Source organism: Engystomops pustulosus, chromosome 3 (genome assembly GCF_040894005.1).
Source record: "Engystomops pustulosus chromosome 3, aEngPut4.maternal, whole genome shotgun sequence".
Classification (NCBI taxonomy): Eukaryota; Metazoa; Chordata; class Amphibia; order Anura; family Leptodactylidae; genus Engystomops; species Engystomops pustulosus.
This window is the reverse complement of record NC_092413.1, coordinates 52,590,881-52,735,059: the sequence shown is the minus strand read 5'-3', so window position 1 is coordinate 52,735,059 and position 144,179 is coordinate 52,590,881. Positions and strand designations below refer to the sequence as shown.

At 41.4% G+C, this 144,179-nt stretch overlaps 4 protein-coding genes across 13 annotated transcripts in view; 3 read left to right on the top strand and 1 right to left on the bottom strand.

The window, feature by feature from the left end:
* GEMIN6 (gem nuclear organelle associated protein 6) overlaps positions 1-1,636 on the top strand; it is a 6,874-nt gene extending 5,238 nt beyond the window's left edge. For all 4 annotated transcript variants that reach the window (XM_072140797.1, XM_072140799.1, XM_072140798.1 and 1 more), the window contains exon 4: positions 1,185-1,636. In XM_072140797.1, coding sequence (XP_071996898.1) covers positions 1,185-1,563 — 379 coding nt within the window. In that variant the 3' untranslated portion in view covers positions 1,564-1,636. The remainder of the gene's footprint in view (positions 1-1,184) is intronic.
* Positions 1,637-1,963: 327 nt separating this feature from the next.
* DHX57 (DExH-box helicase 57) lies at positions 1,964-32,008 on the bottom strand. 3 transcript variants are annotated; one of them, XM_072140792.1, is made up of 24 exons: positions 31,990-32,008; positions 28,931-29,163; positions 27,236-27,391; positions 26,906-27,118; positions 24,754-25,562; positions 22,634-22,842; positions 21,743-21,864; positions 19,766-19,961; positions 19,442-19,566; positions 19,218-19,351; positions 18,544-18,598; positions 17,783-18,000; positions 16,974-17,090; positions 16,519-16,615; positions 16,241-16,414; positions 15,204-15,404; positions 13,610-13,886; positions 12,141-12,236; positions 11,516-11,599; positions 9,822-9,959; positions 9,228-9,302; positions 6,178-6,312; positions 5,631-5,831; positions 1,964-3,901 (listed from the first exon to the last, which is right to left on the bottom strand). In XM_072140792.1, the coding sequence occupies exons 2-24, from the start codon at positions 29,161-29,163 to the stop codon at positions 3,758-3,760; spliced, it is 4,209 nt and encodes a 1,402-aa protein (XP_071996893.1). In that variant the 5' UTR covers positions 31,990-32,008; the 3' UTR covers positions 1,964-3,757. The 3 variants fall into 3 exon arrangements, with proteins under 3 accessions (XP_071996893.1, XP_071996894.1, XP_071996895.1); XM_072140793.1 differs by lacking the exon at positions 31,990-32,008 and adding an exon at positions 31,176-31,323; XM_072140794.1 differs by lacking the exon at positions 31,990-32,008 and adding an exon at positions 30,779-31,042.
* MORN2 (MORN repeat containing 2) lies at positions 31,206-45,628 on the top strand. Its single transcript, XM_072140800.1, has 5 exons — positions 31,206-31,390; positions 33,229-33,282; positions 40,177-40,283; positions 40,422-40,558; positions 45,406-45,628. Exons 1-5 carry the CDS (start codon positions 31,372-31,374, stop codon positions 45,506-45,508), a joined length of 420 nt encoding a protein of 139 aa, XP_071996901.1. The 5' UTR covers positions 31,206-31,371; the 3' UTR covers positions 45,509-45,628.
* Positions 45,629-65,785: 20,157 nt separating this feature from the next.
* On the top strand, positions 65,786-143,973 carry ARHGEF33 (Rho guanine nucleotide exchange factor 33). 5 transcript variants are annotated; one of them, XM_072140789.1, is made up of 17 exons: positions 65,830-65,980; positions 95,885-96,039; positions 102,417-102,466; positions 103,513-103,677; positions 105,231-105,352; positions 108,129-108,262; positions 109,357-109,416; positions 112,623-112,844; positions 116,442-116,571; positions 123,156-123,288; positions 127,699-127,782; positions 129,286-129,369; positions 130,412-130,560; positions 133,349-133,513; positions 134,595-135,348; positions 136,547-136,680; positions 137,028-143,973. In XM_072140789.1, the coding sequence occupies exons 2-17, from the start codon at positions 95,982-95,984 to the stop codon at positions 137,155-137,157; spliced, it is 2,574 nt and encodes an 857-aa protein (XP_071996890.1). In that variant the 5' UTR covers positions 65,830-65,980; positions 95,885-95,981; the 3' UTR covers positions 137,158-143,973. The 5 variants fall into 5 exon arrangements, with proteins under 5 accessions (XP_071996889.1, XP_071996891.1, XP_071996885.1 ...); XM_072140788.1 differs by lacking the exon at positions 95,885-96,039 and having other exon boundaries at positions 65,786-65,980; positions 108,132-108,262; XM_072140790.1 differs by lacking the exon at positions 95,885-96,039 and having other exon boundaries at positions 65,786-65,980; positions 123,168-123,288.
* Positions 143,974-144,179: the final 206 nt, after the last annotated feature.

Genomic DNA, 144,179 nt, shown 5'->3' with positions numbered 1-144,179 from the left:
GGGGCTTATTCTAGTGTACTCTCTAGACTTTTCACTTGACACCTGTGGTGCGATGCCGATCAAGTTTAGTTGTGTAAATTTCCTGTTCTATTGTATAGGAAGGACACATTACCATGTCTGCTGAGACTGCAACAACACAAGCAAGTCACAGCCTCTTCTACGCCCGGTTTTACATTCACATGTAAATAAATATATTTATAGGACATATTGTTTAGTGAAAGAAGATAATTAAGGGGGAAAACTGTCTCTTGAAGGTCTTTCAAAGGTGTCTATATAGGAGACTATAGCTCTGTAAAAATGATAAAAACTATGGAAATATGTCACAGTTAATTTTATTCTACCAAGAACAATTGATGAGTGTCTGAACCCCACATTTCTGAGAATAAGGAAGTTAAACACAGAGTTGTAGCTCTGGACACTGCAGCCGCGCCCCTGCCCAATGAGTGGTGGGTGCCACAGAGAAAGATTGGAAAGGGGGTCAATTTCATTGAACAATGCTCGCCTACATTCTGTTTGCTATATAGACTTTTGTCATATATGAAGATAAGAAAATGTATTGTAAAATCTGGAAGTTCTGCATATACACTCATATATAATTGAGTTTAGATATGCACTCCAGGCTGCGGTTGAATTGCATGTTGAAATTTGAGTGAATGCGGGTGAAAGGGGCCACTGCACTGCAGTTGCTTCATTTTCATTCTGGGCTTTTCCAAAGAACAAAAGTTAGGCCCTGTCCCATTGATAGGACCTAACTTGCTGATCAATGGGGGCCTTAGTGATGAGACCCCCACAGATCACGAGAACAAGGGGTCCTGTACCCCTGGATCTGGACTGGTCCTTCTATTTTTAGATCAGATGGTACATGGCTGCACTACATGCAATACTTTTTGATGGATCAGTGCCTCTCATTTTATTGGACCATGTGACTAATCTATTAGAAAGTATCTATTATGTCCAGTATTTTTCATGACTATAGTTTTTGATGTTCTGACGCACATATTAAAGAAAATGCCCACTCATGTGTATCTAGCCTTGGACTTCATGATGGTTGTATACTGAATTGAACAGAGAACAAGAAACAAACAAAAAGAAATGATGGCAATTAATTGCAATTACATGGTTACAATGTTATCTGGGATTTTCCAGCTCTGTCTTCATGAACTGGTATTTCATAACTCTTTCAGTATTGTCCTTGTAAACTTTGAAGAGGATCAGAAGACATCAGTCTGCATAGTGATGGGGCATGCAGTGCAGAAAGTGGAAGTCCTGAAAGAATCCGATGAAGTGACCAAACAGAAACTTATAAACATCTTCAACCTTCAGGAAAACAGCAGCAGCAATTATAGTAAAGAGGATCTAGAGACCAAAAAACTCAATCTGAAAAGCTGGCTGATGCAGAACAACATTCCTGTCGCTGAACAGGGGGAGTCTGATAGGACAATATGTGTTGCTGGCGTATTAACCATCGATCCACCGTATGGCCCAGAAAACTGCAACAGCACCAATGAGATCATATTGTCTCGTGTACAAGGACTCATACAAGGTTATTTGACAAGTCAATAAGAAAGACTACCTTTGCTCTGTTGTCTGCCTCAACTGTACATTTCTAATAAATCTAATAAGTCATGTCAGCTAATTGACGAGGATATGTATAAAATGTGAGAAGGCTTAAAGAAAGGCTGTGAAGATTTTTTGGTATTATTGTAGCATGTAAAATGAAACAATTTAAAAATGAAACTTGTTTTGGAACTACAGCTCCACACAGGTCAATGTAGATGCAAAATAAGTAAACGTTTAAATATTTATCCAGATTAGTAAAAAGATAATAATAATAATTATGGGGGTGAGGCAGTGTGTTTGGCATGCATTGTAAAAGACAACAATGCTGGAAAGTTATTTCCAAATGCGGGTGGTGTCTTTATTGTATAAAGTCAACAAATGCATAGTCCGCAAACTCCTCATCAATTTATTAGGTTTCATACATTTTAAATCCAATCCAATGCATTTCCCATTCACATGAACATTTTGTGCAGGATTATTTGGGCTTGTTTATGAGACAACCTTTGTCAATGGGTAGTATTTATTATTGCTGTTCACCTACCATTAGTTTCATTAGAGCTGAGGAGCAGTAAAACACACAACATATGCAGAAGTTTGGTACACTTTTTTGCAAGGTAACCATGATTTTCTAATACTATACAACTTATTTATTCGGATCAGCTACAACTCTGTTTCTTACAGATAGGAACCAGATGTGACAAGATTTTGTATTGTGGACCCCCTTGCACTGTAGCCAGACAGTGATAATTCAAAGTCTCCCAACACTTCCATATTCAGTACATAGTATGGTTAAAAAAAAAGTGCTGTCAATACAGTATGTTGATTTTCCGTGTTTCGTTATGTAGAGAAAACCATATTAGTTCCTAAAGTTAGCAATGAAAAATCATTACTTCATTTGATAGGAAAAGTCTTTGAGGCTTGGAAAACGTCACTTTATAATCAGTTGAGGACAAATGCCAGAATATCTGATCCTGGTATTCAGGGGGCCATGAAACTGGTTAAGGCTGTGTCATTTTGAAGCATTTCTAGCAAAATATTTTTGTAAAACTCTTGGCAGATGTCACCCATTAACTTCAGTGGGAAATCACACTGTGTCCATGTTTTACCTCAAATGGTTTTTAAAAATCACAGTAAGGGAAAAAAAAAAAAAAAAAGTAGTAAGCGTTTGGGCTTTGGCCTTTTTTCACGGACACATGCAGAAAACTCCATATAAGTCAATAGATCCACAAAAAATAAAACAGACGTGTGTTATGTCATTTCTAAAATGTTGCTGGGAAGGGTAGGAAGTAGATTAGAAAACTAGTGCTTTTAGACATGTAGGTGTGAAAAATTTAAAAGGAAACATATCCAATACTGACTGCACATGGACATCACACATCTGTATTTATGGCAGATATTCAACAGTTGAGGATTCTGTACCTCTGTATTAAAACACATCAGTGGTTAAAAAAACCAAAACCCTATCCACACCATAAATGTGTTTCAAGGTGAAAAAAAATCTCCATAAATTCTGGGGGGAAATTTCAGCGCAGCAGCGCCACCTGGTGGACGGCGGAGGAACTACCATCATAAATCCCGGCCGGACCCGAATCCAGCGCAGAGAACGCGGCGCTGGATCGCGAATGGGCCAGGTAAGTAAATCTGCCCCATTGAGTTTTAAAAAGTGCAAGTGTTTGCGCAAAAAAAAAAAACTGCTGCTCACCCTTCTCCATAGGGAGAAGTGCACAACGGCCATACTTACAGCAAGCTCTCTTTTTCTTCCGACACGTTGGGCAATATCTCCATCGAAACGGATGGACATATTGCCCATTGAAATGCATTGGGCCATATGCTACCCGTACCACAAAGATATGGTACAGGTAGGATACCCATTTGCACACATTCACCCATTTGCCATTTTCAGCAAGCACTATTGTATGCCTGTGGAAACCAGAACATGCAGCACATAAAAATTATATTACAAATTAACTTTTTATTACTTGACTGAAAAGTTTTGGTTGTCAGAGTACAATATTGTGTTTGCCAAAACCAGTACAGTAAAATCATGTCCATAAGAAATAACCACATGAATGATATTTACTGCTAGAAAAAGTCGTGACATGTCATACGCATGCATTACATACATAATTCCAATTTTTTTCACATTCTCTTAGAATTAAGGAACAAAGGTTGACGCGTCTTATTCTCTGCGTCAGTGTTACTGTGTTGTCACCAGTTTTACAATCATTGCAATGATCCGGGATCCTCGGGGGCAGGTACATAGATCCATTGTAGGATTCTTGATTTTATCCTGCAGCAACTGATCGAGTTCACTGCGCAGCTCTTTCACTAGCTCTGCTACCTGCAAACACACAGGGCTGAGATTATTTATGTGCAATGCTGTTTCTGTCAATTTATAATACTACAGGACTAGTTGTATACTTTCCTTGAAAGCATCTGTCTATTATGAGGTCCTTGTTATGAAAGGAAACCTACCGTACGATTTGTACATTATAACAGCAGCGTCACTGGAAGAATCCTTTTGTACCCTGATGGATGCTGCTTTATAATGTATGAATCAGTCAGAAGATTTCCTTCAAATTCTGTCCTTTCTATCTTTATTGAGATAGGAACTGTTTTTCTGATGCCCAAATCCTCTGCATAGACATAAGTGTACATAAAAAGCTGCTGACATCCTACAGACTCCACTACAGGAAGTGTACATTGGTTTTCCCCTGTATACTCAACATTTTAGAATGGAAGCTAATGCAACACAGTTGTGTACATTTGCCATACATGTGTATTATTTCTTGTGATACATTTTTCAGAGTTTGTACCCGAGAAGTGAAAAAGGGATAAATCCTGTTGAAATCGTTCTCTCTCCAAACACAAGGTATTGAGGTCTTACTGGTTTCCCTCATAAAGATAGTCTGCCAATTTAATAAACTTCATCTATTAGTCTATACGGCCACTAACATGACCGGCAACTGCAATAAACAAATGGTGTTTCATACATGTCTGTATGTCTGACAAGGACACAGATTAGGACGACTGGATAACGGTCTCCATAGCAGTTTCCCCAGTAACCTATTTTCTAAGGCCCCTTCCACACTACCGTTTTTCACGCGCGAGTTCTGCGCGTGCTTTTGACGCGCAGAACTTGCATTGCACTCTGTTCCATTGTTTCCAATGGGTCTTTCCTCATTTGCGTTGTTTTTCACGCGCGTGCTTGCGTTTGTTTTGACGCACGTCAAAATCGCAGCATGCTCTACTTTTGCGTTTCACGCACGTTTTTCCTGCCCCATTCAAGTCTATGGAGACGCATCAAAAATGCATTGCACTCGCAAGCATTGCAAGTGCAATGCGAGTGCAATGCGTTTTAAATGGATGGGTTGCTAGGTGACATGAATAATTCCCCTGCTCGAGATCGAGCATTTAATTAAAAAAACAGTGAAGAACAGTGAATAATAGAATAAAAACAGTGAACACAGGATCATTTAAGTGAAAAACACAGTAAAGAATAGATTAGATGTTCGGCACATCTGCTTACTTGTCGGGAGATACGCGTGGAACGGTGCGAACAAAATAGTATCTCCCGACAAGTAAGCAGATGTGCCGAACATCTGTAATCTATTCTTCACTGTGTTCTTTACTGTGTTTTTCACTTAAATGATCCTGTGTTCACTGTTTTTATTCTATTATTCACTGTTCTTCACATCTGCTAACTTGTCGGGAGATAATATACGCGCGCGGAACAGTGAAGAAAAGATTGTAGATGTTTGCATACATCTGCTAACTTATCAGAAGACATTCTTTTTCAATTAAATAAAATATTATATTCCCGAACCATGGTCCCTTTGAAAAAGCCCCTTTGACTTAAAAAAACGCGCGTGGAAAACGCAAAAACGCTAATGACTCCAAGGAAAAATGGAACAAAAATGCAGCCAAAAACGTCAGTTTTTCACGCATTGCACCCTGATGTGAAATGCAACGCTAGTGTGGAAGGGGCCTAAGTGAACTGTGTTTTATTGTATATTAGCAATGGCTCCAAGTGTAGTACACACTTAGGTGGAGAAATAATTTGGATTTACCTGATGCGAGGCCGCTGCAAAACGTATCCACCCATCATCCAGCGAGATGAGAAATTCTCCTTTGCGAAGCTCCACATTGACTTGTCCACCACCAAATAAGACCAACGGGTATACTGACACCATACTGCAGTCTCGCACAAAAACCCGGCTGGTCTTAATCTTTTCATGATACACCAAGTAGGGGCTGTCAAAATGTCGTACCTAAAACACACACACATAGTCAAACCACTGTGATAAACCTGGATTTGCATAAAGCCTCATTCAAGGAACTGTTCTGTTAGGGTGAAGACACACATGGCGTTTTTAAGCCGTTTTTAGTTAGTGCGTTTTCACATCGTTAAAAAACGCATGCGTTTTTGAAAAACGCATGCGTTTTTGGAAAATGCATGCGTTTTTGACAGGTTTGACCAATTATCTTAATTCAAACTGGTCAAAAACGCATGCGTTTTCAAAAAACACGTTTTTAACGATGTGAAAACGCACTAACTAAAAACGGCCCAAAAACGGCCTAAAAACGCCATGTGTGTCTTCACCCTTAGTCTCTAACCTGGTAATTTATGGAGGAGGGATGGATGTGAACATAACCATCATTCTTGGTGACAAACTTTAGCTCCTCAGCTTTTGGTTGCATTTTTACAGCTCCTGCTCTTGTCACCTGATATTTGCCTTCTGGGGATTTCACCTGTAAAAGAAAGCATTTACAGGTGTTTAAAGATAATTTTTTCGACTTATGTCTCCTGTACAGAGAGTATAGCCATTTGCTTACACCTACATATACCACGCCACACTTAAATAGCAATCAGGTCTTTTGCCAAGCCTACATAGTGCCCTCACCACCCGCTTCCAGACAGTACCGGACTTGCTGCTCTGGTCCCATATGGTACCAGATCCTACAGACCCCCGGGACGATCCTTGCAGTTTAATCGGGACTCCCCAGACCATACCTCGCCCTCTGTTAGGCACAGCAGTGGGGAACTTGAGGCCTTTTGGGATATCTTTGAGGCTGGATCCCTGGCATAGATTTGAAGACACAGCTGCCGGTGAATGCACCTGGGTTGGGCCTACCACTCTTTTGTCCCCTAATGCAAGGGAACTATCTATTTTTGTGCGCCCAAGTGTGTCTTTTACTTTGCTGGAAGCCTCCATCAATCCTGATGCCCAATAAGTCATTATCCATGCCCTTTTTTATGGAGCCCTCCCCTTCGATATTGGCCAGTGTCTATATCCCTCCCCCTTCAGGTGCAATCTCTTCCACCCTATCCTTGACTTTATGCTATTACACACAGGAGTCCCTGTAATTTGGGTGGGGGTCTTCTACACAGTTTCGGATATGTTTGGGACTGGTGACAAGAGGTCTGCCTCATCCTTCCCAACTGCGTTCCACACCCTTGCTGAGAGCCTGGGGCTAGAGGATGTGTGTAATGCTGCGTTGGGGGGGACAGATCCTCCCCGTCCCCCCTGGAGGCTCAACCCTATCCTTCCGCTCCTGCAAACTTCTCTGAGAAGTGTTCTTCATTCTTTAAAATGCTTTTAAGACATTAAAGGGAACCTGTCACCACATTCTTATGTCACCTTTTATCTTATATTCCCTGGCATCAGAGGGGGCATGTCCTGCTAGGCCATCTCCTCCCAGAGTGACATCTCGGGTACTTTAGCCTCTTAGCAAACTGTACCCTATGTATGTATTGTTATCTGACCACATGAAGTCACAGCTGCCTCCGTGGACTTTTACTCCTCTCCATCCTCCATGGAAGCTGCTGTGATCTCATGTAACCACACACATGGTGTAGAGTTTGCTATTCTTAGAAGGCTGAAGGACCTGCGATGAGGTCACTGGTCACGTGCCATGAATGTAACGCAAGGCACTGTGTAAAACAATGACACAATATTTCCCATATGGACAGTCTCCAAGTACAAGAAAGCAGGGCAGCGATTTGAAGAGACACAGAGCTGTCAGTCAAAATAGTGGGGTGTGGTTCACTGCGAGCCTGAGAGAGGAGAAGAGTCACAAATGTATGAGAGTGCATCTGTATGAGACCCCTCAGAACAGACTCTCCAGGCATGACGAGATGCACAGTGCATCTATTCTACCATTACGATGGACAAAATTAAACGGTCACTATTGTTTTCCAAACTAATTTGAAAATGGGGACTGCTGTGGGACACTGCTTGCTTGCCTGGCTAAGGAAGATTCTGCACCTACTGTGGTTGCTGCGGTCCGTGACCCAGGTGACTCTGCTACGTGACCCTTATAGGTTTGCAGGTGCATTTGGAAACTTTTACACATTCCTGTATTCCTCTACATACGCAGTGACTGCTCGGGAGACTGCTGGCTACGTCTCTTTCCCTTCCCTCTCTTACTCCTTAGGCCAGGGTGGCACTGGCGGCCACCATGAACAAGCTGGAAGTTGCTGAGGCTAACGCTTCCTTAGCTAAAGGCAAATCTCCTGGTACCGACAGCCTACTGACTGAATTCTATAAGCAACATACTGGCATCCTGGCCCCCTAGTGTGTAAACAGCATAGATAGGCGCATGAGGCAGGTTCACTGCCAGACTCTATGAATGAAGCAAGTATTGTAGTCATCCCCCAACCCACAGAAGGATCCCACCTTTAGGCACATCTCCCTTCTTCAGGTAGATTTTAGCAAAAGCCTTGGCATGTAGAGTTAATCCTGCTATTCTGTCAATAATAGGCCCCGACCAGAACAGTTTCATTCCAGGTAAATCCACCACTCATAACCTGTGCAGACTCTTTCTGAATCTCCAGGCGTTCCATTACAGAGCTGGGTCGAGGGTCTTGGTCTCGCTGGACGCGGCCAAGGCCTTTGACTCGGAGTGGCCTTACCTTTGCCTAGTGTTGGAATGGTTTGGCTCCCTAGGGAGTCTGTGGCCTGGGTTCACCTGTTGTATCACTACCTGCACTAGCTATATCTCGCACCAGCTACTGTGCACCTAAAGAGCGAACCTAAATATGCCCAAACCGACATGTTTTCACTTTGCCGAGTTTGACTTCAACATTCAGCTCTCAGTCTGTGTGATTTTTTGCTGCTCATTTACATAGCAAAAAATAATAATTTCCATTATGTATCGCATGTTTGTTCATAAAAGGAGCATGCGCAGCCCCTACAGCTACTGGTTCAGATAAAACTAGCTAATAATCATCTATTGTCACGTGTTATCACCTCCTATGAAAAAATTGGTTCTTCAATAAAGAATTGTTACTAAGAGTTATTGAAAGCAATAGTGACGGACTTTGCTTTTCAACTATTGATGGGTAAACATGGAATATGGTGAATTTAATTCAAGCAGTCCCGGTTATGTACAGGATGGGTTATTTAGGTTTGTTCTTAACTTGAATATGTAAGTCAGAACTGTATATTTTATAATTGTAGCTCCAGACAATTTTTTTTGCCCCAGTGACATTTGGATTATCAGCTTCATTACAGACACCTTATTGATCATTGCAGCCTGGGACTAAAGTAAAGCTTCACCAGAGGTCAAATTAGGCAGAGAGGTCCGTCTATAACTTGTGTCGTTAAGTAGGGAGCCGCCTGTATACAAAAACTTTCACACAAATAAGGAAGCTAAAAACTTACTTGGACCACATTTGGATACAAAGCTGCACACAGCATTGCTGACATTAGCTTAATGTTCTCTGCATTGGTATTTGCCTGTGGGGAAATAAAAGGATGTTCATTATGAGCAAAAATATTATTTCAACCATTTTACATCTCATTTCAAAGTTGATATTCTCGATGATACCTCCAGGCTGTACCATGGAATAAACATGATCTGGTGTTTATCTGCTAGACAACATACTAGTAATAATTTATTAGAGTCAATTTCTGCTGATAGGTTCCTTTTAACCCTTACCATAGCAACATTCTTCAGTGTCTTGTTATTTCAAATCTCAACAATGCTGCAATATAGGAATGCTTTGTGCTGAAGGAGTGGAGAGCTGAAGACATATTACAGAAAACCAAGAAACTGGTGTATTTACAACCACAAGAGAGTGCCATTGAAGTGTCCCATGCTCTGAGCCTCTCAGCCTGACTCATCTCATGTCACAAACCGTTAAGGGTCAGACCTCTGACCATGGTTATAGTACGTTTGCCTTTTACCTAAAGTCATAATATATTTTACAGTGTTTTGTGTTTGTAATTTATTACGATCAAAATAAAAGCACTTACCTCTTCCCCTGTAGATTCCACTACTCCATCTCCCCTCTGAGCCCATCTCTTCTCAATATCTCTAGCCCTCAGCCCTTCTTTCACAAAGCCAATGTCTGACAGAAGTTCTGTAAATTGTCGTTTCAGGCTAGCTATTTCCTGCAATATAAAAAAGTTTAAGAATACGCTTTTTAGGATTTCAAAAGGGGGTGGCCGGCCGGGAGTGGGCCGGCATGGAGCGTTACTGTCCCCGTACCTGCGCACTCACTGCTGTTGACGACTTTTTATATGTGAAAAGTCGCCGGCTGCGCAGCCACCAGCCCTGATGCATCAAGGGGCGGAAGCAAGAGTGTATGATAAATATGCCCCATGACGTCAGCATGACCTTAGGCCCTGTTGACATCGGTATTATAAATACTCTTTTACAGAATTCAGAATTTTAAATTATGAAAGTTTTTTAACTAAATATTCACAGTGGCTTTTAATGAGCCTGTCTATTTTGTATTTCAAAATAAGGCCACATCTTTACAAGTTATTGTAGTATGCAAAGACTACAATGCTACAAGTACGAAGTCTTGTGCTTTTTGTTGTCTATGTCTGTTTTTTGCATAATTTGTTGCAAATGTTTTTGTATTTTGGGAAATAAACATGTTAATTTTTAACAGGTTTTTTTTTTACAATCTTTGGAAGTGTTGGAACCTTCTCTCTGTTTGTATATGGATCTTTGAAAATTAGTAGCTCCTGCTTTCCCAGTTCCTCATTCTCTAACTCTTTCTTGCCTGAGCCCAGGTTGATGCTCCAGGCCTTGCCTACCTGAATAGCCTTTGAGGCACCATGTTCTCTGTTGTTTCCAAACACGATTCTTGCTTTATCTTTTTAAGCACTCCTTAGTTTGTGCAGGCATTTACATTCCATTTATATCTTGTTAACATTGCATAAACAGTGTGATTATACAGCATTTATGTAAACAATATGTGCATGAAAGTGTTAACATTGTGTAAACAGAATGTAAACACAATGGGGCAGATTTACTTACCCGGTCCATTCGCGATCCAGCGGCGCGTTCTCTGCGGTGGATTCGGGTCCGGCCGGGATTCACTAAGGTAGTTCCTCCGCCGTCCACCAGATGTCGCTGCTGCGCTGAAGTCCGCTGGAATGACCTGAAATTCACCGGCCTATACTTGGTGAAGGTAAGTGCAATTTTCACTTTTTTTTTTTTTTTTAAATGCGGCGTTTTTTCCGAATCAGTCCGGTTTTCGTTCGGCCAGCCCCATCGATTTACGTCGCGTGCATCCCAGCACCGATGCGCCACAATCCGATCGCGTGCGCCAAAATCCCAGGGGAAATCGGCGCAAATCGGAAATATTCGGGTAACACGTCGGGAAACCGTGAATCGGGCCCTTAGTAAATTACCCCCAATGTGTTAACACAGCCTAAAACCCCTTTACTAAACGATCCTTAACAATGACAACAAAATCTTCCAGCCTAACCCAACTGTTTTAGCATGCAAGGGATCACGCTGGTTTTCATGAAACATCCTACTTTACATGACCATGTTGCAGAAACAAGGCATATATTGTGGTATTGTGTATTTTTGTTTTAATGTGTTGGGGTTTGTATTATTCTCCTGAAAAAAAAAGGAAAAAATAAAAACAGAAGAAAACATTCCATTAGAAAATATAAACAAATTAGAATATTCTAAATGAAATATTTACCTGGAGCACTCTAGAAGACAAAAAATTTTCCCTGCAATACTGGTATCCAGCCCGTGGGTTCTCCCTGATGATGCTACTCCATGCCTAAACAGGTAAGAAAGTTTTAATTTACAGAATACTAGTCCATAAAAAAGCCACATATTTTGTAAAAATCCATCTTTAAAATTTCATAAGAATCTGTGGAGTTAGTCGTGATAAAATGGATAGACCTTACTAAAGCAATAAATACCACAACTATATACTGAATTCAGTGCAGACACCGATAATAATGGAGAGACCCCAGAGTAGACAAAAATAATAGAGACCCTCATTGAGTAGAATATTCATAGTTTAAACCTCCGGAGCAGACAAAAAACCCCCCAAAACATGAAAACCCTCCTTTTGTTGCTCCTCTTTTAGTTGAGCCGAATTTGTGCTGCACTGGGAAGCAATGCTTGCGGAACGAGTGACAGCACCCTAAAAAAAACACATAAAATTTAAAAAAATGCAGACGGTCCTGGTCTGCTTTAGCCAATTCATCATTTCATTAGTCATCAATATTATAAACATTTGTAGAGTATGTATAATTCCTGTTGTAATATAAAGCCTTATTAATATGTCCCCTGGGAAAGAACTGCATGTCTACCTTATAAGCCTGGAGTAGAGCCAGGTGATCACTACTGGCTACAGCAAATTCTTGCTTTTTCTTGTTTGCTTCTTCCTTTTTATCCCATGGACACACCTGAAAAAAAAAAAAAAAGAAAGTAGGATGATACAAAATACAAAATTAAGCAACTGGTCGGTTCAGGATATTGGTCAAAGATGCACTTTATCGGGAAATGCATTATAATTTCAACATACCTTTAATTATTCTGTACCTTAGGAAGAAATTACTAGTTTAATCCATATGCTAATTAGGAAGTTGGTGGACTAAAGTTATCTTATAAGCACCTGGAGAGCTGCTATTCTTGCCTAAACCACTTCCCTCCTCTTCCAGTCTCGCCCCATGTTTTACACAAGACATATTTTGTACTCATCTGATAGACAGGGTAGTGGTCCAGGAAAATATAGCAGTGCCCTGGGTGCTAAGGACATGCCCAGATTGCAACAGCGACTCATTAACATATGGATTAAATAAGAATTTCCCAAAAGGGACATAATGCAGAGAAATAATAAAGGCATTTTTGATATATTATATAGAATTCAGATTTCTCTAAACAGGATGTGAACAGAACCTTGAAGTGCTTTTAAAAGATGGAGCTACAACTGCAACCTAAATAATAATTTTTTGTTTTTACCTGTTAAATAAAAAAACAAAGAAGCATAAAAACAGAATGATGTTTACTTGAGGCTGCGTTACATGTGGAGTTTACATAATCTTCACATTGTATTCACAATGTTAATAAGTACAGGCTATTACACTGAGCAAGAGCACTTTCCCCTTCACTGTGTGCTGAAACTTCCTCTGCTGCAGTGAGATTCCAGCATGTTCCAGGGGGAACATGCTGAGGAAGCAGTGGGGAAGGCAGTGGAACAGCCTGCGAGGCCAAAGCATGGAGGGGCTCTGGTAACACCCCCAAAGCCCTTCAGTTTCATTAGCATAATTTGAAAAGTTTTAGAATAAAGGAGACCATGGACAATAAATATAAGAAGATTACTACGTGTTTATCGTGATTTTGATGGTAGATTTCCTTGTATGCTATTTGAACCAAAATTATGAACAGTCTAAATGTAACTTGTTTGTATGGACCTAAAGTTGTCAGATTAATAATGTGGCCTTGTTCAATTGACTGGTAGGCCGAGCTTCAGAAAAATGTGTCCAATAGGTGGATTCTTTCAGTCTTCCCCAGCCCTTCTGCAGAAGCCCAACTGATCTCTTATTCTTCATGTTTTTCACAGTAAGCATGGCAAGTATAATTTCTCTAACACCCTATGATCTTTATGATCTTAGTGGCAAGTGCAATGATCCCAGTTGTGAATAATTATCCTATTTGGAAACAAGGAACCAGACTAGTGTATTACATAATCCACTGATAAAACTTTTTTTTTTTTTTTAATTTAGAAAATGTATATACATGCCAAGAAGAAGTTTAGATTAAACACCATAATACTCACAAAAGGAGACTTGAAGGCCAGACTTGCAGCAATAGTGAGAGCAGGGTCCAGACAGCGAAAAATGGCACCAAAGAGCATAAGTTTCCCAATCCTCACATCCACTGGCAGAGAGGCCAAATGGTACCCAAGCGGTGTCAGCTGTTCTTGCTGGGTTAGTGCACCAAGATCTTGAAGACGTAGCTTAGAGGCATGCAGGGACTCCACTCCGGGGGGTTCTATTAATCTGGACAAGACTGTTTCCAAGCGATACTTTGAAAACATCTCTAAAATTTTTATTCTGTTCAAAAAGGGATACAAATTAAGTACATCCACAATACTTTTTATAATATTTGCACATCTACAGTCAATATTGAGAATAGAACTCTACTGAGGGATTAAAACATACTGTTTATGGACAAAGACTCAAGTATAAGTCTCGAGTATATACTCGAGTATAAGCATACCCAAGCTGAGGCCACTAATTTTACCACAAATAACTGGTAAAATTAAGTCTAAGGTGGAAAATGCATTGGTCACATCCTCCTGCCCTGCAGCAGCCCCCCCCCCCCAAATAATGAAATGCCCTGCAGCAGCCCCCCCCAAATAATGAAATGCCCTGCAGCAGCCCTCCAAATAATAAAATGCCCTGCAGCAGCCCTCCAAATAATAAAATGCCCTGCAGCCGAGTGGTGTATATATAATAAAAAAACATACATACTCACCTTCTGATGCTCCCCGCGGCGCCTCTTCCTTCTCTTCCCTCGTAGCAGAGCTACGGCGGTGTCACCACTGCTGAGGTCATAGTGTACACTGGCGGGCAGAGCACATGGACGTGTCTCTGCCCGCTCTGCTACAGGGTAAGATAAGAAAGAGGAGCTGAAGGGACCATCGGAAGGTGAGTAGGTAAATTTATTTTTTATACACTCGTGTAAAAGCCGAGGTGGGGTTTCTCAGCACATTTTTTGTGCTGGATAACTCAGCTTATACACGAGTATATACGGTACTTGAGCCTCTAAACAGAAACTACACAACACCCTTTTCCTAAGGAAACCAATACGATAATACTTTAAATACAATTAGATCTGCTAGATCAGCATGTGAGCACGAGTCTGCTTAACCAATAAATCCAATAAAACTAAAATAAAATGCATCTTTGTTCAGGGCATTGCATAACAAATATGCTTAATGTTTTCAGCCAAACACTACATGATAATAAACTGCAGAGCTAAGCGAGAGAACTTGGGCTTGTGCACTTTGCCGTGGATTCAAAAGCCCTGTGCATCAGCCAACACCCGATCAGCAAAAAAAGAGAAAACTTTTTCCTGCCCAAGTTTGCATCCAGGCCAGTCTTTTTCTATTGTTATCGAAACATAAGCCGAGCTCACACACCGATGACAGTCAGACCGCAAACAACCTACCTAAGGACTGTTTCTGGCCCGATAACAGCACAAGTTCTTGTGCAGGAAGCCAAACTGTGACACTTTTATAAAGAGAATCACACACAGGTGTGAACTGTCAGTTTGTTAATAAAGAAACCTGTTGGGTTTTCTTACCGTTTCCACATTGTGAATCCTATAAGAGAAATGAATGTGGACATACTAGTCATTTGATATACCTCAAACACAGCTGTTCCAGTGGGATTCGGTGGATCTCAGGTGGCTGTTGCTCTAAAAGCTGATGTTCATAGTGATGGCTGGTGAAGAGGTGAAAGCAAACTCCAGAGGCTACACGGCCAGCTCTTCCTTTCCTTTGTATGGCATTGGCTCGAGACTCCCAAGTGTCTTCCAGACTCTCCATGCTCTTACCTGGGTCATACCTAAAAAGAAGTAGTTTTCACACAAAGTTATACTTCAAACAACAAATGTAAATATTAAATGTAAGCTACACTGCAATGCTTTTAGCAGATATCATCTAACACAGCATCGGTACATGCACACAGTTATATCATGAAAAGTCTTTGTATAGTGGCACTCTATTTTTCTAAATTTCAAATACTAAATTACATATTATAGTACCTCCAAAAGACAATTGGGGAGATTTACTTACCCAGTCCCGCGGAGTTAACAAAAGTGCATTGTCCGACAATAATGCACTCTGCCGCGATGGATTAAGATCATGCGCCTGATATCCCTTCCTCGCTCAGGTCCGACGGAGCTCACCTTCTACTTCCTGGTGCATGTAAGTGCATTATCTTGCAACACAATTTGAATCTTAAATCCTGCGCTCAGTCCGAATCAGTCGGATCGTCCGACGGCCCGCCCCCCGATTTCTGCCGTATGAAAGCCGGCGCAGCTGCGCCACAATCCGATTGCGCGTAACCCTATCCCAGCACAAACTACTGTTAAATACCTGTCAAAGCTGTGCAAATCCCAAAAACCGTGAACAGTCCGATGAAAGTGCGATCTGCGACCCTCAGTAAATAAGCCCCAATTTACTTTGCCTTTATAATCCAGCATGCATCATAACATGACATTTTTGCCAAGGACATCCTCACTGTCCACACTGTCCTGCTGCTGGAGGATCACATGACCCGATGGTCCTAACAGCTTAACTAGGATAATTACAACATGGTTGACGCCATTAGGGTACCTGAACCCCTTTTAATGTTGCATTCTCCCTCATATACAGTCTATATATTTCACTTTCAAATACCTTTTCTCCCTCATCTTGCCCGAGTCAATAACATACACAACATCATCTATAGTGATTGAAGTTTCAGCAATGTTAGTGGAGATTATTATCTTTATAACTCCTTGTGGTGGCTTTATGAAGACAGCCTGTTGTTCCTCGCTGGATAAGGATGAATGCAGGGGGTAAATGACACATCTGTAAGAAGGATCAGACAACAATTACATAACACTTGCTTATTATTACTTATTAGGTTTGGATGAAGCAAATACTGTATGGCAAACATGTTAAGCCAGGTTTACCTCTTACTACGTCTATTACTGAAAAAGGCGTTTGATTGCAGCTGCTCGTATAGCATTTTGATTTCGGCAAGTCCCGGGAGAAATACTAAAACAGCACCTAAGAAAAGATGAGAAAATGTAGGTAACCAATACAGACTGGACCCAGAACCTTCCAGCAGCTTTGGAAACGTTCAAAAATGATAAAATATGTTCTCTTGCAGGACTATGTGCTCTTATGCTGATACAATGTAAAGGGGCTGCAGTAAATAGTCATTATTTATAAAACTTTAAAGTGGTTCATAAAGCCTAATCAATATATGGTTATAAAAAGTCATCCAATACATTTGAACCATTTTAATGGCAGCCCAGAATCAATGGCGCTTTGTAATAAAGAATAATAAATCAATATAACGTTAGAGAAAAAAAAAAAAAAAAAACTATGTAGAATTCAATTTCTATTTTGCAACTTTACTAACCTGGTGGATAGGAATGGTCTCCACTGACTATCCATTCCAGCACAGCTTCTATTAAATCCAAATTTATTTTGTCCAAATCCATAGCAGACAGGGTTTTAATAACAGATTTACTAACACCTGAGATCAGAAACAGCAAGACAAAATCAGACACCTCTAGAAAGAAACAAACCTTTACATTTGCCCTGAACATAAGATAAGATAAGGTTACACTTCCGCTTTTAGGTTTTTGCATAAAGCTGTGAAAGCCAAAAACTAGAAATAAAATTGAAAAAAAAATAAAATTAGTGAAAAGTGTCTTTTATTCTAATCAAGAGAATTGAAAAGAAATTTATGCAAATGTATATTTAATACATATATAAAAGATTAGCCAATATATTTGTATGGCATCTAGGATTCATGTGGCTGCAAATTGGAAGACCCCACACGTTTCAATAGCTCAGGTAAAGGCCAAAGACATCAAGATGATGACAACCTATGAGAAAATCTCAGCTGTGTGAGATGATAAAATGTAAGTATTTACTAAAACTTGGGAGCACCGAATTAATTACATTCAAATGATAAATGTGACAGAGACTTTAGCATCTTAGGAATTAGACTACAATGATGTGGACTCCCTTTGCCGCTGTATATTGTACCTTATGAGGCCACTGGGGCATATTAATACCAAACACATACCTCTACCCTTACCCACCTTGCGTCTTTCCCTTGTACCATGTCTGTTTGGTGATTACAGTTCTCCAAGACAAGTCCCCATTTCTATCCTATACCAATTTTAATATTACTCATATTATTGTACTGAAGTGCGTTACCGCTGTATCGAACAGAGAGCTCCTTAAAACTCAGCTGCTGATCTGACATGTTGTCCTTCACTGTTCGGGTGTCTTGCATCCTCAGGCTTGAGTTAATATCTTGCTCCAGTTCTTCAAGAAGGTCTCCATAACTCTTCCCCTTTTTTCCTTTAGAAGACTCCTGTGCATAGGATTGCTTAGAAGAGCGATGGTAAAGACTTCCGTCTTCTACAACATACCTGCAAGTAGTTACCAGGTTTTACAATTTGTACGCTAAAAAGGATAGGATTATAAATTGGTGTGGAGCCTACATTTATAGTGCAGAGGCAAGCCATCCACTTACAGACCTAGGCACCGATGAGCTTGGAGGGATGTCTGTTGGACCCTCACTGATTGGATATGTGAAATGGGGAAAAAAACTATTTTCGCATTGTAAAAATAGTAATGTGGTAGGAATCCAATTCTTACAGTCTAAACGAACTAAAGGAAACAATGAATGGGTTAAAAGGATTTTAGTTAATGAGCTAAAGCCTGTTGCCCACAAGTGAGTTGGATCCGAGAAAATAGTTCCATGTGGGATCACTCAACTAAACTGGGCATGTCCGTTCTAATCAAGGAGTGAGTTTCTCTGAACAAACACACTTGTGCCAGAAGGGTCTAATATAGTATGACATGACATGTAGAAAATTAGCATGATCTGCCGAGCAGCGGTGGCACAGTTTGTGATTAATTTCTGGGGGAATGGAACTATGCTTATTAATACATCTAACTTTTGGATTCACCTTGTTTTGGCAATGGCATCTTCCAGGAAATATTGATCCACTGGGAAAGTACGACCTGGAATATAAGAGAATAATTCACATTGTATACACAATTAAAAGGATTTCATCTAGGAAAACCACAAAGTTAGTATTTCTTTTGTATAAGTGAAGTACAACCACAGTTTTTTTCTAGCTTTCCACAATCTTTTACACCAAGCTATGAAAGAAACATGATCTAGAAGCTGCTCAGCAACAGACTGGTAGTGGTTTATTAAGCCACTCTCTTATTTACAGATTCCCTTTAATTAACGGCTGTTGGCAATGATTCATTTATATAAACTGCATTTAAAACAACCAAGTTCATCCCTTCTAAAAACAGGCAACACATGGACAATTCTCACACCTTTAGACCGCACACGGGCTAAGACCGGGCGTAGCACATGTTCAGCTGGAGAGGCGGAGGGAAAAGCGCTGCTCATCCCACCCCTCTCCATGGCGAGGCATAGAGTGGTAGAGTACAGTGACACACTGTACCACAGCCAAGTGCCATAGGCTTCTATGGGGACTGGGATTTGTTCGTGTGAAAGGAGACTAAGCAATGTATGCAATAAAAGAAAAATCCATGCATTTACACAATTGTGTGGTTTAATGACTTAAATTATATAATGGTCAGACTTCTATAACCATTTTCTTACCAGGAATATGTATTACTGGACACCCACAAAAGTACTGTGAAAAAAGCTCGGCATTCACTGTGGCACTCATGAGCAAAATTTTCAGATCTGGTCTCTGAATCATGACATCTTTCAGAATTAAAAGTAGAAAGTCACTGGATAAAAAAATTAAAAGAAGAGATTATTTTCCAATAAAAAAAAGGAGTACAAGATGTTATGATTTTTTTTCTCATTTTTTATACTACCTTTCCTCTGTCCTCTCATGGACTTCATCCACAATAACATGAGTGGTACCATTCAAAGTGCTGTCCCCTTCAAGACGCCTCAGCAGGACACCTGTTGTGCAGTACAGAAGTCTGGTGGCAGAAGACTATGAACAAAGGGAAAGACACAGGTTGTAGGCTGCTACCATTTTTCACAATTTTGACTAAGTACCAACACTTTATGAGGTAACTTAAAAAATGTTAAAGGGGTTGGCCGGGTTTATAAGTTTAAGTGCCACCTAAACGGATATCAGATTACTTTGCATAACACTATTTTATTACCCACGACACATACACTCCACTGACCTTAATGCTCTCCAATCTAATCTGATAGCCCACAGAGATACCAATTCTTTCAGCTCTCTCCTGAGCCACGCGTTCAGCAACAGAAATGGCAGATATCCTCCGTGGCTGTGTACATACGATATTAGAAACAAGGTTTGCAGATCCTTGCAAGGATGCATCTAGTATAAATTGTGGAATCTGTGTAGTCTTACCACATCTAGAAAGCAAAATATCAGAATAAGCACATAGTGTAATACAAGGATGAACTGCTGGGCACCTAAAAACATGGAGGTTTCTTTGGGACCAAGTATAGAAGATAGGTTGATTGCAAAATAGAAGTAAAATTCTTCAATATTCAATATGCATTAAAATACACAAAGAATCCACATAGTAGGAATGACCTACGCGTTTTGGCAGCACGCCTTATTCATGGTCTAAGGGTACGGATCTACAGCCCCATATTTAAAAGTCCCTCCACCATGATCATGTGGTGGAGAAAATTCCTCCTTCATGATCATATGATTGGAGACATTGGAGTGAATCAAGTTACAATTCACAGTAAGGATATCTAATTACATGTAACTATTAAGAAATCACACGAGGAAGAAGTGGGAGGAAATGTTCGTTTTTTTTCCCCTTTCAATCCACCTCGGGAATCTGTAGTCATAGATGACCTGGTGTGGATTTGGAGGGGATCAGAGGTGCAATTTAGTTGGTTTAGGTCTTATTTGTCTGACAACCATATGAACCTTAGGGTCACATATGACTATGGTAATGACAGCATTTCTGCCCATGCCCATCACTTTTTCAATGGCTCAAAGGAGGCATTTTGGGTAGATTTCTAGGATAATAAAAAACCATACTGATGCAGAATAAAAAACCATACTGATGTGGTCAAACCTTTAGTCAAAGGTATCTGTTGTGTCTCTAAAAAAGGCAGCCTTGTTGAGTCTTTGTTTTAAAGTAAGGTTGTGGGGCACCCACTTGGCTTAATTATCCAGGGTGTTTTAAATGTGGCCATAAAAAATGTATTGAAATACAATATAAGATTTTACCTCAACTGCAAAACTAGCAATGCCATATATGTAGGAGAGAGTGGGATTTGCAACAAGCTGTATGTTGGTCATACTGCTTGTTCAGTAAAAAACAGAATCACAAGGAATATTTCCGATATTACTAACAAATCGATAAATGTTTTAGCAATTACACGACACTTCAGAGAGGTACACTGTAGGAACAGTAGAGGTTCTAGCGAGTCGCCAGGATCAGGGACTAAATATCAGACAAGACAGGATTTTGACCTATTGATTCAGACTTTTATATAATAATGTCATGTCTTATAGAATATGGGTTTGTACACTCGTCTTAATATATGATTTTAATATGTGCTACATACTAGTCCGGAAACTGTTGCTTTAAGCATTTAAGAGGTACCGATACAATATTTTCCACATAATTATACATAGCAGTGCTGGCTGTGTAGCTGCGTGTGTGTTCTGCAGCACTGGCTGTGTGTTTGTGATTGTATGGTACAGGGTGTGTTTGTGTGAGTAAATGTATATAGCAGACCATAGTCAGTGGAAGTAGCAGGGCTGAGTGTATGCGAATGAATGGATGTAGCAGGCCTAAGTGTATGTGTATGGATGTAGCAGAGCTGTGCTTAAGTGTGACCAACAGAATTCTTATTTGGTGTAAAATATATTTTTCCTTTTTTTGGATTACTGAATCAGGGATGTGTCTTATAGACTGGAAAATAGGGTATTCAGCTAGTGATACACTGCTCTTTTACACTCACTGTGATGGGTGATAAGTAAACGAACAGGATGTTTTAGTAAGGATGGAATAAATAAGAAGGCCTGTAATTGAAGTAACATTTGTAGTAAATGATCAATGACTGAAAACAGCCAACATTGCCCATATAGCCCTTTCACAGTGGCGCCCCCTTCAAGCTCTCTCTCATATATATACATACACACACACGAGAATGCCTTTGCTTACCCTGTCATTCCACATACAACCAGGACCTGATGCTTCGATAGAGTTTTCAGTACTGCGTCTTGTTGCTCCCATGCTGGCAGCTTCATCCTCTCTTGCAGCATAGACTGGTAACTTTTAGAAGCCTAGAAATTTTTATAATTCAGATGAGTGCTATTTCATAAAAAAGTTATCCTAGTAATTTTTTCCAGTTATAGGTTTGCAACATAATATACTGGAATTTTCTTGATTTTCCTAGCCAATGGGCGGCTAAGGGGTCACATGCTGTATACAGCCTTGCCTATTTATGGCACTTGAGCACTTTGCCTCCGATTGGTTGTAGCAGGTGCCTAACAGGGCATATGGACTGTGTGCAGTACCAGATTGCTTTCTTACCCCATTCCAAATATTCTTAGGTGTCCATTATGCAATAGCTTTTGGAATTCCTTTTTTTATTCTTATTTTGTTAATTATCGGAATAATGAAAGTTGTCATAGATGTGAATTTAGCTTTACAAATAAGTGCTATGTTTGCTCTCACCACGGTTTCAGCACCAAAAAAGAACACTATACCCTTGGCACCCATTTTAATTAGTGCACAGACCCGCTCCAATTCAAAACTGCAAACTACAGCAAGAACCTAGGACTTGGCCCTGAATTTCAGCTGCAGGTTCCATTGCACAAATGCATGATGAATTATAAATCTGCCTTTGGTTTCCATGTGCACAAATGCTAATATTCAGATAATTTTCATCATGAAAACCCAATTCTATTTGCCCTACAAGAAAAACAATCCAACCGGGGTTGTGTGCCAACCACAGCAAGACTGTGTACTACATGACACACAATTCTGCTGTAGCAGTAATTCACAGTTTTTACAGTAAATACCTGCAGGGATATGGGAAGTACCGTATACCTTTTTTGTCTTGAAGTGTTTACAGATTTTGGCATTTTCTGCAAGTAAGGTTTTGGGGTTTAAATATTTTTTGGCCTGTTTTTTCTTGAGGTTGGCATAACTTTCATTTTCTACCACCACAGTCTCTGATTCTAAATCATCCAATGCATCATCTTCTGTCTGGGTACATTTACTGATCTCTTCTCGCACAATATTCAATTCATTCTTTCCTAGAAATGAAAACATGTTATGCATATGGGTGCAAAAGTTATGATATCCCAGATAATACAACAGGACCTTTTTCAGGAATAATTAGCAAGTGGCCATGAGAAATTTGCAATCTGACTATTACACCAAATCCAGATTCATTTTTATCGGGTTTAAAAGTTTATACAAATTTATATCCATTCATTGCATAAAGAAAAGTTTTGAAGAAAATCATGACATCACAAACCAAAAGCACTTACTCATAGATCCAGGCACAGTGACTGTGTTAACATGAGATTTGTTATCCAATTTCAACTGGCGTTTCCAGAGCCCCTCAGTGATATCTTTTTACTTGTTGGTATAATGAGCAGAACATTTCTCCCCTCCCCCTATCTGTGCAATCTAGCAGCAGCAGGAAGTGCAGAGGGAGAGGAGACCGGTTCTGCTCACTGTAAAGGTGTGAAAAGACATCACTGAGGGGCTCTGGAAAGTCATTGATAACAAATATAAGAAGACTACCACAGTCACAGAGCCTGGATCTATGAATAGGTGTCCCTGGTTTATCATGTTTGATTTTGATGGTAGATTTCCTTGAAATACATGTTGTTTTGGTCCAATTTTTGACATACCTGCTTGCTGTTATGAAGAAATTATATTCACCCCCTCCCCATCCCTTACACAGTCCTACTAACCCGGCCTGGGTCCCTGTAAAAGCTGGAAGATGAAGTTCAGCCTAACACTAGAAAATGGCCCACAGCCAATCATTGGTTAACGCACCTCATTTGATGATTGGATGTTGAGCATTTCCTGCATATCAGAATGCAGCAGAAAATACAAAGCAGACCAGAATAAGCAATAGATTAGCTGTCACCTAGTGTACTGTATTGAGTTGCTCTGTATGAGGATATTGAAAAGACTCAAGGCACTCTGCACACTGTAATCCTGTGGAATGAGTCAGATGAGTGTTTGTCATCTAATCGGAGTCAGACTGCCACACCCCTTCCTCTTCTGTCCTCTTGTAAACACACCCCCTTCTCATAGCATTCACACCCCTTTCTGTGCTGTAGCTTAGCAGCAGCTGTGTGCAGGGGGGGTGTTAACTAGAGGGCAGACAAGGAAGGGGGTGCAGCAGCCTGACCTGGGACAGCTCAGGAACACAGGCTGGCTCTATTCATAGGATTACAATGTAGATTAGGAGGGGGTCATTTTATAATTCACACTGCCTACTCAATATCATCTTAAATTAAATCTACCAGTTAATTTAAAATACTTAAAGGAAACCTACCACTTGTAGTGGCAGGTTTCCGATAGAAATACCGAGCACCAGCTCAGGGTGAGCTGGTGCCGGAGCTTATTTTAGTTAGTGTTTTAAACCGCGGTATCGCGGTTTAAAACACTTTTTAAACGTTATAGCCGGCGCAGGCAGGTACGCGCTCGGCGCTTACCGTGCACGCGGCTCTCATTCACTTCCAATGTAGCCGCGCGCACGGTAAGCGCCGAGCGCGTTACCTGCCTGCGCCGGCTATAAAGTTTAAAAAGTGTTTTAAACCGCGATACCGTGGTTTAAAACACTAACTAAAATAAGCTCCGGCACCAGCTCACCCTGAGCTGGTGCCCGGTATTGCCATCGGAAACCTGCCACTACAAGTGGTAGGTTTCCTTTAATGCCTGAGTACCATTATTATATAAATTAGTGGGTTGCTTTATTCACTTCATATTAATTTCTCTGAAATGCTGTGGGGGGCTGTGGCATCACACCCATCTCCAGCACTTCTAACCTACCTGCTGCCACCTTCAGCCCTCCGCACGCCATGAGTTCAGCTGGCTCTCCAATGCACTGCTTTACAAAACTTTACTTAGCACTGGAGGTGCTTTGTAGTGGTTGAATTAAATGGTAAACAAGCGTTTGACAAGCGTTCTTAGCTTTAACATACCTTCTGGAGCACAAAATGTTTTTTCAGAGTTAATTGGTTTATTTACAATTATTGGGGGTTTCACGGTTTCTGACGTCGGACGTATGATAGGTGGTGGGACACTATATCGATGATGGGTATTGGCAAGTAACTGTATGATATCATCTTCATCCTCCAAACAGCTGACAAGGGAATAGATGGCTGGTTCACCGGTTTGAGCTATTGTCAATGCTTTTTCATATAAATATTCTGCCAAATGCAGGCGACAACCCATTGTCAGATTCTCATTGAGTGAATGAAATGCTATTAGCGGTGCTTGATAAGGGTATTTATTATCCTTTAGGAAACGAATTTCAAGTTCATAGAGGTAACTGCTGTCATTAGCACTTAGGTGAGACTCATCCTTGATATTCTGCTTTGGGGATTCATGTCTAAATCGACATTTAGACCCAAAATGGCAACTCTGTCCTTTCAAGAAAAACCTGCATATATTATTAGGTGTTGGATTCACAAAATCTTTGGCACGGTCTTTATTTCGAGGTTTCTGGAGCCTGTCTGTTAGGTAACCCAGCTCCAACCCCACAGTCCATACTCTGTTTGGGATCCTTTCAATGAACTTTTCCCCACATATCGAGCTTAGGACAAAGGCTTCTTCCTGACGTAAAGCCAAGACGTCTTCCATGCTAATGTCATCCGCAGTCCGTGGTGTTTTTGTTTGGACACCAAAAGCTTCTGAAAAACATTGCTGCAACAGATATTCAAGGGATAATCCAACATCTCCATTATGGGTCCTCAAGGCAGACATACATCTTTCTCGGTCAAAACCGTAACTGCATAACACAAAATACAAGCTATGATCATCAACCATTATTACTTCAACAAAACTTACTAAACTGTCAATTTGTCATTTGCACTGGTTTGTGTACATTTTTACGTGGAGTACACATTATTAACCACTTTAGATTTTAAAAGTGCAATTTTTTTCCCCACAAATCAAGCTCTTGGGATGTAGAACAACTTTGTCTATTATCTTGATTACCTATATCAAGCTGTTTCTTTGCTATTCTCCTCAGTTTAGTCTATTCCTTCTCTTGTTCCTTCATGTGATGAAAGCTGACAGGCTAGTTCCTATATACATCCTGTTTGTACACTATGCAGTGTTCAATGGATGTACTTCTCCATTTGGTTTTACTGCCAAATTACTAAATTAAAAAAACACAAGGAATCATAGGAACTGTGGACAGCCTATATTTCAGTGGTAGCAAACCTATGGCACGGGTGCCCATAGATAGGGCTCCGAGTGCCATCACCCGACCGCAGACTCCGCCAGACACGACTGAAGGCCTCTTGCAGTCCCAGGCAGCCCAGGACCCTAGAAGGAAGCTACAATGATAACCAAAGCTTTTTCTCCCTCTTTCTACTGTATTTGTGTCCTCAGGTGCCCATACAGTTTAAACATGTGACAGAGCAGGGAGTAATAAGTTACTGTTTAAATTGTCACATTGGCATATGTGGGTTTTGGATGTTGTTTGGGCACTCGGCGCCTAAAAGGTTTGCCATCACTGCTATATTTGATTCAGCTTCAGGACAGATACAGGTAGAGGTTAGTGTACGCCCACTTCATTGCTGTTGAGAAAGAGTTCTGACCAGTATCTTCAGAACATAAAATTCCACAATATATTACACATTACTCATTTGTGGATTCCAAATATATTCTCTATTTAGCGTCTTCCACTTCATATTTTATAAAAGGTATTAATTAAAAAATAGTTAAAAAAACTGTTATAATTATTTTCCTGGGTTCCTGGCTTTAACTTTTTTTACATCCTGTAAGGAATATATATTTGTTTGAATGTTAAATGTAATAAAACAGACCCTTGGCTCTCTACCCACATGTCCCAATGCCCCAGTGCTGACTACAGCAAAGGTTCAGAAATGATTAGAGGTTTCTCCAGTCTCTGCCAATATAGTAAGCACAGCTATCAATTGTTATCCTTGTTTAGCTTCTTTGCTGTAACAGTACAGTAGTATGGAGTGGCCAACTATTGCCAGTGCTTCAATATTACAGAACTGTGTAGTAACAGAGTAACACAGCATGGTCCACTAGTATGGGATGTTATTATTTTTGAGGGTGCTCCTCAGGGAAAGCTACATAGCGCATTGATGGACCTACCGAGATAATTTCCCAATAGCGAAAGGTGATATGACTGCCTCAGGTAACATCTGGACAGAAGGTTCTGATGAAAGCTTCCCAGCTACTTCCAGTGCTTGGGGTGTAGAGGACCAGAGATCAAATCCTGAATCTGCTTCACAGTTTTCAGCCCCATTGTCCTCCTCTTCCGAACTGCTGTATTCGTAGTCCTCTTCCAAGTCTGATCCCACATCACTGTGTATGACAGTAAATGTCTTGTTAAATTATCATTTATATATTTTATACTGTGATTTATCTTTTACACCAACCAACATATTTTCAGAAGTGCACAATACAGCTATATCTACTTACTCAGTAACAGCATCCAGCTCTGGCTCTTGAAGATCACGCAAAAGAGCTTTTACTCGTTCTTGGTTTTCAGTCGTCATGTGCAAAGTCTGCAGTGGAGTGCTGTGGGTACTGCCACCACGGGCCCGCTGGCCATGCCTGCTGCCACCATGACTGAAACTGAAAACAGAAGTAATTATACAAGATATATTAGAATATAAGTGCAAGTTAGCCCTCAAATTTCAATGGAGGCTGTTCTCATGATCCTCATCTACAACAGATGAAGCAGTCCTGTCATGAGACGTCCACTGCGGAAAGCCCCTTTAAAAGTGTCTAATAGGTCCAAATTAAAACAGTAGAAAATTAAGCAATTATGTTTGCTTACTTACAAATTGCCAATTAGAATTTTTGGGAGATTTTGCTTCTATTTGGCCAATTTCACAAAAGTAACATGGTCCTGAACCGATATCTTTAGTTGCAGTACTATAATATACACTGAAACGTTCAAGAAATGTGTATTTTTAAAGGTCAGTCCAGAAAATAGCTACAGTTTGGTATGGAATTTCACTGGCAACAAAAGCATGTTCTAGAACAGGATTTTTTAAGAATGTTGTCTGGATTCACTATGGCAAGGTTCAAACTCTAAGCTGTACTTGTTGTTGTTGTCTTTGACACATAGGGGCAGATTTACTTATCCGGTCCATTCGCAATCCGGCGCGTTCTCTGCGGTGGATTCGGGCCCGTCCAGGATTCGGGATTCATTAAGGCAGTTCCTCCGACGTCCACCAGGTGGCGCTGCTGCGCTGAAGAGCATCGGAACGCACTGAAGTTCACCGTCCTATTCCTAGTGAAGGTAAGTGCAAGCTCCGCAACCCTTTTTTTTTTTTTTTAAATGCGGCGGTTTTTCCGAATCCGTCGGGTTTTCGTTCGGCCACGCTCCCCGTTTTCCGTCGCGTGCATGCTAACGCCGATGCGACACAATCCGATTGCGTGCGCCAAAATCCTGGGGCAATTCAGGGGAAATTCGGCGCAAATCGGAAATATTCAGGTAACACGTCCGGAAAACGCGAATCGGGCCCTTAGTAAATGACCCCCATAATGAACAATGGGTTTCCAGAAATCAACATTGAAAACTATTTAAAAAAAAACCTCAACAGCATAAGAGTGGCCTTAAGAGGAACCTGTCACCACATTTTCACATACAAAGCTTGTGACAAGTTCCTATAGAGCCCTAGCAACTAAATACCAACTTAACTTATCTGGCATTTAAAAAAAACAGTTGTCTGTGCTACTCAATCTCTCCTCTGCTCTCATCCCCCATTTTTCTGCTAGTTTACAACCCTTCCCTCCTGCTCCTTTACTCACACTGGGATAAATTCACCTGCCAGAATCCTGTGCTCACCTCCTGGTGATCAGTGAGGAAAGGAGGGGTTGTAAACGAGCAGAAAGGTGGGGGCTGAGAGCTGAGGAGAGTTTGAGCAGCACAGATAAGAAAAGTGTTTTTGTTGTTTTTTTCTTTAAATGTATCTTAACCAAAGCCCCCAGGAGTCAGTAAAGGATTCTGGCAGGGAGCCAGGTAAGTTAAAACACGCAATGAAAATGTTCAGAAAATAGACTATGGCATCTTTGCAATGCGGATGTAAAGGGCGTTTGCAACTAGTTTTTTTGTGAAAATGAGGTCCCTGGTGACAGGTTCCCTTTAATAGTGAGACATTTTACCTTGGTGGTCTTTCTGGTTTCCTGGAGAAGCAGATGTCATCTCCATCATCCCACGCTTTACTAGAGCTTTTCTTGCCAAATCCACCGCCTCCTCCTCCAGGTTCTGATCGGAATCTTCCTCCTCTATTAGCGCCTCGCCCACTACCACCTCCTCTTTTGCCCCCTCTTCCTGAACCGTGTCCTTTGCCACCTCCTTTGTTTGGTTTGCCTTTTCTCCTAATAGGAATATCCATCTGAAGATACATAATATCATACAACATTGTACATGAATCACATATTCAATGAAAGATAACTTAAAGACAGCGGCCCATATTTATTAAATGGGACATTTAGTCAATTTCTGCACTAGAAGAAGCTTGAAGATCTCAACAATACATTTAGGACTATAAGTTGGATAAACAAATTTAAAGCACAAAATATAGAGTATGTTAAATTTTAAAAAAATTATGTATGGTTAAATGCTGGGCTTACTTACTGTATACCTACAGACCAAAATATGAAGCAGCAGGATCCACTACTTGTCTGACTGCTCATATTATTTTTGTTTTCGTGTCCCTGTATGCGACTGTAGCCTTAGGCCAGCTGCACATGACTACAGCTGATGCAGGAAATAAGGACTGCATGCAACTGGATTTCACAGAACGACCACAGAGAAGAGGACTGCACTCCAAGTATCGAAGTGGTACAGGATACAAGGATCTCTTCTTCAGCTTGGTAGCTGAGATCTGGTCACACAATCAGTCCGTTTTTATGGACTGTACATGCGCCATCAGCCTTAGGCAGACTCCTTTGGACAAGAATCCTAGGCCAAGATTTGCCATATTTAAGCCCCACATCTTTATCAAGGCAGAGAAAAACTAGCCAAAATAATTTCATAGTTGATAAGGTTTGAAAATAGATGCAGGTACTTAAAGACCAACCTTAATCCCACCCACCCATAACACGTGATAGCTTTGTTCTAAAAGTAGGCATCCAGGTATCAGCCATAACCTCCTGTGACAGAGAGTTCCAGTCTCACTGTTCTTTCAGTAAATAATCCCTGTTTATGGTGATGGTAGAAGCCCCTCTCCTCTGGGCATATTAGGCAGAGGATAGAGGATGCCCCCCGTCTATGGAGATGGTAGAACCGTCTCTCCTCTAGGCGTAAAGGATGCCCCGCGTCTATGGTGATGGTAGTACCGCCTCTCCTCTAGGCCTAAAGGATGCCCCTAGTCTATGGAGATGGTAGAACTGCCTCTCCTCTAGGAGCAGAGGATGCGCCCTTGTCCTGGTCATAGGCCTAGGTATAAAAAAAGTCTTTGAAAAGATCATTGTACTGTCTATTACGAATTTGCTCACAGTCTCCCTTTAGACATCTTACAAATAACCCCAAGTTTAGTAATCTGTCATTCTATTCCAGTCCCCCCATTCCCCTAATAATCTTGGGTGATCTCCTCTACACCAGGTCCAGTTCTACTATGTGCTTTTTATTCACCGGAACTCTACACAATGAGGCCCATTTACTACTTTCAAGTGAAAACGGCTTGCACAGGTATTAAGTGTCTGATGCAAATTGTGTCATACGCTGTATGTTAAAGGTGCACCACAAAAAATATGGTGAACTATGTTGGCCCAGTGCAGGGAAGTGACAGATTCTTGATTTCTGGTGCACTTTCTTAATTTATGTGTCACGCGCAGCATTATACACAGAAAGAGCACTTTTAGGGATGCTTCTGTCTCTGTAAGTAAATGTGCCCCAATATTATGTATTTATCATGAAAATCAAATCGATTCCTCTCTTGATACATCCCATAATTTTATCTGCCCTATAAACAGCAGCACTGGATTTTGAGGATTTGTAATTAATACCTGAAATCTAAAGGGACAGAACTTCCCCCGTTGTTGCAACTTGACCTTGGTATAAAGTATAACAAATAACTATAATAAAATAGAAAAATATTTGTTATTATGAAGAGGCTAAAATGTCACCCAATTAGCCTAGTTTTCTATACAGAACAGCACCATGAGGGATAGCGGACTGCAACGTGTAGCATCTAAACTACAGTATGATACATATTGTAACATAGGATTCTCCAGCTGCTGTGGTACTACAACGCTCAGCACGCACAACAACAATGACATTGCATAACATGATAAGATTCCAGGTCCGGTGCTAATGTCATGATTTGTCTTATACAATAAAGATTTGTGAATATTAGCAGCCCCGCACAATAACGACGACACAATAACAGACACATTTACCCACTTCTCGCACAGCACCGAGGGGCAACTTCCTGTTGGATCACGTGACGCACAGCCAGCCGGCATCCTAGACCGGCCCCCGCCATTCTATTGGTCTGTTATAACATACGTCACATTTCCCCCGCCTCTTCTATGAGGGCGCTTTACCCCCATTTCCATGGTAACCTGGCAGCTTTGTTATTTGCGGTAACGAAGGCAAAATGGAAAATGTATCATGCGGTAAGGATGCGTATAGGTGTGAAGCTGAAGCCATACCTCATTATTCTATGTCATATCAGTATGAATTGATACTATATCTATAAATCTTCTGACAGGTAGATTCAGGTGCAGGACATGACTCAGAGTCACAAGTACAAGAGCAAAGCGATGCGACATTACAAGCACATGTTCACACATAGCCGAATTTGAAAAGAAAAAAAAAACCTCATCAAAAGCCGCTGTCGGCCTCTCTGATGCAGATTTTTATTGTTTTATTGTTAAAAATATTTTTAACAGAATCCACATGGATTCCATATGGCCCTCCTTTCTTTTTTATGCGAGCAAAACCTGCTTAGGGGGGGGGGGGGGGGGGGAAGGGTCACAAGAAGGAGGCATTATATGGGGCGGTTCAATTAATACCCGTGTTTGATGACAGAGGGAGTTATCATCGTGTGCTGCCATCTATCAAACGACGGCAAAACAAATTGCAGACTGATAGGTTATACTGTATACACTGTGCAGCACACTTTTACACCGCGGAGCTACACCACAGTTTAGGACCGGTCCAACAAGTCCCACATTAAACAGAAGAAAGAGGGAAAAAAAGTTTTTACTCTGACCGGAGCTCTCGATGTTTCCAGCAAATCCTCCTCTCGGTATTTCATCAATTTGATAATAAAATCTTCAGTTGTATTCTACCAATGAAAGAATTCTTTCAACAAGACGTAGGTCACCATTCGAAACATCCTTTTAGTGCGATTTATCCTTCTTTAGATCCACCAAATAATGTAGTAGAAAACTAGAAGAAAATATAGGCACCAGATAGTGTAGTATGATCCTACAATCTTGGTTTTTATTCATAAAAGTTATACTCACAAGAGCATGTTAAAAATGCGCATAAAACAATATAAAAACGGGACACCAGTTTCACACGCTGGCCCGACCCTGGGTTTCACCGTTATTAGCTTCTTCCGGGATGCCCCGGAAAAAAAAGAAGTACCCAGGACCAAGCTTATAATATACATACAGTTCAAGAACCACATTAATAAGAGAAACATACAGCACCAAAATGGCACGACACAAATAAGGCACTACAAACAAGCTCAGTATTTACATACATTACTAAAACTTAGCTCAGTACATAAATACACTATGAAGACCATTCTCAGTACAATATAAAGGGCCCAAAATCCAGGTTACATATTGATGAAGGATTTCAGCTCAGCAAGATTTTTATTGTATCACAACTATTCAGTTCTGTTCTGTGTGCAGAAGGGGTTAATTCTGTTTACTTAATATGACTGTTGATAAGTATTAAGTCCAGTGTCTGATTACTGGGAAGTGGGCCCTCACTAATGCCAATAATTAATGGATAGAGACTGTAGAACAATATTAATGGATAGAGACTGTGGTATAATATGGCCCATGATCACTGGTCACATTGTTCTTAACATCAGTGGGGCATTTTCAACATTTGAATTCCCACAAGGATGGATTTCCACGAATGCTGGCCTTGGGTACTATGTGCATACCAATTTTTGTAGCAGTGAAAGAGGGACAGAATTTTCCTCCTAAGTCATGCCTTTTGCTCTGCCCCTTACTCCAACCCCACACAGTATAATTCTCCCCTTTGTTTCCTCCATCTCTCCTTCCCTTCCTCACATTGTAGCCCACCTGATATTGTGCTCCCCTCTGTTAAAGGGGTTCTCCACTTTCAGCAAATAATTGATATTGTTTGTCTTATGAAAAGTTATACAATTTTCTAGTATACTTTCTGTTTCAATTCCTCACGGCTTTCTAGATCTTGCTTGCTGTCATTTAAGACAACTTACAGTTTTTTGTTTTTTTTTGTTTTCTAGGCGTTTCTGAACTTATTCAGATTTCATTTGTGTTCCCAAATGGAGACACTTATGGTAAGAAAAATATATATACAGTACATACTGTAACTTTTTCTTGTTTAAATGTTGTTCATTTATGTGGCTAGTAGATAACAGAGCTTCACAGGTCATATTGGTACCAGCTTCAAAAGAGCATGAAAACGGAGACCCTTGGTAAGATCACTAGGGGGCATTCATGAGGCATACTGTAAAAGCAGTTTAGATACATTAAAGTACAGGAAAGGCTTCTTTGCAGTTGAAGTATTTCTGTAATAAAGCAAAGATACTTAAAAATGGAGGTCTATACTAAAAATGGTTCGGAGGTCTATACATGGTGTATAACCGATCAGAGAAAAGTTGAACTTGATGGATATGTATTAGTTACCGCATTGATAAAGGCATTGCTTCATCTCTGTCTGCAGAATAGGTCAGACACAGTAATTATACATTCACACTAACGTATGAACACCGGGCCTTAGCCAGGCGGGTACAATGTAGGTGTGCCGGAGATGAGGAGGACTGAACAGCACTCATAGAAGATAGAGCCGCATGGCTGTACATGCTCTATCTTTTTTGCAGCCATGGCTCGGAACGGTGAGCATAATGAGTGCTGCGTCCGGGTGACATAGTGTCTATGGAACATTTGGCCAGATATATGTTGCCCCGACGGTCGTGTGAATGGGGCCTAAAACTTAGCACTGTGCAGAACCCATTCATTAATAGACAACTATGTATGGTTGTTTTAACCCAATATAATATTTAAAAAAAAATAGTTTGTTGGTTGTTTTTTTTTCAAACAAATTTGAGGCAAAAATTGTAGTATTGTTCGGCACAAAATGTGCTTTTCAAACCATATCCTCTAGTCACTTAGGCATGAGGATGAGTGACAAGGCATCTAAGCCTTGCTGAGATATTTAGAACCCAAAACTAATCCAAATGTCCATAAACTAGATGTAACATGTGCATATTGGTACAAATATTTATGCATTTTGCACCACATACTTCACATATTGGTAAATCTGATACAGGCAAGGCACAACAGGCCATGTAAAAAGCTGCATTTCTGTAATGTTTACCCTTTTCTGACCCATATGCCGCTTTTTCTGGTTGTGATGGGGTGGGTGGGCGTGAACTCCCCAATCCACTTCATTTACCACAGTCTACATTGAAAATCAGAGGAGATTATAGCTGAAATTGCTCGTACCCAGCAACAAATAAACTAAGAAGCCAGATACTCTTAGTAAAACTAGCGTGCAGTATGCCGACTAAGCTCCAGTTTTCACATATTCCTCCCATTCTGCGCTTTTCTTGTCCCTTGTTTCCAGTCTCACTGTTTGGCCCAGGCACAATGGCCAATTCCTCCATTGTAACAACAGAAGAGGGCGCACTTCTCCTGCAGAGTGATGTCTTTCAAGTATTTGGTGGCCTTGCGTATGTACATGCAACATCCCCCACCGGGGCCTAGCCTTGTCTTGGGGCCTGGAGACAGCCGGGGCCCGCAGTACCTGAGTGGCTAGCGGTTGCGGCCTAGGCACGCTAGTGTCACGGTGTTTGGTATGGGGAACCGGAGGGCTGTCCTACAGCCTGGCAGGTCTCCAGCAGGGTGGTGTTGGCAAGAAATGATGAGGGAGAGGCTGCTATGGCGGTTCTCCCTGAGGCAACCCTTTGGGGTCTGGAGTATGAGTCCCTGTGTAGTGGATAGGGTGCCCGTGATGGTGACAGCCGTAGTAGCAGGGACCAGACGGAGGCAGACGTTGAACAAAAATAACTTACAATTCTTTATTGGAACCGACAGGAACAATAGCAACGTGCCTTGACAACTGGTAGAATGATGAAGATGCAGTTGGAGGGAGCCACAGGAGTAAACTTCAGCCTGGATGCAAAGGGCAGGCTGGGAGATAGCTGTGTCCTAGTAGGATGCTTCAGCTTGTCCTGGGTTGCTTCAGATATCACCCTTGAAAGTAGGATGATACCCCTTTCCTCTCACTAACTAACTCACTACACTCTTCAGGCAGGGAGCTGAGCTCTCCTGCTCTGGTGTGGTATGCTGGCTGCACTGACTCCTCTGAGTCTGACTTGGTCTGTCTGACTGAGCTTGTCTCAGCTAACTCTGAACTCTTCTTCTGAGAGAGGACTGACCTCTAGAAGTTTCCTGACCAGGGGTTTTATTACTGCCACTGGTCAGGTGGTGGCTACTCCTCCAATTACATCTCAGCTCACAGATACAAGGTGTAACACATGTGATTGGCTGACACATATTACATCACATAAAACAATTAACTCCTGCCTTACCAGGCAGACTCTACCGCTGCAGTGCTCATCTGTGTTATGTAGTGACATGCTGCAAGCTACATGATGGGACGTATTTGCAACAACCCCTCTGCCTTGCATCGGCAAGGGTGTTGCATACATTTCCTCAATACCCTGAACAGTCTCACAAGTGTTCTTGTAGAGCACTTGCAGGTTGGACCCCCGAACCTTACTTGATTTTGTGGAGTTTTTCAGGGTCAAGTGACTATTTGCAGAGTTTATCTCAGGCTGTGTACGAAGAGCTCCTTCAACCTTTTATACACACTGTTCTCGGCATATACACATTGGACTTATTTAGACTAAACCAGTTGCCCAACTATCTGATGTATGGGCTTGTCCTGACTCTTCACTGGTCATTAGTGAGGATGTATGGTTATAGGTTGAAGAATAACGGCAAACAAATCATTCACTAGATAATTTATAGGATTGTTAGAGAATTACTAAACGCGACAATTTTAGATATAAATGCTGCATTTTCAGAGCTCCATTTCCACATTTCACCACACACAGGTTGCAGTGAACATATAACATTACTTTCTCTGGTAATTTCTTGCCTGTCTATGGAAGAATAGTTGCAAGCAGCCTTGTCACCAATAGCTAAAAAAAAATTGTTGAAATGTTTAGATTTAAATTTTCCCTTTTTCAAAAGGGAAACAATATATTCTTGTCTTAAAGTGATCTGTTGCCCTGTGAAGAGGCAGAAATAATGTCATTATGGGTATTTCCTAGCTCTGTATTGTATTGTTAGTTTATAACCTGTCAATGTAAGGCACAGACACTCATCATTAGGACGGAGAGATGCTGTGAGGTCGAACATGAGCATCAAAAACTGCCAGAGCAGCTTTATAAGAGCGAGCTGCAGCATCTGGAGGGGCTTCTAGAAGTGCTCATTTGGAAAGCCTCTATACATGATACCGTGTTAGTTCAGCATCTCCTGTCACGCTAAGAACGCCGTAATCGCTGTTACCATATGTTGTTCAGCTCAAATAAGGTGATCTGTCAGGGCATAGAATAATGTTCTGAGCACTTGAAATGCTCCATTGTATTTCGAGATCCTCACTCAGACGAAGATACCCACAAGAGGTTGCCGTTGATGAAGTCCCTGTAGGGGGTTAGTTATGTTGAGCTTTATTGTTGTGGCTTATGGTGGTTTTTATTAGCGTGTTACACTTGGGGCTAAACTGTGAATTGCAGTATTAACCATTTAGGTACAGTACATTGGAATATCATTGGAATATCAGATGCAGGAGTCGAACTAAGAGGAAATGATTGGATAGTGTGTGGAAGAGTTGACCGGGAGTGGAGGAGATAAAAGTGAGGGGCTGGATAGGAGATGAGTGGAGAATGGAGAATCTAATTTGATGTACACTCACCGGACACTTTATTAGGTACACCATGCTAGTAACGGGTTGGACCCCCTTTTGCCTTCAGAACTGCCTCAATTCTTCGTGGCATACATTCAACAAGGTGCTGGAAGCATTCCTCAGAGATTTTGGTCCATATTGACATGATGGCATCACACAGTTGCCGCAGATTTGTCGGCTGCACATCCATGATGCAAATCTCCCGTTCCACCACATCCCAAAGATGCGCTATTGGATTGAGATCTGGTGACTGTGGAGGCCATTTGAGTACAGTGAACTCATTGTCATGTTCAAGAAACCAGTCTGAGATGATTCCAGCTTTATGACATGGCGCATTATCCTGCTGAAAGTAGCCATCAGATGTTGGGTACATTGTGGTCATAAAGGGATGGACATGGTCAGCAACAATACTCAGGTAGGCTGTGGCGTTGCAACGATGCTCAATTGGTACCAAGGGGCCCAAAGAGTGCCAAGAAAATATTCCCCACACCATGACACCACCACCACCAGCCTGAACCGTTGATACAAGGCAGGATGGATCCATGCTTTCATGTTGTTGACGCCAAATTCTGACCCTACCATCCGAATGTCGCAGCAGAAATCGAGACTCATCAGACCAGGCAAAGTTTTTCCAATCTTCTACTGTCCAATTTTGATGAGCTTGTGCAAATTGTAGCCTCAGTTTCCTGTTCTTAGCTGAAAGGAGTGGCACCCGGTGTGGTCTTCTGCTGCTGTAGCCCATCTGCCTCAAAGTTCGACGTACTGTGCGTTCAGAGATGCTCTTCTGCCTACCTTGGTTGTAACGGGTGGCGATTTGAGTCACTGTTGCCTTTCTATCAGCTCAAACCAGTCTGCCCATTCTCCTCTGACCTCTGGCATCAACAAGGCATTTCCGCCCACAGAACTGCTGCTCACTGGATGTTTTTGCTTTTTTGGACCATTCAGACCAGCCCTTCTGGCACCAACAACCATCCCACGTTCAAAGGCACTCAAATCACCTTTCTTCCCCATACTGATGCTCGGTTTGAACTGCAGGAGATTGTCTTGACCATGTCTACATGCCTAAATGCACTGAGTTGCTGCCATGTGATTGGCTGATTAGAAATTGAGTGTTAACGAGCAGTTGGACAGGTGTACCTAATAAAGTGGCCGGTGAGTGTATATGTGTGTAGAATAAATTTGTTACCCAATGGAAAGCTGGATGGATGTGGGAAAGCTGGTTGTTCTGCTACTAATAAGGAGTAATTAGCATCCAGATGGAAGTCCTGCATAAGTAGAGGGTGCAGACTTCCCACATTGGGGGTCATTTACTAAGGGCCCGATTCGCGTTTTCCTGACGTGTTACCCGAATATTTACGATTTGCGCCGATTTTCCCTGTATTGCCCTGGGATTTTGGCGCACGCGATCGGATTGTGGCGCATCGGCGCCGGCATGCGCGCGACGGAAATCGGGGGGTGTGGGCGAACGAAAACCCGACGTATTCGGAAAAACCGCCGCATTTAAAAACGGAAAATGTGTCGCGGAGCTTGTGCTTACCTTCACTCAGCCGGCCTCGGTGAATTCCAGCGCGTTCAGATGCTTTTCGGCGCAGCAGCGCCACCTGGTGGACGGCGGAGGCACTACCTTAATAAATCCCGGATCCAGCGCAGAGAACGCACCGCTGGATCTCGAATGGACCGGGTAAGTAAATCTGCCCCATTGGCTCCACCTTGGGGAAGACTCAGGGTGATGCCACACTTGGCATTTTGAAACCGTTTTTGGTCTGTTTCTATGCAGCCATGGGCCTGCATTCTGCACATGAGCAGAACGCCGGCTTTCAAGACGGTTTGCAGATAGGAGCTGCGTACCAAAGATATGCCAGTAGGAGGATCAAAGAGGCTACTGGGGCGTGGAGTAGCCGGCTACTCCACACCCCAGTAGCCTCTTTAGGAAATTAGCATATTAGGGCAATAAAAGTTAGAAAAAGATACAGCGGACGTGAGGATTAGCCCTTAAAAGGGCTATCCTCACGTACAATAGAGGCACCTACCACCCAATCTACCTTAATAGGTAGATCCGTGGTGGTAGGTTTCCTTTAAGTAATGTATAGGAATTATACACTGTATGAATACTAATTGGGAATTTGTTAAAAAAATTGAAAATGTATGAAATAAATATTAAAAAAGATAATTAAAGCATTTGGGTACTTTGTGCCATATACTTGTTACAGGACTAGGATACCACAAGAAACTCCTTACCCATCCAAGATTTCCCAGTTTATCTTAGGAAAGTCTTTGCGGTTTATATAAAAAGTTCAAAGCCTTTCTTGTCTACTTTGTATTTCAAAGCCTTAAAAGGGTTTCAAACAAAGAGCACAAAGAAAAGGGAATTAGGATAGGAGTCTCATTATTGGGATTCTTGATGACCAGGAGAATGGTATCTGATTCCTCTATATCAGTGTTGGCGAACCTGTGGCATGGGTGCCTAAGGTGGCAATCAGAGCCATCTCTTTGGGCACCCAAGCCATCACCCAGCACAGAGTTCACCAGACACGACTCAAGGCCTCCTGCAGTGCTTGGCAGCCCAGGATATTTCATGTTCAGCGCTATGTTAAAGTGACTGAAACTGCCGGAGGAGCGAGGAGTTGTGGACAGAGCTGATTTCACAATGGAGCTCCTGATCCAGGCCCTGTGATTCTACTTGTTCAGGGGACTCTGGAGGGAAGCTAAAATGATAATCTGAAATTTCTCCTTCTTTTTACTGTATTGGTGGCCTCAGGACGCCAATGCAATTGAAACCTGTGAGAGAGCAGGGAGCAATAAGGAACTTTGTGAAAAATATGTGGGTTTTGGTTTTAGTTTGGGCACTTGGTCTCTTAAAGGTTCACCATCACTGTTCCATATGGATGGAGCAGTAGTGCGCAGGTGTGACCACAAAGTCGTTCTCTTCTATGAGATTGCACCATTGACCAACAGCTAACATGGCTACAGCCATTTTCATAGTTCCAATTGCACCTATTACTTATTTCTTAAAGGAGTATGAGAGGAGCAGCGGTCTCTCAGGGCCGGGTTACCCTTTTAACTCTATTGAGCTGACAGAGATTGCAGAGTACGAGTTTTCATGACCCCAACCGATCAGCAAGTTGGGCCTAACTAGCTGATCTCTGTGGTTAGGGCCTAACTTATTTCATGGGAAAACCCTTTTAAAGACAGTATGCTCGTAGATGCAGTTTGGTTTCACTTGCTTTACACTTTCTTTGTTTATGCTATCTTTTAGAGGGAGAATGCAGAAGATCAGCTACAGGAGCACTGGAGAGGAGTGGAATTGGAGTAAACCGGAGTCCACATGGTGTAACCTACACTGGCTCATGGAAAAATGACAGGGTAATTTGCTTTGATCTGCCATAGTTTTTCAGACTAGCACTGCACGTAAGTGGCAAATGCTAAGCATGTGCCGACATCTATAATTAGACGTCATAACTTATAATAAACTGTAATCTGTAACTCTTCTGTTTAATACAGATGTATGGACTTGGAAAACTTGAGCATCCATCAGGAGCAGTGTATGAGGGGGAATTTATTGACAACAAGTTTCATGGAAGAGGTACTTACACGTTTCCAAATGGAGCTCAGTACATTGGGAACTTTACAGAGAACAAGTAAGTTAATGATATAGACATTAAATATCAATCACATGTGCTTTACTTTTGTAAAATAATATAAATTACTAGAATATTTTAACAGTAAACTTCTATAATGCAGGTTCAAATTTGATAAGTTGCTTATGTTCTTATCCTTTCTGCTTACCTCGTTACAAACCATTATCCCATAGCAACCTATGGAAGGTTTTGCTGGAATATCAGGAGTAAGGCCACCTCTACACAGCCATAAACACAGGCAGGAATAGGACCTGTTCTAAAATTTACAACTTGGGTAGTCGGTTCACACACAGATCCGTGAGAACTTATTTTGGCTCAACAGCCTGAGCTTTTGTAGTTAGGGGCTGCTCACTCCCGGCCTCCAAACTAATGCATTTCAGTGCTGGTTTTAGAAGGTAGCTAAAGGAGGAAATATAAAACATGAGGATGGCACCTCTTTTAATAAGTGTGTAGGCCTATCGGTCTCTCACCAATATGTACCGTATATATACTCGAGTATAAGCTGACCCAAGTATAAGCCAAGGCCCCTAATTTTACCACAAAAACCTGGGAAAACCTATTGACTCCCCATTTATATAGCCTGCCGGACCCTGCCCCAAAGTATATAGCCAGCACCTGCCCCCAGAAAATAGCCTGCCAGCCCATATCCCCCAGTATATAGCCAGCCCCCTGTCCCAGTATATAGCCAGCCCCCTGCCCCAGTATATAGCCAGCAGCGGGGGAAGCCGGAAAGTTGAGTTTTTATATATTTCTTTTTACTCCAGTATAAGCCAAGTTTGGGTTTTCAGCACATTTTTTTGTCACCCTCCAAACGCAAGTTTCCCATTATATACAGAGATGAGCAGATCCAACATTCCTGTACCCTGTATGTACATTGCCCCAGCATGCCTCCTCAGAAGATACATAGCCCCAGCACATGTGTCCTCAGTAGATACATAAGCCCAGCACATGTGTCCTCAGTAGATACGTAGCCCCCAGCACATGCCCCTTCATAGTTCCAGCACAGTAAAAAATAAACAAAAAAAATTATACTGACCTTCCTGTGCTCCCAGCAGCCTCCTCCACGCTCCTCATCCTTTACAGGCGACGGATGCGGCATGGGGTCCTCCCAGTCCTCTCTATGACTGAGGCATCTGGGTAGCTCAAAGGATGCAGGCAGTGCAAACATTGTGTTAAAGACTCACACAGTACTGATCTGTATGAAGAGTCGGGTTGTCGCTGGGGGGATTGTACACCATTTCCCTTTGATTGCACAATGGGGGAGGGGGGCAGGAACACATTCCCATTGACGCCCACAGCATCCACGGTTTTCCTCAACAATGGTGGTTAAGCTCATCTATCAGATGTCATCACTTCCAAGATAACTTCAATCTTTTAGTACAGTTTTAAACTAGCCAATCAATGTAGCAAATACAATCAGCTTCAATTACTCAAATTACTTGTTGAGTCCAAACCCTAACCAATACTATGGTGTGGCACGACTGGCTTAAAGGGGTTGTCCGAGATGTGAAAAAAAATTGTACTTGGCCGGGAGGGGGCTGCATAAAAAAATAAACATTTACTTACATCCACTGTCCCTCCCAGCTTCTCGCGCTGCCATCTCTCCAGTCCGTTCCCCACAGGGGGCTCCGCTGAGCTTGGCTTTCCGGCCACACCCACCCGTCCCCATATCTCAGCACCTGATACAGCACTGGCAATAGGCATGAGTGGGCGTGGCCACCTCAGCCAGCGGGACCGTGGAGGTAAGTAAATGTTCATTTTTTTTCCCGGCACATTTTTTTTTTTTACCATCTTGAACAACCTCTTTAATTGCTGGGGTGACCTGTTACCTGCAATTAAAGCAACAGCAGCCCGCATAGGACGACTATTATTTCTCTAGTAACCTCACAGTATTTAAGTTTATGGGACAATCTGGCAAAGCCATATGGCTTGGGATGTCTCCCCATGTCCCACTAGCTTCTATTTTCTGCAATCTAGACTTCTTCCTAAGAATGCAAGAACAGCATTTTACTAAAGAATTAATAAGGAGTTCTATTGCTTCCTGAGCATTATGAAAAGTAAGCAAATTAAGACCTTAGCATACATTAAGAAATCCCATGCTTTACAAGCTTCCGGGCTTCATTGATACACTCAAGTTACACAATTTTTGTGATAAAGAGATATAATTATGAGTTAATCTTAGAGGTTATCTCAGAGACAGGTTGTGCCCCTCAGTTGTAATGTTCAAAATATATGTCCATTGTTCAGTAAGCAATCAAGTATGTTGTTAGGTTGCAACACAAATTACTGTATGTAACCTTATTGTTTTGTTAAAATAAATAAAAAAATACTGTAAAAAAAATAAATAATAAATAAAAAAAAACAGTGTCACTGTTACATATAAAATAACATGAAATTTTTACTTTAAATTGAATATCTCTGGTTCCCTGACATCTAGAATTTATTTATGAAAAAGGAGCTTCTCCTATTTCAGAGGATAAAAAGAAGTGGGATTCTAGGTACCATGGATCCAAAGTTATAGCCCTCTGAAGAGAGAATGTGTCACATACGTCCTTGGAGGTGCCCCCCTTTCAGACCCTATGAGATACGCACTTGACAGAGCATTAAATGTGCTTTCTTAAATTCTCTCTTTTATGTGAAATTTCATCCATTTCCTTTAAAAAATATCATCTGAATTAATGTGAAAATCAACAGAGAGAAATCATAGTTTGCATGAGATGAGTCAAGTTTGGAGGCTGCAGAGGGAGCGTCAATTCAGATGCCTCTTTCTTTGGTTTTATAGTACCTAGAAACATATATTTAATGTCATATAAAAGATATTAATCTCATCTTTCAGAGTACATCAGGCTTGTGGTTTTGTGAGCTATCAAACTAGCAATAAAAGCAGTTAAAAAACGGTGGGAATCGGATCATTTTATGCAGCTTGTATTCCCAACTCTGGATCAGTAGCTCACAGAATCGTAAGATTGATGGGATCTGAAAAGTGAGATGCTTATCTTAAATATGACTATATAATACTATATATACCAGTGATGGCAAACCTTTTAGAGGCCGAGTGCTCAAATTACAACAAAGACCCGCTTATTTATCGCAAAGTGCCAACACAGAAATGTAATTTGAGATTTATACTCCCTGCTCTGTCATAGTTTTCATTGATACCAGCCCCCTGAGGACACCAATAAAGCAGGAAATAGTCCCAGGTCCAGCTGTCACTTTAAAATAGCTGTGTGCACATCAAGTCCTGGGCTGTCTGGGACTGCAGGAAGATACCTGGAGTCCTCTCTGGTGATGACCTGAGTGCCCACAGAAAGGGCTCTGAGTGCCACCTCTGCCATAGGTTAGCCATCACTGATATATACTATCGATATATATTGCTGCCACCCAGGGCCTAACACTTCAGGGAGAAGTTTAATCCCCCATTCTCCTGAAAGTAGACAGACTCAAGGGTTGGGCACTCGGTGTTCTGACACTCATTATATCATACTCATGTTACTTTTTATAAACCTTTATCTACAAGTGCAGTTATTTCTTGCAGTCTTGTTCACAGGAATAAATGCTTTAAATACAAAGCACTTTCCCTTCAAAAGCATGATCTTTTAATTTTACTACAAATTAAGAGGCGTTCATCTTCCCACTTTGATTAATACAGTATGTACTATTTTTAGAGCCAACGTCTGTACACAAGAGCGCTGCATTAGCCACTTAATTAACACTATTTGTCTTGTTCATCTCGCTGTGAATGCGTCTGAATTTGCAAAATTCTTTAAGGTTGAGGTTTAAAGATAAATATTTAATGTACAGTGGAACCTTGGATTACAAAATAGTTTTTCTGCAAGTGTTCTGCAAGACAAGCTTGCATTTTACAAAAATGTTAACTTGGTTTACAAGCAAAATTTCATAATACAATACAATATTGAAGAAGTAGAAGAAATAAAAGGAGAGGCTGCTGCTACATGGGGCATTACTAGGGAGGCCGCTGCTGCATGGGGCATTACTAGGGGAGACTGCTGCTGCATGGGGCATTACTAGGGGAGACTGCTGCTGCATGGGGCATTACTAGGGGAGACTACTTCTGCATGCGGCATTACTGGGGGAGGCTGTTGCTTCATGGTGCATTACTATGGGAGGCTGCTGCTGCATATGGCATTTCATTACTAGGTGAAGCTGCTGGATGGGACAACACATTACTTGGGAGGCTGTGACCAATGCATTTCCCACCCTAGGCTTATACTCGAGTCAATAAGTTTTCTCAGTTATTAGGGGCCTCGGCTTATACTCGGGTCGGATTATATGCGAGAATATATGGTATATTGTGCATGTGCTGCATTCCATTCTTATGAGAGTACCAAAAAAGTCAAGCAAGCAGTCTTAGTTATTATCTGTCATCCATAGACCTGATTGAGATAATTTTTTTAAAGACTGAGGCAGCTCTGGGGCATAAGAAGAGCGCTGTTGGATGAATAATGTCCGGCAGGTTGAGGAGTACATAGTACCTTAGAGTCCCCCCTTTAATGGTCAAACTCTCCATCTTTACAGAAAGAGCAAATATGTGTCCCTGTTTAAAAAAAGGTAAAACAAAAGCTCTTTTGTATATCTTAAAAGTTCTATTTTGTAGACCAAAGATTATCATAAAAAGAAGATTTTAATAGAAAACCTAATTATCTTGCTAATTAAATTGTATTTTAAATAACAACGTGAATGCGCAGTATCTGTCACATGTAATCCTGTTTAAGAGAACAATCATCTGTAGTAGAAATAGACATCTAGGGCAGTAAATTAGAGCATTTCATGCATGAAGTACGTGTCAGAGAGAATCAAGCCTCACCCAGACTCTTCTACCTTCACAGGATGATTGGAGAAGGTGAATACGTGGATGCCAATGGGCTACACTGGAAAGGAGCATTTCATGATAAAGCAGCTCCCGGCCTGAAATTAAGGTTGAAAATGTAAATAATTCCAGATTTACAGTAATGGGATTGTCTTCACATCTGATATGCTTAAATCTTGATGATTACTTTACAAATAAAGCATTTCACAGGTCCGATATATATATATATATATATATATATATATATATATATATATATATATATAAAAGATGAAGCAATTCATGAACTTGATTCCTGAAATGTCTATTGTGTTTAATATATCAGTGTGTTTTTTATGAAACACACAAAAAACTACATCTGGCTTGGTAAAAGTTGTAGAGAGATGGTACACATCAAAGCTGCTTTGTGAATAAGTATACAGGGGAGATATATCATAAGTATCTGAGGTAAAACGGTTCTTGTTGTCCATGGTAACCAATCAGAGCTCAGCTTACATTTTATAAACAGCTGTGGGGAAATGAAAGCTGGCCTCTGATTGGTTGCCATGAGCAACTAGAACAGCTCTAAGAAACTTTTGATAAATCTCCCCCACAGAGCGTATACTTTTCTGGGAGCACTATGATTGATGTACAACAACGTGATCCGGCTCACAGACATAGAATCCACTGGTGTTCTTTTAAAAAATCCAAGACTTTATTGTCATCATAGCATAAAAGAAGATACAGACGGAGTCATCACAGCAAGTCTAGAAGAATTGCTTACGCGTTTCGGGTAAACACTCCACCCTTATTCAGCCATGACTTGCTGTGATGACTCCGTCTGTAACTTCTTTTATGCTATGATGACAATAAATGTTTGTGCAACAATTTCTTTCAATAAAAAAAAACTTTATAAAGATGACACGTTGGGGCTCATTTACAAAGGTTTTCCCAGACGATTTCCGATTTGCACCAAATATGCCCAGGATTTTGCCGCACGCAATGGGATTTTGGCACATTGGCGCCAGCTTTCACTCGACATAAATCAGGGGGCGTGGACGTCGGACAACCCGACTGATTTGGAAAAACCGCAGAATTTAAAAAAGAATTTGTGTCGCAAGATCAGCACTTATATGCACCGGGAAGAAGAAGGTGAACTCCGGCGGACCTCGGCGCAGCAGCAACACCTGCTGGATATCGGGCACACAGACCTTAGTGTATCCCGGCAAACCCGAATCAGCGGCGGACAACGCGCTGCTGGATCACGACTGGACCGGGTAAGTAAATGTGCACGAATGTGCAGTATGCTTATTTGAGATCTGAGAAAAATGTATTTTATTTGCAATTCTGTATGTCACAGAACGAGCCTGCTGTATGGTAATCAAGAGATGTAAACGGGGCCTAACATGGACAGAAATCTGACAAATTTCCTTGGAATCACAGCAATATCAAGATACATTTATGTTAGTGTATACACTAATCTTCGTAGTGTATAAGCAGCATTCAGGAGATATCTAAAAAACACATTTGTTGTAGAGAATGGATAGATTTGTTTTTTGGAAAATAATAATAGATAAGTAAGATAAAAGTTGTCCTATCTTGACAAAAAGGTCAACACAGATCAGATAATTTTAAGACTTGTATACATTGGGGCACATTTACTTACCTGGCCGCTGGAGTTCACTGAAAGTGCCTTGTCCGATGATAATGCTCTCTGCTGCGATTCATTAAGATTGTGCACCCCATATCCTGCATGTGTCGCTTCCCCATCCACAGTGTTCACCATCCTTTAAGTGGTGCATGTAAGTGCATTAGCTTGCAGCTAAATTTGAAAGTTAAATCCTCCGCTCAGTCCGAATCAGTTCGATCGTCCAACAGCAAGCCCCCCCCCCATTTTAGTTGCATGGAAGCCAGTGCTGCTGGGCCAAAAAGCGATTACGTTTGCCAAAATCCCAGTGTAGACACCTGTTAACCCCTTCCCGACATGTGACGTAATAGTACGTCACATGTCGGGTCCCGGTACATGGAGAGGGCTCACGGGCCGAGCCCTCTCCATAGCCGGTAAGTCTTTGCTGCATCTTGCGGGTGTATTACCGCAGTATATTCTCTGTCTAGGCCTTATACACCCACACTTCTTAGAAGTACAGTAACACATTTATAGAAAAAAAATCACTTTTATGTAAAACATTTAACCCCTCAACGACCAGGCGCTTTTTCATTTTTGAGTTTACATTTTTCACTCCCCACCTTCAAAATTTTGTTTATATTTCCATCTAAAGAGCTTGTGTGAGGGCTTGTTTTCTGTGAAACAACTTGCACTTTGTTGTGACAGTAGTTAATATTCAATGCCGTGTGAAATTGGTGAAAAATATGCATTTGTGCCATTTTCTTGTGGGCTTGGATTTTACAGCTTTCACTGTGACATTCACTGCACCAAACTCATACAGGTTTTATAATGTTTTCATACATTTACAAATATTTAAACCTCCGGTACAAAAAGGGATTGCATGGCTTTTTGATCACTTTTTATTAATTTTTTTTATATGTTGCAAAATGGCAAAGAAGTTACATTTTCGACTTTGGGTGCTATTTTCTGTTACATAGTTAATTGCTGGGAATCACCATTGGCCATTACTTTTTTTCTACTATTTTTCAGACCCCCTAGTGTACTTTAAAGAGGACCTGTCACCTAAATCTTCGGCACTAGGAGCTGCTTACTAAAGTAAGCAGCTCCTAGTGCTTGATCAAACGCAGCAGTGTTAGAGTGATAGCGTTACCGGAAACCTCCGGTAATGCTATCTAACACTGCGGCGGAGTACAGTGTGATCATCGGACAGCTTGCAAAGCTGTCCAATGTATTCATGAGGGGGTGGTCTGAGGCGCTGCCTCTTCCCCGGACCGCCCCGTTAGCTCCATAGGCCGGCAGTGACTGCCGTGCGCTAGGCGGCAGTCACCGCCCCTAGCCACGCCCAACCCCGCCCCCTCATGAATACGTCAGACAGCTTTGCAAGCTGTCCGACAATTACACTGTGCCCCGCCGCAGTGTTTGATAGCGTTACCGGAGGTTTCCGGTAACGCTATCACTCTAACACTGCGGCGTTTGATCAAGCAATAGGAGCTGCTTACTTTAGTAAGCAGCTACTAGTGCCGATAAATTGGGTGACAGGTCCTCTTTAACCTTAGCTTGTCTGATTGATCCTCCCATATAGTGCCATACTGAAGTATGGTAGTATATGGTATTATACTGATCGTGCATTACAATATGCCACTGGCACATTGTAACGAATGATCAGCTGCTATACAGCCTATGCCGCAGATCGGCGACAATCGCAGGGTTAAATCCCGCAAATGGTGCTAGCAGGTGGTGGACATGTAGGTGTACAACTCATTATATCACAGCTATATTAATCTCTGTGATTATAACTGCATGTGCACCTACATGTCCATCACAAGACAGTGGACAGATTTCTATCTAGTGGAAGTAAGGAGCTTTTAGTGTAGAAGCTTTCTACAGCAGGACAGCAAGCAGAGATCTAGAAAACCTTGAGGAATTGAAACAGAAAGCATAATGCAAAATTATATGTCCATGATTGGCTGAAACCCCTTTAAGTTCGGGTATGGTCGAGTTTGGTCAGACCCCAACATAAAAATCCTGTTCGGCCCGGGTTCTGTTACTGATCCTGGACCAGGATCACGCAACCCCCAGTAACACATAAAAGAGTTTCCACCCGCCCACCTTACCACCCCCTGCCCTTCCCCCATTGTACGTTCCACCAGTATGCACATAAAGACAGGAATATACAGTATGCATCTGATGCCTAATTATGTCCAATACCATGGTCCTTAATCCATCCTCTCACCACCCATGAAGATGTTGTGCCTCAGCTGCCAGATAGTACAACCACGGGTTAGGTAATGCAAGACCACCATCCATTTTAGAAAGCTGCAGAGATTCTAGGCGTAGCCTTTGCTGCCCCTTCCCCCAGAACAAGGCATTTATCTTATGGAATCTAGGAAGGGCTGGCCTCACAGGGAATGTTGAAGGATATACAAGAACTGTGCCATCATCAGCATCTTAGGCTACATTCACGAACGTTGGCGCATGGGAGAGGAGGAGGGGTTGAGTGCTGCTCGCCCCTCTCCATAAAAATATATGGTGAACAGCGCCGTAATACGGGGAAAAGATAGGACATGTCCTATCTTTTCCCAAGTACGGAACGGGACAGTGCTGCACGTTTGCTGCACTGCACCGCTCCATACAGCGCCTTACACCCATTGCCGACCTATGGGGGACATATATATGGTGGCCATATATATGTCCCACAACGGCCATCTGAATGTAGCCTTAATCAGGTTTAGTCGGCCAATCACCGAGAGAGGAAGTTTACACCACAATCTTTGTCTTAATCTTAGGGTGTTGATAGTTTAAATGTCACTGATGTAGCTGGGGATCAATTTAAATGACGCCGGTGAGCTGCCACCGAGGTTGAGCTGAACCTGGACTTCTAATGAAGCCTGTGATTGGGCCGGGGGGACCCGAACTGGCAAAGTTTGGTGCAAACGAGAACTTTGCCATTCAAATCTGCTCGTCCCTAGTCACAAAAACTAAATGCTTATATGTCAGAATCCCCTGTTTGGATTCTGGCTGCTAAATTCTGAGCTTGCTTATCTAACCCAGGAATACTCTGCTGATCAGATTTTGCTGCCTTGCAAAATCTTGCCTGGGCTCAGCTGGGTGTCTGTTTTTAGGAAATCTGTGTTTTGTCACTGACTTGGCTCTATGAACCAGATATATTAAACTGTCTTGAGATTTCATTGTTACTAAAGTAAATGTTGCTAGTGATATATACACAGTATATAGTATATACGCAGCGCCACCCAGAGTTAAAACACTAAAAGAGGTATTCTCGTCTGGGCATTCACATTCAGTTTCATTAATCTGCCTTATAAAACATTTAGATGTTATTAAAAAAAAATGCTGCTGTGTGAAGATAATTTCTATCTAGTAAGTCTAGTAATATGGTCCCAAAGAAACAACACTGTGTCCTTGGATACGACCACCTCTGCTGGAGTGATTGCACAAGGAAACAAAAAGTTTATGTGTATGAAATGTCCTATATACACAGCGCCACCCCCAGTAACACATGGATATATACAGCACACCCCCAGTAACACACATATATACACAGCGCGACCCCCAGTAACACACATATATAAATACAAAGCCCCCCATGACACAGATATATACATAGTTCCCCATGACACATAGATATATATATATATTGGTTTAACGCACACGTTTTGTAAACACAATGTTGAAAGCAATGTCTTTTCAACTATTGTGATGCATTCAAAAACGCATGCGTTAACACAAACAAGATGCAACATGTGAACGCAGTCTTAGGTGTGAGGTAAAATTTGAAGTTATATGTGATGTGATATTTGAGGTAATATGATAACCACCATATACAGGAGCCATTGTCTGTTGTGGCAATAAACAACCAATCACAGTTCAGCTTCCATTTTGCCACAGGTCAAGCTCTCAGCTTTAATTGGTTACTATAGGCAATGAGTATAATATAGCTTATGTGTGAGGTAGAATGACTGACAGAGAGACAGGCGGGGAGATTGAGTGACAGAGGGAAAGGCGGGGAGAGTGAGTGACTGAGAGACAGCCAGTGAGTGTGAGTGAGAGAGAGATGGGAAGAGTGAGTGACAGACAGGAGAGGAGAGTGTGTGACAGAGAGACAGACAGACAGGAAAGTCAGTGACAGAGAGACAGGCAGTGAGTGTGAGTGAGAGACAGACGGGGAGAGTAACTGACAGATAGAGACAGAGAGACGAGGATAGTGACAGACAGGCTGGTTGAGTGAGTGACTGAGTGAAAGGCAGGCGGGGAGTGTGAGTGATTGACAGAGAGACAGCCAGTGAGTGTGAGATGTCTCTCACTCACACTCACCGGCTGTCTCTTTGTTACTCACTCACGCTCCCTGCCTGCCTCTCACTCAGTGACAGGGAGAGTCACTGAGAGACAGGCAGGGAGAGTGAGTGAGTGAGTGACAGACAGGGAGAGATAGATGCATAAATAGATATATATTATTTTTTTGTTAACTAATACTATTTTGTTATAGCTAAGAGCAGTTATTTGCTATCCCGGGCAACACCAGGATGTACAGCTAATAGAAGATAAATATGAAAGATGGTATAGATGCATAAATATAAGGTAGACTATATAAAGACAGTTAGATAGATGATACAAGATAGATAGATATCAGAGATAGATACATTAGAAGAGAAGTTGAAAAAAGTGTAGGCAGCACTCCAAAAATCCAAACTTCCAAAGGGTTCGCAGTTAACCACCTTCATTAAGCGATTTAACAAGTGAACCCATCCAGATTTATATAGGAAAAACATGGTACAACAGTGAATACAAGTGGGCGTGTCTTACAGTGCAAGGTGCATGATTTAATTTGAAGTATAAATATAAATCTATTTCTATGTAAATCATGCACCTTGCACTGTAAGACTCGCCCACTTGTATTTTGGATTTTTGGAGTGTTGCCTACACTTTTTCAACTTTACTACTGAAGGATCTTGCCAGGATCCATGGAGGCTCTGCACCCCCTTTCCCCTATTGAGGTTTCTCTTCACTGAGTGGACTTGGTTTTCTTCCTTACATAAGAAGAGAGAGAGATAGATAGATAAATAAAGTTAAAAGCGGGCAGCACTCCATGGTTCAAATTTCAAAATAAAAGGTGAACTTTATTGAACAAGTGGCGACGTTTCGGTGTGTGACACCTTCATCAAGCAACAAACAAGTGACCCACATTGGATATATATAGCAAAACATGGTAAGTGATTAGCATAAAGAGGCGTGTCTTAAAGTGCCTGTGCAATATTGTGTTATTCATCATTGTACAAATATATATAAAAAATACATTCAAAGATAAAGTGTATCAGTTTCAAGTACATGTATATAACAATGTCGTTGTTCGCTGTACAATTATACAGTACAAAGTGTAATCATAAAGTGTGCAAGTGCAAAGACTGGCGTGTAAAGTAGGGGTTAAAATTACCCAAAAGGCTCTGGAGAGAACTAGGCGCAAATCACCTTGAATCTATGTATACTACGTAGAGGTGTATATTACTATCCTGCCGCCATGGTAATGAGAGCGATCCTCTTATCCTGCTCATTTTTTCCTTTTAAGCTGCTGTCACAGGTCATTTGTTGTTCATTTTCTTGGCCTCAGTGCACACTGCATTGAGGGCTTGGTTGCCCTTTTCCAAGATGTCTTCTCGGCAGCCTCAGGGCTCCACTGCACATGTGCAGGTTGGATCCACAGACGCTAAGATTGTATCAGCTGTGGACCAGAAGCTTCCACCAAGATAGTTCTCTCCAGAGCCTTTTGGGTAATTTTAACCCCTACTTTACACGCCAGTCTTTGCACTTGCACACTTTATGATTACACTTTGTACTGTATAATTGTACAGCGAACAACGACATTGTTATATACATGTACTTGAAACAGATGCACTTTATCTTTGAATGTATTTTTTATATATATTTGTACAATGATGAATAACACAATATTGCACAGGCACTTTAAGACACGCCTCTTTATGCTAATCACTTACCATGTTTTGCAATATATATCCAATGTGGGTCACTTGTTTGTTGCTTGATGAAGGTGTCACACACCGAAACGTCGCCACTTGTTCAATAAAGTTCACCTTTTATTTTGAAATTTGAACCATGGAGTGCTGCCCGCTTTTTACTTTATTTATCTACAAGAGGATCAAGCCAGAACCTTTGGGGGCGCTGCACCCCTCCTTATTAGGAGTCCATAAGATTGTGCTGACTTGGATTTTACTTCTTCTAGATAGATAGATAGATAGATAGAAGATATATAGAGAAAAAGCTACATAGATAAATGGTTACACAGATATATAGATAGGAGATAGGTAACTAAACGGGTAGATGATTGGAGAACAATACATCCTCCGCCCTTTAAGACAGGGGGCCCTGGGCAAATGCCCAGTTTGCTGCCCCCTAACGTCGGCCCTGGGTGCTCAGCCCCCCTATAATCCGGCCCTGCCTGCACAGATTCAAGACACCCTGTGTCAGATGCAGCAAAGCAGCCCTAGAACATAACAGAGCCTCCTCCATGTTTCACAGTAGGAACAGTCTTCTTTTCAAAATATGCTTCATTATTCCTTCTGTGGACATAGAGCTGATGTACCTTGTGTACAGAAGCTTTGTAGCTTGTCAACATGTAGTTTTGCAAAATCCAGTCTTGCTTTTTTATGATTTGTTTTCAGCAATGGCGTCCTACTTGGTTGTTTCCCATTAAGTCCATTTTGGATTAAACAACAACGGACGGTGTTTCCTTGAACTTGAAATTCACATTTAATTTCTTTAGAAATTTTTTGGGGCTCTCTTGTTACCATTTATATTACTTGTCTCTTTGGTTTGTCAACAATATTCCTCCTGCACCACGTCCAGGGAGGTTGGCTACAATCCCAAAGATCTTACATTTCTGAATAACTGTAGTCACAGGAACATCAAGCTGCTTGGAGATGGTCTTATAACCTTTACCTTTAAACATGCTAGTCTATCATTTATTTTTATATTATTTATTTTCTTATTCTTTTGGAGTACTATTATTTCTGTCCAAGCATGTCTCATAAGTTTTTCTTTCATTAAACAAGGGGAACCAACAATTTTGTCCACATTTGTACATAATCCAAAATCATAAAAATTTTCCCTGATGAGTGAAAGCTGTATTACCTATTCCATATTAAAGGGAATGTGTGCCCTTTTTTATTTTTCATTTTATTAGTGCCAGATAGTAAAACAATTAACCTTTTTTCTAATCCTTTTTCTTTCTGAGTGTAGATTTTGTTCTGTTTTTTTTATCCATAATTATGAGAGCTGCCATCTTGTTTGAACTTCTTCTTTAGCATTACAGCATCCTTATTCCACTAGACAACAATAAAAGCTGTGACTTCATCTATTGTCAGTAGCTTTTTCTTTAGAGATATTTGGGGGAATTTATGCTGTGTACCAGTTTCTTTTGGTGGCCACACCTTTCCTCACTGAGCCATGTGTGCCATATTTATTTTGGCATGACAACTCCTTTTTTCTAACACTCACAACTTTATTTTTTGTTGCTCTATTTGGGCGCAGCTTTTCAATTCTGTCGCTATTCCTGCACTTCTAGTTTCCTGACACTTTTGCAGTAAAATTTTTGGTGCTTACACAGTAATGAAAAATTGTCATATAATGCCAAATAAAATGACTGACAATAATACAGTATATAAAGGTTAAAATGAACAATTATACAGCAATCAAACTTACTAATGGTTCTTTACTGGGATAGTACTTTGGGAGCTATAAACAAACAAACAGGGCTGGGACAAAGCATATTAGTAACCTAAGCAGAAAAGAAAATAGCGCCCCCTCACAATATAGCAAATCAATTCATAATGATATCATCATTGTTAGAAAAAAAAGGCTAAAGAGAACCTCTCATCAAATTCATGGTGGAGAAATCCACTGGGTGGCTTCCCTTCATCTTCTACTTGCCCGATCCAGTTTGATTGATAGATTTTGTTTTGTTTATACTGAAATATGAAGAGACTGTCAATATTTCCCTAAATCCAATAGGCTAAGAGTTTCTCTTTAATGTAAACAACACACCTTTTAAATGGTTTATGGGTAAGTAACTGGTTACCAGCAGCTGATTGCGGGGATCCTCTGTTTAGCTGGGATCGGATCCAGGCCTGTTCAGACTCACAGTTTATTTATCCACCTTCCCTTCCTCCTCACACTGCCTATTCATCCTCTCCTTCTTGCATAGTCCTTCATGTTCTTCCTGTGGCTCCAGAACCTTGGATGGTTTTATATATGACACCATCAAATGTTCATAAACATGTGGTAAAATAACATATTCCAACTGTAGATGCTATTTCCTATACTTCTATAATGTAAAATGGACGTAGATCCTTTGGCATGTGGAGAAAAAACATATTTCATTCATTTATTTGACACACATATTATTTAATAAATTGTATATATTATGAGGTTCAGAATAAAAATGTCAATGACATAATTGTAAAAGAACACTGATCGAAATCAGAGAACACTTTCAGATACCTGTAAGTTATAGGTGTCAATATCACACCTGGTGTTAATTTCCTCAACTATCTGGCAAACCCTATTTAACTGGCATACTTAGGGCTCTTTCACATTGATTTCTATGGGTGTTTTCATATTGGCTTGTATTTTCACTGATCCGGATCACGGAAGGCAATGGAAGTCTATGGAACCGCAAAAAAATAGATGAAATGTCTGGGTTTTTTTCACTGCTGAAAAACTAGGTGTGATGCTTTCAAAGCAATGTTAAACCTTCTGTTTTTTTTGGACACGGAGACAAAAGAGAAGAAAAATGGAGACATCACCGAGACAAACCACAACAAAACAGAGCCCTAACTTCCAAGTTTTTACTGACTGCAAAAATGCCGTGCTGTTCCAAGTTGGCTGAAACTACCCAGCAGCAGTTTGTCCAGATGAAGGCCAAAGGGGTGGCCCTATCAGCCATAGCAAGAGAACTTAGTTTATGATTTCTAGATTATTGACCCACATTTATTAAAGCCCCTGCACCAGTTTTGTGTCTGACTTTTTTTTTCAGTGCAAACTGCTTTCACATGTATTTAAAAAGTGTGTTGCGGGTGCACTATGCCCGATTCAATACAAATTTCTGCACTGAAAGGGGCGTTCCGTCGGAGCATGTGCCACAGACAGAAATGCGTTGTGCGCTCTATGTTAAGGGTGCACCAAAAAAAGTTTGTGCACTCTGTCGGAGCAGTACAGAAGCTACCAAATTCATGAAGGACGGGCATCACAAATCATGAATCTGACACACTCTGCACGCTGTAAAAGCAAACTACAACATCAAAAACTCCTTCCCTAATATAAAGATCTTATCTTTCCTGTAGATTGTAGATGTAGTCAGCCAGCAGGAGGTGCCTGTGAGTGTCTGAGTGTTTGAGCTTGTCTTGGAATGCAGGGGAAGGGGAAGATGCAGAGATATTGTAGTGTGAGACAGGAGAATCTATTCATGAGAAAAATCTGACCTACCCAACCCTAAAGTCAGAAGATTAACGGTCGGATCACGGGCCAACCAAAATTGTGTACACCAGGACTGATAGAGATTGGAATTATATGTGAAATGCTTTTTTTGTTAATAACAGTGAATTAGAGAATGTGTTACCGTATATACTCATGTATAAGCCGAGTTTTTCAGCACAAAAAATGTGCTGAAAAACGTCCCCTCGGCTTATACACGAGTCAATGCAGTCGAGTCACTTAAAAAATAATAAACTTATATACTCACCCTCCGGTGGCCCCGATGTGCAGCACTTCACAGAAGAAAGAAGACGGGCGCGGAAGCAAGAAGAGGAGCCGCACGGACATAGGGGGAGCAGCGCTGCACATCGAGGCCACCGGAGGGTAAGTATATTAGTTTATTTATTTTTTTAATGCTGGGCAGGCTTTATACTACTGGGGGCAGGCTGTATACTACTGGGGGCAAGCTGTGTACTATTGGGGGCAGGCTGGGGTGGCTGTATACTACTGGGAGCAAGCTGTATACTACTGGGGGCAAGCTGTATACTACTGGGAGCAAGCTGTATACTACTGGGGGCAAGCTGTATACTACTGGGGGCAGGCTGGGGTGGCTGTATACTACCGGGGGCAAGCTGGGGTGGCTGTATACTACTGGGAGCAAGCTGTATACTACTGGGGGCAGGCTGTATACTACTGGGGGCAGGCTGTATACTACTGGGGGCAGGCTGTATACTACTGGGGGCAAGCTGGGCTGGCTGTATACTACAGGGGGCAAGCTGGGCAGGCTGTATACTACAGGGGGCAATCTGGGCAGGCTGTATACTACAGGGGGCAAGCTGGGCAGGCTGTATACTACAGGGGGCAGGCTGTATACCACTGGGGGCAGGCTGGGCTGGCTGTATACTACTGGGGGCAGGCTGGGCTGGCTGTATACTACTGGGGGCAAGCTGGACTGGCTGTATACTACTGGGGGCAAGCTGGGCAGGCTGTACACTACAGGGGGCAGGCTGTATACTACAGGGGGCTGGCTATTTACTGGGGGGGTCTGTGACCAATGCAGTTCCCACCCTCGGCTTATGCTCAAGTCAATAGGTTAAAGGGAAACTGTCACCAGAAATTGGTCTAATTAACAATTACTAGTATGTTGTCTAGCAACTATATACTGTACCTTCCAGATCATGTTTTTTTCATGGCCCAGCATGGTACCATTATCCCCAAAATCAACTTTGAACTGAGATGTAACTTGGTTGTAGAAAGTCAAGGAGGCAGAGAGTTATAATAATTATTTATAATAATTCCTTTATTTATATAGCGCACACAGATTACACAGAGCTTGCTTTAACATTGAATTCAAGCTCTCCTTGCCTCAGAATGCCTCCTCCCCTTTGATTGACATCATGCACAGGACTTCTGGTGATCTAGTTAGTGATTTCTCTTGGTACAGGATCATCAATTACAATGAAGACACTGGCATTCTGAGAAAGAGAGAGCTTGAATTCAGTGTTAAAATCTCCGCCTCCATGACTTTATACAACCAATTTATACTCACTTCAAAGTAGATATTGTGGATGATGCCACCACACTGGACCATGAAACAAACATGATCTAGAAGATATTCAGCTGAACGACAACATCCTGTTAGTGGTTTATTAGGTCAATTTCTGCCGACAGGTTCACTTTAAGAATGTTGTCTTTGTGGGAATGCCTCTTTAAGAACATTTGCACTGAAATCCCACGCTGCTGTGACCAAAATTCTCATTAGCAGAAAGGATAAAAGGGCTGTGTACCACATTTAACATGTCAGACAAGTGTGTTGCACGACCCATGTTAAAGGTGCACCAAATAAAAATTGTTGCAGTCTGGCGGAGCATTGCAGAGGGCGCCAGATACATGAAGAAAGAATAAATTCATGAACTAATCATGAATCTGGCGCCCTCTGCACACTACACAGACAAACTGTGCAGTATTCGCTGTTTTTAGTAAATGTGCTACATTATGTTTGTCGGCAGACTGGGGAAAGACTCAACCCAAAGTGTGTAAAGAACTGATAGGTGGTGGAGGAAGTGTCATGGTCTGGAGAATGCTTTCTGCATGGCAGAAAGAATGCAAGTGGGTATCAAAGCCTTCTTCAACATTCTCCGGTTCCTTCCTTAGTTTTTCACCCAATCAGCCAGCAATTTTCATGCAGGATAATGCCTACTGTTACACAGTTAAACAGGTAAAGCAGTTATTAGAAACAGAAAACATTTAAAAAATTACCACAGCCTCACCTAAACCTAATAGAAAACCTCTGTAAATTTTTGGTGACATTGTTATGACCTGTCAGAGTTCGGGATGCGTGGATCCAGGGCCGGATTAAGGGTGGTGGGGGCCCTTACAATAATGTTTTTGGAAGTATATAGCCAGCTATCCCCTGTAGAATATAGCTGCCAGCCCCCTGTAGAAAAAGCCACAAAATAATAAACTTTATACTTGCCTCACTTTCCCTTCCAGTGATCCCACGATGCTGCAGGCTCTTTCTCGCTTTTCGAGCAGCCGTCGGCCACTGAAGACACAGGTGCCATCAGTGGTGGAGATCACGATGCACTGTTTAGGTGGCAGCATGTTCACCGCCGGCGTCCCATCAAAACCTGCTTCAGCCGAAACAGTCCATCTGCGATCTCCCCTAGCAATGGCAGCTGTGTCTCACTGACAGCTGAGCTGAGTCGCTGACTGTGGGAAACTGGTGGGAGCCCCTCCTTTAATCGGGCCTGTCTGGATCCACTGGACCACCACGGGAAATGGTACTAGCTGACACCTGGGACCGGAGTCTAAGTGGCTTCTGGTCTTCACCATAGCCCGTCGCAAAGCGGGGTGGACTTACTGCGGCAGGGTACCACCAGGTAGTTTCAAAGGTGCGACTAGCCCTCGGTGGCAGCCAAGGTCGAGGTACCTTAGCAGAAGACACGTGGTCAGGTCCAGGATCAGGGCAGGCGGCAGAGATGCAACATCAAGTTCAATATGGGGTCAGCAACGGGAGGTCCAGGCAGATGGAAATCGGGAACACAGGTACACAGGACATGGGAACTCAGCAGCAGGAAGACACGGGAGCAGATACACACGTGAGCAGAAACGCAGGATACACAGGAACACACTGGAATTCTGGAGACACAGGAACGCAGGAGAATCGCAAGGGAGCTTTTTCTAAGGCTGTGAGGCACAAAGATCCGGCAGGGTGTGATGACAGAGGCAGGTTTAAATAGCCTTATGGGAAAATTGCCAGCGGCAATAAATGGTGCGCTGGCCCTTTAAACTTCCTGAAGACGCCGCGCACCCTAGGACACGTGGATGCGCGCATACGGAGTGAGACCGGGACTCGGGAGCGGGGACAGGTGAGAGGCATTGGAGGGCATTGGAGGGAACACCTGTGACATGACCAAGAAACCCACAACAGTCACAGAACTGTGGAATTGACCGGAGGAAAAGTGGAACAAAATCCCATCAGAGACGGGTGAGAGACTAGTGATTTCCTGTGGCTGCAGATGTGCTGAAATCAATCACAGTAAAGGCCTGTTCGCTTCCTACTGATTGGTGTAGCCTTCAGAAAATGTAGTTTTCTCTGTTCTCGTATTATTATCATTATGTTTTTGTGCAAAATAAAAGTTTTATGTTGATATACTTTGGTAATTTTCTAAAACATTGTTCTAGTGGCATGGTGTACCCTTTACAAAAAATCCTACAATCCCATGCATTGTTCTCTAATTTTGATCCCCAGTGTAGGTCCTATATTGTCTGCAGTTCCCCCATTCTGCTGATCGCAAAGGTCAGATTCCCCTGCAACCAGACATGAACGTATATGCTCAGCTATGTCTGCCACCTCTATTTACTAAGTGAGTCCTGGAGATAACCAGGCCCTGTGTTCAGAAATGTCAGACACTCCTGTACTATCGAATGGAGTTCCTCCTTCTGAGGGACTTTGTGCATCTTATAGCAATATGATGTTTGGAGTCCTGACCCCTTTAGGGTGATGGCACACGTGCCGTTTTGTCAGTGTTTGCAAACGCAGACCAAGCCACACCCACCGGCGTCTCGTTCCATAGGAAGGAAGACACGGGACCAGATACACACGCCAATGCGATCGGGTACTGGGTACGATACGGGGCGGGTACGGCTCAGTTTGCGTTAGCAAACGCAGACAAAGCGTTCACCTAAGGGTGAAGACGCACGTGGCGTTTTTGGGCCGTTTTTGGTCCGTTTTTAGTTTCAGATCATAAAAAACGTACGCGTTAAAAAACGCATGCGTTTTTGACCAGTTTGAATTAAGATAATTGGTCAAACCTGTCAAAAAACGCATGCGGTTTCAAAAAACGCATGCGTTTTTTAACGATCTGAAAACTAAAAACGGACCAAAAACGGCCTAAAAACGCCACGTGTGTCTTCACACGTTTTTGAAGCCAAAAGCAGGTGTGGATCATAATGGGTGAGACAAATATTTGAAAGGTGCTGCTCCTCCTACTTTTACTCCATTCCTGGTTTGGGCATCAAAAACTGCATCTGAAAAACTGAACGTGTGACATCACTCTTACTGTGTTCACTTCATGAAAGTTGTCCAGAGTAGAGTCAGATTTTCACCGACTTACTACGGTCACAAGCAGCTTACCTTAGAGTGCTAAATTTGCTTTAATGTTTTTTTAATGTATTGTTTTATCAAACCATGTGTTTTCTGGACATCTTATTATGCATCACTTCTTCTATATCACAATGAAAGTGGAAAGAAAAGTATGATAACACCAGCTCTGAAACCACTTTAATATTGTTCTGATCAGAACCCATACACCCACACAGGTTGTAACCCACGCCAGCAAAATTATTTTGCTGGAATTTCTATTGATAAAAATAAACATTCCAAGTTAATAAAGCTTGACTTAGTCAAACTGCCAATAATGTATATTCCATTACTTCCTCATTAATAAAGTGGATGGTCTTCTCATTAAGAACAGGATCCATTATTATGGCTAAAACAAGGCTGCTTATTTCATCCATTCTCAGGAATTTATGGATCTTCTATTGATTTTTTTTCCTATTTAATGAAGGGTTTGAGGAACCTCTTGTCACTTGCAATGGTTTCAGTTGCCAACATTGCACATAAGACGTCAGTTACTGGGTACTTTAATAAGCAACCTGAGATATGTCACTATTCATTCATCTCTGCTTGGAGACGCAGCCTAGGAAATAGTAAAGGAACGTGAAAAAGGAAAAAGCTATGGAATAAAATTTGCTCCTAGCAACTGAAAACCATCAAAGTAATCACTGGTAATAAACACCTGGGAACCAGAAAAAGCGAGCTCCACTGGAAAAAAAAGTAGGTGTGGCTGTTTTTTTTGCTCTTTTTCTTTTTGCAGCTTTTTCTTTGGAATTGCACAATTTTTGTGACATTTTCATGCTTTCTCAGTAGCCTGCCATGAACTGGTGTTCCTGCTTGCGCCTAATTCATCTTTTAACTGTGCCATTTGGTAGATGTTCTTGCATAATGCAGCATTGATTTGCACCGATAAAAATGTGTGAATACACACCAGGCGTTAGAAACCGTTTGGTATAGGTTGCACCAAAACGTGCACAAAAATAGAAGCATGATCTATCTTAAGGCAATTTGTTAATAATTTTTTCCCATAAAATACTTTCATGAACTGAACTACATTCTAACCTGCCAATGTCCACATAACTAGGGATCTCTGTTAATATGGATTTCCCATAACTTTAGAAAGAATTTTTTTTTCTAGTAAAAACTCACAGGTCCAAATTCACTAAAGCCCCTGCGCCAGTTTTCAGTCAGATTTTGCACGTTCTTTCATGTGCTTTTCATGTGCAAACTGCTTGCACATGTATTTAAGAAGGGTTCGAGATACATATGTGTTGCACGCAATCCTTTAGGCCGGCGCCACACGTAGCGCTTTGTCTGCGCTTGCAAACGCAGACAAAGTCGCGCCCACCGGGGCTGGCCTCGGCCCGATCGCATCGGCATTTCTATGGAAACGCCTGCGATCGGCAACGAGCCGCCAGTGTTTTGCAGACAAAGCGCTACGTGTGGCGCCGGCCTCAGGGTTACAGCTGCTCTATACCTGACCACAAAAATCGTCCGACAGAAGTGTGTCAGACAACCTAAGGGCAAACTGCACATAGCGCAGTTTTGCACTATTTTTTAATGAATGCTGGCCAGAGTTCCATTTAGGTTCTGTAGAAATTTTCTTTCCAATCATGGTTGCTTTAATATGGTACCCCTAAATTAAGCATAACGTACGTCTCTTTAGTTTTATATTTGAATATATATATATAGATATATAGATATATATTTAGATATACTTTATCTCTGTATGCCTCATTTTTATCCAGAATCCAATAAGAACTAATGTGCCATGATATATTGAATGCTATAATATAGAGAAATTCTCTATTGGAAGCATTGAAAATATTTCCCTCAAAAGGTTTGTCGAGTACACAGGATAGGTTTGTTAGTGTCTGGTTGCTTGGGCTAGGACTGAGAATGGGGATACCCTTTCCACTGTTTGCATGTGAAATGTGAAACTGCTAAGGCTGCTTTCACATGCAGCATTTGAACGGTTTGAAATGCAAATCAAAGGCTTCAGGCGGGGGCCTGATTGCAGATGCTACTCAACCTAAAAATGGCCAAGCCCTCCCAAATGTGTTTCAAAATGCAATTTAAAGACCTATGTTTCCATGGTGGTCCCCGCACCAAACTCACCTCTCCATGCTCCTGCTCCTGTCCGTCCTGGCCCGCGCGCATCTGCGCTCCCCGCTGATTAGTGCTGGCACTTCTGGGTTTTCCTTGAAGGCCGGCTGTTTCCCGGATTCCCTGCCGGATCTTCAAGCCATATTGTCTGAAGTGATGGCCCCTGTGAGTTCCTGCATTCCTGTATTCCATCCCTGCATTCCTGTTCCCGTGTTCCAGTCTGTTCCTGTGTTCCCGTGCTCCAGTGTTCCTGTGTTCCTGCGTTCCTGTTCCGTGTTCCTGTGTTCCCGTTCCCTTCTGCTCTGACCTCCCATTGCTGACCCCGGATTTGGACTCTGACTTCTGCATCTCTGCCTGACCTTGTGCCTGAACCTTATCACGAGACTGTCTCCTGCAAAGGTACCTCAACCTTGGCAGCCACCGCGGGCTAGTCGCACCTGTGGCACCCTGCTGCAGCAAGACCGTCACGCTTGGCGGCGTTCCCTGGTGAATACCAGGTGCCACTTAGATTCTGGTCCCAGGTGTCGCCTGGTACCATCTCCCACGGCGGTCCAGAGGGTCCACTGATCCTGAATCCTGACAACCTGTCACCAGAATTTTACCACTCACTCCAATGCAACATCCCCCACCGGGGCCTAGCCTTTTCTTGGGGCCTGGAGGCAGCCGGGCCAAGAATAATGGAGGGGCTGGCGGTTGTGGCCTAGGACACGCAGTTGTCACGGTGCTTGGTATGGGGAACGGAGGGATTTCCTACAGCCTGTCAGGTCTCCAGCAGGTGGTGTGTACAAGAAAGATTGAGGGAGAGGCCCATGTACTGAATCTCCCTGGGGCAACCCCTTTGGTGTCTGTAGTATGAGTCCCTGGATAATGGATGGGGCGCCCTTGGTGTTGCAGCCGAATCCAGGGAACAGACGGAGGCAGCGTTGTGCAAAATAACTCACGGTTCTTTATTAGAACAACTGCAGGCAACGGCCAAACGATCTTGTTACAGGTGCCGTATTGTTGGAGATTCCAGATTATTGGAGTGGTCATGGAGAGTGATCCTCAGGAGTAGATTCACCAGCCTGGTAGTAGATGCAGGCTGGGAGGTAGCTGTGTCCAGATATGGAAGCTGCAGCTTTGTCCTGGGTGTTCTGTGTGTAGCACTGAAAGTGTGCGTCACACTATCTCTCTGGTCACTGACAATCAGCAAGGTGTGCTCTGTAGGAAGAGCTGGTCGTAAAAAGACAACCTCTAAGAGGTTTCTGGAACTCAAGAGGCCTTGCCCCTTCCTGTCCTGGGGTTTTGTTATTCCCTGGTCAGGTGGTGGCTCACTCAACAATCACACTCCAGTTCACATGAAGGAATACAACTGGATGATAACTCTAGCGTAGTTAACCCTTGCCTGCTCAAGCAGGATCTACCGCTGTTAGGCCAGTTACACCAGGAGTGAACTCAGCATGCCAGTTCACTCCTGGTGTGCAGCGTTCGGGCCGTGTGTTCCCAGCTGCATGCGTTGCGAGTGTGATGCGAGTTCATCGCATCACACTTGCAAGTGTGGAACGGGTCGTAACCCCTGATGACAAGGTCTAGAACCTTCCTGGAGGGTTCGCGACTCCCTCTGTCAGCTCCTAACCTGGCAAGGGTACTGTACTTTAACTAAACGTTTTTCTGATATGAGTAGACATTGATCAACTTCTGAGGAGAAGAGTCAAGTTTTCTCCAGGCTGCGAGTGAACCATGCCTACTTTTTTTGCACATTGACACAGGAATCTACCTTCAGGTAATCTGGTGCTAGATGTCCTTTTAAGGCTACATTCACACACATGTATGGTAGACGTATACATGGCATACATATGTCCCCCATATACAGCGATGGGAGCCCGTGGCTGTACAGGAGCGGTACAGTGCGGCACACATGCGACACCGTACCGTTCTGTAGCCGGGAGAAAGATAGTACATGTCCTATTCTTTCTCCCGTAATACGCCAACTCCCCGGCTCCTCTCCCCGGTGCCAACACGTGCCCGCCGTGCTACGGTACGGTAGCCACACTTCTGTGTGAATGTAGCCTAAGTGTCTGTCCAGATTCTGTTTAAATTACAATCTGTCTTCAAAAAACAGACACTGCAAAACAGAAGCCAAAACACAGATGGGAACTGGCCCTAAATTCTTACTCCTCTATCTGAACATATGTGAATGTAATTGTGTGGACGCTCTGCAGGTCAGTGCTTTCTGAGGGCAAAGGTGTGGTGCAGTGCAGCAATAAACAAGGAGGAGGTATGGAGATTCAATTATCCTGGTAAGCATCATGTCTCTATGTCCTTTCAATCAATATCCTATCTATAAATCAGGTACATGTGTGAATATACCATGTATAGAAACAATGCATGGAGACTTATCTACATGGGTATATAAATAGATTTCCTTTTTGATAGAGAGCATCGCAGCATCTGCCATAAAGTGTTAATGTTTTGCCATTAACTTTCCCAGGACTGCTCACTTTAGTGACTGAAAGACAGAGCATCCTTGTTCAGCGCCTGTGTTCTGCTTGAAGTGAGCACACTGCTTTGATTGCTGAGCCTGAAGGTTATGTAACAAGAAGAAGAGTACATTAGTTCCTCTCGCCTCTAAAACCAATGACTAGCTAGTGACAGTTCTAGCCCAGGAGCATTGAGCTGAAGGAGGGCTGCAGTCCCTCCACTCTTCTCACATGCACCTCCAGCTGAGACAGAGCTGTCCTCACAGGCGCACCTTATACCGTACCCAAGTGACCTGTGCTGGTGAGTTGACCTTTCATCACTAAGCGTTTTAGTCTACATTTAGTTTATGTTCATTCATATCTTTCTTGATTTGTAGTATGATTTTTTTCTTATGTTTTTATCTCAGTGATTATGACGTGAGGTTGTGGAAGTCATAGGCTTAATATTATACTGTGTATTTATATTTTTATATACATACATATTATTTTTTTTCTATCAGTTAAATATACTGCCCTATAAGAGGTTTACAGTTTTATATCTGAGTCTACTCGGTCATGGATATTGGTTGTTACAGAATGTTCTTTGCATAAATACCATTGCACAGCTGGGTTAGTTTTTCCACTCATGCCAACTTCTTCATTTCTGAACTGCATGCATTGTCTCTTCGCCTGTCTGCTTTCTTCCTCTGGGAGAGGTTAATAGCTGCATTTGGAATAAGAAGATGATATACGTTTATCCCTAGTGCTGGATGCATATTGGTGTATGATACATGGATGTACAAAGCCACCCTATATTAAATCAGAATTTTTCAATATTATTATGCCCTTGTAGTTAAGATTAAACAGTTTTTTAACAGACTATATAGGTTCTATGTAGCATTTCAGATTTTAGAAGGTAAGTAACCTAAATTTCAAATTATCTCCAATATGCGAAAGTTCCCAAAAAAGTAGCTGACCGTCAATACCAGATATATTATATTACAATACATAAAATGTTTAGATATTGTTCTCCAAAATTACTATTGCTTTATTTTATATCACAAACAAAAAATACAAAAAAAAAAAATCAATACTATATAAAGATGCACTTATTAATTAGCTATAGCAAAGTACGTTAACTCTATGTACTATACTTTTGACAATTACTTTTTATTCATTTTTTATTGTTTGTTGTGGATAACAATAATTATTTTGTAGAAAAAGATATATAAATATTACATCTAAATTAATTTTGTATTCAGTGTAAATATAGAAATCCCTCCCTTCAGCTTCACTCATAAATTATTGAGACTTTGGGACCTATAACAACACAGTAGACAGATTAGTTTGGACATGGTTTCTGTAAACAGCTAGGGCAGAGTCAGGTTTATGATTCTTTATAAGGGAATTACCTTTAAGCAGCTGTCATATTATGGTTGGTTCACCTTCACTGACCCTATCCTTTAAATGCTTCAATATGTATGTGTGTATGAAAGGCAGTAGACTATAGAGATTTTAATAAGTGGTAGGAGACTTTAACTTGGGCAAAAGAAAAAGACATAGTGAGAAGATAATGAAGGAAATGTGAAGTGAGAAGGGTCCCTATTAAATATGCATGTGCTATAATAAAAGACTAACAAAAGTAATGTGTAAACAAAATCACATTATGCTTTGTGTACTGCGCATTAGAGCAGATGATAACAAATGTTACTGGTTTCTGCAGTTTTATACCGCTATATGGGTACGAATTGATGGTGTAGCCATGATGGAGTTGTGATATATGGCCTGCTGCATCAATTAAGGAATTATGATGATAATTTATTTAAAAAAATATTATTCAGTGACAGTTTCATGTTGACAGTACATGAAACTGTGACTAAATAATAAATTTGTTATGAATTATCGTCACAATTCCTTAACTGCTGCGGCCGGCTGCAGCACAACTCTATCATGGCCACACCATCTATTCCTACCCTTAGACTTTTTATTAAACAGTATTTACTGGAGGACATATACTTTCAAGGACATCAGTAACGCTGGTTCTAATAAGAGATCACAATATAGATTAATCTTATAAGGGTAATGTAAGGCCTTTTTTACTTATAAATCTACACCTTATCAAATTTTTAGCTCATTAAATCAAATATTGTTTTACCTTAGAAAATGCCTTTAGCTTTTAATTTAGTGAAATTGAAAATAATATATTAGCTCTTTTATAAGCTTTGTAATGTATGTTCAGGGATATATACAGTACATGAAAGACAGCCACCATCTATGAGTTAGGCCCCTTCAGCTTTTTGTGCCTAAGCTCCCACTTTGCTTGCCCAAATGTATTGCAACCCTAGCATTAGTAGAGATAGCAGATCCACGGCGGCGATTGCTAGGTCATCATGCTGCATTTTTTTGTGGTCTTCCTGATGCAACTCCTTTCAAAAAAATCTATTGAGTCTAAAACTTGCAATTCGTATGACTATTGAAAAGTCGCTAAAAGTTATCCAACCAGCATACAAACGGGTGCAATCTTAGACTGCCAACATCATATGACCAACTTATCTTTTGGGGACCCATATAACAAAATTGGTTGTCAAATGTGGGAGTGATCATTCTCTTGCTCATCTAAGAAAAAGTTGTTGTAGATCAAATGTGGTCCCTGACATCCCTATGTTAAAGGAAATCTATAAATAAAACCGAGCCTTTCTAACTAATAATACCTGCTGGTAATATACTTCATCTGTAATTCAGACTTGCCAACAGAGCCCCTTCAGGGTTTGGCTTAGCACTCCCCAAAGCACTTCAGATCTGCCCATTATATCTTCCAGTCTGCCTGCTTATCGCACGTCATTCTACTTCAGTTTGATAATGCGCCTACGCCAGACTTGTGATAAAGCAGGAGGAGAGTGACATGCAATAAGCACACAGTCCAGAAGATGGGGGTGGATCGGAGGTGTTCTGGGGGCATTGAGCCAGGGCCTGGATTGGGTGCATATTTTTAAAAATCTTCGCCCAATCCAGTAAAAGTGTTAACATTTTTTTTACATTGAAAACAAAAGTGAACAACGATATAAAACACAAGTCTGGATTACAGATGAATTAATCTACTGGCAGGTATCAATAGTTTAAAAGGCGCTGTTTTAGTGATAGCTTTCCAGAGCTTCTTAGGCCCGTTCCCCACTTGCGAGTGTGATGCGATGAACTCGCATCACACTCGCAACGCAAGCTGCCGGGAACGCACGGCCTGAACGCTGCACCGCGGGAGTGAACTGACATGCTGAGTTCACTCCCGCGGTGCAGCGTTCAGGCCGTGCGTTCCCGGCAGCTTGCGTTGCGAGTGTGATGCGAGTTCATCGCATCACACTCGCAAGTGGGGAACGGGCCTTACTGTAACATAAGTAATTGCATATAGCAGTGATGGCGAACCTTTTAGCTACCGAGTGCCTAAACTGCAACCCAAACTGCCAACCATAAATTAAAGGAAACCTTCCACTTGAAGTGACAGGTTTCAGATGGAAATACCGAGCACCAGCTCAGGGTGAGCTGGTGCCTGAGCTGATTTTTGTTAGTGTTTTAAACCGCTGTATTGCGGATTAAAACACTTTTTAAACTTTATAGCCGGCGCAGGGAGGTACGCGCTCGGCGCTTACCATGCGTGCGGCTCTCCTTCACTTCCTATGTAACCGCGCGCACGGTCGCGCGCATGGTAAGTGCCGAGCGCGTACCTCCTTGCGCCGGCTATAAAGTTTAAAAAGTATCATAGTATCATAGTATATAAGGCTGGAAGGAGACGCAAGTCCATCAAGTCCAACCTTTAAGAATTAAATAAATGTTTTATCCCCATAACCCGTGATATTTTTTCTCTCCAGAAAGTCATCCAGGCCTCTCTTGAACATGTACATAGAGTCCGCCATAACAACCTCCTGCGGCAGAGAGTTCCACAGTCTCACTGCTCTTACAGTAAAGAACCTTTGTCTATGGTGATGGTAAAATCGCCTCTCCTCTAGGCGTAGAGGATGCCCCCTTGTCCTGGTCACAGGCCGAGGTATAAAAAGATCTTTGGAGAGATCCTTGTACTGTCCGTTCAGGTATTTGTACATTGTAATGAGGTCTCCCCTCAGCCGTCTTTTTTTTAAACTGAATAATCCCAAATTTTTTAATCTGTCAGTGTATTCTAGTTCCCCCATTCCCCTAATAATCCTGGTTGCTCTCCTCTGCACCTGTTCCAGCTCTACTATATCCTTTTTATACACTGGTGCCCAAAACTGTACACAATATTCCATGTGTGGTCTGACCAGGGATTTGTATAAGGGCAAAACTATTTCTTTATCATGAGAATCTATTCCTCTCTTGGTACATCCCATTATTTTATTTGCTTTAGCAGCAGCCGCCTGGCTCTGGTCACTAAAATTAAGTTTACCATCCACCAATACCCCCAAGTCCTTTTCAGCTTCAGTTTTACTAAGTAATTGACCGTTTAGAACATAATTATACTTTTTGTTTCCATGGCCCAAGTGCATAACTTTACGTCTATCTACATTAAACCTCATCAACCATTTCTCTGCCCATCCCTCAAGCTTCCACAAATCCCTCTGTAATGCTAAACTATCGACCTCAGTATTTATTACTTTACACAACTTAGTATCATCTGCAAATATTGAAACTTGACTGTGTAAACCCACTACAAGGTCATTAATAAAAATATTAAAAAGAAGTGGCCCCAATACTGACCCCTGTGGCACTCCACTGGTAACATCAACCCAATCTGAGAATGTGCCATTAATGACCACCCTCTGTTTTCTATCACTAAGCCAATTACTTACCCAAATACACAAATTCTCCTATTCCCAGCAGTCTTATTTTATATACCAACCTTTTATGTGGCACGTTGTCAAATGCCTTTGAAAAGTCCAAATATACAACATCTACAGCATCCCCCAGATCCAGTCTTGAACTTACCTCCTCGTAGAAACCAATCAGATTAGTCTGACAGGACCGATCTCTCATAAACCCATGCTGACGCTGGGTTATAAGGTTGTGCACAGTGAGATACTCCAGGATAGCATCTCTAATAAACCCCTCAAATATTTTCCCCACCACAGCAGTTAGACTATTTGATCCTTTTTTGTATATTGGTACCACATTTGCTATGCGCCATTCCTGTGGAACATAACCAGTCCTCAGTGAATCTTCAAATATTAAAAATAACGGTTTGTCTATCACCGTACATAATTCATGCAGAACCCGGGATAATTCATGCAGAACCCGGCAATACAGCGGTTTAAAACACTAACAAAAATCAGTTCCGGCACCAGCTCACCCTGAGCTGGTGCTGGGTATTTCCATCTGAAACCTGCCACTTCAAGTGGTAGGTTTCCTTTAAAGCAGTAAGTTATGGCTCCCTGTTCTTCAACAACTTTCAATCAGATTGGCCTCCTGAAGGCAGCAACACAGTAGGGAATATTTGCATCATTGTAGCTTCTTTCCAGTGTCCCTCTGTACACAGAGAATCATGGGGCCATCAGGAGGTCCTCCAAAGATAATTTGGTCCTGTCTACTCATTCTCCCTCTTCCTACAGTTCTAATATGTCTGAAAGCAGCATCTTTTAAGTGGCTTGCAACTGCAGAAAGATTCTTTGAGTCCTGTCTGGTGTGCTGGGGCGATGGCCCAAGTGCCCACAGAAAGGGCTCTGAGTGCCGCCTCTGGCACCCGTGCCATAGGTTCGCCATCACTGGCATATAGCATCTAGATCTCTACTGTCCTTTTTCCCATTGTAGATCAATCACCTTCTGCACAACAAGATAAAAAAAGCTTGACTTCTTTGGCCAGACATCTACCACCAGGATTAAGGATTGTAAACCAAGCACACCTAGATGCTGGTGTGTACACCCTCTGGCAAGATCTACTCTTCTTTTAGCTTCTTACAAAATGTCTTTTACAAAAAAATTTTTTTTTAAAGTATACAAATAAGTCTGAGGGGCTCCGGCTAATTTAAAAAAAACCCAGGGGCATAAAGAAGCCTAGAGAAGAGCAGATCCTACCAAAAGGGGGCACACATCAGCATGTAGGCGTGCTTGGTTTACAATCCTTGATCCTGGTGGTAGATGTCGTTTAGGATTTATGAAGGATAAGTTGCATAGTGTTGTGAGTTATTTTTTTCCACAATGTGTTCATGACAAAGTTTTCTTTAAAAAAAGTCTGTCAGGCTTGCGGGATGTGGATCCGCTGGACCACTGCAGACGATGACTCAAGCCACTACCTGGGACCGGAGTCTAAGTGGTACCCGGTTTTCACCACAGCCCGCCGCAAAGCGGGTTAGACAAGCTGCGGCGTGGTACCACCAGGTCGTTCCTCAGGCGTGACTTGTCTGCAGTGGCGGCCAAGGTTGAAGTACAGAAACAGCAGTTAAGCTCGGGGTCACAGTCCAGGCACAGGGTCAGGGCAGGCGGCAGAGATGCAACGTCAGAATCCAAACCGAGGTCAGCAACAGGAGGTCCAAGAAGAAGGGTACGGGAACACAGAACTACGACAGCAACACGGAGAGACACTGGAACACGGGAACACGGAGGTAGTCAGGCAACGCAGGAACACAGAGGGAGTCAGGCACGCAGGAGACACTAGAACGCAGGAAACACTGGAACGCAGGCAAATCGCAACAGAGCTTTCTCTAAGGCTGTGGGGCACAAAGATCCGGCAGGGCTTGCAGGAAGAGGCAGGCTTAAATAGATTTGGGCAATGTGGCCAGCGCCAATTAATGGCGCGCTGGCCCTTTAAATTTCCTAGAAGTGTCGCGCGCGCGCCCTGAGGCGCAGGACCGCGCGCACACGGAGCGAGGCCGGGACTCGGGAGCAGGGGAAGGTGAGAAGCGCTGGCTCGGCGCCTGCGGGGAGCGAGAGGCACGGGTGAGCCCGCGACCCGCGATGTGGGTCGCGGATCCACCCATGACAGTACCCCCCCCCTTCGGCCTCCCTCTCTTCTTGGGTTGAAGAAATCTCTGCAGAAGATCACGGTCCAGAATATTGTCCTCCGGCTCCCAAGACCTCTCTTCTGGACCGAACCCCTTCCAGTCGACTAAGAAGAACCGCTTCCCCCTTACTGTCTTCATATCGAGGATGTCTTTTACCTCATAGGTGTCGGTGGAGTCAGCCACAGGGGTAGGAGGAGGTACTTGCCGGGAGAAGCGGTTCAGGATGACAGGTTTGAGCAGGGAGACATGGAAGGAGTTCAGGATGCGCATGGTGGGAGGAAGGCGCAACTTGTAGGATACAAGAAACGAGGACCGAGCTTGTAACCAGGTATCTTCAGCCGGATGTACCTGGAAGATAACCAGACCTTGTCCCCAGGAGAGAAGACGGGAGGAGGTCTGCGTTTCTTGTCGGCCTGGATTTTAGTGCGAGCAGACGCCCGAAGTAGAGATAGACGAGTCTGTCTCCATACGGAGCTGAGGTCCTGCACCAATTCTTCCACCGCTGGAACATCCGAGGGAACTGAGAGAGGGAGTGGAGGGCGTGGAATTCTTCCATAGACAACAAAGAATGGAGCAGCACCAGCAGACTCAGAATCCAGAGAGTTGTAGGAGAACTCTGCCCAGGCCAACAAAGTGGACCAATCGTCCTGACGAGCAGAGACAAAATGACGCAGATAGCAGCCCAAACTCTGGTTGACTCTCTCCACTTGACCATTCGATTGAGGGTGGTAGGCTGAAGAAAAGTCCAACTTCACCTGCAATTGGCCGCAGAGTGAGCGCCAGAAGCGGGAGACAAATTGAACTCCACGATCAGAGACAATGTGCAGAGGAAGCCCATGTAGCCGGAATATATGTTGGAAGAAGAGACTGGCAAGACGGGGAGCAGACGGCAGACCTGGAAGAGGAACGAAATGAGACATCTTCGAAAACCGGTCTGTTACCACCCAAATGACAGTATTGCCCGAAGAAGATGGAAGATCCGTGACAAAGTCCATAGCCACGTGAGACCACGGGCGACTGGGTATCGGCAACGGAAGCAAGAGACCAGCCGCTTTTAGACGAGAAGGCTTATTTCGAGCACAGGAGGTGCAGGATCCCACAAAGTCCCGAACATTTTTGACCAAGTCAGGCCACCAGTAGTAGCGGGAGATGAGGACCACGGAGCGTTGCACCCCAGGGTGCCCAGCCAGGCGGGAAGAATGTCCCCAAAACAAAATCCTCTTCCGCAGAGCAGGTCGGACATACGTCTTGCCAGGGGGAAGCTGCCGAAGATCCACAGGAGCGGCTGCAACCAACTGTTCCGGAGAGATGATATACTGAGGAACCGGCTCTTCTCCAACAACATCTGAGGCACGGGACAGGGCATCTGCTTTGATATTCTTCTCTGCTGGCCGGAAGTGGATCATCAAATTGAAGCGGGAGAAAAATAGAGACCAACGGGCTTGTCTAGGATTAAGACGTTGGGCAGTCTGGAGGTACGAAAGGTTCTTATGATCCGTATAAACACAGACTGGATAGCGAGCACCCTCCAAAAGATAACGCCATTCTTCCAGGGCAAGTTTGATTGCCAAAAGTTCCTTGTCACCAATAGAGTAGTTCTTCTCTGCAGGAGAAAAAGTTTTAGAAAAGAAACCGCACGTAAGAGTTCGGCCCCTGGGTCCTTTCTGGGTAAGGACAGCCCCTGCACCGACAGAAGATGCGTCCACCTCCAAGATAAAAGGCTTCTCAGTATCAGGTCTAGAAAGGATCGGAGCTTTAGCAAAGGCGGACTTTAACTTTGCAAAGGCCTCTTCAGCCGCTGGAAGCCAAAGGCGTGGATTAGCGCCCTTCCTGGTGAGTGCCACGATGGGGGCAACAAGAGTAGAGAAATGAGGAATGAACTGACGATAGTAGTTTGCGAAGCACAGGAATCTCTGAATGGCGCGAAGACCCTCTGGACGAGGCCACTGAAGAACGGCAGACAGCTTGGTAGGATCCATCTGGAGACCCCTGTCGGAAATGATGTAACCAAGAAAAGGTAGACTCCGTTGATGGAAGAGACATTTCTCGAGCTTAGCGTAGAGACAATTGGCTCGAAGGCGGCCTAGGACTTGCTGTACGTGAGATTGATGAGTCTTGAGATCTGGAGAGAACACCAAGATGTCATCCAGGTAGACCACTACACACGTATACAGAAGGTCCCTGAAGATGTCATTGACAAACTCTTGGAAGACAGCTGGAGCATTGCATAATCCAAAAGGCATCACAAGGTATTCGAAGTGGCCATCTCGGGTGTTAAATGCTGTCTTCCATTCGTCGCCCTTGCGGATACGAATAAGGTTGTAGGCCCCGCGAAGATCCAACTTAGAGAAAATCTTGGAACCGCGCAGGCGATCAAACAGTTCAGTGATGAGTGGCAGAGGGTAGCGGTTTTTAACCGTGATCTTATTAAGTCCACGATAATCAATACAAGGACGCAAGGAGCCGTCCTTCTTAGTAACAAAGAAGAATCCTGCACCCGCAGGAGAGGAGGACTTCCGTATGAAACCTCTTTGCAAGTTCTCCTGGATATACTCTGACATAGCTGTGGTTTCAGGAACGGAAAGTGGATACACTCGACCTCTGGGAGGAGAAGTGCCCGGCAGTAACTCAATAGGGCAATCGTAGGGTCGATGCGGTGGCAAAGTCTCAGCCTGCTTTTTAGAGAAGACGTCAGAGAAGTCCTGGTAACACGTGGGTAAACCCTCCAAAGGCTTCTTAGACAGAGAGGAGGCCAATACAGGTACAGGCAGGGAAGCTCCCATACAGCGGGACCGGCACTCAGGACCCCAATGAAGTATCTCCCCAGTCATCCAATTGAGAACTGGAGCATGGAGCTGCAGCCACGGAAGACCCAACAGGATAGAGGACGTGGAGCGAGGTAGCACGTAAAAGGACAGTCTCTCTTTGTGTAACACTCCGACTTGCAAGGACAGAGGCTTGGTGCGGTACAAGACTGGGTCAGAGAGGATCTGGCCACTTACGGATGAGATGACCAACGGCTTCTCAAGGCGAACCACTGGGATGTGATGCCGGGAGACCAGAGCGGCATCCACGAAATTCCCTGCAGAGCCGGAGTCCAGGAATGCAGAGACTTGGATCTGGGGACTGGCGCCAACGCTGAGAAGCACCGGAATCAACAGACGTGGAGAAGCTTGGCAGACACCTAGGGACGCTTCTCCCAAGAACCCTAGGTGCTGGCGTTTCCCGGACGCTGAGGACGGATAGGACAGGACCCGATGAAGTGCTCCGGACTAGCACAATAAAGACAAAGGTTACCCTGGCGCCTTCTGATGCGTTCCTGGGAGGAGAGTCTAGCTCTGTCCACCTCCATAGGCTCCTCTGCGGATGGTAAGACCTGAGGCTGGAGTGGTCTTTGGAAGACCGGGGCCAGGCGGGGAAGGCGTCGTGGACGGACTTGAGGTTGCTCGAAGCGTGATTCCTCCGCACGCTCTCTAAATCGCACGTCTATCCGAGTGGCCAAGGTGATGAGACCACTCAGAGTAGACGGAAGATCACGAGCGGCCAGAGCGTCTTTCACATGAGAGGCGAGACCCTTCTTGAAAGCGGCTGACAAGGCGGCGTCATTCCAGGCAAGTTCAGACGCCAAAGTACGGAACTGGACCGCATACTCTCCCACGGAGGAATTCCCCTGGCGCAAGTTCAATAAGGCAGACTTGGCGGAGGAGGCCCGAGCTGGTTCCTCAAACACGGCCCTAAATTCGGACACAAAGGCTGAGAGAGAGGCCGTAACCGGGTCGCTTCTGTCCCACAGGGGTGTAGCCCAGGCCAGGGCTTTCCCGGAGAGAAGGCTGATTAAAAACGCCACCTTAGATCGTTCCGAAAAAAACTGGGTCGGCATAAGTTCAATATGCAGGGAGCACTGAGTTAAAAAACTTCTGCACATCTTAGGATCTCCATCATATTTACTGGGCATGGACAAGCGCATCCTGGGTTCAACAGCAGGGAGAGGAGTCGTAGAAGTCGCTTGAGCAGCTTCCTGAACCTGTTGCGGTTGTTGGTTGGCCAATAGTTGCTGCAACATGGCAGTGACCTGCTCCAGCTGATCACCCTGCGCAGCAATCTGCCGGGATTGGTGGATCACAATAGTAGCGAGGTCAGGCTTGCTAGGAGACGGAACCTCGGCGGGATCCATGGCCGGATCTTACTGTCAGGCTTGCGGGATGTGGATCCGCTGGACCACTGCAGACGATGACTCAAGCCACTACCTGGGACCGGAGTCTAAGTGGTACCCGGTTTTCACCACAGCCCGCCGCAAAGCGGGTTAGACAAGCTGCGGCGTGGTACCACCAGGTCGTTCCTCAGGCGTGACTTGTCTGCAGTGGCGGCCAAGGTTGAAGTACAGAAACAGCAGTCAAGCTCGGGGTCACAGTCCAGGCACAGGGTCAGGGCAGGCGGCAGAGATGCAACGTCAGAATCCAAACCGAGGTCAGCAACAGGAGGTCCAAGCAGAAGGGTACGGGAACACAGAACTACGACAGCAACACGGAGAGACACTGGAACACGGGAACACGGAGGTAGTCAGGCAACGCAGGAACACAGAGGGAGTCAGGCACGCAGGAGACACTAGAACGCAGGAAACACTGGAACGCAGGCAAATCGCAACAGAGCTTTCTCTAAGGCTGTGGGGCACAAAGATCCGGCAGGGCTTGCAGGAAGAGGCAGGCTTAAATAGATTTGGGCAATGTGGCCAGCGCCAATTAATGGCGCGCTGGCCCTTTAAATTTCCTAGAAGTGTCGCGCGCGTGCCCTGAGGCGCGGGACCGCGCGCACACGGAGCGAGGCCGGGACTCGGGAGCGGGGGAAGGTGAGAAGCGCTGGCGCGGCGCCTGGGGGGAGCGAGAGGCACGGGTGAGCCCGCGACCCGCGATGTGGGTCGCGGATCCACCCGTGACAAAGTCCCATTATTATCGCCATATATAAAATGTCTAACACAGTAATTGCTTTAAAAAGTTACCAGGGATAATATTTCTAGACACAGCGAGTTACTTAGTGTAAAAAGTCTAGAAGCATAAATATAAGATGTGAAAAGAAAGATTATTTAATAAGAGATGAATTATGTAGAGCGCAACAATATACACTGAAAGATTGCTCAATCGTTTCTATATTTTTAAATTTACCCACAAATAACTTTTTATATCCATCACTCATTTAGCCTTTTTAGCCTTTGTGTACTGTGTTCGGCATTCGTACCTGGAAACCTTTAGCCAGTAGGTTTTCTGCTTTGCTTTTTGGCTCAGCAATTACTTGTGTTACAGTAAGAAGCTCTGGAAAGCTATCACTACAACAGAGCCTTTTAAACTATTGATACCTGCCAGTAGATTAATTCATCTATAATACAGACTTGTTTTGAATGTAAAAAAAATGTTAACACTTTTACTAGATTGGGCGCAGATTTTTTAAAATGTGCGCCCAATCCAGGCTCCAGCTCAACCCCCTTCAGAACACCTATGATCCACCCTCCTCTTCTGGACTGCTTGCTTATTGCATGTCACTTTCCTCCTGCTTTATCACAAGTCTGGCGTAGGCGCATTATCAAACAGAAGTAGAATCCAACGAATTAAAGTGTATCTAACTTTGTGGGTATCAATAGATGATTGTGTGAACATGGGCGATGACACTGTGGCCATTATGTAACTTGCAATCTTGATTTTTCATCAGATATAAATCTCTGCAGTCTGTGTCTCTAGTTTGCAGTCCTATCATAGCTGGTGGGTGAAGACCTAGGTGTTGTGATTCACTATTACCTTCTCTGTAGAGATTCTATGTAATCTGACATCTCATTAAGCTTCTGTCTGTTTTGATAGCGAGTTGGAATAAATCAGAGATTTCACAATGAAGATCAAATTAGGAAGGAGAGAGAATAATCTGTAAGTGGAGAAGAAGCACTTGATCTCTGATAAACTATACCTGTATTACAAAGTTTACCATTCAAAAACACTGGGATACCTTACAAAATGTACCATTATATTTATGTTGGTACAGCATTGTTTATTTGTGTAATGGTACATTACTTTATATTGCAGAATTCGTTCACCATTTACCACATGGAAATGGTTCACCATCTTATATTTTATTGACAATATCACCATTTCCTGTGTAAGGCACGCTGCACTTGAAGGTGAATGGTTGAGCATTTACATACCCGGCCGCTGGAGTTCCCCATAAGTGCATTGTTTGTGTGTAAAGTCTGTGCTGCGATTCCCTAATATCGTGGTCCCGATATCCTGCATGGGTCGCTTCCCCGCTCTGGTCCCACAGAGTTCACCTTCTTCCTGGTGCATGTAAGTGCTTGCGACACAATTTGAAATTTAAATCCCGCACTCAGTCGGAATCAGTCGGATTGTCAGAAGGCACCCCCCTAATTAGTGTTGCATGAAATCAGTGCAGCTGCGCCACAATCCGATCATTTGTGGCACAATCCTAGCGCAGACCCCTGCTAAATACCTGTCACTGCCGCGCAAAACCCGAAAACGGCGACCAGTCCAACGAAAGTGAGATCCGCGACCCTTAGTAAATGAGCCAAAATGTGTCATATAGTCAAAAAAAGACTGTAAAGACATTGGAAAATAAAAAAAGAATGTGGTACAAAAAGCAGTAAGAACCACAACTTAAATACCAAGTGGGTGAATTAGGAGGAATCAGAGGGAAAGGGGGTCTCCTACCGATCACAATCTAGTAAACCAAACCACAACTGTGGCTGTTTACTGTCTACTCTTGGTAAATAGTTCCTCCTTATCATTGACTAAACTATAAACGCTGTCGTTCACCTTGATGCACATCAGGTTAGAGTGGATGAGCTCAAGAGGGAACACAGACTTTTTCCATTACAAAGGTATCTGCGAGAGGCAGCTTAAAATTGGGCATGGCCAACACATATAAAGGTGGGTATCTCCATTTCCACCGTTTCTAAAGCAAATGGAAACATTAGGAGTCAGGTTGTTGGTAACTTTAAGAAAACGGTGTACTTGATGAGATCTAAGCAATTCAGTATCACGTATCCCATGTAAAAATCACAGACTCATTCTGTGACAGAAGTCAGCTATATTACACCACCAACAAAATGCTTTGAGTCTCCAATCCTAGAATAAATTGTGGATTGCAGAAAAGGCAGATAGCAGTAGTGGGGGGAGAAGCCAAATAAAAGAGGGACAGAAATAGATTAGGCAGATGGTCTCTGAGGCTAAACCAAATCAGAGTAAACTAAACTTACTTAATATGGGAGAGCACAATGCCTGTGAAAAACTACAAGAGGAATTACTCTGGCTGCGTAGTAATACCTAAGTATATTTGTATCATTGAGGTATATAATGTTGAGCCCCGAATAAATGTATTAACCTCCTGCAGGATGGAGACAGGTCTGTATTTGCCACAAGGCATGGTAGGTACCTAGGGCAGCAAGAGTTTATTTATATTTAAAAAGAATTGTTGGGATCCAATTGACCACCCTCTAGTGAGTGGGTGTTGGGGTTAAGAGCTGGTGAAGCATTCATATTTCAGAAAAGACTTACCAGTAAGTCCCATTATCAGTGTTAGCACCGATCACGGGTTTTATCCCGTTGATCGCCCCTGGCAAAGCTGCCAGCGGCTTCAAAAAGATCTTGGTGATGTCATGGGGAGTGGCAATTGGTAATGACAGCTTTGGGTCTCCCGAAGACCCAAGTCTGTCTCGTTTTAACTCATTCATTACAATGTGCGATTTGCACATTTTAATGAATAAGGTGGAACATCCCCATATAGTGCCATACTGTAGTATGGCAGTATTTGGTAGGATCGATCAGATAACCGAGGGTTAAAGTACCCTAGGGGGTCTGCAAAATAGTGAAAGTAAAAATTAAAAAAAGTAAAAAAAAATTATAATAAATAAACCTAAAAACTAAACTCACCCCCTTTCCCTAGAACTGATATAATAAATATAGATAAACAGTAAAAATCATTGCCACGTCCAAAAATGCCCGATCAAAATATAATAACGGTTTTTCACTGTGTTTAACCCCGTAACAGAAAATAACGCCCAAAGTCGAAAATGGCACTTTTTTGCGATTTCGATAAATATAAAAAAAAATTATAAAAATTGATCAAAAGGTGGTACAGTCCCAAAACATCATCAAAAGTCGAACAAAATGACACCACCCACAGCTGCATACACTGAAGTATGAAAAAGTTATTAGTGCCAGAATATGGCAAAATAAAAAATACATTTTTGTACAGGAGGTTTAATTTTTATAAAATGTATAAAAACATGATAAAACCAATACAAATTTGGTTTCCCCATGATTGTACCGACCCAAAGAATTAAGTAGACATGTCATTTGGGGCGCACAATCAATGCCGTAAAATCCAAGCCCACAAGAAAACGGTACAAATGTGTTTTTTCACCATTTTCATTGCATTTGGAATTTTTTTCCCTCTTCCCAGTACACGGCATGGAATATTCAATCCCATCACTATGAAGTGCAATTTGTTATGCAAAAAAACAAGCCGTCACAGAGCTCTTTACATGTAAAAATTAAAAAGTTATAGATTTTTGAAGGTGGGGAGTGAAAAATTGAAATGAAAAAACAAAAAAGGGCTTGGTTGTTATGTTGTGTTCTTTTAAAATAGAAGCTTTATTCCTGTACAAATGAGGCAGTATGAGTCTCCTTCTTTGCACTGTACATGTTAATTTAGACCATCTATCAACAGTTTGTGTGGAGCTTAGTAACTCCACCCACATCACATGGCCACACCTACTTTTTTTTTACTCCGCCTACAGAATGTGGCCACTTTTGCAGTTTTTTCCAGGGCCACTTTAAATTCCCAGCCCCCCCCCCCTGAACTAACCATTATCTTGGTACCAACACCACCAAGGGTCCCATGAAGAGCTGGATACAATCCAATATCTGACAAACTACCGATGGTCAAGTACTGGGGCAGCTGCAGACTGATATTATTGGACTGGGAAAGCCCAAAAACTGAGGACTTTCCCACCCCTGTAATGTCAGGCTGCTGTTATATTGTATCTGGCTGGTTATTGAAAATTGGCAGGACTCCATGTGATTTTTTTAAATTGAAAAAAACAGTGTGATGACATTTTCTTTAAGTAGTCATATACAATAAAGCAGCAGTACCTTGACATTACGGAAGTGGGAAAGCCCATGATTTTTGAGCATTCCCAGCCCAATAATACTGGCCTGAAGCCGCCCCATCATTGCCCATTTTTATATGTCAGGCACTGGATTGTACCCGTCACCCTTGTGGTGGTGGGTACAAGGGTAACTGTAAGGAGTTTTGTATTAGTCTTTTTAACTGGCTAAAACTAAGTTCCAACCTTAGTAATGGCTGCCATCTATTATACAGCTCCATTGCTAAGGTGAAATTCGAGTAAAAAAAACACAAACCTTTAAGAAATATTTTATTAAAATGAAAACTCCTCAATAAACCTAAATTAGCCTATTTGATAAAAAAAATCGAAAAAACTAGTGGTAGCCCACCATATACAGGAATCTGAAACACAAAAGAAAATGCAGTTGTGCCTTTTTGTAATGGGCTTGCAGTGTGTGGTACAATAATTTGATACCAAATTAATATATTTTTACTTATTACTTTTTCCCCTGCGTGGGCACTGTTTTTCTTCTTATTGTGGGTACTGTTTAACTAGACAATTATGACACACCGAGCAATATGTAGTATACATTTGGGTAACATATGGTAATAACTGCACACTTTTTTAAGAATATCTGGAATAGCTGGTTTAGAAGACTAGGGAGATGTATCAATCTTCCAATGAAAAATGAGTAATTTGCAGTTGAATTGCACCACATTTATTGTAGACCATTTTTAGGCGGTTTTCCAACTTTATGATGTGCACCATAAAATTCAGTCTGTACACCAGAACATTCAATATTATAGTGCTGTAAACTAGACCAACTAAAAGGAGGTGCAAAGTATGACTTGCCAGTCTCAAATAATTAGAGTACACCGGAAATCACTAAATTATATTATATATGTACAACATACAATTTCCTAAATGTCAAGCTAATTGTGTAGTCTTACATGAATATATCTTAACATGAGTAAAATAGCAGTATTCCAAGAAAACAAACATGTGCCATATAGCAAAACTTAGAAGTCTTTTTTGATTATTTACATACACACACATAATCCATAAGTATAAACACCAGACAAACAAAATAATAAAAACAATTAAAAAGGAAAAAATTCCTAACAAAAGACCCTGAAGAGGATTTGGGCACTGAATAAAGCCCAATGAACAATCCTTGTACACAGTCCTATCCCAGACAATGGGGCATATTTACTTACCCGTCCCGTCACGATCCCCGAGGTGCGTTATCCGACGAGGATTCGGAGCTGCTGTGATTCACTAAGATTGTGCTCCCGATATCCTGCATGTGTCGCTTCCCCGCTCAGGTCCGCCGGAGTTCACCATCTTCTTCCCGGTGCATGTAAGTGCATGTCTTGCGACACAATTTTGAATGTTAAATCCTGCACTTAGTCTGAATCAGTCGGGTTGTCCAACGGCCACAGACCCTGATTTGTGTCGCATGAAAGTTGGCGCAATTGCGCCAAAATCCGATTGCGTGCGCCAGAAACCCCAGTTAAATGCAGCACAAAACGGAAATATGAAGTCCGCGGACCCTTAGTAATGTGCCCCAATGTCTCAATATGTAACAAATGTATAGGCTGTGGTTAAAAGGCATAAAGTCCTATATTAGCCAGGATAGTCCTGGCTAAAATGCTAAGAGGATCAGCCTGTTACCTAAATCAATGATGGACATAGAACCAAATGTATATATGACTGGCTGATCCTCAAACAACAAAGCGTGATGCTAGTTTGGTGTCACAAATCAAACTGTGAGCAATCACTCACTCAGGCCATGATAATGAAAAGCAATGCCAGGTATATATATGAGAAATCCAACCAACTACATGGAGATCTCTTCATGTGTTAGGTATTCATACCAGGGCGCATAATACACCAGTTACCAATGTGTCAATACGGGAGGTGCTTTTCCAGCCCTTTCCCCATTGTCCTCAGCACCTGGTAGTTATATGTGGTTTCCACGTATTTGGTTTGATTTCTCATATCCAACTGTAGCTGAACTTGCTTTCAAGTTCAGCACTGAACAGGGCAAGGATCTTGTCATACAGGGTCTTGAAGTTTAAGAGCATTTGGACGTAAAGCCCATTCTGCTGTGACTAAACCTCTCATTAGCAGAAAGAATCTAGACTCACCATTAATGAGGAGCATGCTGTGTGGACAGAGGAGAAGTTTCCACCATTAATTTTATTGATAAAAGCAAGTTTATTTGGATCTGATGGGAAACATTTTGTTTGTCAACAAACTGCAGAAAGACTGCGCCTGAATTATGAAAGCTGGTAGAGTGTCATGGTTTGGGGAATGTTTTCTGCAGCAGAAGTTGGACCTCTCATAAAGCTACATGACAGAATGAATGCAAGTGAAGAACCTTCTTCAACATGTGGCTCCTTTGCATTCTTCACTAAGTCAACCAGCAATTTTCATGCAGGCCAATGCCCCTGTCACACAGCAAAATAGATAAAGCAGTTATATGAAACAGAAAACATTGAAACAATAAAATGACCAACCCAAAGTCCTGATCTGAATTCAAAAGAAAACCTCTTTAACATTCTTGGTGACAAAGTTATGGCAAAGAATCCCACCACTCACATAACTGTGGAATAGACTGGAAGAAGAATGGACCAAAATCCCACCAGAACAGTGTGAGAAACCTAGGAGCCACTGGGACTCTACTGTCAAGGTATCTGGATAGTTGCACCTATGTTAATATGTTTCTTGGTCAGTTAACACTACTTGTGGCTTCTATATGTGATAATTATATGATTATTTGTGTGCCAAAATGTGACATGTATTACAATTTACACATCCAGGTTATTGAATGTTAGCCATTTATAATATTTACATCCTAGTCACCTGTTTGGTGTGACCTTTAGGCATGTGACGTGTTACCATTTTTAACATTTACTGTACATATTGTTAATCATGTTTGAATAAAGTATACACATTTTTATATTCAATTTCTGTTTTGTGATTAGAATTTCCTCTTTTTATTTTCTTATTGACTTTATGTTAGTTAATTAGAGAGGTCCTGGCATTATTAATATAGGTGGTTTATTTGGGGTTTGTAAATTTCCTGTGCATTTAACTACTGAAACTAAACAATTGTGAAGTCTTGAACAGACATTCACTATGTGATATGAAAGGTTCATCATAATAAGATATGTATTACTGTATCCAGTGAACTATTAACCTTCATTCTCCATCATCAGGATAGCCTGCAGGGATATGCTAGGCGGATTTTAATGAAAGGAAGCTTTTGTTGTTTAACTCTTTACCCTGATTTGGTTTATTCCAATTTACTGCAGTGAACTTTTGGTCTAAATCTATATGAGATTGAGTTTTCTGATTAGTATAGGAAGTATAATATAATATTTGCAAAAATGTCCAACCTAGAAAGGAGATTTTGGAGAGCATATAGATTGTTAGCCTTCAGGGGCAGGATCCTGTGTTATATTATGCAATGAAATTGAGTCTCTTTTTAAAGTGAACCTGTCACCAGGAGACCCATTTTAGCACTCCCCCAGTCCCCACAGAGTAAAGTGTTTTTGTATAAAAAATAGGTTTTACAGAAAAAAAGATATGTTTTATTGTACCTTTCATTAGCATCTGTTGTGTGACTAGGCAGTTGCCCAATAGGAGGGGCTGGAAAGGAGCAGTCCCCCCCCCCACCCTTGGGAAACATGTGACCTTTTCAAATATATGAATAACTCCCCACACTCAGGATTGGCTGTAGATGAGCAGGGGGCGTTGCTAATCCAAGTGTGTTTTCATATATTTGAAAAGGTCACATGGAGGAGCTGCTCCTTTCCAGCCCCTCCCATTTGGCAACTGCCTAGTCACACAGCCCATGCTAATTAAAGGTACAATATAACATATCTTTTTTTCTTTTAAACCAATTTTCATACAAAAACACTTTGGCAGCATATGTACTATGCTCTGTGGGGACTGGGGGAGTGCTAAAAATGGGTCTCCTGGTGACAGGTTCCCTTTAAATGTATGGGATTAACTATACTCTATAAATACCGTACTGGCAAAGCCATCGGAAATTTTATATAGTTCACACAGAAAACACATGGGCAGGTAATAGCTGAAATGTACACCTATCCTTAGCTAATCTAGATTTTAATTCTGATTCAGGGGATGAATTTAAATACATTTTTGTAATATGGGCCTCAGAGGGGTATAAAAAACAGGTGCAGGAGTCCATATTTAAAAAAACAATTAATCTGGAACAACCCACTTAATCCTGAACTTTTAAATAATTTGCGTTGTGTGTTAGCAGGGCAGAAGATTTAACCCATGTGACTAATAACTTCTTAAAATCTGTCCATAAATTCCTACCCAATGGCGTATCTCCATATAGGAGGTATGGGCAGGAGCATACCTGGGCCCTATTGCTAGGTTAAAAAAAACTGTATACTCACCTCCCGCTCCTTCTCCCCGGCCCCATGGCTCCGTCTTCTCATCCTACTACCTGGACACATACACTATGACGCGGCAGGATTCAAGGGGGCTCAATGTGAACATTTCTGTATAGGGCTGTGGAAATTTCATTGATGGGGGCCCTGCTGTGGACATCTCATTTATGGGGGGCCCTGCTGTGGACATCTCATTTATTGGTGAGGGCTCTGCAAAGTACATTTTATAAAAGGGGGGCGCTGAAGTGCAAATTTCATTAAAGCGGGACTCTTCAGTGCACATTTCATTAGAGGTAGCTCTGCTGTGGACATTTCATTTATGGGGGAGTGCTCTGCAGAGCACATTTTATAAAAGAGGGGCTATGCAGTGGACATTTCATTGAAAGGGAGTTATGCAGAGGCCATTTAATTAAAACGGGGCTCTTCTGTGGACATTTCATTAAAGTGGGCTTTGCTGTGGACATTTCTGTAACGGGGGCATCTGCTGTGGACATTTCATTGTGGGGGGGGCCAGTATGGGCTGCAATGGTGTCATCGGGTGGAGAAGATTAGGCCTCAGGGCACAAGGTTGGTTTGGACACTGGGTGGGGCCTAGTCATGTGAACAACCGACGTCCCAAAGGAATATACCTATTCAATAATTTACTATTAATATTAATAATATGGTAATATAGTCACAATTTGGTCAGTTTTGGTGTGAGGAGTGTGTGTTATTTAGGAGTGCAGTGTTGTAAGTCAAGGTGTGTTTTTTATGTGTAATCTACACCAGAACAATGGCGCAGGCTGGCGCAAACTCTGACTAAGCACTACCATGCCCATTTAGGGGCAAATTTTTTCTATTAAAAAAAACACTTTATAAATACATGTGCAAGCAGTTTGCATGTTCTTTTCAGTGCAAAGTCAGACAGAAACCTGTGGGCCATTGTGTTTAGTAAGCTAACTCTCCACTCTGACTGCAAAACATCTGACCATTCTGCACTGCTCCTTTTTTAGATACTGCAGTTAGTGAACAACTAAATCCAATGTTGGGAACTCAGACCTTTATATGATGTTCCTAAACTCTGCTATTGTGGGTGGTTCAGAAACACCCACACATCTCAGGCTTTGTGCTTCACATTTCCCTTGTGTCCAGCATCCCTAAGTTAGTGTGGCTGCCAAATTAGTCAGGAATGACCAACTCTCTTTGTTCCTAACACACTTCTGCAGCCAAACTCTGCACAGTAATTAATATACAATATGACTGAGCAAAGTGCCTTAAAAAAGTACATGAAACATACATTTAAATGTTATAATAATTTCTACCACATTGTCATATGTCATTTAAAAACAAACAGAATTATGCCCATATTGTGTTCCTCGCCCTTTTCTTTCAAGAGTTATGGCATTTTCTGTCTGAAGATGCTTGTCAAAAATATTCCTCAGCAGCAGTAACAACCTCTTCCTGCATTTGCCCTGAAGTCAAATTTAGGCTGCCCACAGTTCCCATGATGCCTTATGTTCTCTCATTAAGCATTAAATCCAGTGAGATTTATATTAGTAAATCCACTGAACACTTCATAGAGGACATACACTCACCGGCCACTTTATTAGGTACACCTGTCCAACTGCTCGTTAACACTTAATTTCTAATCAGCCAATGACATGGTGGCAACTCAGTGCATTTAGGCATGTAGACATGGTCAAGACAATCTCCTGCAGTTCAAACCGAGCATCAGTATGGGGAAGAAAGGTGATTTGAGTGCCTTTGAACGTGGCATGGTTGTTGGTGCCAGAAGGGCTGGTCTGAGTATTTCAGAAACTGCTGATCTACTGGGATTTTCACGCACAACCATCGCTAGGGTTTGCAGAGAATGGTTTGAAAAAGAAAAATCATCCAGTGAGCGGCATTTCTGCGTGCGGAAATGCCTTGTTGATGCCAGAGGTCAGAGGAGAATGGGCAGACTGGTTTGAGCTGATAGAAAGGCAACAGTGACTTAAATCGCCACCCGTTACAACCAAGGTAGGCAGAAGAGCATCTGTGAACGCACAGTACGTCGAACTTTGAGGAAGATGGGCTACAGCAGCAGAAGACCACACCGGGTGCCACTCCTTTCAGCTAAGAACAGGAAACTGAGGCTACAATTTGCACAAGCTCATCGAAATTGGACAGTAGAAGATTGGAAAAACGTTGCCTGGTCTGATGAGTCTCGATTTCTGCTGCGACATTTGGATGGTAGGGTCAGAATTTGGCGTCAACAACATGAAAGCATGGGTCCATCCTGCCTTGTATCTATGGTTCAGGCTGGTGGTGGTGGTGTCATGGTGTGGGGAATATTTTCTTGGCACTCTTTGGGCCCCTTGGTACCAATTGAGCATTGTTGCAACGCCACAGCCTACCTGAGTATTGTTGCTGACCATGTCCATCCCTTTATGACCACAATGTACCCAACATCTGATGGCTACTTTCAGCAGGATATTGCGCCATGTTATAAAGCTGGAATCATCTCAGACTGGTTTCTTGAACATGACAATGAGTTCACTGTACTCAAATGACCTCCACAGTCACCAGATCTCAATCTAATAGAGCATCTTTGGGATGTGGTGGGACGGGAGATTCGCATCATGGATGTGCAGCTGACAAATCTGCGGCAACTGTGTGATGCCATCATGTCAATATGGACCAGAATCTCTGAGGAATGCTTCCAGCACCTTGTTGAATCTATGCCACGAAGAATTGAGGCAGTTCTGAAGGCAAAAGGGGGTCCAACCTATTACTAGCATGGTGTACCTAATAAAGTGGCCGGTGAGTGTATAGTAGGTATAAAGTGTCTAGCTTGGCAGCTTTCATCACATGGAGGAGCATGGAGAATGTAATGCATGGTAGAAACACTGAAGCAATTATCCATTAAGTTTATAGACTGTATTGTGTGATCGCAAAGGGGAAAGAGAGGTTGGCCAGCTTTCAATAAATATCTTTTATTAGACATTGCTTTGCATCTATATCTACATGTGTCTTTTCCTCCTTTGAAAGCTGCTGCCTTTCCCGATCCTGACCTGCTGCCCTCTGTACGCATCTGCCTTCTCTGTCTTTGCTTGAGATCAACCGTAAAGGCATCAACCTCTTTGTCTCTCTTCTCACAGTCCATCCACAAAGACTGGGAGAGGGTAGGCAGCGGTTCCTCCTATTCAGCAGAGCTCAGAGATGTAAAGAAAATGCATGGAGGATCCAAGGTAGTAAAGGCACATATGCAAGTTTTGTAAGAGAGTGGCTAACCCCTTTAATAATTTTTCTGTTGTGCCGAAAGTGCCCAGAGAGTGAGGGAGGGGCTGCAAAGGACTTTATATTCAATATAGTTTATTCAAGGAGTAATGAAGTTCACACACATAGAAAAATGCAAAGGAAGAATGAACAATCCAATACATGTAGAGAATACAGGTCAATATCAATATAGGTCACTCAGGACCTGAACATAGTAGTTGACAGGAAATGACCATCCTACAGAGTGGGGATACCACTTCCCTCATGTTTATGGACCTAGTCAACATGAAACACGGAAGTCCCGTGGGGATATCGAAACATGAACAAGTATAAGAATATGTGAACTGCTTTATGACAGAAAATAAAGGAAGAAGATGAGTTTAGGTGAAGTAGTGTAACCAGTTAGGCGACCCTATGGTCACCCTGCTGAACTCCAAGGTAAATAACAATAACGTATGTATTTAACTAGAGATTAAGAGGAAGAGATGAAAAAGAAGATGAGAGAAACCTAAAAAGCGGAGGAAAATATAAAGGTGAGTAGTAGAAAAGGAGGGCCGAGGGTTGCATGGGGGATGGGGGGGGGGAGGAGATGCAGGGGACGGAAAGGAGACATCAAGGAAAGGGAGGACATGTTACGGCTGATCAGTAAATAACTTAGTGTAAGCAGGGGTGTTCTTAAACAGGAACCAAGGTTGCCATATACGTGTAAATTTTTCCATAGACTGATGTACCTCAGCATTGAGTTCCTCCATACGGCTTAGGTTAGAGAATTCATGAACCCATTCTGTGAAAGAGGGAGTAACCGGGGATCTCCAGTGTCGAGGAATGACCGCACGGGCCGCCGTGAGAAAAAAGCACAACAAGTCTTTCTTTTGTGTCCCAATAGTGCCTGGGAGGATGGAAAGGAGACCTATTTTGGCTGAGGGGGAAATAGAGCGGCCCGTGACCATTCTATAGGTGGAGAAAACTCTGTCCCAAAAGGGTTTAAGGCCCGCACAATCCCACCCCACGTGTAGCATTGTCCCTCCTGGCTCACCACATCTCCAGCATAAGTCAGGTACGGAGGGATAAAACATATGTAAGATTGCTGGAACCCGATAACACCTTGTTATTATTTTATAATTTTTCTCTTGGGCAATACATGCCGAGGAAAGTTTATGAGTGAAGACATACATTTTCTGCTTGTCCTGCTGAGTTAGTTCTATGCCTATGTCCTGTTGCCATTTATCTACATACCCGGGGTCCTCGGGATGTAATTCTTCCTGTAAGATGGTATAAATCTGGGAAATTACGTGTATCGGTGGAGAGGAAGAGCTGCACAGTTCCTCAAACACAGTGAGAGGAGAAGTGAATGCCCCCGCCTCTGTCTGAGCGCGTATATACGACTGCAACTGTGAATGTTCTAGCCATGAGATGTGGGTATCTGGATACTGAGTGCACAAATCATTGTATGAGGGAAGGGCGCCGTCGGTTAGGACCGTACGAAACCGTGGGTCCTCAGATGATCGCCAAATGAGAAAAGAGTCCCTGCCGAGTCCTGGGGGGAACTGCGAGTTGCCAAATAGAGGAGTAAGCGGATCAGGGCTACGGGAGAGGAGACCCCTGCGGAGCAATCTTTTCCACAGTGTGATATCTGCCCGGGCGAGACAAGCATGTCCTCCTAAATGCTGTATTGCGTCTCCAGGCACCCACAGAAGAACCTTCAGTGGAATTGCCGAAGAAAGTTGTTCCAAGGTGACCCATTGCTTAGTGTTGGAGTGAAAGGTCCAGTCTAGGAATCGCTGAAGTACTGCCGCCCAATGATACACCTGCAAGTCAGGGAGACCTGCTCCACCAGCTGATTTAGGACGGGTCAGGATCTTCCACCCTACCCTGGGTCTAGAGGAACCCCAGACAAAGCGTAACATTGCAGATCGGAGTTGTTTGAAGGAGGAAGGGGGTAGCATAGGGGCGCCCTGAAACAGGTATAAGAAGCGCGGCAATATATCCATTTTGAGGGCGTTAATCCGCCCGAACCAGGATAATCTCTTTTTCTCATAGGATGCCAGGTCAGACAGAGTACGAGCGAGCAGAGGTGCATAGTTAAGGGAGTAGACTAGATCTGGGTTTGATGGGATTTGTAGACCAAGGTACTTTATGGATCCAGAGCACCAACGAAAGGGAAACTGATTTGCTACCTGGGTGGTTTCCGCTTGAGGTAATGAAATATTAAGGATTTCGGATTTGGAATAGTTTATTTTTGCAAAGGACTTTATAATGCAGCATGAGGTGCTGAGAGAGAAAAAAAAAATTCTGTAGAATAAGAGACTTGAATGCTGGGAGTATCAGTACAGCTGGGGGAAGCAGCTACTTCAGGAATAGGCTAACCTGAGGAGGATGGCTAGATATACTGTAGGTAATGAAAATAATAGGCAAAGTTGTTCTACATCCCAAGAGTGATTGGTTTGTGAAAAAATATACAGTATATATCAGAGTTGTGCTTTAAACAAGAGTTGGTTACATACTCAAGTTGGTTACATACTCAACATAAACTTCCTACACCAGAATGTGACAATTAGAGACACAATGGAGACATTAACAAACTCTCATGAATAATATACTATAATAAGGTATGCCATGGTAAATTTATAGACCTGAATTTTATGTTGTTTCTGAATTCAACAGATGTGTGGATCCAAATACTAAAGCCCCCTTTATTCAGCTATCTAAAAAAATAGTCATGTAATATACCTAAAAAAAAATAAAGCCAGATTTCAGATTTTGAATGAGAAAATTCCTTTAAATCACAGCCAATCTGTCACTGGATTAAAGGGGTGGAGCACTTTTACCTCATGTCATTTCTGTAATGTGTGTGCAAGTGTGGGGGCAGGATATTGGGTAATTAACCAAAATACATTTATTAAAAGTGATACACAACTTTCTTGATATGTAAAGTGAAGCCTCCTGTCTTTTACCTCATCAGCCAGACATTCCTGTCCATAAAATGGCCACAGAAGGAGGGTCATGTGATCTCTATTTGTCCATGAACAATCACCCTGCAAGGACCTTGATCTTATTTTCGAAAATGCATTTTATGGACAGGAATCTCTGGCTGATGAGGTAAAAGGCAGGAGGCTTCACTTCACATATCAATAAAGTAGTGCAGAGCATATAACCCTTTATCACCAACACTAGTTTTCAGCTCAATGACCAGACTTGATTTTTCAAATCTGCCCTGTTTCATGATAATTGGTTATAACTTCGGAACGCTTTAACATATCCTGGTGATTTTGAGAATGTTTTCTCGTGACACATTGTACTTCATGTTAGTTGTAAAATTTAAGTGATAAGTTTTGCCAAGTTTGAAATGTTCTACTTTCCAGACAGGTAGTAAAACTACCCAAAAAGCTTGATAATTAACATTTACGGAATGTCTGCTTCATGCTGAGATGATATTTTATGCGTCCTCTCATTTTTCTAGGATGTTATGAGGTGCAGAACTTTAAATGCCATTTTTCTCATTTTCATGAAAATTGACAAAACTCCCATTTTGAGGGACAACTCAGCTTCCAAGTGACTTTGAACGGCCTAAATAATAGTAAAACCCCATAAATTAGAATTATAAAAAGTTCACCCCTCAATGTATGTAAAACAACTTCTCTTAAGTCTATTAACCCTTTAAGTGTTTCACATGGGTTAAAACAATATGGACCTGTGATTTAGAAACTTTTGATTTTTTTGGGGAAAATACATTCATTTAGGCCAAAACTGACAGTTTCATAATAAATTAAATGAAGAAACGCACTGCAACGTTTGATGCCCAATTCCTCCCGAGTACTGATACCCCATATGTGGTGGTAAACTGCTGTACGGGCGCACGGCCGAGTATAGAATGAATGGAGGCTCCATTCACAGCAGATTTGTATTGACACATTGTACAAGCTATACATTTTTATTTTTTTTGGTAATGTCAACATATGAGGGCTTATTATTTACGGGATGAGATACAACGTATAGATAATTCATTTTGGGGGTCTATAGCTTATTCATGAGATTTTATTAACTATTTCAAGGGGGACACAAACAAAATCATCAATTTTTATTTTTAATTTTTTAGCATTTTTTCCCCCCGTTCACCGTAACGTAAAAATAATATTTTATCTTTATTCTATGGTTCATTACAATTGCGGTGATACCTAATTTATATAGTTTTTCTTATCTTTGCTCAGATTTACTGAGTAAAACCAATATTGGAGAAAATCGCATTGTTTTTACTATTGACAATTTTTATGGCCATAACTTCTGTATTTTTCTGTTGTCAGATCTGGTTGAGGGCTAATTTTTTTGCTAAAAGTTGCTCTTTTCAGTCGTATCATATTCGGGAATGTAACTTTTTTTGATCACTTTTTAGAACATTTTTTGTGATGGTGTTTGAAGGAAAATTGTATATTACTTAAAGGAAACCTACCACTTACAAGTGGTAGGTTTAGACACATATACATGGCACCAGCTCAGGGTGAGCTGGTGCCAGAGCATATTTTTGTTAGGGGAACAAAGCCCCTATCGGCGTTTTATAAGTTATATTAACTTATAACTCGGCGCACCGCACTTGGGCACGGCGCACCATGCGTGTGCCCGTGCGTGCGCCGGATTCTAACGTGCTGGAGAGCCGGTGACGTCACCGAGCTCTCCGGCACACGCGCGCCTGCGCAACTTAGCACGGGGAAACAGGCCGTGCTAAGTTGCGCAGGCGCGCGTGTGCTGGAGAGATCGGTGACGTCACCGGCTCTCCAGCACTTTAGAATCCGGCGCACGCACGGGCACACGCATGGTGCGCCGTGCCCAAGTGCGGTGCGCCGAGTTATAAGTTAATATAACTTATAAAACGGCGATAGGGGCTTTGTTCCCCTAACAAAAATATGCTCTGGCACCAGCTCACCCTGAGCTGGTGCCATGTATATGTGTCTAAACCTACCACTTTTAAGTGGTAGGTTTCCTTTAAGGACGGGCAAACTGGAAAAAAAATACAAATGTGGTGAAATTGGCAAAAGAACGCATTTGGTCACTTTCTTGTGGGTTCAGTTTATACGGCTTTCACTGTGTACTCCAAATAACACCTTTGCTTCATTCTTTGGTTCGTTACGATCACGGTGATACCAAACTTATATAGGTTTTATTGTGTTTTAATACATTTTCAAAAAATGAAACGAATGTGTACGGGAAAAAACATTGCCATCTTATGACGCCAATATCTTTTTCATACTTTGGTGTACGGAGCTGTGTGAGAAGTAATTTTTTGCTAAATGATCTGACGTTTTCATTGCCCTTTCATTGACCTTTTGATCGCTTTCTATTACATTTTTAATGTTTCGGACATTTGGGCGATATTTCCCCTTATGGGGTTCACCGATGGTAATCACCGTTTTATATTTTGATAGATTGGCATTTTGAGGCGCGGTGATTTTACTGTTTGTAAAACTTCTTTTTACTATTTCTTAGACTCTCTAGGGTACTTTAAATCTAGATGGTCTGATCGTTCCTACCATATACTGCAATACTACTGTATTGGAGTATATGATATTTTTGCACAGTATCAAAACTGCAGAAACTAGACAGCCCCGGGTCTGAGGAAGACCTGAGGCTGTCATGGCAACCAATCACCGCCCCCGATGACGTTCAGGGGAGCGACTATCGCAACAAAGGTGGCGGCGCCCACGCACCAACAGCGGGGGGTGTTAGCTGTAATATGCAGCAAACCCGCCTCTACATGAACAGGGCTCAACCCGCAGAGCGTGAAAATGTTAAGAGCATGTTTGAAGCTTTAGAAGTTAGGTATTAGTCTTATTGTCCGGGGTAGAGCATTCCAGAGAATTAGTGCAGCTCTAGAAAAGTCCCAGAGACATTAGTGAGAGTTTCAAATTAAGGAAGAGAATAATCTAAGATCACTGGCAGATCGAAGTGCATGAGTTGAGTGAGAGATGAGAGAGGCGAGGTAGAGCAGACACTCAAGGATCAGCTTTTAATATTTTATTCTAGGGAAGAGGATAACCTGAAAACTTGGTAAAACCCCTTTAACTCATAAAGTGTATGATGTAACATAAAAGACAACATTCACATCTGCATTTAAAGCTTTGTGAGTAGAATTTACTCCACTCAATTCTTTCTCTATTAAAATCTGGATTCCATCACCGAGACAATGGAATAAGGTGGGAACTGTAGATGTCTGGAGTGCCAGACCTGACACAAATTGCCAGAGTATTACTACAGCCATTTATACAATGTTTTATAATATACTTTCTTCCACAAATAATAATTGTAGATATTATAGCTCATTATATACAGATTTTTTTTTCTATAGATTATTGCCTGATGCTCCCATTAAGATAAACTTCATACATATTGTGTGCTAGCATGTCGCTGCATGTGAGTTCAACTTTTTCATTCACTATATTCAGAATTTCAATAAACCCTTTATCCTTTTTTTATGAAAACAGGCATTGGCCGTCATGAAACATCATTGAACTCACATGATAGTTACTGCTGCCCCATGAGCTGATTTCAGAGAACAGTATACTGTAGCTGTGTGAAAGGATGATCTGTGACTCTTCAGAACAGGGAAAGCCAGCCATGGACTCAAACAAACAAGAAGGTAAAGCATTTTTCATTTACATTGGGTGGGCCCCAAATCTATAGAACATCTAGAGTTTTCTTCTTCTGTTCGCAAATAATTCTGTGATTTGTATCTAATGCTGTATGATGAAGTGGCTCATGTGACTTACACATAGTACATTTACTGCATACTAGCCATCGTAACTTAGAATCACATAAAATCTGCTAAAACACCAAATTTAAGGTAATGATTACATGAAAGATACTGCAAGAAATAACTTTTAAATTGAGCATAGTATATTAGCAATTTCATTATTATTTAATAGCGTGAAAATATAGCATAAAAAAGGCTGATGGGGAGATACCTAGAATATACAGGCAGTCTCTGACTTAAGAACACCCAACTTACAGATGACCCCTACTTACAAACAGACCTCTGGATGTTGGTAATTTACTGTACTATAGCCCCTGGCTACAATAAACAGCTATATCATTAAAAAAAGGTGTTTGTAACTAAGCTTTATTGTTAATCCTTGTTCTTGTGACAATCCAACATTTTTAAAATCCAATTGTCACAGAGATAAAAAGAATTTGACTGAGGGTCCAATTATAAAATATACAGCTCCGACTCACATACAAATTCAACTTAAGAACAAACCTGAAGAACCTATCTTGTACGTAACCTGGGGACTGGCTGTATAAAGATTTTGTGGTTTTATTTATCTTTATTTTTGTACTATACAGTGTTAACTTGTTAACTTTATGGACAACTGCACTAAATGTGGTTTGCCTGTGTATAGTGTTAGGAGCGCCAGATTCATGAAGAACGGGCGCAAGAAATCATGAATCTGGAACTCCTGCACTGCTCCGACAGAGTTCATCAACTTCCTTGTGGTGCACCTTTAACCCCTTAACGACCTGGTCCTTTGTTTTTTGATTTCCATTTTTTACTCCCCACCTTCAAAAATCTGTAACTTTTTTATTGTTACACATAAAGAGCTCTGTGATGGGTTGTTTTCTGCGTAATTATTGCACTTCATAGTGATGGTATTGAATAGTCCATGTCGTGTACTGGGAAGCGGTAAAAAATTTCCAAATGCAATGAAAATGGTTGGGTCGGTATGATCACGGGGATACCAAATTTGTATGGGTTTTATAGTGTTTTCATACATTTTGAAGCAAGGTGAGTAAAATATAACTTTTATTCAAAAATCATTAAAATTTACTTAATATACCACAATACAAACAAAGTACTATCATCAAATGAGTAACCACATATAAGGTAACAACCAGTGTTATGGGATACTCAGCAATTATCAAATCCATTTAATCAGAAGGACAGCGACACTTAGCATATTTGTATATAGCTATCCAGTGATAATAGACTATCTACACATCATAGGGCCACCAGATCAGATAAACCCACTATATGGTATTCCCAACAGTTAGATATAGATATTGGGAGTGGGCACAAAGTGGGCACAATATCAATGTGGACATAACAGCTCTCTAAAATTGATGCAGATTCTGCTAGAAGAGGAGAAAGGGATTCTCCAGACTCTGGAGAACAGACAAACATGAACAGATAAAAATTACAAAAATTTGAGTCAGAGCCTGAATTCAAAGCAAAGGAAAGCCAACTTCAACTGGTGATTGAGAAATACCAATACCATTTGAAGGAACGGAAACATAACCAATTCTTACGTGACCTCCAGGATTTTAGAGATAATAAGGCATACTCATTGATTTATAGCCGTAAACACATTGAGACAGACATTTCCTCCTCAGAAACAGATAACTCTGATGTAGAGTCCTCAGGGAAGCATTCTAGATCAAGGAGGGGTAGAGGGAGAGGGAGAGGCACACAAAGAGGAAGAGGAGCAAGGACTGATTTTTTAGATCAACCTTATCAGACCAGAGCAAGAAGCAGACCACCTACAACTCAGACAGTGACTCCCAAATCGTAAACCTGTCCAAGAGAACTCTCTCTGAAACAGAAATACAACTTTTAAAAAAGGGTTTGAACTTTGTTCCCTCCAGTAAAGCTGATACCTTTGAAACCGTTAAAGACCTACACCTATTTACGAGAAAGCTTAAGTGGAGGAAACAGTTTGTAAAGAGAGACAAAAAAATGTGTAGGGAATTAGATATACCCAGTGATCTGTTGCAAGATGTGAGATTATTATACGGCTTGGAGGATTCCAGCCCACAGATCGAAGGCAAGGGTCCATTTACAGACCTACATAGAAAAAGTGTGAGGTTCCTGCCCCTTTCAGATATTTCCCCTATTGATGTGTTCCTAAGGGATCTGACAAACGACATAAAGAAGATGGCAGTGCCGTTTGTACCCTTTAACTGTACTAGAGTAGAAATGCAAGCCCTGGAAAGATAAAAGTTTAACGATTAAACCATCCGATAAGGGTGGTAACGTTGTCGTAATGGATTCTGAGAATTATAGAAAAATGTGTCTTAATCTGTTGTCTGACAAATCGGCATATAAAATCTTGAGTACAAACCCGACTGCTAAATACAAAGAGGAATTGATGATAATCCTTAATGATGCACTCAGTCAAGACCTTGTTGACCAAAAAGAATTCCACTTTATGGAGCCTGTCACCCCGATGTTGGCAACTTTTTATAGTTTACCAAAAGTACACAAAGGGCTTGAGTATTGAGACCTTATGTGGAATCTCTTCAATCTTACACTCGAGACTCATTAGATCTTTTGAGGAGACTCGACGGGGTATTGGTAGAGGAGGATTGGCTTTTGGCGTCAATTGACGTAGAAGCCCTTTATTCCTCAATTCCCCATGAAAAAGGTCTTTTTGCAGTCGCCCATTTCTTAAAATCAAGAGGGACGCAATTCAGACAGCATGATGACTTTGTGCTTAGATCCCTCAGGTTCTGTCTGACTCATAACTATTTTCTGTTTGACGGCAAATTCTACCACCAGCTCAGGGGCACGGCCATGGGTTGGCCTTGTGCGCCAACCTATGCCAACTTGCTCCTGGGCTGTTGGGAGGATGCCGTCATTTTTACGCAAGAAAACTCCTTTTTTCAGTATATTGAAATTTGGTTACGTTATATCGACGACGTACTGGTAATCTGGAAAGGGTCTAAGTCTCTCTTTATAGAATTTGTGGAAAGTCTCAATCATAATGATTTTGGGCTAAAATTCACATATGACATTAGTCATGACAAACTACCATTCCTGGACGTGTTACTCTCTAAAGACCATGATGGCACGATACATACTGAAGTTTTTAGGAAGGCTACAGCGACCAATTCTCTCTTGAGGTGGGAAAGTAGTCATCCTGTACCACTCAAGAGAGGAATACCACGAGGACAATACCTCAGATTGCGAAGGAACTGCTCAGACATAAACACATTTCTCAGACAAGCAGATGACCTTAGACAAAGGTTCCTACAAAAGGGATATCCAGACAAGATCCTGAGAGATGCCTTTCAAAACGCACTGGGGAAAGATCGGGAAGACTTGCTGGTCCCAACTAACAAAGAGAACTCTGACCATACTGTGAGATTTATCACCACTTTCAGTAACGGCTCAGAGAAAATAAGGGAGATTATCTCCAAACATTGGGGTACTCTCCTAGTGGATTCGGACATTTCTGATGCCATTACTGAATCACGCTCTATCACCTATAGAAAAGGCCGCTCCCTAAAGGACAGGCTAGTCCAGTCATTTCTCAGGCACAAATAACGTGACCTGGCTTGATGAGACAAGACCAAAAGGCTCATATAAGTGTAGTGGATGTGTGGCATGCCCTTTTATCCTTGCAACCAAGGAATTTAAGGCAAATGTGACAGGGGAGCAGATTATGATTAAAACCTTCATTAACTGCAAAACGGAAGGTGTGATATACAGGGTGATATGCAGATGTGGGATGGAGTATATTGGCAAGACCTATCGTCAATTGAGGAGGAGAGTTGGTGAACATTTTGCCGACATTAGACATTCCAGGGACACCTCAGTTGCCAAACATGTTCTTGACCACCATCAGGGTGACGTAAATGTTTTGAGGTTTCATGGTATCGCCCATATACCACGAAGTGTAAGAGGAGGAAACTGGGACAAAAAAATCCTCCAGATGGAAACAAGGTGGATTTATAGACTTGGAACGGTAGCCCCAGCAGGGCTTAACGAAACCTTGAGCTTTGCTGCATTTATAGACACATGATATATCCCCCACTAACACGAAATGGCATGACTATAATCAATATATAGAATAATATGCATTGTTCACTTCTGCAAAAAATCCTTTGTTCTTGACGTGTTTGGTTTAGAAGTTTCATCTTTGCTGTACCTATGGTTTAACCTAATTTCGATTGAACCTTTCTGTCAGCCTCTCTTCTAGGCGGTGTATTTCCTTTTTTCTCTCCCTAAAATTAATGCATGGCCTCCTGTCATGATTTATTGAAAATGAGGATGCATTACTGCTAGAAATATCACTCTATGTACCCTTTTATATCAAGACCATGGGTCGCTTAAAGAATAATTAATACTCATATACGCGATTCTATTGTTTTGGTTTTTCCCTGGTTCTATTGATGGCCGAGTTGGAGCGGGGCTTTTACTTACTATTCCCGACATCGTGTCAGAGTTCCAGGGCTCCGCCCTACTGAATCAGGTGACCGGTCATGTGACTGGATCACGTGACCGGATCACGTGACAAAGGCGGAAGCGAGCGGCTTGAGCGCACCGAATGCTGTATAAACAGCCAGACATGCGCAGATTACCCCTGCACACGCCAGCCAAGCTTCCGGTATTCACTATGCCGGGCTGCATTTGGAATGGAGCCACTGCTCTGTTCTAACAAGATTAGCTATACATCTTTTATTATTTTCAGGATAGGATCAGCCTAACTCTACCTTTATCCCCTGATTAATCTGCATTACAGCAGAGGAAACGCGTTGGGATTGTTGTTCTTTGGAGACTACCTAGCTAGGGCAAAGCATCCAGCAGGGATAGCTGTGGACCGTCCTTGTGAGGACGGGAGTCTGGGTACTGAAAGGGTAATCTTTAGCTGAGGGCTATATAGAGTCTCCGCAAGAACTGCAGGAGCCGATGACCTGATATCCCCAGGAATGGTAAGATCACCCTATACTTTTCCCACTTTTTCCACACGGACTGGCTGACGGTAAGAACATGCCTTCTGTTTTTTAAGCGTCTATGTCCACATTGATATTGTGCCCACTTTGTGCCCACTCCCAATATCTATATCTAACTGTTGGGAATACCATATAGTGGGTTTATCTGATCTGGTGGCCCTATGATGTGTAGATTTGAATTTTTATGGTTATTTTTACTATTTTTCAGACTCCCTAGGGTACTTTAACCCTAGCTTGTCTGATCAATCCTACCATGTACTGCCATACTAAAGTACAATACAAAATCATGGAATGTTGATGAGCTAATATAGATAGACTATCAGGATCAGTGGTAGCATCTGTCTGTGTGCTACCGGACAGCAACCGGACGTGGACATGATGGTAACACCTCTAGAAGGCTGACCCTTTATAGAAAACCGAACGTATCATGGCAACCATCTGGCGCCCACCAATGATGATGTCATTTAAGTGCCACTATCGTGTTTGATGCACTGATTGTGGGTGGAGCCAACACCTTCTACGTATGGACTATTGTCTTTAGTGGTGTCCTGTAGTACAATGCTTTTTAGACAGCTCTTTGCACAAATGAAACAAGAAACAACTACTGCTTCTATCTTTGGCCACGTTTAGTGGAGACTTCCTTTATATTATAGTACAAAATACTATCGTTTGGCATATCTGCAGCAGGCCTTAAAGGACATCTACCACCAGGATGAGAGACTGTATGCAAATGAGCCTGAGGGGCTCCATTCTATAGAAAGCTTCTATGTTAACTTCCAATGGAGGTCATTTGATTCACACAGGCGCACTGCTCATTATAACACACCTATTTGATTACTATCAATGATACTAATGAACTGTGCACCTGTGTGACATTGGTCAGATTTCTGTCCATTGGAAGTAAACATAGAAGTCTCCTATAGAATGACAGCAAGCAGAGATCTAGAAAACCATGAGGAATTGATAGAGAAAGAATATTGAAAAATGTATTATTTTTCATCATACCATTAATAACATTAATTTGCTAAATTGGGAATACTCCTTTAACTGCTGCTACAAATAATACAATAGCACAGTGAATGACTCACCGTGACCTCTTCAGGTGAACTATTTGAACACATTTGTCAGTTGCATAGTTCTAGATGGCAGCAGAATTTTACACTGATGTGAGTGTCAGTGGAGAAAAACCCAGAGGTAATCAAGTGATGTCTTTATCGTGTACCATATGCCCACAGTACTACTTGATGATGTGCATTTTATAGGTCAATGTCTTTATTTCCAACACAGGCGAAACTGAAAATGTTCCAGTAAGCACCTTGCCATCACAGATATATCAGGTAAAATACCATTAAAAAAAAATAATTAAATTGTAGTATTTTTTTTTTAAATCAGAACTTTTCTGTTTTCCTGGGTTTGTAGGGTAACATAAAACTATTTAAAGGAACATAAAACTATTTAAAGGAAACCTACCACCAAGGATCTACCTATTAAGGTAGATCCAGTGGCAGGTTCCTCTAATGTACAGTTTGGTGATCCATAAGTTTTGCACAATATTCAAATTTTCTAAAGAGGCTACTGGGACATGGAGTAGCCGGAGCTGAGTCTACACGGCACGGCTACTCCATGCTCCAGTAGCCTCTTGTGTTCCGCCTACCCTGACATCTTCAGGGCCCAGCTCCTGGTAGCTGCATGCACTCGTCAGACAAGCCAGAGCTTTTGCGCATGCGCATAACCCAGCTTCTCGAATGAGTGTGCCCAGCAATCAGGAGCTGCGCACTGAAGATGTCAGGGTAGACAAAACACAAGAGGCTACTGGTACGTGGAGTAGCCACACCGTGTAGCATCAGCTCCAGCTACTCCATGCCCTAGTAGCCTCTTTAGAAAATTTGAATATTGTGCAAATTAAAATTTACAAAACTTATAGACCACCAAAAAAATTTGCCCTAAAAAGGGCTATACAACTGTACATTAGAGGAATTGGAGGTACATTCGAGAAATCAACGGATATCATATTCTGAGTTCTGGTGCAGAAGGCAAGGTATTATTTATACCTGTAGGTCACTAGAAATCTATCATGGACATTTACTCATAGCACTGTGTCTGTCGTAATCTTTTCATAATTGTTATGCATGGCCTTCTTCCTTCTAAATCAACTTTTAAAATTATGCTCATGAGCCTGAAGGGCTCTTGGCGGTGTTACAGGAGCCTTTTCAATCTGCAGCTTCAAATTCAATGTCAATAACTTTCACATATATATTATACATGTTTTTGCTATAGAGTGAAATTGTAACTGTAGATATAGATGCTAAAACATTACAGTTCTAAAATAAAATGACCATGAACAGAAACATTTCTACATTTCTATTTCCTAATATTTTCCTAGTTGCAGATTTTGGCTTCTGAACTTAAGACAGGCTTCACAGAGGCTATGCAGGAATTGTCTCGAATTCAACATGGTGAATATGCCTTGGAAGAGAAGGTCAAGAGCTGTCGCTGTACCATGGAAGAGAAAGTTACAGAGTTGAAGAATTCCCTCAACAACTTGAAGGTAACAATATCAGGAGGGATTGAAGTACAGAGTTTGACCTCCTCCAACATCCAAAAAATTAACAGTAAATGACACACATTTTAATTGTTTTGCAGGCTTAAAGTGTTTTGTTAGATGATTTCTGCCACCTTATTGTAAAACAATGAGGCACATTATCTAAAGGCTGTGTGCCAGTTTTCTGTCAGACTTTGCACTTTCTTTAGTGCAAACTGCTTGGACGGTATTTAAGAAGTGTCTTCGCCCTATTTGTGTCGCACGTGACCCTTTTGTGGCGCAGCTGCACTACGCAGTCAGACCGTGCGACAGATTTAACATGCAAAGTCCGACAGAATTGTGTCACACGCCCCATGTTAAAAGTTTACCAAAACCTGTGGTGTACTCTGTGGGAGTACTCTGTGCCCCCTGCACACTACACAGGTCACTGCATTCAGTGCAGGTTGCACTGTTGTTAGTAAATTAGCCAGAATATGTTATGGAGTTAGAAATAGTATTTCAGAGTAAATATCAGAATTATTCCAGAGAGTACTCCTAGGAGACACAATGGGGGTCATTTACTAAGGGCCGATTCGCGTTTTCCCGACGTGTTACCCGAATATTTCCGTTTTGCGCCGATTTTCCCTGTATTGCCCCGGGATTGTGGCGCATCGGCATCGGGATGCACACGACGGAAATCGGGGCGTGGCCGAGCGAAAACCCGACGGATTCGGAAACACCGCCGCATTTAAAACAATAAAAGTGTCGCTTGGGACGCGCTTACCTTCACTTGGTCCGGCTCGGTGAACTTGAGTGCGTTCAGATGCTTTTCAGCGCAGCAGCGCCACCTGGTGGACGGCAAAGGAACTACCTTGATGAATCCCGGTCGGATCCGAATCCACCGCAGAGAACGCGCCGCTGGATCGCGAACGGACCGGGTAAGTAAATCTGCCCCAATAAGTCCTGATCACCCTATCCAGTCCCAGTGAATAACAGCTTTTCCTCTATCAAAGTGTACAGAAACCAGTCATTAATTTTATGTGAACGGGGTAAATAGGACTCCCACTGTCAAGGTTTCCTGATCCTGCATGAGCATGGTTTGAGCACCATTCACACTCAGCCGATACAAAGACTTATACTGGCAGACAGAGGTATAGTTTTTGGACAGGGCATCATTAAAAGACATCACTGGGGAAACACTGTGCACATGTTCATTCAGGAAAGAGGAGGAGGCATTGCGCAACGACACATCGGGAATCCTCCCGACATATCCTTACAATGTACGGTAAAAACAAGATGTAAATGCAGCCTTACTCCGCGTGTCCTATGTCACTAATGCCAACTGATTGGCCACAGCAGGTCCTGTGACCACCAACACTTCCACCATGTCTGCAGTGTAATTTAATGGGTAGCGGAAACAAAGTAGTGGAAAGCTTTTATATTTCTCTTAATGCCTGTCTCAGCCCCCATGAGTTTCCAAGAATTTCTTCTGTTTCCCTGTTTTAGGCATTATGATTAATCATCGTTAAAACAGTCAAACATTTAAATTTGCTCTCTACATTATGTCATATTATTCATAGGAAGAGGTGAACACGGCTATGGCAATGATTCATGCTATCATTGCTAAGCAGGAAGAGATGCAGCAGAAGATTGAACAACTGCAACAGGAAAAAAGGCGAGAATCCCGAAAACTTAAAAATAAGTGAGTGGCTGTTTGCCACCTTTATGTCCCACTGTATAAAGTATCACACTTGTTCTCTTCAGTACCTTATACTGTATGTGCATAGTTTTAAAGTGAGAATAAAATGAACTTAAAAATGAAAAAAATTAGAACAATAATAGAAGAATGTCACAAATCCTGTGAGTATTCTTAAACTAATTATGAAATATGTATAAGAATCAGGTCACCCTGCCTCTAATTAGAAGTAATTCACAGAGCATTTGGTTCTTGCTGGGAAGGTGGGGATTGCTACTGATCTAATTATCTGTCATATTATGTTTCATAAAACTATTAGACAGAATTTTTTTGTACTAAAGCCTTTGAAACTATGTGTTATAATGGGACAGACAGGTATTTTTTAATGTTGCTTGGCAATCAAACAGTAGAGCATCCATGATTCTCACTTAAAGAGGGCTTTCCCAATCTGTTTGCAACCATTAGTAAGTGTCAATCCACTGATTCCAGCAGAGTTGCAATTTTTTTTCAATAGCCCCCAGAGTTTACAGGATATCACATTAGTTTTGACATTAATTCTGCTAATTAGGGTTTCTACTGTCAGGTGAGTGGTGTCAGGCTGTCTACTTAAGCCCAGGACCACCCACCTGACAGTAAAGCACCTAATTAATTGAGAGTAGTCACCGCTAGAGAAAGAATTTCTAACAGTTCTGAAATCAGTAGAGTGATGCTTATTAAATGATGAAAACAGTTGTAATTTGTGGAGGTGGTCACAATGGTCCACATGGAACTATAGTTACTTTAGGGTCCCAAATAGACCTCACAGGTTCTCTTTGAAGTGATTGTCTGAGATTAAGGATGGGTTAACACTGATGTGTGTGTGTTGGGTGTTCGGTGCACATCCATTGCGTGTTGTCTTCATTTTGCGTCTGAAACAAAAAAACTCTACCACTGAACCACAGACCTGAAAAACAACGCCAAACGTGAAAGAGTCCTTAGAATTAGTAATCAGAGATTGGTAGGGGTCTGGCACCCAGACCTTCAGGTGATATTACTGAGTATACAGAGCCAAAAGCAGAAGGAGTCATCTACTTTTGACTCTGTACCCTGTGAAAAAAGTTGTTTGGGTCAGGGCCAGGTGGTCAGTACCCACTGCTATACAATTATCTGACAACTCCTTTAACTAATATAACTAAGTTAAGAGGACCTTTCACCAACTCCACCTGCTTCTTCCCCTTGTACCAGTTCCAACTCCACTGATTCTGGCGTAGTTGGAATGATTTCTTTAGTGCTCATCACTCCTGAATAATCAATGGCCCAGATTTATCAAAAACAGTGGAAACTGTACTATGTCAGATCTCCTGTGAAGTGCGCAGGGTGCACCAAATACAGGAATTGTGCTGCATGTTCATCATTAACCTGGCGCTCCCTGCACTTCTCCAACAGAGTGCACCAACTTTTTTTGATGTACCTTCAACATTGGGCATGCAACACATTTCTGGCAGACTCTGCATGCTAAATGTGCCACATGACTTTGCACTGGAGCGCCTCTTCGGTGCAGAATTTTGTTTCGTGTTGGGTATAGTGCAGTCACGAAATGAGTAAGTACATGTGCAAGCAGTTTACACATGCAAGAAACATGCAAGCCCGACAGAAAACCGGCGCAAGGGCTTTTGTAAATCTTGGCCATTGGGGTTATTTAATCATATGCAGGAGTGTGATGGTCTGCTCTGGTGCAGCCGGTGACTATATACATATGTATATTTGCGGTTTGCAGTGAGTGCACAAGGGAGGGAACTGGGCTCCCCATTCTGGCCCACTCCCCACCGGCCATGCCCACTGCCTGGCTGGCCCCGCTGCCACCTTCATGCCCCTCCACGCCCCACTGGCGTGAAGGTAACGGATTGGGGAAAATAATCACAAGTGCTAGCGGTAGCTGACATGTCGCAGAAGCCCTGATAAATATTCCCCATTGTCCAGTCCTGGATCACCCACTGACTTCTTGGATGTAGCTGCACCCATAATCATCTGGATCAAGTAATTGTAGAAGGTCTGGTAAAGCTGGATGTTTACAATGGCACAGCCTTGGAGTAAATGGATGGTAATGACACAATTTGCTCCTGCAGGTTATTTTATTGTAAAAACAAGATGACAAACAAACAAAATAGACTACCCAAACCACCCAAAAAAATCACACTTGCTCCATTATATTCGGCCTGGGCATTTGGCTCACACAAGAGGCCATAGAAACTAGAGCTATTTATATCAGCCATGTACATGAGGCCTTACTGCGAGGCAGCACCACTGTGACACACAGCTTTTCCAAACCTCCTACAATCAACTAGATATATAATCAAAATGGAAATGTCATCACATAGGTTAAGAGTGGATTTTCAGTAGGATTGGATTAAATGCATTGCTGCACTGAAACAGATTTTTATATAGTAACAATTTACACTAATTTCACACTACTATTCCTTACCTTCATTCAAGAAAGTAAGGGTTTGGTAAAAATTGCATTGACATCAATGTAAATTTTAGGTCTTCTGTTATGGTCAGTTTTTTTCAAACTGAGGAAAAGTACTGCAGCCTATGTCATTTTTCCATCCAAAAAACACATGAATAACGGATCTGAATTAAAATCTACATTGACGTCAATGGGATTTTGAATTGATATATTAAAGCTAGGTTAGACCTTTGTTCGGAAGTGGAAAATTAGCCTAAGCTATGTTGATTTCAATTTTCCTAAATCCAAACGTTTTCTGACACATTCTTTTTTGTCTACTTTTTCTCCTGTCTCCAGAAGGATTCAGAAGGAAGAGCATACTGTTCAATCCCAATCAGCCCAGAACAGCACCTTCCAAAATTCCAATCACTCTGAATCCCTTATGGTCAATTATCATAACAACCTGGTACAGCCATCCCCATATGAAAAAGGTACCGTGATGTAGACTTATGCTCAAGAAATCAGATTATACCTTCTGTTATTGTAAAAATGCATTTACTTTACTAGAATATGACAGGAAAGCATATTACTCATCATGGAATCCACACCAATCACAAAAACGGTGCAATGGTGACTTCAACAAAGATAGCTGAGCTTTCTTCGGGCATAGTGAAGACAACTCTTAAATACATGTGCAAGCAGTTTGCACGTTCTTTCTACCGCAGTCAGACAGAAACCTGTTACAAACACGTTAACAAATGTGGCCCAATGATTAATCTGGCGCAGCAGAGAACTGTCTACTGCTACTCTGCACTGGTCTAAAGATTGACACATTAATACATCTCCACCCTGGTAATAGGGATTGCATATAACAAGTACACACTGCTCCCACATACTCCCCTGCTAGTCTGGATCCTGACATTGGTTGTATGTGCTGATGTTAGGACCCAATGCTCTGCCACCCAGAGAACCCGGGAGTGGTGAGTACTTGTCACATGTACTCAACTCTCTTGTTCTGGATGCCACTCTGCTATGGGTCCTGATGCTGTTATCATCAGAATCCAACAAACAGATCAGAAAAGAATATTGAGTCTGGCACAGGAAGGAAAAGACGAGAGTGATAAGAGGTGGGAAATTTATGTATACTTTCTATTTATTGATTTCATTCTGCTCTGGGGTCTCCATTATTATTGTTGGCATATGCATTGCAGGACCCATATTCGGATTCATCATATTAATATTAATATTAATCGTATTTATCAGATTGCCTTGCAGGTCAGCCATCTAATAGCTCATGCATGCTTTTTGGATCTTTAGAAACCTGGTTAAGAATTCTCACCCTAGAGGAACTATTGTTTGCTAATAAGGGGATGGAAAATTAGAAAAGGCTTGTTGGGGGGAAGCAAACATCCAATTCTTCTGACCTGGTTAGCTAAACCAAGTACCATTATTTTCTATGAGCTTCTTTTGTTAATGTACATTACTAAAAATAGTTTAAGTCAAAAATCCCAGTCCTGAAAAAACATCAAATGTATCATGCAAATATTTTTTGTGACCTCTGCTACTTGTGTTTCCATCAATGCAGCACCTGCATCCAGGTCAGTTAGCGCTGGCAATGAAGGCAATATTACAATCACCAACACAAGTAAGTAAATGAATCAACTTCAACAAAACGTGATTACAAACCATTTCCCTGTAACGTTTGTTCTTATTTCGGGTTTACTCTTTATTGTCTTTTGTCACGTTAAAAAAGATTCAAATATTCAGTATATTTCAAAGGTACATTTTGTTCTTTCCAATCTTGTGACCTGCTTAATACTGAAGACACATATTTTTTCCCTTAAACTGGTCATGCACTAAAGAAATAAGACAATTTTAACAATTTTAGCTGATTACTTCTTGATCTTTAAAGGGATTTTCCCACACCAATAAGTCTAACTTGCTTATTGGTGGGGGTCTCAGTTATAAGACCCCACAGATCACGATAACACGGGGTCATATGAAGTCCTATGTACCCCCATCAGAACCCCCATCACTCCAAGATTACCAAGTACGACGAGGGGTCCGACTAGGGTACATCGGACCTCCCGTTCTTGTTGTTACAGAGTACAAACAGTCATGTGAAACAATAGAAGTGAGGGCCATGTGGATGAAGGGCGTGACACAAGATGTAAACGAGCTTGTATAGTGGTCCAGCCATTATTTGTAAGAGAACATTATAAAATAATTTAATAAATGAAAATTCTTTATTGAAACAGCCATCAGCCGCCATGTTATACACTCACCGGCCACTTTATTAGGTACACCTGTCCAACTGCTTGTTAACACTTAATTTCTAATCAGCCAATCACATGGCGGCATGTAGACATGGTCAAGACAATCTCCTGCAGTTCAAACCGAGCATCAGTATGGGGAAGAAAGGTGATTTGAGTGCCTTTGAACGTGGCATGGTTGTTGGTGCCAGAAGGGCTGGTCTGAGTATTTCAGAAACTGCTGATCTACTGGGATTTTCACGCACAACCATCTCTAGGGTTTACAGAGAATGGTCCGAAAAAGAAAAACATCCAGTGAGCGGCAGTTCTGTGGGCGGAAATGCCTTGTTGATGCCAGAGGTCAGAGGAGAATGGGCAGACTGGTTCGAGCTGATAGAAAGGCAACAGTGACTCAAATCGCCACCCGTTACAACCAAGGTAGGCAGAAGAGCATCTCTGAACGCACGCTACGTCGAACTTTGAAGCAGATGGGCTACAGCAGCAGAAGACCACACCGGGTGCCACTCCTTTCAGCTAAGAACAGGAAACTGAGGCTACAATTTGCACAAGCTCATCGAAATTGGACAGTAGAAGATTGGAAAAACGTTGCCTGGTCTGATGAGTCTCGATTTCTGCTGCAACATTCGGATGGTAGGGTCAGAATTTGGCGTCAACAACATGAAAGCATGGATCCATCCTGCCTTGTATCAACGGTTCAGGCTGGTGGTTGTGTCATGGTGTGGGGAATTATTTTCTTGGCACTCTTTGGGCCCCTTGGTACCAATTGAGCATCGTTGCAACGCCACAGCCTACCTGAGTATTGTTGCTGACCATGTCCATCCCTTTATGGCCACAATGTACCCAACATCTGATGGCTACTTTCAGCAGGATAATGCGCCATGTCATAAAGCTGGAATCATCTCAGACTGGTTTCTTGAACATGACAATGAGTTCACTGTACTCAAATGGCCTCCACAGTCACCAGATCTCAATCCAATAGAGCATCTTTGGGATGTGGTGGAACGGGAGATTCGCATCTATGTGCAGCCGACAAATCTGCGGCAACTGTGTGATGCCATCATGTCAATATGGACCAAATCTCTGAGGAATGCTTCCAGCACCTTGTTGAATCTATGCCACAAAGAATTGAGGCAGTTCTGAAGGCAAAAGGGGGTCCAACCTGTTACTAGCATGGTGTACCTAATAAAGTGGCCGGTGATTGTATATAAGTCCAAGGTGAAAGTGACTGCAGAGAAGCCTGGAGCTTGGTATATATCTGATGTTTGCTGGATAACCGTTGGGATGAGGACATAGGTTGGATTAGTAAAGGGAGAGTTGACATTTCATGCAGTTAGCGAGTGTGATAGGCTTGCCGAAAAAGATGGGTTTTAAGAGGATGTTTGAAGCTTTGGAGGGTGGGTATTCGTCTGATAGTCCTGGGAAGGGCATTCCAGAGAATTGGGGTAATGGAGAAGTAATGGAGATGTGCATGAGAGGTTTGAATTAAGGTAGAGATGAATCTAATATCACTGGTAGATCGAAGAGCACGCGTAGGGCGATAGACTGAGATGAAAGAAGAGAGATAGGGAGGTGCAGCATTATACAGAACTTTGTGGATAGGGCCAAACTTTGTGGATAGGGAAAAAACTTTTCTATTCTGTGTTTTTTTTTTAAAGTTAAGTTACAGAATTCAACTTGTAAATTGCTTAGGCTGCTTATTTCTTTATAAATTTAGCTTTCTAAGAAAAGCTAGAAAAGGTATGTGGTATACATCCTTTTTATGTAGGTTAGCAAAAAAGTGATCTTTCAAGATTTTCAGCTGAAAGTATATGTGTATAGCCATGATTGGCCACATTGTTTTACTTTTTCCGTTAAATGATCTCCCTGTTATGTCAGTTTATTTGGACATATTGGGGCAGATTTATCAAGCAGTCTGAAAGTCAGAATATTTCCAATTGCCCATGGCAACCAATCACAGCTCCCCTTTAAAATATTCATGAGCACTGGTGAAATGAAAGCTGAGCTGTGATTGGTTGCCATGGGCAACTGGAAATATTCTGACTTTCAGACTGCTTGATAAATCTGCCCCATTGACCACAAATCCTGGATTCAAATTCTTAAAAGTCTGAATATATCCATATGTACAGCCATTAAAATCCACATACAAAAGTAGATGGCAGGTACAGTAACCTACGTGTTTCGAACTAAACTTTTCTTGCCTGTTTTAAACGTTATGACTTTGCATTGATGCTGCAAAACCTAATTGGTCAGGATTTGCTTTTTTTTTTTACTATCACACTTGCTCATGTTATGCCTCAACTAAGAACATCTTTTTTTGAAACGCATAGACTGCTGTGCCTAGCTTCTACGTTTTTATGTAGATTTTAATGGATATATAAATAAAGACTTTGGAATTTTTATCCAGGAGGTGCCATAGTATTTGTGTTCTACATGTTGGATTACCATGAGGTTATAGTTGCTGGTGTGCACTCCGCTGAAAGTGAAGTACAGTATGTGTCAAACACCATAGGTTAATGTAGTCACTAGGGTAATGCAAAAATGAAAAACCACAAACCACAGTATTTATATTTTTTTAAAGCAACTCGGACAAACCGTGAAGAGACAGACGAAAGTTTCAAATCTTCAGTGACAATTGAAGGTCAATCCAGAATCTATATGCCTTCCCTCATCTGGAGACAGCCAAAAGATGGAAGGGAATGGGAAGAAGAAGGGTGTAAAGAACAAACAGATAGGCCACGGGAACTAGTACAAAGCCGATCTGTTCCATTGGAGAATGTCCTCAGTGAGCCCAGTGTTTTTGGTAAGATATACTCTTTGGAGGGGACTGCAACCAGAACTATGGCTTCCCGTGGATCCTAGGCTGGCAGCGTGGATCCTAGGCCGGAAGCAACATGGGCTCTCTCCAATATGAGACAAGTGGAGGTCATAAAACCCTGACATTTGCAGGGATTCTGTCTTGAGGGTTGGAAATTATTTGGGATTCATGATGGCATCATCTGATTTACCACACAGCAGCAGGACATTTTTTTTTGTATTTTTAGGGCTTGATACATTTTACACTTGGCATTTTATGCTGAAATATTCACTGTATGACAGCAGCCATGAAATTTGTTTGACATAGCCAAACATTCAGAAGACACAGACAATAGATATTGGGAATCTTCACAACAGCAGGAGATGAGGGTCTGAGCTAAGCTGCGTGTGACATTCATGGAATTATGATGTGAATTTGCTTATAGAGAACTCAACAGGGAATTTAAGGGATGAGAAAATCAGACTACTGTTTAAATACTGTATACAATATGTAACATTTATACTAGCGTATCCTCTGTCCATAAAGCACGGCTGAGGATGTGCTAATTCTTAACGCTGACATTGCAATTGTGAACACTGACAGAATCTCTCTCCACCCACATTGTGTTCTGATCCAATCACCTCATGGTCTGTCTCCCCTAGGTCCTTTGCCTGCTATGATTTAATATTTAATTACCTCCTGTTCACACTGCCTTTTATATTCTGGTATCTCTGACCCTTTGGCTGTATTCTGATAAACTAATTGCCTTCTGATTTTTACTGCATTTGTTATCTTGAAAGCAAAAAATTGTTTTCAGCTCACCATTTGTTGTCCACCGGCCGTGCGGATTGCTGGCTCCGGGACTTTGAGATCTGGATCAGAAGTGAAAAGAAGTTGCGTTCCGCACCAAACGTGGATTAAAAATGGTCAACTTTATTTGAAAATCCAATTAAAAATTCATGACATAGATTCATTCCATGGCAATGCCTCCCGAACAACACTGGGGAAAGGTGTAGTAATAACCTAGGCGATTTGGGTGTATAAACCGCCCTTACCGCCTTACTCATGAGTAAGGGCGGTTTTTATGCCCGAAATGCGTAGCTTATTACTACAACTTTCCCCAGTGTTGTTCGGGAGGCATTGCCATGGAATGAATCTATGTTATGAATTTTAATCAGATTTTCAAATACAGTTGACCATATTTAATCCACGTTTGGCACGGAACGCAACTTCTTTTCACTTCTGCATTTGTTATCTGCCTCTGTCTCTGACCCTGGTCTGGTGACTATTCTTCTCTTTTCTTAGTCTCCGTGTTTTGTACTTTTGTGTAGAAAGGGAACTAGTTGTCCCTTACTGCTAAGAGTAGATGAGGCAATCAGTCAAGGATAACTGGAAAGCCGTTTTAGTCTCAGGACCCACTGTCTCTATTTGTTTCATCTGTTTGTTCACAGATCCTGCAAAACACAATGCTTGCCGGTTTGCAATGGAAAAGATAAATCATTTTACAATTCAGAAGTATTTTTAAAAAGTTTTCTTTAATTTACCTATCTTATACCAAGTTCCAAATTTTAAAATAAAACATCCTATATACCGTAATCCACCAATAGATTTATCTCTGCATAGAATTTTGAACCTATTAACATTAAATAAGCAATCCTGACAAATTGTAGTATCATCTGCATTATTTGGTTACTCTATTCCTATTTACTTCTGGAAATGTATCAATAGTGGGTACATTATTGGTGCACAGTGCTCTTTTATTTAATAAAGTTTTATGGAATAGGCAACAAATATATATGTACAGAATTTCCAAAATCATTAGACCTAAAATCAAGGTCAAAGGGCACAGTTCAAATTTCACAGGATAAATACATTTATATGAATACATTACAAATACAGGACCCCAGTTATGACAATCAGTATCCAATGTAAGAATTGGTCTCTGAAATTGGTATGGACTACAATATATTTTAGATAGGACGACCACTTCTTTAGTTGTCCAATGAAAGATAAACTCTATGTATTGGTTTGTAATGCCTACACAATTTTGATGGGTAATTTCTTGCAAAATTGTGTCTCCATTTGCCATTGCAGATAGGCAAGGTTTTGGCCACTGTGCAGCACTTGATCATCTGATCTCTACCTTATCTTCTCATTGTGTACATTCACAACACTAATAAAAGTGACTTATCCTAGTGACCTATGTATATAACCCTCCCATAAAATATTTCTTAAGGTGAGTTGATCAGGGTTATTCCAGATAGCAGTGTTCCACAATGCTACTTTTCTTTGCCCACCACTTTCTCTTTTTAAGTTCATTTATTTTTGTAGACACATTTTCAAGGACAGAAAGTCACTCCGATATTATTAATAACCACAACACAACTTTGCACTGTACTTTGTGATCCTCGGAGGTATCCCACCACTACTGTAGGTCATTATCGAGTGCCAGTTTGATGGCTTAGTCCTCACAGTATTCTGGAGATACATATAAATATATCATAAAAACAACCCTGTCAGGTTTGACTTTAAACATTTATTTTGCAGACATGGTTTCTGTCTGTTCTTTTGTGGCTTGCAAAATGAACATCAACACATCAATAATGTAAATCATTTCATTGGCAGTCTGGGTTATAAAATACAGATGATGTATAATTTAAGGGTTATTTTGTGGGATTGCATTCTTAAATCACACTCTTAGCCTTTAATCTACATATATAGGGTTTTTTCAGACTTTAGGCATCTATGGCATATTTAAAAATATGCCACAAATGTTCCACCTCTACTATCCACATCTTAGAATTCTCCAACCCTCATGTTTCCACTTTTAATGGAGAGGGGCCATGTTTGACAACCAGTCTTAGGGTCCCCTTAACTATTAGCAGCAAATTGGATGAGCTATCTTATTTGTATGGGGGGAATGTTGGATATCTGGCAGTGACTTGAACTTCTCCAAAGAAATCCAGCTACAGATAAATGTCAAAAGTTTCACATAGGGTCTTGAGTATTGGTGAATGTCTTCTTATACTATGTGTATTAGGTAGATTCTGATCAACAGATTCCACAAGAAACTGAGAGAAAACGGCACTCACCATCCAGTGCTTTCATTACATAGAATGGCATTCTCATAATACACCTTGGTGATCACATGTGTAGGTTAATGAAGGAAGGACATGGCAGGGAAGCTTTCAGTAGAGGCAGTGTTTGTTTTTCGCTTTGTAGCACTTCATTCGGCCTCTAGGTCCTAGAGGGCAGATGAAACCCTAGGAAGTGTGAAACAACCTTCGCTTCTGCTGAGAGCTGTCCTGCCGTGTCCTCCCTCCATTAACCTGCACTTATGATCACCAAGGTGTATTATAAATTTGCATTCTATGTAATAAAAAAAACACACAAAAGGACTGGATACTGAGTGCCATTTTTTCTCCATTTCTTGTTGTGGACACACTTGGCTGAATGTACATGCATATAGGGAATCAGAAGGAATAATCAGCCAAGTGAGCATTTAGTATGTATATGAGCCACTTTTGTCTAGCGTACAAGCTGTAATGATATATAAATTCATATTGTGTGTAGTTACCGCGTTTTCATGTTTTCCATATGAAGCAAGAAGACAGACAGCTGCCAAAGACCTTCTTGAATCAGAGCGAAAATATGTCCTGAATCTGTCTCATATACTGAAAATAAGAGCCACTTTACAAGGGTCAGACATGAAGAGGACGGCTAAGGAGAGAAGGTACAGGTTTTTTAATGTAAAATATGATAATGGTAAAATATAATGAAGTCAACAGAGAAAGGAAACTATAGAGACAACAGTAAGACTGATATTAGCTGTATTATCTTTTTATTACTTTTAGAAACTTGAATTGAAATCACATACTGCATACAGTGCTTTATTATTGTAATGGAACATTACTTAGGTTACAGGATACTTTCATATGCTAAAGTCCATAATAATGAACAAGTAGAAACAGAAATTTAAGAAAATAAGACCTTCTCTAATAATAAGCAAATAATGTTAGCAAATTTTTAAAGAATATTTAGGACAGTTTGTCCAATTTTCAGTGGCTTTATCCATAAAGCCCAAAATAATTGTGTTATGGAATTACTCATTTAAGCCAACATCTTAGGATCTTTTAGCTAATATACTGTATTTGGGGAAATACATTTCTCATCTAAGCGTTGGGACTTGGATAGACACACACAGGTCATAAAATACATTTTATGGATACTTTTTCTTTAAATTAACCTCATAGTTCCCTTATTACATATAATATGGACTTATAGAGGAAATAGCCGTATCATAAGCATCATTTTCTTGAAAAAAATTTATGGAACGAAAACATTATATACAAATAACCCTTTCTGTGCACTTTGTGCATAACTGGCTGGTCCATTGCATCTTCTCTTGCTCAGTTTCAGAGGGGGAGCTGGGATTTTTCAATCAAGGTCAAGTAGGATGTGAAATTGGGCAAAAATTCCTTGAACGCAGCTCCCACACCAATAGAGCACCGAACTGATCATTTGTATACACATAAAAATGTTTTCTCTGCTTTTGGGCCAAAGGACTTTCTTTAGATGCAGGTCACTTTACCTACTACACCATATACTTAATCTGTATGTGACCAAGGATCTGGCTGGCATGACAGTGTACATATCATAGTATCATAGTATCATAGTATATAAGGCTGGAAAAAGACGCATGTCCATCAAGTCCAACCTTTAAGAATTAAATAAATGTTTTATCCCCATAACCTGTGATATTTTTGCTCTCCAGAAAGTCATCCAGGCCTCTCTTGAACATGTACATAGAGTCCGCCATAACAACCTCCTGCGGCATAGTCTCACTGCTCTTACAGTAAAGTACCTTTGTCTATGTTGATGGTAAAATTGCCTCTCCTCTAGGTGTAGAGGATGCCCCCTTGTTCTGGTCACAGGCCTAGGTATAAAAAGATCTTTGGAGAGATCCTTGTACTGTCCGTTCAGGTATTTGTACATTGTAATGAGGTCTCCCCTCAGTCGTCTTTTTCCTAAACTGAATAATCCCAAATTTTGTAATCTGTCAGTGTATTCTAATCCCCCCATTCCCAAAACTGTACACAATATTCCATGTGTGGTCTGACCAGCGATTTGTATAAGGGCAAAACTATGCCTTTATCATGAGAATCTATTCCTCTCTTGATACATCCCATAATTTTACATGCTTTAGCAGCAGCCGCCAGGCTCTGGTCACTAAAATTAAGTTTACCATCCACCAATACCCCCAAGTCCTTTTCAGCTCCAGTTTTACCAAGTAATTGACCGTTTAGAACACAATTATACTTTTTGTTTCCATGGCCCAAGTGCATAACTTTACATTTATCTACATTAAACCTCATCAACCATTTCTCTGCCCATCCCTCAAGCTTCCACAAATCCCTCTGTAATGCTAAACTATCGACCTCAGTATTTATTACTTTACACAGCTTAGTATCATCTGCAAATATTGAAACTTGACTGTGTAAACCCACTACAAGGTCATTAATAAAAATATTAAAAAGAAGTGGCCCCAATACTGACCCCTGTGGCACTCCACTGGTAACATCAACCCAATCTGAGAATGTGCCATTAATGACGACCCTCTGTTTTCTATCACTAAGCCAATTACTTACCCAAATACACAGATTTTCTCCTATTCCCAGCAGTCTCATTTTATATACCAACCTTTTATGTGGCACGGTGTCAAATGCCTTTGAAAAGTCCAGATATACAACATCCACAGCGTCCCCCAGATCCAGTCTTGAACTTACCTCCTCGTAGAAATCAGATTAGTCTGACAGGACCGATCTCTCATAAACCCATGCTGACGCTGGGTTATAAGGTTGTGCACAGTGAGATACTCCAGGATAACATCTCTAACAAACCCCTCAAATATTTTCCCCACCACAGCAGTTAGACTCACGGGTCTGTAGTTTCCAGGATCGCTATTTGATCCTTTTTTGTATATTGGTACCACATTTGCTATCACCAGTCCTGTGGAACATAACCAGTCCTCAGTGAATCTTCAAATATTAAAAATAACGGTCTGTCTATCACGGTACATAGTTCATGCAGAACCCGGGGGTGTATGCCATCTGGCCCCGGTGATTTATCTATCTTAGTGGTTGCGAGGCGGCGCCGTACCTCTTCCTGGTTTAAACTGTTGACATTCCAAAAAGAATTTACATTATTCCTCATTGTGTCATCCACCAGGGGATTTTCCTGGGTAAAGACAGTTGGGAAGGCGACATTCAGTAGACTGGCCCTTTCCTCATCTCCTTCCACCATGACCCCCATGTTATTTCTAAGGGGGCCCACACTCTCTGTTTTTAGTTTCTTATCAATTATATACTTGAAAAATAATTTGGGATTATTTTTGCTCTCTTTGGCAATTTTTCTCTCAGTCTCTATTTTTGCAGCCTTTATCTGCTTTTTACAGGATTTATTTTTCTCTCTATAATCCTGTAATGCCTCATCGCTACCTTCACGTTTTAGCACCTTAAACGCCTTATCTTTCTCGCTTATTGCTTTCCTTACAAGACTAGTTAGCCACATTGGCTGTTTCTTGTTCCTCTTATGCTTTTTCCCATAAGGTATGTTTCTCACAGGACTTTTTCAGAATATATGAGAAAAATTCCCATTTTGGGGGGGGGCTTTTGTCTTTGAGAACATTATTCCAGTCTATGCCTTTAAGGTCTTCCCTTAGTTGCTGAAAATTTGCCCTCCTGAAGTTTAGAGTGTTGGTTGCCCCTTCCCTGACGCTCTTAATAAACCGTAGTACAAAATCAATGATATTATGATCACTATTCCCCAGGTTCCCCCCAACCTGTAGTTTTGATACCCTATCAGGTCTGTTGGTTAGGATAAGGTCCAGCAGTGCCCCCCCTCTTGTTGGCTCCAGGACTATTTGCGATAGGTAATTGTCTTTTGTTGTTGACATATAGAAAGGACTTTCACTGAAAATAGATATATGGTTGTCAACCTCCCTATTGAAGAACACTTTTCACTGAGGGGAGATACAGGGAGTATAGATTGGTTAAAACTTAACCTTTAATAGATTATTAAAATGTTGATGTTAAAGATACATCGATAGTGTAACCAGTGTAAACCTGACACCATTGAGTGTGCAAAATAGGTGAGATTTAAAACCCCCAGACTACAGGTAGACAGTCACTCTTCGAATCTGGGACCAGTTGGATATGCAGAGGAGGCTGAAAAATTGTGGATACTATGGGTAGTCTGAGCTGCCAACCTAACAGTCCGTTATTATTTTCATGTGTGGACTGTATTGTGCTGCTCTGATAGACTAATTATCCCCCACTCGCTCTCCTATAGACTATTTATTTGATCCGACGCGTTTCCTGAATACATTCATCAGGGATCATGATACACTAAGTTAATAGTAGACTAGACTTCGAAAATTCACTCATGTTCGGTTAGTATATCTAAACACTGATACAGCATCTCCCCGCATTGATGACAGCGGCATCCCAATCTAGGGATCTAACAGACAGATTTCTAGAGCGAGGGTTTCCTAGAATATTCATTAGTAAAGCCTTCCAGAATGCATTATCTTCCAGAAGAGAGGACCTTCTAGTGCCCCACATCAGAGAGGAGTATAAGGCTCTGCGCCTTATTGGCACTTTTCACACCAAAGCAGAAGTAGTCAAACAGATCCTGAAAAAATACTGGCGCATTCTGAGGCAGGATCCGGATCTTAAAAATTGTTGCAACCGTTCCCTTCAATTACATACAGAAGAGGGAAAAACTTACGGGATAGGCTGGTTCATAGCCATCTGGAACTGGCTCGAGCAACAACGACATGGCTTTCGCCTCGGACCGGTACCTTCAAATGCGGTGATTGCAGTGTTTGCCCACTGGTCCTCTTGGGGGACACGTTTCGAAGCGTGAGCACGGGGGAGACATTCTCCATCAGGGACTACTCCAACTGTCGAACAGAAGGAGTGGTATATATGCTCACATTCCCGTGCACGCTCAACTATGTGGGCAAAACCCACCGACCGGTTAAAATCAGGATACAGGAACATGTTGGTGACATTAGAAACCATCGGGAGATGACAGTAGCTAGACACTTTGCGAATGAACATAGCAGTAACCCCAAGTGTTTACGCTTTCAGGTCATCGAGAAGGTTAGACCACCCAAACGTGGAGGCAATTGGGACAGGTTGATCTGTCAAAAGGAGACTAGATGGATTTACACCCTTAGGACCATGGAACCAGATGGCCTTAATGAATGCATGTCTTTCACTAGTTTCCTGTAAGGTTACTGGTACTTACCTGTACTGATGGCGCCAAGCGACGTTGCCTCCCTAATAGGCACCTGTAGCTTCATAGTCATGAACACTGTGTAGAACTATAGGGCCTGCATATCCACCTCCTCCAGGCTTTGCACTGCATATATGTTCACCTTCATATCTGCTCATTCTCATCAAATTTTCCTTATCTTTATGTACGTTTATATATTTGATTGGTATTTCCACCTACCCTGGTCAAGGCCTCAGTGCTTTACAATCATATTACATCATGTTTGATGTTTATTTGTCCATTGTTTATCTTAGTCTGTCCATTGAGGGTATATCTGTATTCACAATACCCCACCAGGGATGCTAAGTGATGGGCATCCCTTTTATTCCTTAATACATTACATTTACCCCATATCTCTGTGTCTGGCACATATCGGGGAGTGGTCTATTCTATTGTTTATTGTTGCCCGCATATCTTCCAATGGCCGGGATCCACGTCATGTCGGGGCGTTCCTCTGGGCGTTCCGATGACTAGTGGTCACATGACCGGAGGTCACAAGACGTACAGTCACATGACCAGATGTCAGTTCCGGCCTCCGGCCTTCCATTGGAAGTACCATCTATGACGCGAACGGGGTGGGCTTAGTGCGGAGGGGTATGTTACCCCGGCCCGCTCCCATTGGTTGATGGCCACCCTGTGAGGACAGTGGAGCGCGTGGCGTAAGCGTTATAAACCCGGCGTTCCCCGCGGGCGCTTGCCGCTGTCATCAATGCGGGGAGGCGCTGTATCAGTGTTTAGATATACTAACCGAACATTAATTAATTTTCAAAGTCTAGTCTACTATTAACTTAGTGTATCATGATCCCTGATGAATATATTCAGGAAACGCGTCGGATCAAATAAATAGTCTATAGGAGAGCGAGTGGGGGATAGTTAGTCTATCAGAGCAGCACAATACAGTCCACACATGAAAATAATAACGGACTGTTAGGTTGGCAGCTCAGACTACCCGTATTATCCACAATTTTTCAGCCTCCTCTGCATATCCAACTTGTCCCAGACTCGAACAGTGACTGTCTACCTGTAGTCTGGGGTTTTTAAATCTCACCTATTTTGCACACTCAATGGTGTCAGGTTTACACTGTGGTTACACTATCGATGTATCTTTAACATCAACATTTTAATAATCTATTAAAGGTTAAGTTTTAACCAATCTATACTCCCTGTATCTCCCCTCAGTGAAAAGTACATATAGAAAGGACTATGATGTATTTCCAAAGCTCTGGGACATCATCCATCCACAGTGTGGGCGAAGCATTAGTTACCAGTGGTGAAGGCTTGAAACAGTGATGAATCCCCATAGAAGTGTTCAGGCTGCCAACTGACTACAAGAGCTCAGCACCAACTCCAGGGAACATCACAAAAGTAACAATGCTTGTCTAAATGTTGAGCGTAAATAAAAATTGTGGGGTAATATTTTCTGAACGGATCAGTGGAGCTCCTTGGACGCGAATGGTTTTATTATGCCCCACAAGAACAGCATATAACAGTAAGAACATCATACCACATGTCAAACATGATGATTGGTGTTGGTGCTTTGTTGTCTTATAGTTTGGACAAAACATGGTATTATTATAGAAAATCACTAGATTCTATCAAGTGTATGGCTGTAAATGATTCATGGAACACTTATTAATGCGACCTGTTACCAAGTACAAGCCGATGAAACGTATGAAGCATTGCCGCTGAGCCCCTGATCATTTTATTTATTTTTTTGTAGAGGTAGGTACGATTGATGTAATCTACCTCCAGCTCTATCATACCAGTGTTACTTTTCTCAGTAACACTATCTGTTAATGGTCATGGATTATAAACAAATTAAAGGAAAGGTTATATTTTACTTGTAAATCTACTGAAATAATTAGTTATTTTTCAGACAGTAAATGATGAAGGTGATAATAACTTTTATAATCTTTTTATTATTCCATTAATTAGGATGATTGCATCTTCAAGGGTCACTTTTTGTTCATTTCTTAGTTTCTTCCCCAGTTCCTTGCGATATTTGATCCAACATCACCTGGACTTGCTCCACGTATTGCAGGAGAGAGTAGTAAAATGGTCTAAACAAGGAATCCTGGGAGACATATTCCTCAAGTTAACAAATGATGAGGTAACGCTGCTGATTTACTAAAAGTTTGCTTGTTTTTATATCATACTTTTTTACATTTTATTATGTTGAAATAAAGTCCAGAGATCTTAATGAGTAAAAATATTTCCTTGGCAATAGTATATACCGTATGTGGAGAGGTGCTATCACTGAAAAAAGCAATTGGCCATCACATATATTGTGGCTGAGGCAGGGCCAATTGGTATATCAATTGTGTCTGTGTCTTAAATACACAGACACTATTTATTTTCTTTGTAGGCCACATAACATACATCATTTCACATATATAATTCCAACCAGTCTCTATCAGTCCTGGTGTTTACAATTTTGTTTGCCCCGGGATCTAGCTGTAAATCTTCTGATTTACTTTTTAAACTGGTTTTATTGAAAGTGTACAACAGCCAATAGTAACCTCACTAACCTCAACCTACAAGTATAATATCTTATCACATTCCGTGTACACAATTTATTTTACATAAGAAGGATGTAAAAACATCTAAAATACAAACTCTATAGTGATGCTGCTAGGCCACGTCCATACATAACCAGTGATTAGGTACTAAAATACAAGACTTCATCTCCTGAAGAGCCTCCCCACAATGTTTTACTCTGCCCACCATCTTGTCCTCCTCGTCTCCCATGTGTCTCACAAACACATTTCTGGTGTAAGAGGAACATGAATATTAAGAACACCTGTGAGCAATGATGTCACTTCCTGCCAGTACGACTGGATGATTGAGCACATCCGAACCATGCGCCAAAAATCTGCATATCCAGTGGGACATCTCAAGCACCCAGGGGCTTGTTTCCTACTCATTCTGTACGGTCTAGCAGGGGCCAGACAACATTGATGAAAGAAAAATACCTGTATTATCTTATTTTTTTCTTGCTTGGGACACATACAAAGCAGACTATAAAGGGCCTCAACATACATCTCATCCAATAAATTAGGTATCAGTGTTTACATCTTCTGATTATTATGGCCGGGCAGATTCTTGTCATGACTCCTGTCTGCTCCATGCAGTGAAATCTCTCCCCCTCCCCCTCTATAGCAAAATGAGATCACACATAGACACACACAGACAGCAAGCAGCATCCACAGAATTACTATACAAGCTAAAGATAAGATAAGATCGTTATAGCAGGAAGCGTGTAGCAGAGCTGTCTGTGTGTGTTATAGCTGAGTAAGCAGAGTGTCATTGTATGTTATATCCATCTCATGGATGTCATCATCTTTCATCTCTGATCTGCCTCATCTCCCTTTTTCTATGTGTCAGATGTTAGTTAAATGTTAAGAAACGAAATAAAAAAGGAGCTAAACCTGTACCCTGATAATCTTAGCACATTGTCAGCACACAGGGAGCTTAATGGGGCACATTTACTTATTCGGTCCTGCGCAATCCCCGATCTGGAATGTCTGCCGGAATGCACATCTGCCGTGATTCAAGAAGATCGTGCACCCGATTTTCTGTTTATGTCACTTCCCTGATCAGATCCGCCAGAGTTCACCATCTTCCTCTCAGTATATGTAAATGCATTGGATGCAACACAAATTTAAATGTTAAATCCCGCACTCAGTCTGAATCCATCAAATCGTCTGATGACCTGTCCCCCGATTTCTGTTGCATGAAAGCTGGCGCCAAAATCCAATCGAGTGCAACAGGGTTGCACAATCCCTGAAAAGTCGGGAAACCTCACGAAAATGCGGCCGTGGGACCTGCAGTAAATGAGCCGCAATGTGTCTGCTTAGAGAATCCCCGCCCACACTCTGGAATTTTACACTGACCATCACTGAGTGATGGGAGCTAAAACATCAATAAAACTGAGTAAAATGCTAAAGTAAGGGTATTATTGTTATTGTGTAAACATCACTAGGGGTTATAATTTGAGAACTTTCTCTCATGGTCAAACCCCTTTTAAAGTGCAGTTTTCTGTCTGACTTTGCACTGAAAAGAACATGTAAACTGCTTGCACATGTCTTTATAAAGTGTCTGTGCCAGTTCTGTGTCTGCACTGTGTCTGACAAGACAGAAAAAAGGAGCACATAAATGGGTGTTAGTGCTTAGTCAAATTTTGCGGCACATTTATTACTGACATGCGGCACAATTCTGTAGCATGAACACAGTGCAGCAGAAAAAAAAATGGTGCACACTTACATAGCAGTGCAGGATGCACCAGATTAATGAAGACTGTACACTAGTTTTGATTAATCTGGCGCACCCTGCACACTCCACAGGCAAACTGCACATAGTAAAGACTGCACTAGTTTTGATAAATGTGCCATAATCTTCCTTCCACCTAACACATTCCCCCACCAGACCTAACTATCACAATTCATGGCTCCACATTCTCCCTAAAGTCTGCTGCCATGGAGTCATCTTTGACTCTGCCTTATGCTTGAAGTCCAATATACAGACACTTACTAAAACACCAACAACTCAAGACATCTCTCACATCTGATGAAAATAGAAGAAACACGGGGAGCACTCACATCTTTCTCGGACACTATACGCGCAAAACAGTCTGTCACCTTGTCTGTCTGATGTTGCCACGAAAATAAAGATTTTTGGATCAGAAGATATGAATAAGTACTTGTCGTGCTCAAAATCTCCAAGGCGTAAGACAGCAGAAGGTGGAGCCACCTTCCTTTCTACCTTTGTATCTCTCACATCTGACCCTTCCTCTATCCGTTGTCTACTAAATTGCTAGTCCATGCCCTTATCATCTCCAGCTTGGACTATTGCAATATTCTACTCTATGCTCTCCCAGCTCATTCCTTTACACCACTCAGATCTACCTTTAGAGACAACACGTCAGGCAAAGTAACCCCCAAAACTTTATATATTTTCATATTAGAAAGCATCTTATCCATTCATTGTCCCTCTACATGCCTGTAAAATTAAGCAATCATGTACTAAAGCTGTATGCAAATGACCTCAGAGATGTCTAACGAGTGATTATCATATTAAAGCTGTCCAGCTTATTCATGAGTGGGAGGCACAGCCAACCCCAAACCCCCCCCCGCCCCCAGTGTGATTGTGAGCCCTCACGAGCAGGGTCCTCCTTCCACTTGTTCCTGATCTCTGTAGTCTTGTATTTGTACTGGCATTTGTTTTTTTATTAACTTAATGTATGTTAACCCCCATCAGCTGAGTTAAATACACAGTTCCATGCCATGCAATATAATATAATAGTGGTTCTAGGGTCCGGACAGGGCATTTTGGGCATCAGTAAATATAGTGCAAATAAAAAATATGTCCCTCTAGCTTAAATAATACACATATAAATATATAACTGAAATGTATATACCATAAACATATACCTGCAATAAATGTAGTAAACATATAAATATATTCCAGCAATGGATATACCAAAGACATTGATAATAATGACTATACTGCACATATAAATATTTACCTGCAATGATTAAACATCACACATAAAAATATCCTGCACATATAAATATATACCAAAATGAATATACTGCAAGCATAACTATATTATCAGCAGTAAATAACCGCACACAGATATATACAAACCCCCAGTATATTGGTAGCCCAAGCCAGCACATGCCCCTAATATATAGGTATTCCAGACCAGCACATATCCCCAGTATAAAGGTAGCCCAGTCCAGCACATGACCCCATTATATAGGTAGCCCAGGCCAGCACATGTCCCCAATATATAGGTAGCTCAGGCCAGAACATGTCCACCAATATATAGGTGGGGCCCTAGGTCCTGGCCCCGCTATCACTAGTAGGTACAAAGAACACCTTAAGGGGACTTTATTAAAAAATCAAGAGGTGGGCTGGGGAGGGTTGTTAAAAAAAAAAAAACTGTACTAACCGCCGTCTGTAACTAAGCAGCAAGTTTTGATAATACAATAAGCGGAGTGAGTGCCGGGAACTGTATTCTACTATCCAATCTAAGGCTGTTAGATCCTTTCTAGCTTAAAATGATTGCTTTGACACACCAAAACCAATTGAGTATGCTAACTGTGTTATGTTGGATTTGTACAAATTTGCTTCCAAATAAAATAAGAGTAAGAGTTCTCATGTAACTTTACAAAGGTCCAAATATACCACAACTGTTGCATTTGTACTTACTTTATACACAGTATCATCATGATGATAAGAGTTCACATTATATGCCAACTGAGCTCTTAACTAGCAGCTCCACAAGAATCTGTGAAAATTGATTTGAATATTTAAACATGAACTTTTTTAAATATACAAACATTGATCTAAAATATTTATTCATGACTTAGAGGCTTATTTCTACCATTTAAATTTAGGTCCTATTAGGGATGACATGATTTATTGGCAGTTCTGGTATTTTCCTTTATTAATTTCTCTGATATGTCATTATATTACCCACAATTAATATAACCATTTTTTGTCTGTTTTTTTGCAGAACAACTTCTTGGATTACTATGTTGCTTATTTAAAAGACTTACCAGAAAGCATATCAGTGATCCACATTGTGGTTCTTAAAGAGGTCTGTGTGATATACAGCTATGAGAAATGGACTTAACTTATGTTTCTTAAAGAAAGGGGCTTTAACTTTAAAATCATTCCATGCTCTTTGCCATCTTACGACATACATATAAAGTGTAGTATATTTCCATGGAGGTTGTACCACCTGTTAGTATGGAGCTTTACAAGTGATAAATGTATAGAAATCCTATCCCCTTAAAGTAATTTGGCATTGTGGATAAGCCCTTCATCTCATTGGTTTTCTGGATACATAAAAAAATATTAAGTTACAAAATAATGCAAAATCTCCCAAACTTCCCTAGTTCAGCACAACAATTGGCACTAGGGCTGCACAATGTATCGAAATTTCGGTACCTTTTCGGTTTTAAAAGAGGTAAACCCATTCAATACCAACATCCAAGATTTCCTGTGGTTACATATAGAGCACGTGATCACTGCTCCACCAATCAGAGAGAAGTAACGCAGTACATGCTGTATTTGTGGAGCAAGGAGTGGAGACAGGAGCTGGGAGATTCTTTGCTGTGGCACTTGAGGTAACGGCATTACCCTGCTTTCAGTGCCTCTTCCCCTAATCTCTTCATGCCTGAATGGGTCTGAATGGGTTTAATTGATTCTGCTGTGAAGAGGTTGCAGCCATGTGTCCTGGTGATGCACCCTACACTTTGAAATGCTAGTTCTATTCCTCTCCTGGGACAAAAATTAAAAAAAACTGTAAAAAAAAGTGTTTAAAAATATTTAAAAACACATAATACCCCTTTATTCCATTTTATCCATTTTATTATAATAAAAAATAAAACATTTACTAAAATCCCCTCATAATTGGTATCAGTGCATTCATAATGCCACAATCTATAAATATAATCCTTTTTTTAACCCATTTAGGTAGTGCCGTAAAAACAATCCACAACAAATATTGTAACAATGCTGTCTTTTTGTCACCACATTTCCCAAAAAAGTTTCAAAAAACGATTAAAAAGTCACACAAAACTCCAAAAGTTAACAAGAAAAATTAGAGCTCATGGCACAAAAAAAAGCCCTCAACTAGCTCAGTCAGGAGAAAAATTAAAAAGTTACAACTTTAGGAAGATAGGGATGCAAAAACTAATGTCTTAATAAAATTTTGGATTCAGAGCTTTTTTTCTTTTCAGGAAAAGTATCATATTGAGTATTGTGATACTTTTCCCGATATTGTAATGCCCCCAAAATTCTGGTATCAGTGTCACCCTAATGAGTAACTATGGGGGTACTGGTGGTGCTTTTATTAGGAGCGCGCTGGCAGCCATCACATGAGTGTGTTACTTATGTACTGCATAATAACATTATTATTTTTATTATTTTGTACCATATGGCAGCAGTGGTTATAGTATAGTATGTATAGTATAGTAGCATCATTTACCTACACTTTATATGACATTAATTATTCTCTTTGTGAAAGTGCTTACTGCATCTACTGAGTATCTTCCAAGTATATACGACATGAACTAAATCTAAAAATTCTGTTTAGGCGGAAGAGGACCTGAAGTCGGATCTGTACATTCTGCTTTTCCATGTAGTTCAACGCATACCAGAATATCTTATCCTGTTGCAGGTAAGACTTGTGTATCAAGAAAAAAAAAAAACAATTCTGGTATGGAACATACAATGTTATGTAATAGCAGCAGGAGTCATAGTTTTCAGCTCCTGATGTGTAGCTCTCCTGACACCTACAAGTCCCTCTTTTCATTGCCTCTTGGCTATCTTGTAAGGCAACCCCCTTAACATCAAGCATCACTTGATTATATAATGATATAATGTGGGTAAAAACAGAACCAATAAATCCATTCCATATGGAACAGACTGTAGACAGAATGTTTCAATGTATTTACATCTCTTCAGTAGAATGTAGGGAATTGGTTAAGCTGAGTCAGAGGCTAGTGCCTAGGCCTAGGAAGTAAGAAGACTGTTTAGGGAGAGCTTGCCACTCAAGGCTGCTTCTAGGGGATTCTGGGAATTATGCATATACAATTTTCAGCATTTAAAAATATAATCTTCTGTGAATAAATATTGTACTTGTATATGATAGTTCTCTCAGACAACCAATAGTCTTTATTGCATAAAGAATTCCATATGCCCCTGTGATGGAATAGATTTAACTTTATATGAAGAAATAACATATAAGCTAATACCATAAAAATGAAGAAAAAAAACCTGATAATAAATGTTTTTATTTCAGTTGAAATTAGCTGTAGGAAATCTCCCACTCTGGAGGACCTATAGCACCATACAATTGATTAGATCCCATGTAATTACTTCCCCCACTGGTGATGCTGCAGGAATATGTATTGCTAGGTTGTTAGGTTCATCTACAGTTGATTGGTCAGATCCTGATAAAAAAAATAAAATAGTAATAATCCGAATCTGACAGCTACGGGAATTGCAATGTGCCTTTTTTTTTTAGTTTTACAAATAACAATAAAGGGTGTTTCTTACAATAGTTATTATAGTGCATTCACACGAAGCTGACATATATTTATAAGGCATAGCTTGAATAGACCATATAGTGTGAAAAGCCTCTTAAAGCACCAGAGTCTTGGCTGTACACGTGTCACACCGAGTGTTACAACTCCTCATTTCTTTTGTCCTTTTTCTAGAATATCCTGAAGTATACAGAGCAGGAGCATCCAGATTATTACTTGCTGTTAGTTTGTGTCCAAAGGCTGCGTGTTTTCATATCACACTATAGCGTTCTCTTCCAATACAATGAGGATTTGCTGATCCAGAAACGGAAAAAGCTTAAAAAGTATGTTTTTTACATTAACATGTGAAATAAGCTAATTCATTATTATTATTTTTATTTTCCTTAGAAAAAAAACGACTCATGAATTGTGTCTATTGTTGTAGCTGAGGCCAATTTACTATTTGCTATTTCTGGGGAATTCTATAATTATGCATAACCCCTTGTAATCTGCTTTTAACTGTAAGGAGTTTTAAATTACTGCCATTATGATTTTCATTGTCAGTAAAACCACACCGCTCTCCCTGGAAGTTTTCGGTCACCATTCCATTACAATGGTAGTCAGGAACCTACGGATATATTGCCGTCTATTATCTACGATCTTATGTTTAATCTCTCACCATGATTTACCTAGCCGTACTAACTGCTATTTTATGTAGAGCTATGGCCACACCTGGTCATCCATACCATTGCTATTATTTAGCTGCTTCTTCCATGCCAAAACTTAACTTTAGATATATGCAAATAAGTCTGAAGAGCTTTAGCAGAGCACCTTAGGGATCTGGTTTAACATCTCTCTGGATTCAGCTGAAGGACAAAGGAAGAGAGAAGGCAAGGGGCAGTGGAAGTATAGGAGGGGGATTGCTATTGCTGTGGAGGTAGTCTGCTAACACCCCCTAAAGCACTTAAAACACCCAAAAAGCACTTAAGTTTTATTATTCTAAAGTGAAGTTTTTGCATGGAAAGAGCATCTGGAAAATAAAAGCAAATGTATGTTTGGTTAGTGCGGGTATAGCCCTACGTAACATAGCAGTTAGTTGGGGTAGGTAAATTGTGCTGACGGATTCCCTTTAAGACCACTGGAGGGTATAAATTAAAGTAGGGAAAACTAATATTATACTAATATAAACACATTAGATGCCCCTGCATCTGTAAATATTTTCCCCATCCAACAAACATTGAAATTGGGTAAGATTTTAAAGTGCTCAAATTGCCTTTCAATTAAAACTCTCCCATACAATCCCCAAGGTCCCACAAATAGAAATCATAACATAAAGGGGAGATAGCTATTATAAACATTTTAAAAAGTATGGGCATCAGAATATGGAGAAATAATGTGTTTTGTTTAGGTTTCAAAACAAAAAGATTGGACCTGCTGTCACGGCAGGGATATTGGAATAATATTTATTACAAACCGCCACCTAAGGCAGCGCAAGGGATGCCCATATCCGGACAGGCAATGAAAGTAAAACGTCACTTTTAATAATGTCTGAATGTAAAATGTGGCAGTAGAAACACTACTAACTGCTCAACTTGAGGAAAAAATGTTAAAAACATAGGTGCCTAAAGCTAACAAATTTCACAATATAGACCTGAGATCAAATTGTAGGAAAAAAAATGGTATAGACAAAGTCCAATGATTGATAGAGACTGGGGTAGGACTATCGAGGGTACCTCCTAGGTGTGCCTCACTACTTTGAGTGTATACCCTAGATCAGAGTGCTAGAGGGTTAAGCCTAGTAAGCTGAGTGAGCCAGACGGCACGTATCTATAATGTAAAGGGTTATTTTAAAACCCAATACATTAGGTTCAGTGGTATGGGATCAAGCATGATCTCATTACATACCAAACCAAGCTATAACACTCAGCTTAGGTACCTATATGCTCACAGAGATAGTAGTTACCCTGCACCAATCTCACTAGCTGATCCTAGGTGGATTTAGAATCTTAGGCACTAACCGGACCCCAGACCAGCTGAACTACCCCACTTAGTCTCAGGAGTAAGCTTAAATAAACTGAAGGTAGCCTAGGCGCTCCTGCTAATTAAAATGGACAGAGATTAGCCCCCCGACATGTTTCGCCGGATGACCGGCTTCATCAGGGGTCGGGCTAATAGCCTAGTACCCTCGATAGTCCTACCCCAGTCTCTATCAATCATTGGACTTTGCCTATACCAATTTTTTCCTACAATTTGATCTCAGGTCCATATTGTGAAATTTGTTAGCTTTAGGCACCTGTGTTTTTAACATTTTTTCCTCAAGTTGAGCAGTTAGTAGTGTTTCTACTGCCACTTTTTACATTCAGACATTATTAAAAGTGACGTTTTACTTTCATAGTCTGTCCGGATATGGGCATCCCTTGCGCTGCCTTAGGTGGCGGTTTGTAATAAATATTGTTTAGGTTTCCATTTATTTCCAGGTAACAAAAAGATAATAAAAATATAATAAAAAAATAATAAGAGGGTAAAAACTAGAAAATAATTTTATTTTAACTAGAAAAAAAGAAGTCAACCTGAAAGTGTAGGCCATAGCTAAAATAATATAGATGGGATATTAGAAGTGGATAAAGATGAAACCATTGTATATTTTCTACTGTATTTACTGTGGAATCCAAATTATCAAGGAAAATGTTTATCTGTAAACTTTCCTTTTATCTATCTAATAAAGAAAAAGCGATACTTCTTTGAAAAGCCCAATAAAATAAAGTTCTCAGATCAAGATCAGATCAACATAATTCAACAATATAACAACAATAGTAATTCACAGATTTCACTGCACTTAGTATGTTCAATCTGCTTAGCACTATGTAGGGTGGAAGGCTGAATGTGACTTAGTTTATACAGAAGGGAAGAAGCAGCAGTCTTTCCATGGGTTGTTTTTTAAATATCATTTTGACCCCTTTCTCTTGAATGGGAAATGGTTTCTTAAATAAATGTGGTGTTTCTTAGTCGAGAAAGTAGATTATTTGTAATCATGCAACATCTGTTCAGAGCAATCTATGAAAATTATTTAAATATGCATCCATTGTGCCATAAGGATACTATTTATATTTCTAATGAACTTGTCTCTTAAAGATCTTCCCTAATTAAACTGTACAAAGGCCTTGCATCCCAGTCCACAGCGACTGGACAGGAGGTTCCTGCAAGTCTGACTAACTCGGCGAACATTAAAGAAAATAATGTCCCATCTGAAGAGAACCTCCAACCTTACACCACAGCATCAGGCTCTTCTTCAGTCATGTAAGTTTATCCATTATGTATATAACAGAGATGTTGGGAAGGTGAGGGATGTTATAGAGACCTCTCAGCTGTATATTATAAGTACCTGTATATGCTCGAGTATAAGCTGACCCAAGTATAAGACAAGGTACCTAATTTTAACACAAAAAATGGGAAAACCTATTGACCTGAGTATAAGCCTAGGTTGGGAAATAGATTCATCACAGCCTACAACCAGTGTAAAGCCAGCCAGCACATGCCCCCTGTATATAGGCAGCAGTCCGCCAAGTATATAGCCAGTATCTCCCCAGTATATAGCAAGTCCCTGCCACCTAGTATATAGCCATCAGCCTATGTCCCATAGTATATAGTCAACAGCCCCTTAGTATATAGCCAGTGCCTGGCCCCTTAGTATATAGCCAGTGCCTGCCTCCTTAGTATATAGTCAGTGCCTTCCCCCTTAGTATTATATCCAGTGCATGCCCCCATAGTATATTGCCAGTGCCTGGCCCCTTAGTATATAGCCAGTCTCTGCCCCCTTGGTATATAGCCAGTGCCTGCCCACCTGTATATAACCAGTGTCTGCCCCTCTTGTATATAGCCAGCTGCCTCCTATGCTCAGCCTGTTAAAAAAAAAACCCTCTGTACTCATCTCTCCGATGCCCCCTGCAGGTCCTCTTCTGTCTTCTGAAGCTCTGTCTCCGCTTACTGCCATTGCAAATGCCATGACATCAGCCGCTTGCTGACATCATAGTGTGTGCTGATGGCTGCGCACCAACTATGATGTCAGCAAGTGGCTGACATCATGGTGTCTGCAATGCAGCAGGGATCCGAAGACAGAGCCGGAGCTTCAGAAGATTGAAGAGGGGACCGCGGAAAGGTGAGTACAGAGGGGTTTTTTTCATAGATTTGAGTAAAAGCCTAGAAAGGGTTTTTCAGCACATTTTTTGTGCTGAAAAACTTGGCTTATACTCGAGTATATAAAGTAACAATGTTCTAATTATAAAGTATATTAGAAGTTACCTTGTAGACCCATAATCTTATTATGTTAGGTGCTGTATATGATTCACACTATAATTAAAAAAAATTATGTATTTTTAAGGCATCTAGTTTCTCATACTAAAAAAAGCAGACAAACTCCAGTGGAATCCATGCAGCCATTGAAGGCTTCAGAATGGGAAAATGAGGGAAAGAAGCATGAAAGGTCAGAGAACATCACGGCACCATTGTCGTTCATTGGGACTGATCAAGAAGCAAATTCCCTTCCTTTACAGTCCATCCCAGAAATGGATTATGAAAGTAATTCAATGGATGCAATGCTTGATGTTGAAAGGTCGATGAGAACCACATCCAATAATCTACCGGATGGTAACTTTGGGCGCAACTATGAAGAATTTGAGTATGGTGGCGAAATAATAGGGATTTCTACTCCATATGAAGAGGAAACCTTCCCAAACAGGACTCTTTATGAGTCATGTTCAGCTGGGTCTTCAGAATCCAGCCTTGATATTTGTTTTTTAAGACCAATCAATTTCACTCTCGAGTCCAACAGAACAGATAGATCTCATCAACCCCTGGCAAGAAGCTGCATGTCACCGGTGAGCAACAGTAGCTATAGGCATGAAGGTATCCATGCAAAACACAAACCATTAAGCCGATCCCTCAAGGAATTCCCTCGAAGTCAGGAGACAGTGACTACCAGGTTGTACAGTACCAGAAGCACCCATGCCAATAGAATGCAGTTCAAGCAGGATGGAGGCCCCCAATCCCATGGCCTATCGGCTTCTGTCCGCAATTCCCATAGGCCCTTCTACATTCCTCAGAGACCCCAGGTGGAAAGTAGATCTTTACTAGAGGTGAGCAATTAATAAGTTGGGGAACATCATAACAATTTTACAACTTTCTAATTGTACTTAACATGATTACTATGTAACTTCTAGTTAGACACATCAGCTTTTAGTTCTAGTAACCTGGGAAGGGTCCACAGACCATCAAAAGAGGCCACAGATTTACAAATATGTGTTTTTCATAAATGTAATTTCTGTGCTTCTGAATACTTATAGTTTCATATGTCTTGCTGATTTTTTCACTCCCACACTCATCCAACTAATATGGGTCAAAAAGCTTTAAAATTGGATCCAATTTTTTTAAAAGCAAATTTGCCATACACATGTCACATACAACTTTGTGGTGACTACTCTACTGACAAGGCACTAACTCAGTCTACATAATGCTTCATATTCAACATGGCGGACAAGTAAGCAGAGTATTTAGATGGGTCTGGAGCACCTGTTCAGGTTTAATAAATGAAACAATGCTGCTCATATCCAAGGGCTGTACATGTGCTTATTGAGACATTTCTCTCCCTCAGTGCAGGCTTGAATATACTTCAACTCAAGGTGACAAACATAGCAGTGAACACTTAGTAAAATAAGAGTTGTATATATTGGAGTTATGCTTCCAACCAAATTCCTTGTTGATGCTGTACACAGTCCATAGACTGCAGTCTATAGGATAAGTTTTTCTCCTATTTGTTACTGTACTTCATTATACAGTCTTCCCTAATGTAATGGTGGAGGTCGGGAACATCTGGATTGGGCTATATACAGTAAGCTGTAAAACTTTGACACTATACAGTGGTTTTATGCTTTAAAGGACATTTACCACCAGGATGAAGGATTGTGAACCAAGCACACTGACATGCAGATGAATGCCCCTTCTAGCAGAATCCACTCTTCCTATGCCTTTGTTTTTAGGGAAAAAAGGCTTTAAAAAGTATGCAAATGAGTCTGAGGGGCTCCAGGCTCCATTAACACCTATGAAGCCTGGAGCCCCTAAGGCTCATTTGCATAATTTGAAAAAGATTAAAAAACAAAAAACAAAACAGGGTATAAGAAGCTTAAAAAGCAGCAGATCTTGCCAGAGGGGCACACACCAACATGTCAGTGTGCTTGATTTACAATCATTGATCCTGGTGTGCTTTAATATTTTTTTTTAAATTTAGACTTTCTGCCACTGAAGCTTGAAAATATAGTGTGCCTATTTTCTTTATAGGATATCCACATGGATGGAAATGCAAGGTTCTATCATAAGGATGAAACGGAGCAAACCTCTTTCAGCGATCATCACCCCAGGTCCGATCAGAAGGGAGGCATCCGGAGCTCATTCCGCAAATTGTTTAAAAAGAAGTGAGTACAACCAATGCTTTGTATCTAGAATCTCGGCTATTACTAAATCTTGGCTTGACAAGACGATCGCCGTTTTAGTCAGAACTGTTGTAAATAATAATAATAATAATTCTTTATTTATATAGCGCACACAGATTACGCAGCGCTGCACAGGCATGTCAAATATATATTTAGATAAATGACTAGTCACGTAAACTGTATCAGTTTATAAGGAATGATTTGCTCTGCCTCTTTTAGGATGTTAACAGCCGCTTTTCTTCAAATGATATTACCTCAATATTGTTTGTAATGTGTTTATAATATGATGAATTATATCAAACTGTATCTGCTATGTTCTGAGATTTTAGGTCATCTGGACTAGAAAACAAAGAGAAGATGAGTGAGAAATCCTCCATAGACCAGTCTCCGACAAGGCAGGATATCTTCAGAGCTCACTCAGCATTAATCAATGAGCTGGACCGAGGTACAGCAGTATAGTGGGAGGCTACCCTGTGTAGCATAGGTGGCTTATGGGAGCCACGACAAGTGCTAGCTGACCTTCAGGAGCCTCGGTCATAGAAGCACATCATACAGCAGTTTTTTATGTGAAGCCCCATCTTAGTTCAACCTTAGCCAACATTTGTTGCATTCATTCTCCTAAACCAACACTTACATCTCTATTATAAAAGATCAGCACCAGAGAATATGAAAAAGTATTTCTGTCACAATTCTATCTTATAGACATTTGTTAGTCATGGACTTAGTCATGCCCAAACAAATGGGGCTCTCAATCTCCACTGACTATAGAGATTGACTGCAACTGTGAACTGTACCACAACTACTAACTTAACTAGTACTAATTTATCGATTTGTCATATACTTAACCTTAGAGAGGTTAAACCTTTCCTATAATTATTATTGATTGTACTACACATCCCTGAAATCAAAAAATGCTTGCTTGTTTAGCTTGTAGTTTAATATGATGAATGGATATGCCGTATATATTTATAAATATAGCACCATTATTTAGTGGGATTCTCTGATTTAGAGAGGAGAAATTAAGTAATTTCTTGTTTACAGCACTTAGTCTCTGTATAATTAGATTATAAGATTTCCATATATTGCATTCTCAACATTGATCAGGAGAAAAAAACCTTGTGGCACTCACCAAAATAATCTTTTTTTTTTCTAATCAATTCTGTTTACATAGGTAAACACACTGACAATCACCAGGGACGTGCATGTACAGGTTATCGATATCATATCATGACAAGTCAGAACATATAACACGGCACGTGTATAAGTATAACATAAACACTTTGAATATCTAAATGAAAATGGGCAGGAGCAATGAAAAATGGGGGAGGGGGGTGGGACTTGGCATATCTAGATAGCCAAGGTGCTTGAAGTGTAGCTTGGAGTGAATTTGGCATCGTTACTAAGATCTCCCGGAATCCGTGCAAGTCTGAGTGAGACTGCACTCGTATATCAATGTTACGTAGTGCTACCATTTACAACAATTGAATCGTAAGTAGACCACAAGGACCATAGCTTCATAAAATTCTTACACTTATTAGTGGACCAGCTAAGGAGTTCCTCCATTCTCCAGATTTGTGTGACCTTTTCAGACCACAACAATAGGGTGTAATGGCTTGCCTCCAATACAGCGGAATTAGCATTTTAGCTGCTGCTATGAGATGTCAGATGCAAACCTCCTGGAGACATATTGAAACACACTAGTGACATATTTAGATTCAATCTGGGGGAGCAAATGATCCTTTTGTTTCCTGTATGGCAGGTGAGAAGGAAGAAATCAGGGGGGATGACCATCATATATGCTCAAAGGAGCCATTGTCTACATTACAGCGCCAGCAATTATATATGGGTAGTATGCCCCAGCGATGTAGGGCTTCAGGAGCTTTATACCACCTTACTAGTAATTTGAAATGATTCTCCTGCAGATGTACGCATCTTGAGAACCCATATGAGTGTCAAAGTATCCACAATTTGTCCCAATATGATCTCAGACCGACAGGTATAGAAGGTCATCAGGCCCTTTGTTGGTCTTCATACAGTGATAAAGAAAAGAGATTCTGGCAGATGCTCCTACTGAAATCACAATTTCAAAAGGGGTCGCCCCTCTCGGGTCCCCATATTTCTTACTTCTACAAGAAGATCATAGTTGTAGGGGAAAAGGTATCAACCTTGTAATTTAGCAGCTAATTTTGGGTCTAGCAGGTTCAGCCCTATCTTCAGGAGTTTGCTAATTGTCATATCCTCCAGTGTCCTCCACCAGCCGGATATATCACCCCAGATTTGTGTTAGCGTGAATGGCAAGAAGCTGACAGTGGTGAGTGGTATGTAGGTATCTGAGTTTTATGATTAATGATTTATGCTAAGCTTGAAGGTCTTGCTTAGTTGCTTTTTTGATTTTGTCGAGGGATTTTCCCCATGGTGGTGGGATTTAAGCTTCCGCTTTAACCAGATAACCCAATGACCCTGCCTCCTGCAGCAGTGGAGACTCCGCACTCCCCCTTGCCTGTAATGGGAGGACCCTAGAGGCCTGCAAAGCCCAATAATACGTCTGAGTGTCAGGGAGTCCCTGCTTCCATTTTTTCCTGGTCAATAGTGCGTGAGCTTGCCTCTGCCTTTTTGCTTTCCACAGATACCCTGAGAACAATTTACTCACATCTGTAAAGAATTTTGTGGGGATGTGCATGGGTAGCATACACAGTGGGTACATAATTTTGAGAACTACATATGCTTTGAGTACATTCTTTTTCCCCATCCAGGAGATCTGAGGAAAATAATGAGTCTAACATCTGTTTTATGGACAGGATAGGGGGGAAATTCAACTTATCCATGTTTCTTGGATCGCTAGGGAGGTTGATTCCTAGATATTTAATGCAGTCTGACTGCCATATGAAGGGGGAGAGAGGGTTCAATTCCCCGACCTTTCACACGGGTACGGTTATGCTCAAAATTTCTGACCTTAAAATTGGCGAGTCTATCGAACATATCAAAGGTGTCACAAGTAACGGGTAGTGCTTCTATAGAATTTGTTAGTAAAAAGGTAAAGTAATTGCAAAGGCTGCTAAATGTATTTTCCTGGTGCCTATTTGCAGGGGATGCACTCACGTGTCTTGCAAGGCGCTAGCCCAACACATCCGACAAGTTTATTTTTTTCTAAACTATATACAGGCGGTCCCCTACTTAAGGACACCCGACTTACAGACAACCCATAGTTACAGACAGACCCCTCTGACCTCTGGTGAAGCTTTCTGAATGCTTTTCTATAGTCCCAGATTGCAATAATCAGCTGTAAGGTGTCTGTAATGAAGCTTTATTGATAATCCTTGGCCCCATCACTGGGGCCAAATTTTTTTTGTCTGGATCTACAATTATAAAATATACAGTTTCGACTTACATATAAATTCAACTTAAGAACAAACCTTTGGACCCTATCTTGTACGTAACCCGGGGACTGCCTGTACTTGCGTATAAGCCAAGTGTGCTGAAAAACTCATCTTATATTGACTATATATTTGTCTGTGAGCCAGATGTAGCCATCAAAAGAGACACATCTGGCTCACGAGCCATAGGTTCCTGTCCCCTGCTCTAGAGGAATTAGAAGGGTATTTGGGAAGAATTAAGCTAAGGGTTATTGAAGGTATTGGCATGGGAAAGAAACATGTTAAGTTTGTTGTACATACTAGATTGGTCAACCATCTAGTTATCCAACACATGCATGCTCCACCAAACATGTGTCACAAACATGTCTCCACCTACATGTGTCAGTGTTCCTGCATTGCAAACATCAGCACCTTATTAATCCTTTTCATAAAGATAAATATCTGTCCTTTCCACGGACACTGAAATGGCTATGATCAGAATTTTGCCTTTTTAGAAGGAGAAGGTCTATCTGCCAGATATTTTCCTTTTACCATAATGCAGTTATCAAAGGGACTGAAGTAATCCATGTGAAATTATGCTAAAAATAAACTTATAGTTAAAATCATAGCTAAAACAGCATTATAAAATTGCACTGTGATATAGAAGCTTACTTTTCTAGACTATAATGTTCTGGAGTTGATTTTAGAAAGGAGGAGAACATGGATAACAAATATAAGAAGATAACCACCGTCACAGTGTCTGGATCTATGAGTAAGTGTCCCTGGTTTATCATGATGGAGGTTGGTGGCAGATTTTCTTTAATACTGTTGACTACAAGCATCTACTTACTGTGCAGAAATCTTTTCACACAGCATATACATAAAAATCACTGTAAAAATGGAGACATTTGATATTGAAGATTTAGCAGTCATGAGAGATAAGAATGTCTATGGATAGTAACATATTAATTATCCAGTGATATACCACATCTAATGTTATCCAATCTGTGCTGTGGTTGTACTGGTCAAAGCCACCACTGAAGGCTTAGTGTATAAAGTGTTGTTAAACAGAGTAGAACAGGTAGGTGACCGGCTGTACAAGTATGTGCGTGTAGAAAGCTGTTGTAAGTAGGCATTAGAATGATATGAGAATATTTCGGGGATATAATATTTTATAAAAAGTATGGAAGGTGAATAATAAAGTGAAGCAAATAGTGCTATACTGGCTTCATGGGTTAGATAGGTTTTAGGACAGAGGAGATTAACAAACGGGAAGTCGCATCATAATAAGTGACACTTTTCATACATTGAGGGCCAGGGAGATTTCTTGATTCAGGGTGGGGGCTGGTGTAAAGACCAACAGGCCTACAATGAAGTAAAACATTGGAAAGCATCCACAATGTGACATCCATTTTAGAAATTCAGTTATCTTGACTGACATCTAAGAATATCATAAACCAGCTTAATGAAAAAAAGGTTGTCAAATATTTATTATACAGGTGGCCCCCTAGTTAAGAACACCTGAGTTACAGATGACCACTAGTTACAAACGGCCCTCTGGATGTTGGTAATTTACTGGACTTTAGCCCTAGACTACAATAAACACCTATAACAATTATGTTTGTAACTAAACTTTATTTTTAATCCTGGTTCTTATGACAATCTAAAATTTTTAAAATCCAATTATCACAGAGGCCAAAAAAATCTGGCTGGGGTTACAATTATGATTTATACAGTTCCGATTTACATACAAATTTGACTTAAGAAAAAACCTACAGAACCTATCTTGTATGTAACCCGGGGACTGCCTGTACTTTATTTTCTTCGATGTACAGCACCACCCTTGTCCATGAACTGGCATTGCAGGCGACGTACAAGAATAGCGCTGTCTCTGTGATAAACATAATGCATACATTTTATTAGTGTAAGTTAATAAACTTGTTCAGGTTTTGAAAGTGGTTCGCCTAATTATTGTTTTACCTTCCATTTATTACAATTTGTAATTTATTTGTGAACTTTAATTTAATGTAATAAATCGTTTTAGTTCCACCCTTTTGACTGCTTACTATATAATATGGAGAATTTGCTATTTGTTTTTTTTTATGGCTCACTTCACAGTAACAGTGATATTTTTGTGTATAATGGTGTAACATCTAGCAGTGTACTGTAGTTTATTGTAGAAAAAGTGGTGCTATCAGTGTAGTGTAAAATCAACTTTGTCCTTCAACTCTGCAAGTGCACTTTGGTTTAGATAAGATACATAATATGAATGGGGATCCCCAAGGCCAGATTTTGCTTTGTTTAGGGCTGCAAGAAAAGTTATGCTTGAGAGGGCCTCTTAATTTACAGCTCTGCTCCAAATGGCAGTGCTGAGAGTCCATTACATACCGCTCTGCCATACTGTATCCCAATGTATATGTGTCCTGAGGAGGATGTGGGACAGCAACTCACTTCTCCCCAGGTTCTCAAGCTTTTTACCAACTAGATCCCAAATGTTGGGGACTCCCTGAACTCTTGGCGACCATAGAAAGGTATAACAAATCGCTGTAAAAGGAGACATAAAAATCACTGTACTCAGTGTCCACATCATTCCATACATATTACTACAAGGAAGGTCTATTTATATAAATGGTAGAGTATCAGATATTCCTATAAAAAATAACTTACATCTGAATTCACGCCTACTATAAGTTGTACTGTCGAAGATTCTGTATATGCATCCAGTACACGGAGCTACATAACCAAAGGAAATCTGCGTAGATGAAATATTACACAAAATTGTTCATTTTAAGTGAATAAGAGAAAAAGCTACAGCGCTCCCTGGTAATTCCATATAGAAGCAGTGTTCTTTTATTCACCAAAACATTGCACCATTTCCACTTGTCCTCATTGTGAAGTCGAAATGCTGCAATGTTGGGGTTACACCAAACTCCTACCATATTTCCCCAAAAATAAGACACCCCCTGAAATGAGACCTAGTGCATTTTTTTTTCCAAGTTATAAGGCCTCCCTTCAAAATAAGACCTAGCGGCCGTCATTGCGATAGCCCCCCCCCCCCTTTATATTAGTATTAGCAGAACATTTAGATTCTGCAAGAGGTTATGATGGGTGAAGAATTCATGGGATAAAATTAATGATATTTGAGTTACAAATGTGCCACAAGCATTTTTTTTTGCACAAAAGTATCAAAATGTATTATAAATGCTCTGGTCTGTAAAGCCTTTTAAAGTAAATCTACCATTTGCGTTTATGCATTATGAACCAAACATACCTTAAGAATGCTGTAGCGATACTGATGCAGAAACATATCTTGTTTGAATTATAAAATTCAAACAGGACTAATACTGTCCACATAGGACAAATCAACCTGAGCTGGATGACTCACAGCAGATGGTGGATGGTGCAGCGATTGATTTCTTCTGTCTGTCAGGCACAGCGAATACAGCGTTCTCAGTGCATAATTAGGGGAAGAGGAAAAGCGCTGAGCAGGCACAGGAGCAATAGAGCCTCATTATCATAATTTTATAATTGTTTTTTCAGCAAAACCACTGTGTTGCAGGGATTAAACAAGATATGTTTCTGCATCAGTGTAGCTAAAGCATTCTCAAGGTATGTTTGGTTCATAATGCATAAAAGCAAATGTTAGATTTTCTTTAAGCCTGGTCATGAAAGGTATTAAATGCAAAATGTTGCTTTTAAATTCATAAATATACCATAGATTGTTGTACATGGAAATAGTGTCACAAGACTTTCTTGATAGAATTCAGGGTTTGGTTGGTTATGCTGATGTTTTTGATGACATGACAAATGTAGATTTTTTTGTTTAACAATAATTGTTAATTTTTGTTCATGTAAAAAAAAAAAGGCATCCACGGAAAATAAGACCTAGTGGATCTTTAAGAGCAAAAATTAATAGAAGACACTTATTTTGGGGGAAACACGGTAGACTTTCTCTTATTCACATGGAATAATGGATCTACACAATTAGGATCATCAGCTAAAAGTACACATCTTGAAATGCTATACAAGACCCTGGTGGTAACTTATTATTTGGCACACTTTAAGCCCATTCTGCTGCTTGCTATTTAAAGGGGTTGTTCGAAGATTGAAAAACCTGCTACTTTCTTC

Coding starts and splice junctions, on each gene's coding strand:
- ARHGEF33 (XM_072140784.1), top strand. CDS start 65,911: ATGCACCTCCAGCTGAGACAGAGCTGTCCTCACAGGCGCACCTTATAC. Junction 65,981..102,416: donor TACCCAAGTGACCTGTGCTG/GTGAGTTGACCT, acceptor TTTCCAACACAG/GCGAAACTGAAAATGTTCCA. Junction 136,681..137,027: donor CGCAAATTGTTTAAAAAGAA/GTGAGTACAACC, acceptor CTGAGATTTTAG/GTCATCTGGACTAGAAAACA.
- MORN2 (XM_072140800.1), top strand. Junction 33,283..40,176: donor CCCAAATGGAGACACTTATG/GTAAGAAAAATA, acceptor GCTATCTTTTAG/AGGGAGAATGCAGAAGATCA. Junction 40,284..40,421: donor GCTCATGGAAAAATGACAGG/GTAATTTGCTTT, acceptor TGTTTAATACAG/ATGTATGGACTTGGAAAACT.
- DHX57 (XM_072140792.1), bottom strand. CDS start 29,163: ATGGATATTCCTATTAGGAGAAAAGGCAAACCAAACAAAGGAGGTGGC. Junction 27,392..28,930: donor AAACCAGAAAGACCACCAAG/GTAAAATGTCTC, acceptor TTCTGTTTTCAG/TTTCAGTCATGGTGGCAGCA. Junction 25,563..26,905: donor GCTATTGGGAAATTATCTCG/GTAGGTCCATCA, acceptor TGTGTTATGCAG/TTACGGTTTTGACCGAGAAA.